This window comes from Triticum aestivum, chromosome 1B, assembly GCF_018294505.1.
Source record: "Triticum aestivum cultivar Chinese Spring chromosome 1B, IWGSC CS RefSeq v2.1, whole genome shotgun sequence".
NCBI lineage: Eukaryota > Viridiplantae > Streptophyta > Magnoliopsida > Poales > Poaceae > Triticum > Triticum aestivum.
The window spans coordinates 510,677,475-510,821,653 of NC_057795.1; the positions used below are offsets into that span (position 1 = coordinate 510,677,475).

General features: G+C 47.8%; 1 pseudogene; it reads right to left on the bottom strand.

Annotated features, from left to right (window-relative positions):
• LOC123079351 (proteasome subunit beta type-6-like) overlaps nt 1-712 on the bottom strand; it is a 1,596-nt pseudogene extending 884 nt beyond the window's left edge.
• Between the last annotated feature and the right edge of the window lie 143,467 nt (nt 713-144,179).

The following is a 144,179-nucleotide window of genomic DNA, read 5'->3' on the forward strand; positions in this document are numbered from 1 at the left end:
ATCAGCTAAGATGCAAATCAAACATTCAGCTGACTGCAATCATATTGACAACTGAAATTTAAGTTCTATTTAATTTATTCGGGGCCATCCTACTCTGATTGAGGAGCAAAAAACTGTATTGTGCACCTTTTCCGGGCCGGGATCGAGAAGTGGAAGTCATAAAAATAGATTACTTACATGTGTTCGTGGAGAAAATATCACACATAATCTGAAATAATTTGTCTATCAGCAGCCTGCAAGATAACATGCTACATGTGAGACATATGAATAGAGAATGGGATATCTGAGTACCAAAAATTAACACAGACGATGAAAACTAATGATGGTGTGATAACTCAAGAATTCCAATCTTCCACAAGACAAGCAATGTTGGAAGCAATGAACAAATTGCGGCATGAGAAAGCAAAACACAAACTCTTGCCTTGCTAGCTTTTGTTATTTTGTTTATTATCAACACCACCAACCAAACATACCCTACTCATTGATTTAGGGAATAATCATTAAGAAGTAAAAGTAAGATTATGTTATGAAATAAACTAACTGAAGGATGCATCCTCAAACAACTAAATATCACAATAAAATGTGATGAACAACATGAGAATGTGCCCAATCTTCTCTAGAAATATAAAACACTTACAGATCCAGAGCGGCAGACGTAGACATTATCTGTGAGCTGACTGATCTTGTCTGAAGCACGGTTTGCCACATACATTCCTGCGAATTAAGATCAGGAAACAACACATATTACGGTAAGCAAATAAACCCAGAGAGAAAAACAAATAAATGTTGGCTTCCTTCAATTCGAGTGTAATCATTAAGGCTTTGTCAGGCATGTTGTCCAGCAAATCAGTAAGAACATACAATACTAAGCAATTGACAACGATATAAGGTTCAAAATGGACAAAACACAACACATAACTCCCCCAAGCAAAAGGAAGCACATACTCTAATTCTCACTGCCCCAATGATAACTGTTCTGGTAAACCCAGATCCGTTTGCCTCTAATTCCATGGCAAGAGAACAAGGTTTGTCCATGAAATTTGGAATTTCGCATATAAGTAGCAGTACTTGGAGCTCTGATTTGCTGAACTGCACATGGTGGTAAGCTAAAGGGCGCATCAACCCTTTATCAAATTATTAATAATTGTACTACTCTCGTCGACTGCAGACAAACGGAGACGATTTCCCCTAACCTCGCAACTAGATTATACAAGGGAAAAATACTGAATTCGGAGAGGCGTCACACAAAGCATGGCGACAGCAGCAGCAGTAGCTGAAACATGGTACACGGGGGAGGTTGCATGGTGGCAACCCCGTGAATCCTCGTCTCCCTGCGGCGGCGACGGCGGTGGTTGTGCAGAAGGAGTGCGGCGTCCCGGGAAGAAGTAGACGGGGTGAGCTCGATGGTGGCTGCCCCGTCAATCACCTCCTCCCTATGGCGACGGTGGTTGTGGGGAAGGAGCCGACCTTGGCGGCCCAGCTCGACGGCGGCGCAGATCCAGGAGCCCTCGACGTGGTCGTCGCCAGGGAGAGAAGTGGAGGGGGAGAGGATGGGGGCGTCGGCGTTGGCGGTGGAGGGGAGGTCGGCTGTGGACGAGAGATCACCGTCGGTGGTGGGTGGGTGGCTAGTAGTGGAGGGTATCTGGATTGGGGGTTGGGTGAATTTCATTTTTTTTGGAGATAAACGGGGCGAGTGGAGGGTGGAGTGGGACTGTTGGTGGCGTGGTGTGAGGGTGGGAGTATACTAGTAGCGTGGTTGCCGCGCATGCGCTACAACTATCCACATAGTAGTAGCGTATGTTTTAGAACCCGCACTACTACTATGGTTTGTTCGCGGGGCACAGTTAGTGATATTTACTAGCAGCGTGTTTTTTTGGCCACGCGCTACTAGTAAGTAGTAGTAGCGCGGGGCAATATAGCACGCTACTAGTAAGCGTCTGTCTATAAGCTTTTTCCTAGTAGTGTGTGCACTCCTCGGCCCAGCTCTGGTGCCCATCTTCTAGTATATAGGTCATCTTGACCTAGTAAAAAACCAGGAGAGGACTTTCGGGATGAAGCGCTACCATCTCGAGGCGGAACTTGGGCGAGTGCACTTTTGCCCTCCGGTGGTGCAATTCCGCCGGGGAACTCCCCTCCCCGAGGGGGAAATAATCATCATCGTCATCCCCAACAACCCCCACATCTTTGGGAGGGAAATCTCCATCAACATCTTCAAGAGCACCATCTCCTCTCAAACTCTAGTTCATCTCTTGTGTTCAATCTTTGCACTAGAACCTCAACACTACAAAAAAAAGACACATCTATGACATTTTGGGCCGAACGAATTTTCCCCCTGTCATGCTTATGACACTTCTATGACAATAATTGTGACAAAACCCGGTATCATCATAGATGTTGTGGGCTCCTACTTCTATGAAAAAAAATCATGACAGAAAATGGGCTTTTTTCCTGGGCAGGCCGGAGACGCACCTGCATGACATTCTTTGGGCCGTCCATGATGAAAAAACCATGGTAGAAGCAAGGGCGAGGAAAATATCGGGGAGTTCCCGGTTACGATGGGTGGTCGGGGCCGAGCGATGCATGGAGGGTTTGCGCGTTTCTCTCATACATGTACGTGTGTGGGTGCGAGGCATTGGGCTCTAACTAAACCCGAGTGAGGCGTTTGTCGGTGTCAAAACCGGCGAATCTCAGGTAGGGGTTCCCGAACTGTGCGTCTAAGGCTAATGGTAACAGGAGGCAGGGGACACGATGTTTACCCAGGTTCGGGCCCTCTCTATGGGGGTAATACCCTACTTCTTGCTTGATTGATCTTGATGATATGAGTATTACAAGATTTGATCTACCACGAGATCGAGGAGGCTAACCCTAGAAGCTAGCCTATGATTATGATTGTCCTTGTCCTACGGACTAAACCCTCCGGTTTATATAGACACCGGAGGGGGCTAGGGTTACATAGAGTCGATTACAGAGAAGGAAATCTACATATCCGAATTTCCAAGCTTGCCTTCCACGCAAAGTAGAGTCCCACCCTGACATGGGACGAAGTCTTCTATCTTGCATCTTCATAGTCCAATAGTCCGGCTGTCCAAGGACCCCCTAATCCAGGACTCCCTCAGTAGCCCCCGAACTAGGCTTCAATGTCGATGAGTCCGGCGCGCAGATTGTCTTTGGCATTGCAAGGCGGCTTCCTCCTCTGAATTCTTCCAAAGCACCTGTTGTAAAGAGCAGTACCCGGCTCCTCATTTAATGTTACGCTTCCTCGGCTTCTGTACTCCAATAATTTCCAGCTTCCACGTGTCAAGCGAATGTGAGGAGTCGAGGCATTTTTACACTTGCTACCCTAACCATGTAAGTAAATCATCTATTTAAAGAGACGGGGATCTTCAGATCTAATCCACACCATCCTCCCCAAGCAAGAATCATCAGAGCGCGCCCGAAAAAACCATCCCAACATGGTCGGTCCCTGCAGCTCCTCCTCCTGCCCTCACAGGGTCAAGCCGGGTGATCGGGAGAAGTGCACCGTATCCCATGGTCAACTAGTGAAGTTGCAAACCCAGGGGTTCCTCCCAACTGCATACCTAGTCCCCATCCGAGCCGGATTAGCTACTTTTGACGGCGGGGAGCAAGCGGAGAATTTCCCTAATCCATCTGGGGGGAGCGAGTATACCTTGTCCCTTATCTGCTGAGGGGCATCGGATTTCCAATCCATCCATTCCTCCGCGAGCTCTTGGAGTACTATGGCCTCCAGCTGCATAATTTCACCCCAGCCTCCATTCTGCATATCGCAGGCTATGTCGCCCTTTGCGAGTTATTTCTGGGTTGCGAAGCTCATTTTGAGCTATGAAGCGCTGCAATTGGCGTCCCCGGAGCCCCAAGGAGGAATATAGAAGAGAGGTCCCTCAATTGATGAGCAAGATACGAACGCTTGCTACATCCAGAGTAACAATAATCGAGGTTATGGCCGTGTCCATAATGTGGGGGGTACATCCACTCCAATACCGAGGGTGTCCCATGTGGCACTTCAATGGTGAAGATGACGCTACCCGCTGCAGTAGGAAAGGCCCGGACTCCACAAATGCTCTGGTGAAAGTACTGTCTGAGTTATACAAAGGAGAAGAAGAGGAGTTCATCCGTATTAAGCCACGGGACGGATTTTCCATGTACAACCCTCCCAGCTGGGTGAGTTGCTATCCCTTAATCAACTCTATCCGTTCTCCCAGTCCTTTAGCATGAATTTTTACTCTACCCGTCCATAACAAGAATGGCGGAAGTTTACCAAGGAGATCAACAGCCCGACTCCATAGCCAGAGGACCGCAACCGAGCCCTTACCCCAGATTCGAAGTGGATCCGGATATATTTGTGGAGCTTGTCGAAGGGGTGTTCTACCAGGCGAGCTGTGACGGCACCGAAGTGGCCATCATTGCTGACTATCCTGGCCTCCTCCCTGTATCACATGTAAGTGAATAGGAGACTTATTTCCAAAAAGGATTCACTCTTTCCGCCTTACCCACAACACAATGCTTATGTTTTTTTAAAGGGAAGGCGATCGGCATGCCATGCCGAACCCGAGGCAACTCACCAACAGGGAGTGCCTATGCCGAGTAGGCTTCCAAAAAGGAAGGCGAGCAGAAATGCGGCTGGACCATTATCAAAGAGGTATGGTTTTAAACGTGCTCCGTGTCAGTCATCTTAAAGTATGACACTGTCCTTTGTGTCTTGGCAGGAAGAACATCTGCCGGACTATATCCGGGGATCCAACTCGCCACACCTCCACCAGTCGGGCTCCAGAGCCGGCCTCGAGGGCGGAGGTTAATATGGGGGCGACACCGGACATCCCTCGTATAGAGGATTCAGATAGAATATCTGCTACAAACTCCTAAGTAGAGAGCGCCATGAATCATCGGCGTTGGCGGGCCGCACTCTGCGACCCTGGTTTCTCCGAAGAAGCTTTCAATGCCTTCAGCTCTGGTGACGCATACATCCGAGCTGCTCGAGATGGGCTTGCTAGAGCCACAAACCAGTATTTGAAAGATATACGGGTAAGTAAAATCTCATAATTATGTGTATCAGTAGCCCCTGAGACTTGAAACAGTTGGTACAACTAATTTAAGGATCATTGTATGAACAGGTTCTTTCAGAGAAGAATAACCTGCTACCTCAAGAGCTGGAGAGTTGTCAAACCCAGCTAAGGGCAAAAACTGCCGAACTAGAGGGTACCAAAAAGGCCTCAACTAGTAATACTTTTCTCTATCGAGAAAGAATGTAATCACGTATACCAGCGGTTTTGACACGTTGCCGATCTAATGACAGATTCCGCAGATAATCCCCGGGTGAATCCGGATATCCTACAAGAGGACGAACAGAGAGCTCAAAGGCATCAAGATGCTGGCAACCGTATACTTACACGGGTCAGGCAGGAGAAAAATGATCTTCTGGATGCCAATACCCGGCCTAGCGTAGAATTAAAAGATGTTCGTGCTCAGCTAGCTGACTCCGTGAAGGAGAATAAAAGGCTTCAAAGTGGCATTTTCAGTATGTGCTCAAACGTACGTATATATATATATAGTTCGGCGAAGAAATGGTCTAACAGTGTTATGTCTGTAGGTGCTGACTGGCCATCCCGAAGAGGAGATGCCCGGATCCTCAGGCGATCTGCCGCAAGAGCTTTCGCAACTGCACGAACAAGTTCGGTAGGTTATGCACGGTGTCGCCAAAGCCTTGTGGCCTTCCGTCTCCCTGCCAGGAGGCAAGGGGGAGCTTGTACATCTGCTTAAGGGAGCACAGCGGCGCTTCCGACTATGGAAGATATCTGCTTGTCGACAAGGTGCGAGAGAAGCTTGGGCGATGGTAAAGATGTGATACACCAAGATCCGAATCATATGGCCCGGGTCAGACCTGTAGGGTCAGATGGGAATGCAATTCTCGTTAGCCTGGTATATGACCAGGTAGAATTAGCCGTTAAATATTCCCAGGAGGACTGTAGACTAGATAGCCTGTTGGAGGGCATAGAAGAAGAAATGTCTGAGTCAAAGTGACTATGTACTTCGATGGACATATTTTATCCCTAGCCGGATTGTAAATCATTTGTCATGGCGGACCTTTTTGCTTCGACCTCCTGACTCAATGGTCCAGAGTGTTTCCGAATACCCTACTCGGTTATAGAAACCGGGGTACACGTGGAAACTAGGCGTAGGGGTCATAGTTGCTTGAACAGACAAGTACCCAACTAGTTATGTTATATTACATGGGTAGTAAGAAACATCTTCCAGAGAGAATAGTTCCGTTAAGGGTTCCTTTCCCTGGGTACGCATGCATTAATGTGCATGTCCGAACTACGGTTGAGAGCGCAGTATGTGAAAACATCTGGGGGTTTGTACTATGATAGGTAAAAGACATCTTTAGTTCACCGACCGAATATTCCCTTAAGAATGCTAGCTTTCGGTTTCACCCAGTCTGAGGTACACATCCGGAGGACCCGGCGGTAACAATCGCAGAGGTACTCCCCTTATTCCCTAGCCGAATTAACGAGAACGTAGGGCATAAACACAAGAGCCAGGCAACCCAACTTGGCCAAAACTTAAGGCATGTCGATGCATATAATGGCGAATAAAAGGTGCATACGGAAGAAAGACACATATGCAATGGGCGCGAAGCTCGGAATATAATTATATTAAGCTTCTGTATAAGAAGCCCCCAGGTATAACGAGCGCACATACTTGAAAGTTGGTGCGTCACGAGTGTGTAATTGACTCACATTAGAGCTTTAGGGCTAAAAAATACAAGGGATAGTATATAATTGAAAAGTAAGTAAAAAGGAACAGAGGGAAGGAGACAAACAAAGAGTTCAGCGCTAGGCATAGAATCTGCGAAGTCTGGCCGCGTTCCATGGATTTGGCTTGAGTCGATTATCTGCTGCATCACGCAGGCGGTACGCTCCTCCAGTGAGAAGTTTATCAATGATAAAGGGACCCTCCCACTTGGGCTTGAGCTTGTCCTTTTTCTTCTCCGGTAGGCGTAGAATGACTTTGCCAATATTATAAGTTTTGGACTGTACTTCTCTGCTTTGATACCTGCGAGCCTGTTGTTGATAGAATACAGAACGGGATTTTGCGACATTGCGCTGCTCCTGCAAGGCATCTAAATTATCCTGCCGATCCAACTCGGCCTCTCTCTCTTCATACATGCGCACTCGAGGTGAGTCATGACTAATATCGCAGGGCAAGACAGCCTCTGCACCGTACACCATGAAGAAGGGTGTATATCCGGTAGTGCGGTTCAGCGTGGTCCGCAGGCCCCAGAGTATGGAGTCTCTCCTCGACCTAGTGCGTGTCTGATTCTTTTAAGGATCACACTAGTCTGGGTTTAATTCCACTCATATTAAGACCATTGGCACGTTCGACTTGACCATTTGTTTGAGGGTGCTAGACAGAGGCATAATCGAGCTTAATGCCCAAGTTGACGCACCAAGTTTTCACCTCATCGGCTGTAAAATTGGAGCCATTATCAGTGATGATGCTGTGGGGGACACCATAACGGTGTACGGCACCCGATATAAAGTCTATCACTGGTCCGGATTCGGCCGTTTTAACAGGTTTGGCTTCTATCCATTTGGTGAATTGATCCACCATGACCAACAAATATTTTTTCTTATGGCTTCCCATTTAAGAGGTCCGACCATATCTAGCCCCCAGACTATAAAAGGCCAAGTTACGGGGATTGTTTGGAGAGCGGTAGCCGGCATATGGCTTTGGTTGGCGAAAAGCTGACATCCGACGCAATGTTGGACGAGGTCCTGTGCGGTTGCCCGGGCCGTCGGGCAATAGAAACTTGTACGGAACGCCTTCCTTACAAGGGCCCGAGCTGCGGCGTGGTGACTGCCGAGTCCGGCATGAATTTCGCTAAGAGTTGTCGCCCTTCCTACTTGGAGATACATCTTTGAAGTACTCCGGTAGTGCTTCTCTTATAGAGTTCTCCCTCGTGGACTTTATAGGCTTTAGAGCGCTGAACTATGCAGCGTGCCTCATTTCGGTCCTTTGGGAGTTCTTGCTTATTAGGGTAGGCTAAGAAGGGTTCGGTCCATGGGGCGATGACAACCATGATTAGACGGGCTGAGGGTGTTATTTCGATGGAGGAGCCCCCGACTATGTCAGTGTCTTCGGTATCTGGGGTTGTGTTCGGATCCGGGCTAGTATTGCTGTTCTCCCCTTGCCACACCACGGATGGCTTGAAAAGCCTTTCCAGAAAGATGTTAGGTGGGACTGGGTCACGCTTAGCGCCATTGCGGGTGAGAACATCCGCTGCTTGATTGTTTTCTCGAACCACGTGGTGGAATTCGAGCCCCTCGAATCGAGCTGACATTTTGAGGACGACATTTCGATAAGCCGCCATTTTCAGATTTTTGGCGTCGAAGTCTCCATTTATTTGAGATATTCCGAGGTTTGAATCCCCACACACTTCCAGACGTTTAATGCCCATGGAGACAGTCATCCGAAGACCATGCAACAGAGCCTCGTATTTGACTGCATTGTTGGAGTCTGTATATAATATTTGGAGTACGTATTGGACAGTATCTCCAGTGGGGGATGTTAGGACAACACCTGCTCCCAGACCGGCAAGCATTTTAGAGCTGTCGAAGTGCATGATCCAATTGGAGTATGCGCCACGCTCTTTAGGGAGTTCGGCCTCTGTCCATTCGGCGACAAAGTCGGCCAGTACTTGTGATTTAATGGCCCGCCGTGGTCTATATGTGATGTCAAATGGGAGGAGCTCGATGGCCCACTTAGCAATTCGGCCCGTTGCATCGCGTTTGTTTATTATGTCATTGAGTGGGACTTCGGAGGCCACCATGATTGAACACTCTTGAAAGTAGTGCCGTAGTTTTCGGGATGCCATGAAGACCGCGTATGCTATTTTTTGATAATGGGGGTTCCGAGATTTGCATGGTGTGAGGACAATGGAGACGTAGTATACTAGCTTTTGAAGTGCGAACTTGTGTCCGTCCTCCTCTCGTTCGACGAGCGCTGCGCTCACAACTTGGTGTGTTGCGGCTATGTATAGCAACATGGGTTCGCCTACGCTTGGTGTGGCCAGGATTGGGTTGCTCGCTAAAAGAGCTTTTATTTCTTCCAGTCCGGTCGTCGCTGCGTCCATCCACTCGAAATGTTTGGTGCGTCTAAGAAGGCGATAGAGTGGCAATGCCTTTTCTCCCAATCTGGAGATAAAGCGGCTTAAGGCTGCCACGCATCCAGTTAGTTTCTGGATTTGTTTAAGATCTGTTGGGGTAGCCAACTGTGAGAAAGCTTGGATTTTGGCGGGGTTTGCTTCAATTCCTCTATGGGAAATGATGAAGCCTAGCAGCTTACTGGCGGGAACGCCGAAAACACATTTTTCCGGATTGAGCTTGATGTCATATGTTCAGAGGTTGTCGAATGGGAGCCTCAGATCGTCTATTAAAGACTCGACATGTCTGGTCTTAATGACCACGTCGTCTACATATGCTTCAACTGTTTTGCCGATTTGTTTCTCCAGGCATGTTTGAATCATGCGTTGGTAGGTTGCCCCGGCGTTTTTAAGCCCGAAAGGCATAGTGTTGAAGCAAAAAGGGTCGTATGGGGTGATGAATGCCATTTCGGCTTGATTCGACTCTGCCATCTTGATTGGATGGTATCCGGAGTATGCGTCGAGGAAATACAGCGCGTCGTGTCCTGCGGTAGCGTCAATGATCTAATCAGTGAGGGGGAGAGGGAAGGGATCCTTAGGGCAGGCCCTGTTGAGGTCTTTAAAATCGACACACAGGCGCCAGGATTTGTCCTTCTTTGGTACCATCACCAGGTTTGCTAGCCAATTCGGGTGTTTTATTTCTCTGATGAATCCGGCTTCAAGTAGCTTGGTAGCGCCTCTCCCATGTCTTGTCGTTTGGGTTCGGAAAAGCATCTAAGTGTGTGCTTGATCAGTTTATATCCCTTTAATATGTTGAGGCTATGTTCAGCCAGCCTGCGTGGGATTCCTGGCATGTCTGAGGGGTGCCAGGCGAAGATGTCCTAGTTCTTGCGTAGAAACGTTCACAGTGCAGCGTCGATTATGGGGTCCAGCTGTGCCCCGATGGATGCTGTCTTTGTGGAGTCCGTTGGATGGACTTGGATTTTGACTATTTCATCCACTGGTATAAAGGAGGTGGACTTGGATCATTTATCGAGTATCACGTCATCCATGTCCACTTTGGAGCGTAGTGCAGTTAATTCTTCGGTCGCGAGGGCTTCGGACAGTGTCTCAAGGGCCAGGGCAGTGGTTTTATTTTCGGCGCGACGTGCTATGTCTGGATCACTGGCAAGGGTGATGATTCCATTGGGCCCGGGCATCTTGAGCTTCATGTACCCATAATGGTGTATAGCTTGGAAGCTCACGAATGCGTCTCGCCCCAAGAGGGCGTGGTATACACTGCTGAAGGGGACCACTTGGAATGTTATCTCTTCAGACCATTAATTCTCCGGCGTGCCGAATACCACATTTAGTGTGATTTTTCCCGCACATTGTGCCTCCCATCCAGGAATAATTCCTCGGAAGGTTGTGCTGCTTTGCTCAATGCGGCTCTTGTCTATTTCCATTTTGTTGAGGGTTTCCTCATAGATGAGGTTTAATCTACTGATGCCATCCATGAGCACTTTGGTAAGCCGGAAGCCTTCCATGATTGGACTAAGGACCCAAGCGGTTGGTGCCCGGACTGTTCTGAATTGCGATTTGTCACTGGCGTTGAAAGTTATGGCTGTGTCATTCCAAGGGTTTATTGCTGCAATTTGACAAACTTCGGCAATGTTGTGGAGTGTTCGCTTATGCCTGTTATTCGAGGCAAAAGTCTCGAAGACTGTCAACACTATATTGTTGTTTTCTACAGGATGATGCTCTACGGGATTATTAATGAGGAGATCGTCGCTGCTCTTGGCCACCTCCCGAAGTATCCAACATGCTCTAAGGTTATGTGTTGGTACGGTATCCAGTGTGGTGTGAATTGTCCATGGCCTATTGAGCCATCCCTCTAATACGGTTCCGCGCCCTGTAGTGGGCTTCGGCTTCTTCATGATAGGATCGGGTGACTGATGAGGGTACACCCTTTTTATTCGGACGAGGGGTTTAGTGAGAGCCAGTGGGTCCCAAAAGGCTGCCTGGGTTTTCTAGGCGCTTTCCATTGCGCAATACTTCTGTACTATGGCCGCCAAGTCAGTGAAGTGTGATATGCGGCGGCATTTTATGGTGTTAAGGATTCCCTTGTCTGTGCAATTTCTGCAAAAGAACGAGATTGCGTCTTCCTCGCGACAGTCCTTAACCTTGTTCATTACAAGGAGGAATCTAGCCCAAAAGTGATGTACTGTCTCTTGAGGTTGTTGTCCGATATGGGAAAGATTGCTTGTATCTAGGCGGGTGGGTGGAATTAAATCAAAATCCTGACCCGGTCTGAGACCCAGAACTTGAAGGGCTTCGGAATTAACAATCCGGCTTCCGGGATGTTACCCAACTTTTCGGGCCCATAGTCCGGTTTTAGGTCCGGGACTTGGGGCACGTCTTCTCGCGAACGGGTATCCCGCTCAGTGAGCTCGGTAATCCGGACATAGTCTGTCCTCAGTATGGGAGGAGATTTATCGCATTGCTCCTTCACCACCGCTATCTGATGGGTGACCGGTGGAGAATTAATCTCCCTAAGATCGGGTTTAAGCCCAGTCTGGTCGTAGTCCGTAGCGACTCCCAGGGCGGCGTTGCGATCTAAGAGCTCGTTCAAACATGATAGCTCCATCAGATCCATCTACTCGGCATGTTCCGAGCTGATGCGGAGACGATTCTCGATGACCCAAGATGTCATTGTGGGCTCAATGGCCGAGCGGGCGGTCATGATGAAACCGCCTAGCCAGAGGGTTTAGCCCGAGGCCAAGGCTCCCCCGGAGATGATGTTGTCCTTGATAACAAGGCGAGCCATCAACCTTATCTTGGACGTCACAGTGGAACTCTCAATGAAAGCACCAACGTCGGTGTCAAAACCGGCCGATCTCGGGTAGGGGGTCCCGAACTGTGCGTCTAAGGCTAATGGTAACAGGAGGCAGGGGACATGATGTTTACCCAGGTCCAGGCCCTCTCTATGGAGGTAATACCCTACTTCCTGCTTGATTGATCTTGATGATATGAGTATTACAAGAGTTGATCTACCACAACATCGAGGAGGCTAACCCTAGAAGCTAGCCTATGATTATGATTGTCCTTGTCCTACGGACTAAACCCTCCGGTTTATATAGACACCGGAGGGGGCTAGGGTTACACAGAGCCAGTTACAGAGAAGGAAATCTACATATCCGAATTGCCAAGCTTGCCTTCCACGCAAAGGAGAGTCCCACTCGGACACGGGACGAAGTCTTCTATCTTACATCTTCATAGTACAACAGTCCGGCCAAAGTATATAGTCCGGCTGTCCGAGGACCCCCTAATCCAGGACTCCCTGAGCGTTCGCCTGCTGAACTTGAGCGATTGCATTGGCTATGCATTACTGAACCTGAGCAATTGATTGATCCCTGGCTGTTAGCTGAACCCGATCGAGCGATTCCTTCGCTACTGCTGCTAACTAAAGCCGATCGACCTGTGCCTCTTAATGAACAGTGAGCATTGTTGGGGGTTGGATGAACAGTTCCTGGTGGGGGTTAGATGAACAGGACCCCATGGTATTAGAGGCCATTGCCATTGGATGAACAGGACCCCAATCGAGCCGGTTGGGGGTGGATGAATAGGACCCCGTGGAGGGCTGGTTGAATAGTAGTAGGTGGAGGGCTGATGAACAGTAGCCCGTGGAGGGGTGGTTGAATAGTAGTCGGTGGAGGCTGGATGAACACGAGCTCGTGGATGAACAGTAGCTGGTGTAGGCAGGAGGGAGACGCCGTGGATGAACAGTCACAGGTGGAGGCTGGAGGAGGTCGACGGTGGATAAACAATAGCCCGCAGAGGCTGGAGCGAGGCAGTAGACGGTGGATGAACAGTAGTCCGTGGAGTCCCGTTTTGCGATACGCCACACCCCTCATGATGAACAGGACCCCTGTTTTGACCATAGGAGGTTGAAGATAAGTCCGTTTCCTCCATTTTGTGGTACGCCACACCCCTCCTGATCAACAGGACCCTGTTTCGTATGTAGGAGGTCAAAGAGAAGTCTGTTTCCTCCGTTTTGCGGTACGCCACACCCCTCCTGGTGAACAAGATCCCATTTCAACCGTAGGTGGTCAAGCAGAAGGCAGTTTCCTCCGTTCTGTGGTATGCCAGGTCTCGTTTCGGCTATTCCGTCCAAGCCGGTTGGCTCCCGATGAACACGACGCATTCCGTTACCTCCTGATGAACACGACGACGCAGTTTCTCCATTCCGACCCAGCCGGCTGGCTGCCGACGAACAGGACGCTGTCGTTGCTCTCCGCCGCTCTACGCTGCCTCTCCATGTACACGAGCCCTAGTCGTACGTGTGCGCGATTAGGCATTCGAGACCCCGCTCGTATGATAGTACATGGCCGTATTTACTTTCTTGCACCCTGTTTGTATGCACGTGTACACGATATTGACGGGACTGTGTCACATGCTATGTCTGCGCCTCTACTACGACACGTGCCATTCGTTACTCAGCCACGGTTCATCGCTGCAGCTTGCAGACAGACCGACCGACCAGTATGTACATACACGTTCACAACCAGAATGACAATGCTACATACTCTTCGACTAGGTGGGTCCCGAGTGTTAGGGAGGATAAGAAGGCACTTCCTTGCGTGCGAAGTTATTGATGGTGGGTCCCAGCTATCAGGTGGAGAATCATTTTTTCCCCGTAATATGGCCGCACTTCCTTGCATGTGAAGATGTAGCTGGTGGGTCCCAGCAGTCAGGGGGGAACATTTTTTCATGAAATACGGTGGCCTGTCCGGTGGGTCCCAGCTGTCAGGTGCAGGAATAATTATTTTACACGTAATAAGGTTGCACTTCCTTGCTGCGACCGTGGACCCAGCTGTCAACCTCTCCACGTACAGTACTCTTCCGATGGAAGTCATTCCTTGACCACACCATGCCGAGAGCACCAAGGAGATGGACGGCGGCGAGGCCTAGGAAGGGGACGACGCGGAGCCTGGGAAGACGCGAAAGTGGACGCCCACACGGAGAGGAGTACGAGGGTTGACGGGTTCGGCTGCGGTGTGAGGCTGCTGTCGCCGCAGAATAACAGGGGTTGTGTGTGAGTAGAGGGATGGCCGGGCAGGTTGGATTAGGGTGGGGCAGTCATGCCTGCGCGGCAGCAGAGCCAACCACCAGAGGCAGGAGCAGGCGGCACGACCGACGCTCGTTTGGGTTACTGGAGCAAGAAGACCAGAGGTTGAAGAAGCACTACGGCCGTTTGATGGACATCGTACGATTACTAGAGCTACAATCGTTCATATTGACTAAGTTGACAAAGCCCTCCGGCCGCGTCAACTTAGTAGGCCCATAAGTCAACCTCCCACAATGGTGGGTCCTAGCTAGCAGGGGGAGTATTCATTTTTTGTGCATAATAAGGAGGCACTTCCTTGCATGCGAACATACAGCTAGTGGGTCCGGGCTGTCAGTGGGGGGAACATTTTTTCGTGAAATACAGAGGCCCTTCCGGTGGGTCCCTGCTGTCAGGTGGAGAAATAATTTTTTTTACGCATAATAAAGTTTCACTTCCTTGCTACAACCATGGACCCAGCTGTCAGTCTCTCCACGTTCAGTACTCTTCCGATGGAAGTCATTCCTTGACCACATTGACCACACCACGCCGAGAGTACCAAGGCGGTGGACGAAGGCGAGGCCTAGGAAGGGGATGATGCGGAGCCAGGGAAGACACGATAGTGGATGTCCATGCGGAGAGGAGTATGAGGGTTGACTGGTTCGGCTGTGGTGTGAGGCTACCATCGCCATAGAATAACAGGGATTGTGGGTGAGTAGAGGGATGGCCTGGCCAGAGGTTGAAGTAGAGTGGGGCGGTGAGGCCTGCGCGGAAGTAGAGCCGGCCACGGGAGCCAAGCAGCACGACCGACACTGGTTTGGGTGGCTGGAGCAAGAAGGCCAGAGGTTGAAGAAGCACTACGACCGTTGGATGGACATCATACGGTCACTGGCGCTAGAATCATTCATATTGACTAAGTTCACAAAACCCTCCATCCGTGTCAAGTTAGTAGGCCCACAAGTCAGCCTCCCACCATGGTGGGCCCAACTAGCAGGGGAGTATTCTTTTTTTGTGTGTTGACCATGCCGCGCCGAGCGGATCCAAGGTGGTGGACAACGGCGAGGCCCCGGACAGCAACGAGCCGGAGATGGGAAGACGCGGGCGTGGAGTCACAGACGGAGAGGTGTACGAGGGTTAACTGGTTCTGGTGCGGCATGGTTCTGTAGTTGGTGGAGAAGAACATGAGGTGTGGAGGGATGGAGGGATGGCCTGCCGACGGTGGGGTAGCGCTTCACAGTGAAGCGTGCCAAGCAGAGCTGCTAGCAGTAGGAGGCGGGGGCAGGTGGTATCGGCGGCGCTGGAGGAAGAAGACAAGAGATTGAAGATGGATGCCGCTTGTTGGATGTAAATCCAAAAGCTATCGATGTCAGAATCATTTGTTGACTAAGTTGACAACGACTTGTGTTGGCTTCGACCTATTGGCCCACATTTCAGGCTCGAAAAATGTGGCACATATTCAACCCATTTTTTCAGAATTTACAGTACATTTGATCTTTTTTTTTAAATTACAATCCATTTGCTGGGCTGGTTGAACAAATAATGTAGCGTCCATGCGACCTATTTTTTTAAACTACAACCCATTTTTACTTTCTCGAAATACATGAATTTGCTGGGCTGGCTGAACAAATAATGTAGTGTCCATGCGGCCCATTTATTTTTTCCTAAAAAATTATAGCCGATTTGTAGTTTCTCGAAATACACGATTTTGCCAGGCTGGTTTTAATTATAATGTTGGGTTGGGCACAACAATATTATCAAAAAATAAACAAGGGCTGGGCATTTTGTATTAAATATATTTAAATAATAAGTGCTTTATTATTACATTGGTCCTTAAATGTTACCAAGCTTTTGTACACAATCACCAGGATTTTCGTTGCCTTAATGTAAAAAATCCAGGATTTTATTGTTACAAATTTATTTTTATAAGTTAATAAGATGTGGCATATTGTTTTCTTATATATGTAAGTATCTGTTAAATATATGATGACAATAACAGTAATATATAGTAACATATAAAATAGTATAAATATATATAATATAGTTAGAAGGGAAACATAAGTTGGACCTGGCGTTCCTATTCTTATATAGAAAAATAGAACAGACCTCTCCGTTTTCTTCAGAAAAAATACATAAGTTGGGCTGTGGATGTTTGAGGAAAAATAAAACCTAGGATGGGAGGTCCATCAGCCGGTCGATACATGACGACCCTCAAGAAAATACAAACAGGCATGTGTGGGTTGCGCATCTTAAAAAAGAAAGCCTAGACGGGGCAACCCACAACCCAGCTGATACCTGCTGGCCCACTGATGATAAATGATACATGCAAGCTCCCCGACTTCTTTGCAAATTTATCCCCTTTAGTAACTACTTTGAAGCACCTCAAAAAAATTAACTATGTTGACAAACCCATGGGCCCCAACGTCAGCATATCATTAGGAGGAAGTATTTTTTTTTCAATGAGGCACTTGCTTGCGTACAGCCATAGACTTGATGGGTCCCGACTGTCTGCCTCTCCACGTATAGTCCTCTCCAGATTCCTCTCATTTGTTCAACATGTTCACAATGGCAGACAGCAGTGCCGAGGCAAGTGCAAAAAGGCGGAGGACGAGAACAAACCACCGAAGCCGGGGAAGGCATGCTATAGTAATGGTAGATGTTGTGCCTTATCTCTACCGAAACAACTAAACTAGCCCAGTGGCCAAGGGACACTACCCGACTGTTGTTCCGCCCGGGTTCGATTTCACCTGATGTAGTGAAAATGTCTCCAATTTTTTGCCTTTGCCATTCTTGACATGTGGGTCCCCATTGTCATCTACGCATACCACATCCAACACTTTCCAAAACTTCGTCCCTCATTTACTCTATTTTTCGCACACTCAAATTGTGTGGGCATTTTGAAAATAGCAAATGTTTTTGACTGTGCATCATATGAAGATGTGCTATGCATGAATGTTGATCAGCACGATGTTAACTGGATGGTAGTTCCAGTTTCGACCATGAGTAAAACTTCCAACATGATGTTATCCCTGTTTGAAAAGGTCATGTTAATATAAATGCTTGGCCTATGAAACTTGTAGTTTCTTATCTGAAACTGAAACTTGCAGTCTCTTATCTGAGAATCACATTGTCTGCACTTTTATATAAAACTACATTCTTTTAAGTGCTAAAAATAGATCTCTAGAATTCATAAAATACTTCATATCCTCAATACTGCAAATCTGAAAATCAAAACACATTCATATCTGAAAGTACTCTCAAAATACACAACACAAAACACAATTCACAGCCTGCAAGTACTGACAACCCTAAGCTCCTCCTGACAATTCACAACCTGCCCAACTATTGGGTTGGGGGGGGAAGTCCCCTCCTATTCCTTGGTGGCAGACAGCCGCCCCGTGAGACGATGTTAACGGTGAGGGAGAGGATGGTGGAGAAGCGTCGTCGGGCCAACTGCTTTTCTCGTCTTGCAGTTGGGTTCGGTCAACGAGGACTCCATCGACTCGCTCTGGCACGACACCCTCACAAATGGAACCATGTAGATACTCGATCCTTCAATATCTGGTGGATGCTCCATATTGGATCGATACTCCCACCACCGCTGCCTCACGATCGGATTCGATGCGCCTGTTTGCTCCATGGTCCAGAGGAGCAGCTCTATGTACTCCCGCGCGACTCCCTTCGGAAGTATCGCCGCCTTTTCACTCTATTGCAGATATTTGGGCATGGATATCGTCGTCGCCGCTAGTTGGTCCTTGTTGTCAAACCAATACTGTATCTCCAACATCCTAGCTAGCTTCACAGGGTCGCCATCTGCGAGCCTCATGTATCGGTTGTACTCCTCCATTGATCTACTTCTCCACAACACCTTCACTCACCGACGGTGGTTTTTGAATGGAAGAGGAGAGGAGCGGTGCTGGTTTTGGATTGGAACAGGAGAGGAGGGGCAGTGGTTTTGAAATGTAAGAGGAGAGGAGTGGCGCTGGATTTAGATTGGAATAGGAGAGGAGTGGCGGTGGTTTAAGAGGAGCGGAGCAGCGCTGGTCTTGGAAGATTTTTTTTGTTTTACGTATTTTGGGTCGAAGTTTGGCCACGTACTGTATTTGAAGCAAAATGTGAATGCATGTCACCAAAAATTGTATCGTTTGGTTCGTATCTGAATGTACTTTCAAATTATATTATTTTTGCAACGTATAACATAGTGTACAAATAAAGAAAAATAGATTGGTGCTTCTTTCAGAAAAGAGTACTCCTTAGAAAAGTGCCAATATAAGCTACTAGTATTTGGTTAGAGGATTTGCTGCCGAGAAAGATCCATCCACAGAGAGCACCACACATCCCAGTAGTGGTGGTGGATGCCAATTCTTACATGGAACATGGGTGGTGTTGGTAATTTTTACTTGGCACACCTCGCACTCTGTATATATGAAAGTTCCATCCGTACATTTGTGCAGTTCCACCAAAATGCAGCTGAATAACCCTGTTTGCACAAATAATGAAAAAGTGTGATTACATTATAGTGGCACTAGTTGATGAAACATACACTAACAAATAGGAGCAAATATTGCGATAGTATCATACTATGCCATGCTGCGAGGGCGAGATGGGCCCTGCGACGCCTCATACGGTAGGCCTCATACTGGAAATCGACCCAATTCTCCCCGATACTTATTCTGCCAGTGATGAACATCAGTGTACAATGGTAGTACAAGGAGGGGCCTTTAGAAATTCCAATCTCTATTTTTGTGGAGATCAACTAAAATTAAGCACACTTAAACATTAACAATGGGACTAGTTGATGAAACATATACTAACAAAGGAAGCACTTTCTTTATCTACTTTGGAAATGAAATGATAGAGAGGACACTCGCTCTATTTTAACTGTATTATTACTTCATTTTATCAGTGGCACTAGGATCGAGCAGGTGGCAAGCGAGGTGTACCGTGCGTCGCAAGGATGAAGGGCGGGGGTGCTTAGACTGGGATGCTGAAGCTAGCTCTTTCAGTCCCTATCTTCCCCCCTGATGTATATGTGGTAGCATTTGGGTTGTAATCCAAACTTGGTCGAGCTGGTGCAGCATCCCGCTACCTGCCTATCTTATGTGGCGAACTTGCACTGGTATGCGTTGGTGCTATACAAATGGTTTTTAACCCTTTTCCACTATGGCATTTGGAACCGTCGCCAAGTGAGTGTGGGAAATAGGGGGGGGGGTCCTTCCCACATGACCTAGAAACCGTCGGGGATAGGGAGCCAAGTTGCATGTACAATACTCCATTCATTTGTGCTCGCATTGCCATCGCGGTCGATATTATGTGGTGCTACATTTACGATGTGCGTCCCATCACAAACGGTTCACTATTATAGAACGTGTATGTTAAGCATACAATCACACACATTCACTTTTCACAAACTGTATGCGATAACTAAATAAGAAGATTAGCTAATCATCGTACGAGTGTCCGATAGGATTACGAAATGTCGGATCGTTGTAACATCGTCGTACACGACAACTATCGCACACGCTATTCTATGGTGAAACATTTACAATGCATACTTTATCAAAAATAGTTCATGGTTGCGAATCGTGTATGATAAGGCAACTATCGTACATGTTATTCTGTGGTGCAATGTTTACGATGCATACTTCATCAGAAACAGTTCATGGAAGCGAATCGTGTATGATAAGGCAACTATCGAAAATAGTTAGTTTGCCAGCACCATTTGTGATATTGTCTGACATCGCACATGCTTTGCAATCGACAACTGTGTGCATGCTTGCACACGTTTCCTCTCTGTGAACCGTCTCGGATTATGGTGTATATCGCAAAAATTTGTATTTTACCAACCGTGTGTGCCGTAACAACCTGGAGAGCGTAATTTCAACGTAATTTAATTGCTGCTATATCAAATTGAAATTGAAATTGAGATTGAATTTGAATTTGAATGTATGTTATAGCTTTATTCATTTCCATCAGGTTCAGACAACCAATGCATTATTCGATTCATAGGTACACATCAAGAATTACATAAGAACCAAATAAAGAATGATGAACCACAGTTGCATACTTGTACTATTAAAGACGGTAAAGAAAGAGGCAAAATACATTATGGTTACTGAACAAGGTGAAGCGGAATGCCCATATTGTTCCCTCCTCCATGCAGAAGGCACACACGACTCTAGTCCAACTCCTTGTGATGGCCGACTGCCCATCCTTCACGGTCTTCATGAAAACATCTAGATAATCATCATGTTCTGGTAGAAATACTTTAACCTTTGCATGCCCACCAATCATGTAGTTTGAGAGGTAATCTTTAGTAAACTATTTTGGGAACCAGTGCAAAGGAAAAAAGATTCAGACATTGTCATCTAACACAACTCATTATGGGTAATAAAAAGAAGGCTGCGGAGTTCTTACTTACCATCCTAGAGTTCGCTGTCGTATTGGATAAAGTGTAAACAAATAGTTTAATTGCCATCTTTTGACCCATTTTACTAACAATCTTTAACAGCTTCCTCACTTGATGATGGTTCATCGATATCTCATTTCCCCATACGCAGAAAAAGTCGAAGCGCGGATCTTTACCAATGACATATGTACCTAAAATCACCAAGTCAATATTAGAAGCTAAACACCAATTGCACAATGATGTAGTACAACACTCTTTTACAATATCTTATAACATCCAATATACTCACATATTAGATGAATTAACATCTTATATTATGGGCCGGAAGGAGTTTATTGCATTCTTACAAATTATCGACTAATTAAATGCTGTTGTATCCATGAGTTAGAGTTAGTTTGAGCCAGTTCAGGCTCAAATAGCCCTAAAGTATATCTAAACAAGAGGGATAGTTTGAGCTAGTTGCATCTATAACCCACCCAAAAAAATATCCAACCCAAGAGGTGCTAATTGGAGCTATTTCTCCTAGTGCATTTATTCTCAATCTAAGTATCTAACCCTGTCATCCAAACACCTCTTTGGATGGAGTTAGTTCAGGGTTAGTCATGAGCTAGAAACTAACTCTAACCTCTAAGCTAAGTTGATTATCCAAACAGGGATGTGTTGTTGTTGTTGCTACTCCTCTTCTACGGCCCTATTTGGATACTCTAACTTAGCTAGAGGTTGGAGCTAGTTTCTAGCTCATGACTAACCCTGAACTAACTCTAGCCAAAAAGGTGTTTGGATGACAGAGTTAGATTGACAATAAATGCACTAGGAGAACTAGCTCCAACTAGCACCTCTTGGGTGGGATAGTTTTTTTGGGTGAGTTAGATGCAACTAGCTCAAACTTGCCCTCATGTTTGGATACTTTAGGGCTATTTGAGGCCAAACTAGCTCAAACTAACTCCAACCCATGGATCCAAACAGGGCCTACGTGTATCTAGACATCATCAGAACATTAAGCTAACACTCTTCCTTGTTGCTATGTAGCTTAGGATTGCATATGTAGACATTAAGTACAATGCATGTTGCTATGTAGCCTCAGATATATTACATATGGCCCTAGTTAACCGAATGATAAATGGGTTACAGATATATTTAGTTAAAAGTCCATTTCACTGATTAGTCCCTTATCAGCCCCTGGCCTAGCTATATGGTACCAGCTACTGATATCCTGAATAGTGTGAGAACCCGGAATTAACTTCCAGACCCTCCTGTGTATATTTGTAAACCCGAGGATCATTGTTGACAACACAGCGAAATGATATCATTGCACAATGCATAAAGGGTATTCCAAGTTTAAATATATCTTGCCACAAGGCATACATAGAGAAATGTCTCATGACATTTATTACAAGCAGAAAGCAGCGAAAAGTACAATGCGTAGCGACTCCATCTCAGCCATAGGCAGTCGATGTAGTCCACGTGACCTCACTCCTATGGATCGCCATAGTTGTCATAGTCATCACCTTTGTCTTCATGGAACTCTAAAATTATTGCCATGAGTACATTACGTACTCAACATGCCTCCCTCGAGGAAGGACCTAATAGCTACATGTGGCTTCAAAGGAAGGTTGTATGGCTCATTTGCATAAAAGCTAATTTTCTTTGAAATAACATAGTACTTGGATAATAGCAATTTTAGATGAAAACATGTTTTGTCTCCAGAATAACTTTCATCAAGTGAGGATCCTCGATCAACTCACACTCTTCATAGGTTCCAAGAATGGGGGCAAAGAGATAATAAGCAAGACAGGTCCCGTACATCAAGAAAGATTCATGTGTTGTCCATGACCGTGGACACGGCTATTCGAATAGTTTTACACTCTGCAGAGGTTGTACACTTTACCCACATGACACAATCCCGACTAGTTGCCACTAGCCGTCGCTAGCATAGTACACCATTTGGTATACCGGCAGGGAGATTGTGACGAGGTCTTTCATTAGACCAAACTTACTGTGCCAAGCCCACTAGGTTTCAACACGGAAGTAACCGCAGTTCACAGTCCGGCCCCCCCTTTTGTGCCGAGGATACTCCTTGCAAGGCAGCTATCCCATCTGTGGTACGGCGATGACGACAATAAGAGTGAACTAACTAATTAACCAAGCCAGTGCCCATATAGCATGTGGTTGTACTATTATCACAATCTTCAAATCCAAGACTTATTAGGCCTCATGCAGCACAGACGACTGATTGCCACGTTCAACTCGTGAAGGGCGGCCAATCGCTCCTTCAATCCTTGATTTAGCTGTCACCCGCACTAGTATTCAGATGGTAAGTTTCACCCAGAGTAGAAGAGAGTAGAGGAGTTCAACAAGGGCCAACCGGCCTAGCTCAGCGATAAGTTTCAAGTTCCAATGACTGAAAGGTCATTCAACAAAGCACCTATAGGGTAATAAGCATGGCTAAGCATTTCTACTCTACGAGAATACTATATATTTCTTCTCAGGTGTCAAGTGAATAGGCAACGAGCAGATCAAGGTAATGTGTCAATCGACACGCTAGCTACGAGATTAAAACGCATCCATATAGTAACCATAAAACTAAATGCAATTTTGTAAAACATAGGATAAGTATGATCAAAGAAGGAGGCATGCCTTCGTTGTTGAGTCCTTCTTCGGTAACCTGATTTGTCCTTGTCCAACATCATCGTCACTCCCTACTCGTCGTAACGATAGCAAAGGCAAACACAATAAATAACGGAGCAAAAGTAAATCCAAATGACATCCAAAACAAATTAAGAGTTGATGGATGAAAAGATATTGATCAAGATGTAGATTCCGAAGATGAGGAGCATGTTGGAATGTAAGAGATATGATTCAATGAAGGAACAAGGTTTAGGTTGAAACGTCTAAGGAAGGCTTGTCAACAAGACTAACATTTATATATGAACTATGTTATGAACCACTAGTAGTTCCCACTACGCATCTTCGCTAAATTGGAAACTACCATATCACAAACACAATGACATCAACACACATGGAATAGAACCAAGGTATGCATTTAACTACACAACTACAACATGGCATGATCAAGGTGAAAGTTAACCACAAACAAACATTTAGATAGACTAAATATTTATAATGGTTAAAACCAACCAAACATGCCAACTATATGGTAATTCAAAAACAAAGTATTCCCTAAGATGACCAAACCAACATTATAAACCGTACTAGTAAAGCAATCAAACATCCTTCGATAACATGAATTGACTTGATATAGGTCTAGACCTAAATCATTATTAAAAATAAAGTAGGACAAAGTATATAACATCAAAACAAATCATTTGTCAAAAATTAACAAGAAATTATACAACACATGAAACAGAAGGGTGAACAGCTATCCTAGACATGATATGATTAAGAGCGCTAGCCAAGCACAAATAAATATTTAGATAACTCTAAATATTTATAATGGTGAAACATTAACTAAATGATATGAATCCACCAAGCATCTAATAGCTAGCATTCCACAACATAAGCCAAAATAACACTAAGGAGAAAGGCAATCAAACCATTAATAGCAAGATGCACATCATACAAAACATGTGGATGGAGAATAACTAGATGTCCAAATGAATAACACAAGCATCACACATACGAGTGATCATGATAAGATAATAAACTAGAATATGCTCTTAATAATAGAGTACAATAACAATACTATTTACTATTCCATCACACAAACGAGGTACCAATGACTACTAGCAATACTATTATCACCACACGCTTACAATAACAAGGCATGATACACACACTTGGTGTTTGATCAAAGTATAACTCTACTAACATGACATATGACTCATACCAAGTATATGATAAGTCATAGCAACAAGTATTAAAACATTCATAATACTAACATGAGACTAAGTTGAACATCTATAAGAAACACAAGGGTCTGAATACTCAACTATAGCATGTGGAACATAATAAGACAGGAAAAATTACTAGCATGACTTGATCCATAGGCTTAAGCATATCACAAATGGAATAGTAAAATAAACCAGACATGATGCAAGGCATGGATGATCATCACACAGATGCCACAATATTGAACTAATAGAATACAACTCCTAACTGTGAGATTACCTGGTTGATAACAACTAACCTGGAGATCAAGCACGACGTTAACATACAACACTACCATGCTAGTTATGATAACTAACACATGAAAGCATACTAAGCTTGTAGGAAGGTAAGCAACTAGATCATCTGATCAGCCGAATCAACATGCGTTATAGAAGCATGAATAACAAAATGACATGCATTTCTATTTAGTCATCCTACACTTGCAAATACATAGATAACAACTTAGGCATCATCTAATACATGAATCGATACACGCATGTTATGCAATCACAACATCATAGCATTATGGATCAATCAAGAAGGAATCATATACTAGTAGCATCTATCTACTAACATGTATCTCTACCAAGCAATAGTGAGGATATGCATAACAGATGGTAGGAGACACTCAAAACATGTATTCTACTTTAAGAATATGTTAGAGCAACCTAACAATCAACTAATAATAAATAGTTATCATCCTAGGTAAATAAAACACTTGGGATAAATAACAAGAAGTAATAACTTAAGTTCTATGTCACATAAGTAAACTGTATGTAGGAATACAAATTTAAAACATGACATAAAGAAACCAACCATGCAATCTTGCATAACAACATTTACAAAATAGAGTTAGAGACTACTCAAAAGTTTCTACTTAAATGATCCGCGAAACATATCATGTCACACTAAATATGGGCTAACACAAGTAATACAACATCTCGAACCATGATGCATCAACAAGCAATTTGCCGAAAGCAAGACTATGTTCTAAGTTATCATTGAGGGAGTCCTGGATTAGGGGGTATCCGGACAGCCGGACTATATACTTCGGCCGGACTATTGGACTATGAAGATACAAGATTGAAGACTTCGTCCCATGTCCGGATGGGACTCTCCTTTGCGTGGAAGGCAAGCTTGGCGATTCGGATGTTAGATCTCCTTCTCTGTAACCGACTCTGTGTAACCCTAGCCCCCTCCGGTGTTTATATAAACCGAAGGGTTTAGTCCGTAGGACAACAACAATCATAATCATAGGCTAGCTTTTAGGGTTTAGCCTCTACGATCTCGTGGTAGATCAACTCTTGTAATACTCATATCATCAAGATCAATCAAGCAGGAAGTAGGGTATTACCTCCATCGAGAGGGCCCAAACCTAGGTAAACATCGTGTCCCCAGCCTCTTGTTACCATTAGCCTTAGACGCACAGTTCGGGACCCCCTACCCGAGATCCGCCGGTTTTGAAACCGACATTGGTGCTTTCATTGAGAGTTCCACTGTGTCGTTGAGATAAGGCTTGATGGATCGTCTCGTTGTCAAGGAAAACATCACCTCCGGGGGAGGCCTGGCTCTAGGCCAAACTCCCTGACTAGGCGGCTTCGTCATGACCGCCTCATCGGCTGTTGCACCGACGATGACTTCTTAGGTAATCAAAAACAGCCTCCACGTCGATTCGGAACTTGCCAACCAGATGGATCCAATGGAGCTCTCCTCAAATAATGAGCTCTTGGATCGCATCGCCACTCTGGGTGTCGCTACGGACCACGACCGGATTGGGCTTAAACCCAACCAAAGGGAGATTTACTCTCTGTCGGTCACCCATGAGATAGCGGTAGTGGAAGAGCGACGCATGGATTTTCCCTCTATTTTGAGGACGAACTATGTCCGTATCTCCGAGCACTCCGAGACGGATACCCGTTCGCGGGAGGACATGACCCAAACCCCGAACTTAGAATCAGGCGGTGGGCCAGAAAAATTGGGCAACATCCCAGAGCCCGAGCTGCCAAGCTCGGAAGCTTCTCTTCCCCTGGGTCTCAGATCGGGTCAGGGTTCAGACTTAAATCTACCCACCCACCCAGATTTCAGCAATCTTTCCCATATCAAACAAGAGCCCCAAGATACAGTACATCACTACTGGGCCAGATTCCTCCTTGTGATAAACAAGGTCAAGGACTGTCGCGAGGAAGACGCAATCTCATTCTTTTGCAAAAATTGCACGGACAAGGGGATCCTCAACGCTATAAATCTCCATGACATAGTACACTTTGCTGACTTAGCGGCCATAGTACAGAAATATTGCGCGATGGAAAGCACCTAGAAAACCCAAACAAAATTTTGGGATACTCCAGCTCTCACTAAATCCTTCGTCCGAACTAAAAGGGTAAACTATCGCAAGTCACCCGACTCAATTACCAAAAAACCAAGGCCCGCTGCAGGGCACAGAACCGTATGGGAGGAATGGCTCAATGGACCATGCAAAATTCACAGCACACCGGATACCATGCCAACATATAGCCTTAGAGCATTTGGATACTCCGACAGGTAGAGAAGAGCGGCGAGGATCTCCTCACCAACCATATCACAGAGCAACATCCCCCTGAATATAACAATACGATACTGACAGTCTTCGAGACTTTCGCCTCTAACAATAGGCATAAGCAAGCACTCCGCAGCCTCGCCGAAGTCTGCCATGTTGCAGTAATGAATCCATGGAACGACATGGCTATAGCTTTCAATGCTAGTGAGCAACCGCAATTCCAAACAGTCCGGGCACGAGCCGCTTTGGTCCTTAGTCCAATCATGGACGGCTTCAGGCTTACTGAAGTGCTCATGGACGGCGGTAGCGGATTAAACCTCATCTACGAGGAGACTCTCAACAAGATCGAAATAGACAAGAGTCGCATTGAGCGGAGCAGCACGACCTTCAGGGGAATCATCCCTAGCCGGGAAGCATGATGTGCGGGAAAAATCACACAAGATGTGGTATTCGGCACGCCAGAAAATTACAGGTCCAAAGAAATCACATTCCAAGTGGCCCCGTTTAGCAGCGGATACCACGCTCTTTTAGGGCGGGATGCATTCACGATCTTTCAAGCTATACCCCATTACGGGTACATGAAGCTCAAAATGCCCGGACCCAATGGAATCATCACTCTAGCTAGTGATCCAAACATCGCACTCCGTGCCGAAAATAAAACCACCGCACTAGCCCTGGAGGAATTATCTGAAACCCTCGCGGCCGAAGAACTAACCACGCTGCACGCCACAGTGGACAGAGACGACATGATACTCGACAAGCGACCCAAGTCCACCTGCTTCAAACCCGCGGACGAGATAGTCAAATTCCAGGTCCACCCAACGGACCCCACAAAAAAAGCTTCCATTGGGACACAGCTGAACCCTACAATAGACGCCGCACTACGAGATTTCTTGCGTGAGAATTGGGATATCTTTGCCTGGCATCCTTCAGACATGCCAGGCATCCCACGTAGGCTGGCCGAACACAGCTTAAATATACTGAAGGGATATAAGCCGGTCAAGCAGACTCTTAGGCGCTTCTCAAAGCCTAAGCGGCAAGCCATGGGAGAAACGCTAGCCAACCTACTTGAGGCCGGATTCATCAGAGAAATAAAAACATCCGGATTGTCTAGCAAACCTGGTAATGGTACCAAAGAAGGACAAATCATGGCGCCTATGTGTCGATTTCAAAGATCTCAATAAGGCTTTCCCTAAGAATCCCTTCCCCCTCCCCCGCATTGATCAAATCATCAACGCCACCGCAGGACACGACTCATTGTGTTTCCTCGACGCATACTCCGGAAACCATCAAATCAAGATGGCGGAGTCCGACCAAGCCGCAACGGCCTTCATCACACCATAGGGTCCCTTCCGTTTCGATACCATGCCTTTTGGGCTCAAAAATGCCGGCGCAACCTATCAACACATGATTCAGACATGCCTGGAGAAACAAATCAGAAAAATAGTGGAGGCATACGTGGACGACGTGGTCATCAAAACAAGACACATCGAAACTTTAATAGATGACTTGAGGCTCATGTTCGACAACCTCCGAAAATATGACATCAAGCTCAACCCAGAAAAATGTGTCTTCGACGTACCTTCCGAGAAGTTGCTCGGCTTCATCGTCTCCAATAGAGGAATTGAAGCAAATCCGGAAAAAATCCGAGCTCGGTCATAGTTGGCTACCCCAACAGACCTCAAGTAGATCCAGAAATTAACCGAATGCGTGGCTGCCTTAAGTCACTTTATCTCCCGATTAGGAGAAACGGCACTACCTCTTTATCGCCTTCGACGCACCGAACACTTCGAGTGAACGGATGCGGCCACGGCCGGACCAGAAGAAATAAAGGCCCTCTTGGCCAGCAATCCAATCCTGACCGCGCCAAATACTGGCGAATCTATGCTATTATACATAGCCACAACACACCAGGTTGTAAGCGCAGTGCTCGTCGTCGAACGAGAAGCGGACGGACACAAGTTCCCGCTCCAAAAGCTGGTATATTACGTGGCCACTGTCCTCACTCCATGCAAATCCCTGTACCCACACTATCAAAAGATAGCATACGCGGTCTTCATGGCATCCCAGAAACTACGACACTACTTTCAAGAGTGTTCGATTACGGGGGCCTCCGAAGTACCACTCAATGACATAATAAATAACCGCGATGCCACGGGCCGGATTGCTAAATGGGCCATCGAGCTCTTTCCATTCGACATAACATACAAACCATGGCGAGCCATCAAGTCACAAGTATTAGCTGACTTTGTCGCCGAATGGACAGAAGTCGAACTCCCTAAAGACTACTGCGCATACTCCAATTGGATCATGCACTTCGACGGCTCTAAAATGCTGGCCGGATTAGGAGTGGGTGTTGTCCTGACATCCCCCACCGGAGACACGGTCCAATACGTACTCCAAATATTATACACAGACTCCAACAATGCAGCCGAATATGAGGCTCTGTTGCATGGTCTTCGGATGGCAGTCTCCATGGGCATCCAATGCCTAGAAGTGCGCGAGGACTCAAACCTCGCAATATCACAGATAAATGGAGACTTTGATGCCAAGGATCCGAAAATGGCGGCCTACCATAATGTCATCCTCAAAATGTCAGCTTGGTTCGAGGGGCTCGAATTCCACCATGTGGTCCGAGAAAACAATCAAGCGGCGGATATCCTCGCCCGCGTCGGCGCTAAACGCGACCCCGTCCCACCTAATATCTTCTTGGAAAAGATGTTCAAGCCATCCGTGGTATGGGAAGGGGAGACCGGCAATACCAGTCCGGATCCGAATATAACCCAGATTCCGAACCATCTGACGTAATCGGAGGCTCCGCCACCGAAATAACACCTTCGGCCCACGAAATCATGGCTGTCATCGCCCCGTGGACCGAGCACATCTTAGCCTACCAAATAGGCAAGAGCTCCCCGAGGACCAAAATGAGGCACGTTGTATTGTGTGGCGTTCCAAGGCCTACAAACTCCATGAGGGAGAGCTTTATAAGAAAAGCGCCACCGGAGTGCTCCAAAGATGCATCTCCGAAGAGGAAGGGCGTCAACTCTTGGCTGAAATCCATGCCGGACTCGGAGGGCACCACGCCGCAGCTCGGGCACTTGTAAGCAAGGCCTTCCATACATGTTTTTACTGGCCGACAACCTGGGCAGATGCACATGACCTTGTCCAACATTGCGTCGGTTGCCAACTCTTTGCCAATCAAAGACATATGCCCCCTACCACTCTCCAAACAATCCCCATAACTTGGCCCTTCGCGGTCTGGGGGTTGGATATGGTCGGACCTCTTAAAGGGGGAAGCCATAAGAAAAAAATATTTATTGGTCATGGTGGACAAGTTGAGCAAATGGATAGAAGCCAAACTAGTTAAAACGGCCAAATCCGGACCTATGATAGACTTCATATTAGGGGTTGTGCACCGTTACAGTGTCCCCCACAGCATCATCACTGACAATGGCTCAAATTTCACAGCCGATGAGGTGAAAACTTGGTGCGCAATATGGGCATTAAGCTCGATTACGCCTCTGTCTATCACCCCCAAACAAATGGTCAAGTAGAACGAGTAAATGGTCTTATCATGAGCGGCATCAAACCCAGACTAGTGCGATCCTTGAAGGAATCAGATATGCACTGGGTCGAGGAGCTCGACTCTGTACTCTGGGGGCTGTGGACCACGCCAAATCGCACCACCGGATACACACCATTTTTTATGGTGTACGGCGCAGAGGTAGTACTACCCTGCGATATAATTCATGACTCACCTCGCGTGCGCATGTACGAAGAGAAAGAAGCCGAGCTAGATCGACAGGACAAATTAGATGCCCTGGAGGAGGAACGTGACGTCGCAAAATCCCGTCCCGCATTCTATCAGCAGCAGGCTCGAAGGTATCAAAGCAGAGAAGTATGGGCCAAAACTTATAACGTTGGCGAACTCGTTCTACGCCTACCGGAGAAGAAGAAGGACAAGCTCAAGCCCAACTGGGAGGGTCCCTTCACCATCGATAAAGTTCTCACTGGAGGAGCGTACCGTGTGCGTAATGCATCAGATAACAGACTCGAGCCGAACCCATGGAACTCGGCCAGACTCCAAAGATTCAACGCTTAGTGCCAAACTCAGTCTTCATCTCCTTACCTCCGCCTTTTCAATTATGTCCTCCTTTTTTCTTTCTCTTCCTCTTTTCTTTTTACACACAAAGCCTTAAATGCTTTATGGATGCTTCGATCGCTCCGGCCGCACTATGCGTGCTCAATATACCTGGGGCTTCCTATACAGAAGCTTAATATAATTATTTTCATGGCTTCACGCCCACCACATATGCGTCACCTTTCCATATGTGCCTTTTCTTCACCATTATATGCATCGATATGACTTAAGTTTTGGCCATGCTGGGTTGCCTGGCTCTTGTGTTTCGGCCCTACGTTCCCTTTAATTCGTCTAGGGCATAAGGGGAGCACCTCTGCGATTGTTACTGCCGGTTCAGCCGGATGTGTACCTCAGACTGGGTGAAGCCAAAAGCTAGCGTTCTTAAGGGAATATTCGGTCGGTGAACAAAAGATGTTTTTTGTTTATTACAACATAAATCCTCAGATGTGTTGTATCATGCGTCTCTATTCGCAGTTCGGACATGCACATCGATGCATGCGTACCCAGGGAAAGGAACCCCTAACGGAACTATTCTCTCTCGAATATGTTTCTTACTATCCATGTAATATAACATAACTAGTTGGGCACTTGTCTGTTCAAGCACTTATGACCCCTACGCCTGGTTTCCACGCGTACCCCGGTTTTACATAACTGAGCGGGTATTCGGATACACTTCAGACTGTCGGGTCTGGAGGCTGAAGCGAAAAGGTCCTCCATGACAAATGATTTACAATCCGGCTAGGGACTACATGCGTCCGTTGAAGTACATAGTCACTTGGACTGGCTAAATTCTTCTTCTATACCATCCAACATGATGTCTAGCCTACAATCCTGTTGGAAATACTTTCGGCTAATGCTACTTGGTCATACACCAGACTTACGAGAATCTCTTTCCCATTTGGCCCCACCGGTCCGACTTCGGCCATATGGTTTGGGTCAGCCTTGGCGTATCACGTCTTCACCATGGCCCAGGCTTCCCTTGCACCTTGTCGGCAGGCCGATACCTTCCATAATCGGAAGCACCGCCGTGCTCCCTTGAGCATATCCACAAGCTCCCCCATGCCTCCTGGCAGGGAAACGGATGGCCACAAGGCCTGGGCAATACCATGCATCACCTGCCGAGCTTGTTCGTGCAGTTGTGAGAGATCTTGCAGCAGATCGCCTGCGGATCTGGGCATCTCCTCTTCAGGACGGCCCATCAGCATACCTATAGACATAACTCTGTTAAATACGGTTCCTCGCTGAACTGTACTTCAGTTCGTTTAATCACTTACCATAAACGCCATGTTGAAGCCTCCTGTTCTCCTTCAAGGAGTTGGAGGATCTGAGAAGTAAGTCTAGAGGGGGGGGGGGTGATTAGACTACTTGACCAAATAAAAACTATGCCTTTTAACAATTTTAGTCTTTGGCAAATTTTAGCTATCTTAGAACAAGTCAAGCAATCTTCACACAATTCAAGCAAGCATGCAAAGAGTATATGAGGAGCGGAAAGTAAAGCATGCAACTTGCAAGAATGTAAAGGGAAGGGTTTCGAGATTTTAAACGCAATTTGGAGAAACGGTGATTTTTGAGCCGTGGTTCCGATAGGTGGTGCTATCATACATTCACATTGATGGAGACTTCAACCCACGAAGGGTAATGGTTGTGCGAGTCCATGGAGGGCTCCACCCAAGAAGGGTCCACGAAGAAGCAACCTTGTCTATCCCACCATGGCCGTCGCCCACAAAGGACTTGCCTCACTAGCGGTAGATCTTCATAAAGTAGGCGATCTCCTTGCCCTTACAAACTCCTTGGTTCAACTCCACAATCTTGTCAGAGGCTCCCAAGTGACACCTAGCCAATCTAGGAGACACCACTCTCCAAGAAGTAACAAATGGTGTGTTGATGATGAACTCCTTGCTCTTGTGCTTCAAATGATAGTCTCCCCAACACTCAACTCTCTCTCACAGGATTTGTATTTGGTGGAAAGAAGATTTGAGTGGAAAGCAACTTGGGGAAGGCTAGAGATCAAGATTCATATGGTAGGAATGGAATATCTTGGCCTCAACACATGAGTAGGTGGTTCTCTCTCCGAAACGCCAAGTTGGAAGTGTAGGCTTGTTCTGATGGCTCTCTCCACGAATGAAGAGGAGGTGGAGGGGTATATATAGGCTCCACACAAAATCTAACCGTTACACACAATTTACCAATCTCGGTGGGACCGAATCAACAAACTCGGTCAAACCTAGTAAACCTAGTGACCATTAGGATTTTCGGTGGGACCGACATGCAACTCGGTAGGACCGATATGGTTAGGGTTAGGGCATAACATAATCCCGATGAGACCGATTACAAAAACTCGGTGAGACCGATTTTGGTAATAATCTAACCAGAGAGTTGGTCAGGCAAACTCGGTGGGACCGATTACTCAAACTTAGTGGGACCGATTTTGGTAATAAGTTATCCAAAGAGTTTGCATTGTAATCTCGGTAGTACCGATTGCTCAAACTCGGTGAGATCGGTTTTGGCAATGGACATACACAGAGAGATTACAATCCCATCTCGGTGAGACCGAGATCCCTATCGGTGAGACCGGTTTGCCTAGGGTTTTTGGCAGTGGCTATGACATTTGAACTCGGTGGCGCCGGATAGAAAGAATCGGTGGGGCCGATTTTGACTTTAGGTTTAGGTCATATGTGGATGTGAGGAAGTAGTTGAGGGCTTTGGAGCATATCACTAAGCACTGTGGAGCAAGAAACTCATTAAACAACACCTTATCCCTCCTTGATAGTATTAGCTTTTCCTATAGACTCAATGTGATCTTGGATCACTAAAATATAAAATGTAGAGTCTTGAGCTTGAAGCTTGAGCCAATCCTTATTCCTTAGCATCTTGAAGGGGTTCCACATCCTTTAGTCCATGCCACTCCATTGTTGGACTTCTCTGAAACATGCTAGGTAAAAGTGTTAGTCCAACAAGAGATATGTTGACATTAATTATCAAAACCACCCAGGGAGCACTTGTGCTTTTAGGAGTCCACAAGCTGAGCTCGAACATCTGGTAATTCGACAATCAGCCGGATATTGGCATCTTGGAGATTATTTTTCTCTTGCCTAACCTATGTAAGCACACGCTCGCCAGCCTTTAGCTGTCTTCGGACATGTGGCTCATTATCTTTTATGATCTCCGGTTTCTCTCCGGGATTGTCTGCAGAATCTTTTGTTAGATTTGTAAAGCTTGCCGAATACTAACTCATATGCGTCCTTAAAATTTCTTTATCAAGACAAGTATTACCAGATGAGGCTTTCTGGGATTCCTCTAGTTTGGCAACTACGGCCCTCAGCTGGGTCTTGCATTCCTCTAGCTCTTGAGATAAATGGGTATTCTTCTCTATAAGCACCTATGCATACAATGATCCTTAAATCAGTTGTGCCAACTGTTTCAAGTCTCAGGGGCTACTGATATACATACTTATCAAATTTTCTTACGCGTATATCCTTTGCATACTGGTCCGTCGCTCGGGCGAGTCCTTCATGAGCAGCTCAGATGTATGCGTCTCCCGAATTGAAGGCATTGAACGCCTCTTCGGAAATAATACGATCGCGGAGTACGGCCCGTCGGCGCCGGTGATTCATGGCACTCTCCACTTCGGAATTCATAATGGAGAACGTGTCTGCATCCTCTGTAGGAGGACAATTCGGCGTTGTCCTCACATCAGCCTCCACTTGTGAGTCCGGTTCTGGAATCCGGCTGGCGGAGGCATGGCTGGCAGGGTCTCCGGATATAGTCCGGTGACTACTCTTTCTGCGAGGACATAATGGACGCTGTTATATTTCAAGGATGATAATCACGGAGCAAGTTTAAATTGTACCTCTACAATGGCGTCTCAATCCTAACCACCTTCCTCTTAAGCCTGCCTGGCCTAGGTGACCTTTGCTGATGAGCCCCCATGGGCCCAGCGCGGCTTCCCGACGGCCGTTTCTATAAAAGTGCAATATGTGTGTATAAGGTATGGTATAAAGAAGGGATCCTTCTTGGAAGTTAGGACATCAGCTCTACTTACATGTGATACAGGGCGCAGCCCAGGATAATCGGCGATGATGGCCACCAAGGTTCCGTCACATCTTGCCTGGTAGAATGTCCCATCGACAAGCTCCACAGATATATCCGGATCTTCTTCAAGTCCGGGGTCGAGAGCCTGGCAAGGATCCTCTGGCTGCGGAGATGGGCTGTTGAACTCTTTCACGACCTTTTTCAGTTCCTGCTTTGAAATAGCAAGGTAAATGATTGTGACAAAGGATTCAAGAATGGATAGAGTTGAGTAAAGGATGACAGCTTACCCAGCTTGGGGGGTTGTACATGGAAAATCCATCCCGCGGCTTAATGCGGAGGAACTCCTCTTCTTCTCCTGTATACAAATCAGACAATATTCTTGCCAGAGCGGTGGCGGAGTCCGGACCTTTACGACCGCAGCGGGTGGCATCGTCTTCTCCATTGAAGTGCCACATGGGTTTCCCCCGATATTGAAGTGGCTGCACCCCTCGCATTATGCATATTGACATAACTTTGATTATTGTTAGTCCTGATTGGGCCAGTATTTTTATCCTGCCCATCAGGTAAAGGACTTCTCTATTGACTTCCTCCTAGGGGCTTTGGGGGCGCCAACTTTAGCGTTTCTTCAATGGAGCGTTAGTGAACTCAGGAAGGCCCGTCCGGATTGGGTCCGAAAGGGGAACGTCCTCTACATAAAACCACTCCGAAGGCTAGTCTTCGGATGCCTTCTTTGGGGTGCCGGACAAGTATCCAATCTGGGCGACGCGCCATATTTCGGCTCCGCCCACTTGATATATAGATCCCTCTTGATTACGAGGGACAAGGCAGAATAGCCTCTGCCATAACTCGAATTGAGCTTCGCAGCCCAGAAATAGCTCGCAAAGGGCAACATAACCTGCGATGTGCAGTACGGAGGCAGGGGTCAAATTATGTAGCTGGAGGCCGTAGAACTCCAGGAGCCCACGGAGGAATTGGTGGATTGGAAACCCGAGTCCCCTCAGCAAATATGGGACAAGGCATACCCGCTCCCCCTGAGATGGGTTAGGAAAGCTCTCCGCTTGCTCCCCGCCATTGTAGGTGGCTAGTCCGGCTCGGACGGGGACCATGTATGCAGGTGGAAGAAACCCTTGGGTCTGCAACTCTACTAATCAGCTATGGGGGACAGAACACTTTTCCCAATCCCCTGGCTTAGAGATAAGGGTGCGAGAAGAGGAGCTGCGGCGACCGGCCGTGATGGAATGGTTTTTTCCAGACGCGCTCTGTTGAATTCTTGTTGGGGGAAGATGGTGAGATTTGGATCTGAGGATCCCTGTCTCTTCAAATAGACGGTTCGATTACAGGGTTAGGGTGGCAAATGTAAAAATGCTCCGGCTCCTCGTATTGACTCGACACGTGGAGATAGCTATTATTGAAGCACATAAGCCGAGTAGTACAACATTAATGGGAAGCCGGACACTATTCGCTATGACAGGTACTCTGGATTTGGAGAAGAACCCGCCTTGCGATGTCGAAGACAATCTGCGCGCCGGACTCACCGTCATTGAAGCCTGGTTCAGGGGCTACTGAGGGAGTCCTGGATTAGGGGGTATCCGGACAGCCGGACTATATACTTTGGCCGGACTGTTGGACTATGAAGATACAAGATTGAAGACTTTTTTCCATGTCCGGATGGGACTCTCCTTTGCGTGGAAGGCAAGCTTGGCGATTCGGATGTTAGATCTCCTTCTCTGTAACCGACTCTGTGTAACCCTAGCCCCCTCCGGTGTCTATATAAACTGGAGGGTTTAGTCCGTAGGACAACAACAATCATGATCATAGGCTAGCTTCTAGGGTTTAGCCTCTACGATCTCGTGGTAGATAAACTTTTGTAATACTCATATCATCAAGATCAATCAAGCCGGAAGTAGGGTTACCTCCATCGAGAGGGCCCGAACCTGGGTAAACATCATGTCCCCAGCCTCCTGTTACCATTAGCCTTAGATGCACAGTTCGGGCCCCCTACCTGAGATCCACCGGTTTTGACACTGACAATCATACCATTTCATGACAACTATTTTTAAGAAACCAAATAACAATAGAATAGACTGGCAGACCACTATCATAGGCATGGCATGATTTCAACTATATGAAACACAGATACTACATGGATGTAAATGAATATTGAAAACATATCTAAAACATCGCCATGCTAAATAAAAATAAAATAAGACATGAAGTACTTCATGATTAGATAAACAAAGCAAAGCCTAGAATAATCCTATTAAATTATAAGCATTGAGAACCTTTACAAAAATTGTACGCATGCACAAGAGAGGACTACATGATGTAAAAAAACAAGACAAGACAATGTACAAAACTATAATGGGTAAATAAAACAAATACATACAATAAATCTAGTCAGTCACATCTAACTCCTAAAATTATAGAATAATTAGGAATGACTCCTAGGCATGTCATGAACATATAAAAATTATCGAACCAACACAAAAGTTCATGGAACAACTACTACCCATGATAATAATTCTCATAAACTTGTATATAGCTATATCATACGACTACGTACCACATGAAAGAAAATATATAACTATAATAGGTAATATAAATAAATCAAGCAAGTTGTATGACACAAAAATTATGGGGCAAATATCGTGCATTCCTAGGCATATCACAAGCATACATATTTACACAAAATTTAATCGATGAACAAACCCACTTCAATCTTGGCAGAAAAATGATTACTACAAAATCTATACTAAAATTTTATTAGTAAAACTAGTGATCGAACCCCACCATGGGATTACTATGGGTATGAGAAACAAATCATATGTTGAACACAACATCATGCAAGGAACTAAAAAGTACGCGGACATGTTGATGACATCCATTCATGCATCAACGCGAGCAATGCTATAGATAGGATGAACGATCACTGGTAGAAAAAGAGGCTTCCGTCCAGCCCCATTAGTCGCGAAACTGTAGGAACCGCGACTAATGAAGTCTTTAGTCGCGGTTCGGCAGACGAACCGCGACCAAAGGCTTGGGCCAGGGCGCTCGGTGGCCAACTGGTGCACGTGAGGGGCTTTAGTCGCGGTTGGCCAGGCCAACCGCGACTAAAGGTGCCCAAAGGCCTTTAGTCGCGGTTGGCCTGGCCAACCGCGACTAAAGCTCCTCCCCTATATATACCAGTTCAGCGCACTCACTTAGCCATTTGGTGCCACTTCTCTTCACAAGGGGGTGTAGGTTTGCTTTTGGTTCCTCTTATGCACACAAGGTGTTTGATGAAATGCCCAACAGCGTGAAACAAACATGATATGAAGTGTTGGAGCCACACTTGAGGTTCCTCCTCGATCGCGGTTAGCAACTTGAACCTTTCATGCATGTGTGTCATTGATAAAATATGCATGTGTGTTGTTCATTGTTTAATTTCTATTGTTTATAGCTAGTTAGTTTAACAAATGCATGATGGTTAATTATATATTTTATATTATAATAATGCAGATGAATCGGCAATGGATGTACGGTAACCGACTCTCCCACGAGTTCACTACGGGTTTGAAAGATTTCCTCGTAGTGGCTAATGCGAACAAGCAGAAGGGTTTTGTTATCTGTCCATGTGTTGACTGTAAGAATCAGAAGGGTTACTCTTCCTCAAGAGAAGTTCACCTGCACCTGCTTCGGCACGGTTTCATGCCAAGCTATAACTGTTGGACCAAGCATGGAGAAAGAGGGGTTATAATGGAATAAGATGAAGAAGGGGATGATTTCATCGATGAAAGCTATCTTGCTAATTTCGGTGATACTTTCATGGAGGATGCTGAAGGTGAAGGGGAAGGTGAAGGGGAAGGTGAAGGGGAAGGTGAAGGGGAAGGTGAAGGTGAAGGTGAAGAAGAGGCACGTGATGAGACCGTTGATGATCTTGGTCGGACCATTGCTGATGCACGGAGACGCTGCGAAACTGAAAAGGAGAGGGAGAATTTGGATCACATGTTAGAGGATCACAGAAAGTCGTTGTACCCCGGATGCGATGATGGTCTGAAAAAGCTGGGCTGCACACTGGATTTGCTGAAATGGAAGGCACAGGCAGGTGTAGCTGACTCGGCATTTGAAAACTTGCTGAAAATGTTGAAGAATATGTTTCCAAAGAATAACGAGTTGCCCGCCAGTACGTACGAAGCAAAGAAGGTTGTCTGCCCTCTAGGTTTAGAGGTTCTGAAGATACATGCATGCATCAACGACTGTATCCTCTACCGCGGTGAATACGAGAATTTGAATGAATGCCCGGTATGCACTGCATTGCGTTATAAGATCAGAGGCGATGACCCTAGTGACGATGTTGAGGGCGAGAAACCCAGGAAGAGGGTTCCCGCCAAGGTGATGTGGTATGCTCCTATAATACCATGGTTGAAACGTCTGTTCAGGAACAAAGAGCATGCCAAGTTGTTGCGATGGCACAAAGAGGACCGTAAGTCGGACGGGGAGTTGAGACACACCGCAGATGGAACGCAATGGAGAAAGATCGATAGAGAGTTCAAAGATTTTGCAGCTGACGCAAGGAACATAAGATTTGGTCAAAGTACAGATGGCATGAATCCTTTTGGCGAGCAGAGCTCCAGCCATAGCATCTGGCCCGTGACTCTATGCATCTACAACCTTCCTCCTTGGTTGTGCATGAAGCGGAAGTTCATTATGATGCCAGTGCTCATCCAAGGTCCAAAGCAACCCGGCAACGACATCGATGTGTACCTAAGGCCATTAGTTGATGAACTTTTACAGCTGTGGGGCAGACCTGGTGTCCGTGTGTGGGATGAGCACAAAAAAGAGGAATTTAACCTACGAGCGTTGCTTTTCGTAACCATCAACGATTGGCCTGCTCTTAGTAACCTTTCGGGACTGTCAAATAAGGGATACAATGCATGCACGCACTGCTTACATGAGACTGAAAGTGTACATTTGCCAAATTGTAAGAAGAACATGTACCTTGGGCATCGTCGATTTCTTCCGAAAATTCATCCAGTAAGAAAGAAAGGCAAGCATTACAACGGCAAGGCAGATCACCGGCCGAAGCCTGCGGAACGCACTGGTGCTGAGGTATTTGATATGGTCAAGGATTTGAAAGTCATCTTTGGAAAGGGTCCTGGCGGACAATCAGTTCCGAAGGGAGCTGACGGGCACGCAGCCATGTGGAAGAAGAAATCTATATTCTGGGAGCTAGAATATTGGAAAGTCCTAGAAGTCCTCTCTGCAATCGACGTGATGCACATTACGAAGAATATTTGCGTGAACCTCCTAAGCTTCTTGGGCGTGTATGGGAAGACAAATGATACAAAGGAAGCACGGCAGGACCAACAACGTTTGAAAGACCCTGATGACCGGCATCCGGAATGGTTTCAAGGTCGTGCCAGCTACGCTCTGACCAAAGAAGAGAAGGTCATCTTTTTTGAATGCCTGAGCAGTATGAAGGTCCCGTCTGGATTCTCGTCCAATATAAAGGGAATAATAAACATGGCGGAGAAAAAGTTCCAAAACCTGAAGTCTCACGACTGCCACATGATTATGACGCAATTGCTTCCGATTGCTTTGAGGGGGCTCCTGTCGGAAAATGTTCGAGTAGCCATTGTGAAGCTATGTGCATTCCTCAATATTTATCTGAACCTTGACGGTGAAGATGAAGGGCGCCGTCAGCAAGATGATGCCGAACAAACGTCGATAAACGACGATCTTCAAATGGAAGTAGCAACCACCTCCGGCGCCGAGGTATATATATACATTGAGCCTCTGGTGATACAAACTAACTGATTTGAATAAATATGTGTGGACTAACGCGCGCGACTCTCTTTCTTATTTTAGCCCTCGGCCGGATCGTTGAAACAATCGAGTACGTCGTCAAAGCGTGGCTCAACCAAGACGATGAAACAAGGAGAAACATGCACCATCGAGGTTGTCGACAGTGCAACCGGCAGTCCGCTGGAGCCCCGCAAGAACGCCACCAAGTTTGTCAACCAATGCGGAGCCATTGTTAGAGACAACATCTCGATCACCGTCCAGGAGTGGAATAAGCCAAAGAAGGCACGAATTGCTGGTTTCACTTTTGTCGATAAAAGAACAAAAAAAGATTGCTTCAAGAATCTTATGGAACATTTCGTTCTACCTCCGGAATACAACAAATTCGATGAGGAGGGTAACAAGATTGAGGAAAACAAGGAGAGGAGGAGGCTAGTCAAACAGTTCGCTCTTCATAAGATGGCCGACGCATTCTGGAAATTCAAGCAAAATCTAGCCCATGACTTTGTCAAGCAGAACAAGACTCCGGATTTCAAAGGACAATATGAGAAACTAAAACATGATTGGCCAGAATTTGTGAAGCAAAAGAAATCGGAGCAGTTCATTCAAATATCGAAAAAAATAAGGAAAATGCGGCTAAGAAGGAGTACAATCATATTATGGGGCCAGGAGGGTATCGCCTTTGGGAGCCTAGGTGGGAGAAGATGGAGAACGAGCTGAGGGCGCGAGGAATCCGTCCAGGTACGGAGGGATGGGACCCAAGGGCCAAAAGCTGGTGGTATGGGCATGGGGGAACGCTGAACCCGGAGACAGGGGAGTGTGTTTACCGCGGCAAAATAATTAAACCCACCCAAGCCCTTATTGACGCAATGAGGGATGCTCAAGAGGGGAAGATCAAGTTCAACAGAGAGAACGACGCGCTGACAAAAGCCCTCGGGAATCCTGAACACGGAGTACGTGTACGAGGCATGGGGCACATTCCGTGGAAAATAGGGTTCCCCAGAACGATGACCCGTACGGTTACAGAAGCCGGAAGAGAAAGATGGATCGGGAAGCAGATGTTGTGGCGCGGTTGGCATCGGAAATGGATGTGATGAAGAAAACCGTGAGTGTACTAGTAGCCGAAAGAGATGCAGCTCGGGCGCAGCATGAAGATCATCCAGCGGATCTCAGGAGCCAGCAGCGGAGAAGCAGTGTGGCTTCCACGGAGGCCCCACCGGCTGGTGCAGATGCACCGACGATCGAAATTACTGCACTGGAGCCTCTGGTGGTCGAAATTACTGCACCGGAGCCTCTGGTGGTCGAAATTACTGCACCGGAGCCTCCTCGCTACCCCGTGGACGATATAAAGGAGATGAAAGAATGTCATCTGTATTATCCTATCGGGAACATGTCCATGAAGGTAGCCATCGGCAGTGCTTTACCATGTTTACCTGGAGCACTCCACCACAACAACCCCATTCAAGATGGCTATGCTTGTGTCACGGTGGAGGACATAGTCCAAGGGTTTGAGGACCTGGAGATTGACATTGCTACACCTGAAGGGGAGAAAAGACTTGGAGATGTCAAGCGCCATTTCATTCTATGGCAAAAGAAGTTTATCAAGTTTCCAGGCGAGGCGCCAAGGACAACAAGTCCACCCCCCTACGGTGGTGGCGGTTCACCTACACCTCCGTCACGTCAGCCGACGCCCCCCAGTCCACAACGTCCGGCGGGTGATCAGACGCCGCCCCCCAGTCCTCGTCCGGCGGGTGATCAGACGCCGCCCCCCAATCCACCTCCGGCAAAGAAGCAGAAGCAGTCCTGGATTATTAACTCGGACCCTTATGTACCTAAGACCACAAAGGTACCGGAGCCATCACTGAAGCCTCTCCCCACAAGGCCTTGGGAACGTAGTGCCGAGGAAACTGCCGCGGGCGCGGCTGCTGATCATGAGAAATGGAAGGCGGACTGCAAGAAGAAAAGAGAGCCCGAGCCCAAGCCAGTATTTTCTGATGAGCAAAAGAAGTGGGCTAAGTCATTTTTGAGCACACCGTCCCAAGCCGCGAAGAATCTGCCTGACGACTATGCACGTGAACTTCGTAGGCAGGCACTCATGTTGAAGGAGAAGAAAGAGCGGGCGGAGAACCAGGAGAACAAAGCCTTGGAGGAGGCCGAGAAAACGGAATTAGAAAGTAAAAAAAGCGGGAAACGAGTTGCCCAGCTCGGGGAACAAAGTAAACAATCGATTGCCCCGCTTATAGTGAAAGCCGCCGGTCCGGATGACCCCGATATCATAGCAGCTGCGGCAGCACATGGATTGACTGTAACGAGTGCCAGAGAACAAGCGGCCAACTTAGGTATTACTCTTCGTGAACTGTTAGGCCTTGATGAGGCGCCAGTGAAGGAGGTAGTAATTACATATGTGAAGAATGGGCCTCTCGTCGAGCCTGCGCAGGAAGAGGATCTACCTCCACAAATGAAAGGTCTGCTGAAATGGTACAAGGGTTACATAAAAAATAAAAACGCCAAAGAATATATTTATGCGGAAGTTAGATATGAGCATCACTTCAAACATTACTATGTACAAATTCATCTGAGTGAATTGTTCCAGCTTTTCAATCTGCGCGAGCTCGACAAATCTATCATCAGTTGCTACGTTCTGTAAGTGATTTATTTCTACCCCATCTCGTTCATATTGCCTGCACTATATATATGTCCTAACTATATTGTTGTGTCCGCTATTATACATGCAGAATGAAGATTAAGGAATGCAGAGTAAGGAACATCCATGATGTTGGGTTCATTGACCCACACATCGTTAATGGATATGTGTTGGAGCATCACCCCGCCGACATGGAGGCAGACCTGTGGCAGTTTCTTACAAAGCAGGAACTCAAAAGTGATATTCTATTTCCTTACCATTTTGGGTGAGTGTTTCTGTCTTGAGCACATTCTCTTTTATTTACTCCATGCATGGTATGTGGCCGGCTAACCGATGAGTTATGCATGACATACTGTGCATGTATCGTGTCCGCAGGTTCCACTGGATTCTGCTAGTAATTAAAGTTGACACCTCAGAATGTCTCATCCACGACTCTCTGAATAAGGATCCAAAGCTTTGGGACGACATGAGAAGAATGCTGCAGAAGTAATTATTTTCATTCATTTGCGCTCTATATCGATCGGCCTATTTCGTTCATTTCCTAATATCAAGTAACTAATAACTCTCTTGTTCATTTAATTTTCTTTGCCTCTTAGGGTTTGGAGACGGTTCATAGATACAAAGGTCGGTGAATTCAAAAAAGAGCTAGAATTCAAAAGGTCAAAGGCTAAGAATGGTGAGGATATTCAGCCAGCGGGGACCAATCTATGTGCATACTATGTCTGTGAGATGATCCGGAGATACACCTCTGAGCGGGTTCCGAGTGATACCAATGCTCAGAGGAATACCCTCCGGATGATGCTTAGTCCAGAAGCTCGCTTCCGACCACTTCAAGAGGAACTAGCTGGATGGTTCAGGAGGGAAGGCCTCCATCCTAAAGGAGAACACCATTACGAGGACGTAGAACTTTATATGCATTAAATTATGTATGGAAACTTGTTCAAAATTGTATATGGTCATCCGATGATATTGAATATATATTGTATATTCCTCTTGAATTCTTTTTGGTTCTAATTTCAAATTTGTTTGAAATTGTACATTCATATGCATGTATGTAGTACCATAGAATATGTGAAACTCCTTCAAAATTAAAATAAAGCACAAAAGAAATAAAACAATACAAATTAAACAGAAAACAGGTTTAGGGGGGGGGGGCTAAAACCCTAAACCTGCGGCGGCCTTTAGTCGCGGTTGGCCAGAAGAACCGCGACTAACGGTCCTCCGCCCCGACGGCCGCCTGGCGCCCACGTGGACGGGCCTTTAGTCGTGGTTCTTAAGCAACCGCGGCTAAAGGGGGGGGGCTTTAGTCGCGCCCGTTCGGTCGCGGTTGCGCAACCGCGACTAATGGCAGTTGCGAACCGCGACCAAAGGCCCTTTTTCCACCAGTGGATGATGTCCGCGGGATAGACTAGATGATGATGAGTACGCGTGCAACATGAATTTGATAGAGGCTCACCGAGTTTGATAGAATGACGCGAAGAACTTGAAGAACAGTGTAGACGAACATGCGGAATTCTTCACGTGTGGTCGACGGAACGTGTTCGTTCTTCTCTGAATGGATCCGTGGTTTGGAGAGGGACCTTGGGGCGCAAGGGTGCTGATGGAGATGGTCTACGCCACCGGGAACGAGCACCGACATCCATGGAATAGCAGCAGTTTGGAGAGAGTTTTGGAGAGATCGAGGAAGGGAGAAGGGAGGAGTTGATAAGGGTGTGGAAGAGGAGCAAGGGGCACACATATATGTACTCACGGATTTGAGAACGGTTGAGAGAATCAGGGGTGCTAGTGCCTGTACGTTTCAGCTTCTTGTGCGCATGTACCTTCAAGTGTGGGTGGAGCCGTGAGGAAGGAGAAGCGCTTGGGTTGGCATTGGAAGATGGAAAGTGGAGAGAAATAAGGAACGAAAGAGGAATTAAAGAAGGATGCAGGAGTTTCCTGTGTACGTGTAGGTGGCTGTTTCTCTTCATGTCATTGTGAACGTACAGAAGGAGGGAGAGCAGATGCTCGCTAGCAAGAGAGATTTTTTAGGCAACATCACGAAGCTTTTATTAAGTCGTCACAATGTTTACAGGGATGGATGGTAAATTCCCAGGATGACCTAACCAAACATGGTGGCCACCACTGAGAGATAAAGCATGCTTTGCTAAGTTGTGAGCTTCAAAATTTGAGCTCCTAAACTCATGACTGAAATTACAGAAATCAAAAGCTAAAGAATGTTCAACTATCTCATGAATGACTGCTCCGTAGCTTGCCAAATTCTCCTTATGTAAGTCCTGCACCACCTTTTTGCAGTCTGATGCAACTTGGATGCGCCTCAGATAGAGATCATCCGCCAGTGCAAGTGCCTCTTTAATAGCAAGTGCCTCTTTAATAGCAAGTGCCTCTTTAATAGCAAGTGCTCCAAAGTTGCGGGATCCACAATGTATCTAAAGGAAAGAGTCGAGGCTCCCATAAACATACCTCTGTTGTCTCTACAAATCACCCCCACTGTCCCACCATTTCTGGTTACTGCTGCGTCGGCATTAAACTTCGCGTAACTTGATGGCGGTGCAAGCCACCACACTGGTAGAAGGGGTCGAGGAAGATTGCCTCTGGTGGGTCACTCGTAGTTCATCCAAATATTTTGATATGAAGTTGTTGACAGAGTATGGTGCCTGAAATATATTCTCGTGAATTGCTTTACGCCTGGCATACCAGAGTGCCCAGAGCGTCACCACCAGGCGATCGAAAAGGTCATTCGTCAATATTTCATGTAGTGCAAACATCCACTCCTTCGGACCATCTTCCTCGCGCTCAACCATATGCTGGACCAACTCATCCGGAGCCAAAGCCCAAGCACTTGCTGCCATCGGACATGAAATGAGAGCATGTTTCCATGTATCAGTTGCCCCACATAGCGAACAAGTGTCATCTGTTGCCATGTGACGATGTTTGAGGACCAAGCCCGTGGGCATGGAATGACGGGCTAGCCGCCATACGAACACCTTAAGTTTGGATGGTACTTGCATGTGCCAGATCATGGACCACTTCTTGGTGTCTTGATGCTCATAAGATGTACCGTCCTCCTCAGCTAACCAAGCCTCCCTGCTGTGTTTCATTTTTAGTATCATTCAGTAAGCAGAACGAACGCTGAAATTTCCTCGAAGCTCCTCATGCCAGGTCCAGAAATCTCCCACCCGACGAGTGCATAGCGGAATCCGTAGTATCTCTTCCGCATCAAAGTGGGTGAACACCGAACGTACCAGGTTTTCATTCCATGTTGCCGATGTTGGATCTATAAGCTGCGCCACTCTCGCCGGTGGGTTCTGAACGAGAGAGCATATGGGTCGCTTAAGACCATCACGTGGGACCCAATTATGCCGCCAAATATCGGTCGCCTCCCCATCTCCAATTCTCCTGATGACCCCTTGGCCCAGGATGTCATGACCATCCAAAATCGCCTGCCATATCTGGGATGGGTGCGATCCTAGTTCTGCTTGAAGGAGAGAGCAGTGTGGGAAGTAAACTGCCTTGAGGATTCTGGCGCTGAGCGAGTTGCTATCTGTTAGGGTGCGCCATGCCTGCCTTGCTAGTAGGGCAAGGTTGAAAATCTCCATGTCACGGAAACCTAGCCCCCCCCATGTGCTTCGGCATAGTCATTATGTCCCACGCCACCCAACTGGGCTTTGTCTTTCCATGCTTGGAACCCCACCAAAATTGTCGAATGATAGACATGATGCTGTCACAAAGGCCTCGTGGTAATCTAAAGCAAGCCATGGAGTAGACTGGTATAGCTTAAGCAACAGATTTGATCAAAACTTCTTTACCAGCAGCTGAAAGTAACTTCTCCATCCACCCCTTAATCTTCTCCCACACACTAGTAGAAAACGGAGCTTTAAAACCGGTTTGTAAGGGCCTTTAGTGCCGGTTATGGAACCGACACTAAAGTGTGGGCACTAAAGCCCCCCCCCTTTAGTACCGGTTCGGCACGAACCGGCGCTAAAGTGCCACCACGTGGCGTGAGCTCGCGCACTAGTATGGGGGACCTTTAGTACCGGTTGGTGTTACCAACCGGTACTAAAGGTTTTTTTTTGATTTTTTTTTTGAAAATTTTGGAAAAAAATTTGATTTTTTTTCGATTTTTATTTTTTCTGAATTATTTGATGATTTAGTCTCTAATCACCTCTCTTAATTGCTCAAGTGTGGATCACTCATTCCAAATCATCTAACTTCTCGACCGATCACCCATCCCTCTCACTACTCCAGCCCGAGCACGCTTAACTTTCGGGTTCTATTCTCCTTCGTTCCGAGTCTGCACTTGTTGTTTTCCTGACAATAGTAAGATGTCAATCCTATTAACCCTCAGGAGTTTAGCTTGAGCATAAGTCACACATTTCACCGTTTGAGTTTGAAACTATTATTCTAAAAAAACAGTAATTATTTAGTAACGCTAATATTTCTTGAATAAGTTTAACCATAGTTTGACCATAGTTTGACCATAGTTTGACCAAAATTCAAAAAATTGAAATAATTATTTAGTAACACTAATATTCTTGAATAATTATGTAGTAATATTAATACTTCTTGAATATGTAGTTTGACCAAATTTAACCAATTTTTTTTAAAAAAAACTGAAATTTGACCGTATCTTTTTTTCCTTTTCGAATTTGAGGATTCTAAAAAATTCCAAACAGGCCGTAGGCGGTCTCCATCGGATGCGGATTTTCGTGCTGAATTTTTTGATATATTACACGTTTATTTCCGACATCGTATGCAAAAGTTATAGCCGTTTTACATTTTTCCCTACACTTTTTGCAAAACATGTCCAAATTTAAGTTTTCAAATTTTCCTAACTAGTAGATATAGTAATATAACTACCTCTCGAAGGATTTTATTTTTTGAAGTTTTTATCATTTTCTTTTGATTTTTTCAAAACTGAAATGGCGATACACGAGGGGGGGGGGGGGGTAGAGTTTGAAAATTGGCCCCTTTAGTACCGGTTCGTGGCACGAACCGGTACTAAAGGCTTGTCCCCTTTAGTACCGGTTCATGGCACGAACCGGTACTATAGGTTAGACCTCTAATACCGGTTGGTAACACAAACCGGTACTAAAGGGGCTCGTGGGGACCCGGCCTGACGCCAGCCTGCCACTACCCCTTTAGTACCGGTTCGTGGCACGAACCGGTACTAAAGGCTTAACACGAACCGGTACTATTGATCGCAGCCATGAACCGGCACTATTGATCACATTAGTGCCGGTTTTTTTTACAAAGCGGCACTAATGTGCTTCACATTTGACCCTTTTTCTACTAGTGACACTCGATCCCGAAGATATTTGAATGTACCGTTTTTAGAGTGGCCAACATCTGTAGGCATTCCTAGGTAACGTTCACTCAAAGACTCGTTTTGTACTTGAAAATTGTTCTTGACAATTTCTCTTGTCTGTACTAGGCAACCCTTGCTGAACAAAATAGAGGTTTTTTCATTGTTGATCCATTGTCCAGAAGCAGAACAATAAGTATCAAGAAGGATTGACACCATAGTTGAGCTCTTCCCACTTGCCTTAAATAACAACAGGCTATCATCTGCAAACAAGAGGTGGTTGATGGTGGGAGCCGAGGGGGCCACCTGGATACCTGTAAGAGACAACTGATAACTTGATTTAAGGAGGCACGAGAGGCCCTCTGCTGCAATCAAGAACAAGTAGGGGGAGATTGGATCTCCCTGCCGGATACCACGCGTGGGTATAAAAGAGTCAAGCTTCTCGCCATTAAAACAAACTGAAAAGGAGGCTGAAGAGACCATGCCCATGACCACATCTATCCAATGTAGATCAAAACCCAGTTTAGTCATGATACCTCTGAGATATGCCCACTCCAGTCTATCATATGCCTTCATCATGTCCAGCTTTAGAGCACAAAAACTGTTTGACTTTGCTCTCGACCTTTTCATAAAATGTAAGCACTCATAAGCACATATGATGTATCAGTAATAAGCCTCCCAGGGACAAAGGCAGACTGCTCCTTAGAGATTATGTCAGGCAAAATCTTCTTCAACCTGTTGGCTATCACTTTCGAGGCTATTTTATACAGAACATTGCATAGACTTATCGGTCGGAATTGAGCAAGAACCGAGGGGTCATTACCTTAGGAATCAATACCAATACTAGATCATTTACAGATTCTGGGCTCTCCTCGCCCCTTACTATCCTGAGCACTATATTTGTTACTTCATCACCGCAAACCTCCCAATGTCTTTGGTAAAAGTGAGCAGGAAAACCATCTGGGCCTGGAGCCTTTGTTGGAAACATCTGAAATAAAGCAATCTTGACTTCTTCATTGGTATATGGGGCACACAAGTTTGAGTTCATCTCAGTTATCACCTTCCTCGGCACATGGTCAAGCACCGCATCCATGTTTGGTACACCTTCAGAAAGATATAAAGACTAGTAAAAATCATTAGCTAATACCTTTAGCTCTGTTGGCTCGGATATCTCCACTCCCACAGAATTATGTAGTGCCGTAATCATATTTTTCTTTCATTGAAGACTGGCTCAAAGGTGAATTTTGTGTGTGTTTTTGTCTCCTGCCGAAAGCCACTCTACACTGGCTCTCTGACGCCACATAATCTCCTGCCTGTGATACATCTCAATCAACTTCTCACTGATTTTTAGCTCGACATGGGAAGGACCCGTTCTTGCTGGGTCGTTTTTGAGATCCTCTAACATCTGTTTGAGTTTTTTAATCTCTTTCCTGACACTCCCCAACGTATCCCGGCTCCACCGCTGCAAGTTAGTCGCCAGATCCCGCAACTTGTGGCGTAGCGCTGCCACAGACGTGCATGGAGGACCAGCCCTCCATCCCGAAGTTACTATGTCAAGGAAAGTCTCGTGCGCCTCCCACATGAGCTCGTGCCTGAACGGTTTCTAAGTCCGCTCGTTATTTTCCACATCCCGCTCTAAGAGTAGAGGGGCATGATCTGATGTAACCCTGGTCAAGTGCGTGACCGTGGCCCGCGGAAACTTGGCCAGCCATGACACGTTTACGAGAGCTCTGTCAAGTCTGCATCTTGTATAGCTCCCTCCTGTTACTTTCTTCTCGAAGGTCCAAAAATTGCCTTTATAGCCAAGGTCAAGCAACATGCAAACATTAAGGACTTCTCTGAAGGCTTGGATCTGGGCATTGCTACGCTAGCCAACTCCTTGATGTTCATCTGGGCATAAAACCTCATTGAAATCCCCCATACAGAGCCAGGGAAGATCGCTCAAAGTACTAATATTTTTCAAAGTTGTCCATGTGTGATGCCTCATATGTGTATGTGCCTCTCCATAAACGCATGTCATTCTCCACTTTCCTGCATCCTGTTCCTCAATAGACACATCTAAATGATACAAAGAGTAACCAAGAACTTCCACCTTTATTGAGTTATTCCAAAACAAACCTATTCCACCACTCCTACCTTGACTACTAACATCATAAGAGTTGTCAAAGCCCAAAGTTCCAGCTAAAGTTTCTACCCTAGCACGTTCAATCTGAGTTTCAACAATGCACAAAAGGGAAGGGGTAAATTGCCTCGCGAAATCACGAAGTTCACAGACTGTCGCAGCTTTACCCGCACCACGACAGTTCCAACAGAAAATGTTCATTGGGCCGGGCGGCGCTCCTCGAAGGAGCCCACTAACGCTCACACGACCTTGCCAAGATCTCCCTTCTTTTGTTATTTTGCTGCCTCATGTGTTTTGGCCCTCTTCAAGACCTGTTTGCTGCTAGGACTAATGGGATAAATGGGAGGTGGCAGGGCTAGGGCCGCCCCATGGCCACCTGCACTCAGGCTCGGTTGCGTCCCTTGTTGAACTTGTGTCCTCTTCCTTACATAATCAGCCTCTGTCATGTCCACATCAGCTTCGGATGTATAATCTGCCTGCTCCTTGCTTCCCCCATCTTGGTAAGAGAAAGAGACGTTTCCCCTAGCTCCTCGGCCTCCTCTTTGGCCTCCCCTCCGACCACGGCCCCCTCCTGGACCGTGTCCAGTACGCATGGCCCAAGAAGCTTTGAGATCTTTGAAAACTAAGGCTATTGGAGGATGAATCCCACTGCCATGTTCTTTGAAGAGGTGACCCAGCTTACCACAGACCGCACACCAATCGGGAAGCTTCTCGTATCTCACATGATATATCTGGCGCTTTCCGTCCCTTATCATAGAGACTGCATTCTTCAAGGGTTTGTTGACATCGATCTGAACCCAAACCCGATGGAAGTTCCCCACAAAGTCAAGCGATTGGGGTTCTGCATATAGAACTTCTCCCACATTTTGAGCTAGAGATGGAACCAGATGAGCATAGAGTGGTGGCACATCATGTATCTGCACCCAAATCTCGATAGTGTCAAGTTGAACTGTCGACGGTTTGGCCAACCCATCATATGGTTTCAGAATAACGGCGTCTCCTCGGAAGTGCCATGGACCATCACGTGTTACTCTCTCCCAATCTCCCAGACATGAAAATTGGGTTGTATACAGATTATCCTCGAGTGGTTTGAACTGCACCTCTTGTGCGAGATCCCACGCTGCTCTCATATTCCTAAAAAACAATATTGGTTGTATGATTTGGGCGAGTGCACCCTGACCAGTGCCATCCATAACGACGCCTCTGGCGGCGCCTCCTTCTCATCATACACCACATTGTCAAGATCCTCCTCTAGAAGACCTAACTCCCTCATCAGTGATGTCACACCGTCCGTCTCGGGCGGCGCCGCTGACCGCGACCCCGAAGCTCCGTCAGACGCCATGGCAAAACTCGAAAACCCTAGCCCGATGAGAAACCACCGAGCTCTTGTAGATAGCCCTAGAGCCCTCCTCCCCAGCCCCTCCTGGACCAGGGCGTCCCTGCACCCCCGCTCGACGAGAGGAGGCACGAAGACATGCCGGAGGTAGGGAAGATTACGATCTCAATGATGGCGATCATAATCGCCTTGAGAGGATGAAACCCTAACTAGAGGGAAAAAACCTACTAGCAAGAGAGATGGGCAGTTTGGCCACGCCCAAGTGGGAAAGTGGAAAGAGGGAAGAGGAAAATGGAATGGGCGTGGCCAATTCGGTTTGGAGAAAAGTAAAGAAGTGAGGAGCAGATTGGGTTAGACCCATTCAATTTGGATGGAACAAACAAAGGTTTGGGCTGCACCCAAGAAGAGAGAGACTTCTAATGTGTGGGAGAAAAGAAATGAGTTTCTTTTATGGAAAAATTAGAAACATAATAGAGGCTCAAAAAAATGACTTCAGAAACTCCAAAGAAATATACAAACATGCATAATTTAATATGATGAAGAGAGAAAAACAAAACCCAACTAAAAGAGAAGAAGAAAACTCAATTTAAATTTAAGTTCACATTAAAACAAATTAAATCCTCTAAATAATAAAAGTCCAATTAAGCTTTTCTATCAAATAAAACAAACAAAACTTTCTTGCCCTGATTTTCGTTGAAATTTGTTTCTTAAACATTTCGAGAATCGGGATGTTACAAACAGTGAGCATATATAAGCCAGGGATGAAACTAACCTCGATGGAAAACAACTGTCGCTCCGAAAATTGTCCTTTGTAGGTACATCGAGAAGCATGTTAAGCACAACAGGCTAAACATCAAATAAAATTATGCATGGCAAACAAAATAATCTACAAAAGATAGCTTCAGTGTGCAGGTTTAAGCACACTAGTAAAGCAAAATAAGTGGAAAGGTGTGTTAACTGCAATAGGCCTAACATCTAACAACAAGCAAACATAGTCATTCAAACTGGTATTTTGCCAGTCTAAGTACACAGGTTATTGTTAAATAAAAATGGAAAGGCGTGTTTAACTACAAGATGCAGCAACCAAATGCAGTCATTCATGCCCTGTTTGTTTTAGCTTCTCTTGGATTTTAATCCTATGGATTCGCTTCAGTGGACAAGCTATTTTTGCGAATCAGCTTTACAACTGAAGAAAACTTTGAGGTGCTTCAGGAAGTTGCACTAAAAATGACCCAAATCCAGATTCAGCTTCACTGGCAAATCCGATTCCAAATAGCTGTTTGTTTTGGATTCCAGATTCGGCTTCACTGGAAAAGCTAAATCTGGTCCCAGAATCCAAAACAAACAAGGTCGTAGTGGTATTGTTGAAACTGGTACTGATGAAATTGAACTGCATTGTTCATACTTGCACATATAGAACATCACGTTGTCAATAACTGGAATAAATGAGGCATACTACGAACAACCAAAGATAGCATTTGAAACTGGACATATGCTAACTACAAAAAACAGAATAATAGAAAAACTTTAAAGGAGGCATATGCTAGCTATAACAGGCTTAACGGCAAGCAAATATATGCATTCCTATCGGTATGTTTACAGCATGATTGATGAAATGTACTACATAGTAAATAATTGCACATATTGAGCATCGCATTGTGAACAACTGAAATAAACAAGGCATACTGCAAACAACTAGATGTAGCAATTAAAACTGGACATATTCTCACTACACTACAAAAGGGACTCGACAAAACAGATCATGGGTTTCCCCCTGTGAAGAGGCACGACAAAACAAATCATGGGTTTCCTCACTTGTCATAGATGGGCTCGTTCCCTCGGGAAGAGCACGGACCCGGGATGCGTTCCATGTTGTCGCAGATGGGCTCCTTCCCTTTGGAAGAGCACGACTGTAGGGTGCCCTCCCTGATGTCGCAGACGGGCTCTTTCCTCTTGGAAGAGCAGACGGGCTCTTTCCCCTTGGAAGAGCCGGAGAGGGTGCCCTCCTCGTGGTCGCCGTTGATGAGGTCTAACTTGGAAGCTGTGGATCCCAAGCCAGTGTCACAGAACATGTCCTTTAAAAATGACAAAAGGGGCTCAATGGCGATGTAGGATGGAAAGTTGTTGATAGGGAGACAGAGGAGATCAACGGGGTGGCCATGGATGAGATCGACGGCAGTTGAACCCAAGGGGTTGGGGTGGGCCACTTAACCTGTGACATAGCCCGCCTCAGGACGCCACTGTTGATGACCTCGATGTCGTACGGGGCGACCAAGACATGCCCGCATACTCTAGCCCGCTGCTTGAGTGCCTGTCGCCAGTAATGGTCGCCAGCTTCCTCGGTGACGTCGGGCTAAGAGACCACGATACACCTCTTTTGGACCAGTCGCTCCTCGAGCTCAACGGGAAGCATAGCCGGGCTTAGGGTGCGACGCTCTAGAGTGGGGGATGGGGATCTGTGGGAAAAGGGGCATTTGGCAGGCGTCATCTAAGAAACTCACGGTGGCCTTGGTATGGAGATCGGTGGGTAAGCTACACGAGAAAACCGACAGATGTTGACAATGGAGGTCTCGCGGTGGCGGCAGCGGCGGGGACCTTGCTAGGGTTTCGAGCAAGAGAGGGCGTGTGGGTGCGTGCGCGCCAGAGGAGGTTTTGGTGTGTGTGTGTGTGTGTGTGTGTGTGTGTTTGCGGAAGGGGGTGTTTGAGGAAATGATGCGGGTACTGAAAACTTTACTACGCGGGAGTGAAATGTCGGGGCTATTGAAATTTTTTATGATGGTGCATTGCACACGGTCCGGAGATAACAACCGTGTATTATGAAACAGAAAAACCCTCGAGGCGGGCAGGTATTTTCTAGGGGCAAGCGGGACTGAGAACAAGAAATATTGCACATGGTACGGAGATAACAACTGTATGTTATGAAACAAAAAAAACCTCCTCGAGGCGGGCAGATATTTTCCAGGGGCAGGTAGGATTGCGAACTAGAAACATCACACACGGTCCTGAGATAACAACCGCATGTTATGAGACAGAAAAACCCTCCTCGAGGCGGGCATATATTTTCTAAGGATGCAGGTGGGATTGGGAAGAAGAAACATCGCCACACGGTCCGGAGATAACAACCGTGTGTTATGAAATAGAAAAACCCATGAGGCGGGTAGATATTTTTGAGAGGGGGAGCCTCGTGGAGCCCAATATACTATGCGGATGTGTGCGTAGCAGGGGCACCGGTGTGGCATACGGTTAGTTTGAGTGAACCATGTCTGTTGCGTCATCCGACTTGTCTAATGTTCATAAATTTGGTGAAAAATGACATGGGAGAGGGTCAGAACATGAACACAGTTGCATGTGGGCCAAATTTATATGTATGAAAAAGGTGGTTTGATTTTCAAATAACAAGGGATTGACGACCCCTTTATCGTGTTGGTTGCAAGGTTCTTATTTGTTTGTGTAGGTATGAGGGATTTGCGTGTAGCCTCCTACTGGATTGATACCTTGGTTCTCAAAAACTGAGGGAAATACTTACGCTACTTTGCTTCATCACCCTTTCCTCTTCAAGGGAAAAACCAACTCATGCTCAAGAGGCAGCAAGAAGGATTTCTAGTGCCGTTGCTGGGGAGCTTAAGCACAAGTCAAGACATACCAAGTACCCATCACAAACTCTTATCCCTTGCATTACATTATTTGCCATTTGCCCCTTGTTTTCCTCTCCCCCACTTCACTCTTGCCGTTTTATTTGCCCTTCTTTCGTTCGATCTTATGTTTTCTTGTGTCTCCATGTGCCTTCTATGTGCTTGCATCTTTGCTTGCGAAAAATCTATTGATATGGATCCACTTAAACAGTTCTACTTGGATCATCTTCGATCCTTATGCGCTCGTGCTGAAACCCCAACTATCCTAGTTGATGGGAAATCTTTAGATGAGCATGCTCATTTTGTGCGTCACCGTTTGTCTGAAAAGGGGAAGGTCTCATGGTATCAAATAAATAGTTTGCTATGCTATGCTTGGAATCTTTGTGAAATTTATGATTTTACTTGTTGCTCTAACAATCCTAAAAACACCTTCCCTACCTATGTGAGTTTAATGATAATGAAATCTTATCTTCTTATGGAAAGGGTGTTTACAGTTACTATGATATCGAACAAATTGAAGAATTTGTCGTTTTTAAGGGTGCTCATGAAGTTGCTTCTTTGATTGAAAAGTATGATATTACTCTCTACAAATCTGAAAATTCTGACATACTTAAATATTGCTATGAAAACTATGCTCATAATGCCTATGTTAAGGAATTGATTGAGAGAATGCCCATTGCTTTGGAGGAAAATAATGATATGCACGAATCTATAGATAATTATGATTCCGATGATTTGATTGAAATATCCCTAGATGAACATGATGCTTGCTATTCTTGTGGCCAAGATCCCAATATTTATGGAGATGAATTTGCTATAGTAACTTATGTTAAACATGAGATCGTTGCTATTGCACCCATACTTGATAGTTCCTTCAATGAAAAGCATGATTGCAATGATGTTATTATAAATTCTCTTAATGCCAATTGTGTTAATGATATGCAAGACCTCAAGCTTGGGGATGCTAGTTTTGCTATGTCTACTATTTGTTGCAATGATCATGATTGGGGTGATTCTTTTTATGATCTTGAAAATTTATTTAAGCCCCATGATGAATATAAGATTGATAATAGTGTTTGCAATATTACTGAAAGTGGGTTTGGAAGAGTGTCAACTTTAGATCCCATATATTTGGAGAATGATCAATCTTATGAAGTTTTTTGATAAAAGTGGGTTTGGAGAGGTCATGACTTTAGTTAATGTTAATCCCACTATTTTGGCAGAGTGTCAAGTTCGCATACATGTGGATCATGTTAAGAATATGTTTTGTGATAGCTATATTGTTGAATTTCCTTATGATCCTATATGTAATTATTATGAGAGAGGAAAATATGGTTGTAGACATTTTTATCTTACTAAATTACCTCTCGTCATGTTGAGATTGCTATCGTCTCTTTCTTCTTCCTTGCATTTGCTAATTTTGCTTGCTATTATAAAATGCCTATGCATAGGAAGTATGTTAGATTTAGATGTGTTTGTCACGTGTTATATGATGCTCTCTTTGTGCTTTAATTCTTGTCTTTGATTTGCCCCTCTGCCGTTAAGTCACTACTAGCTAGAGGGTGGTTCATAAAATGCCTATGCATAGGAAGGACATTTCTGAGTAGTGACTTAATGGCAGAGGGGCAAATTTGAGCATGCTTTGAAATTAGGGGCAAATCTGAGTAGGTGTTTCGAGTTAGGGGCAGAAATGCAAATGGCAATGCCTAGCTAGGGGCGTTAAAGGATAGCACTTGTTGGGAGGCAACCCAATTATATTTTTGTTCTTTGCTTTTTGTTCATGTTTAGTAATAAATAATTCATCTAGCCTCTTGTTACATGTGGTTTTGTGTTTTAATTAGTGATTGTGCCAAGTAAAACCTTTAGGATAACCTACAGTGATAGTTAACTTGATCTTGCTGAAAAACAGAAACTTTTGCGCGCATGAGAATAATTTTAATAAATCACAGAAACGTGATTTTCAGTTGATTCTTTTCGCAGAAGATTAATAGAAAAATTACCTAGAACTTCCTAATTTGGTAGAATTTTTGAGGTTCCAGACTTATTCGAAAGTTACAGATTTCTACAGACTATTCTATTTTTGACAGATTCTATTTGTGTGTTCTTTGCTTATTTTGATGAATCTATGGCTAGTATCGGGGGGGGGGGTATGAACCATAGAGAAGTTGGAATACAGTAGGTTTAACACCAATATAAATAAAGAATGAGTTCATTACAGTACCTTAAAGTGTTGGTTTGTTTTCTTGTGCTAACGGAGCTCATGAGATTTTCTGTTGAGTTTTGTGTTGTGAAGTTTTCAAGTTTTTGGTAAAGATTTGATGGATTATGGAATAAGGAGTGGCAAGAGCCTAATCTTGGGGATGCCCAAGGCACCCCAAGGTAAAATTCAAGTACAACCAAAATCCTAAGCTTGGGGATGCCCCGAAAGGCATCTCCTCTTTCGTCTTCGTCCATCGGTAAGTTTACTTGAGGCTATATTTTTATTCATCACATGATATGTGTTTTGCTTGGAGCTTCTTGTATAATTTGAGTCTTTGCTTTTTAGTTTGCCACAATCATCCTTGCTGTATACACCTTGTGGAGACACACACATGAATCGGAATTTATTAGAATACTCTATGTGCTTCACTTATATCTTTTGAGCTAGAAAATTTTGCTCTAGTACTTCACTTATATCTTTTTAGAGCACAGTGGTGGTTTTATTTTATAGAAATTATTGGTCTCTCACACTTCAGTTATATTATTTTGAGAGTCTTTTAAAACAACATGGTAATTTGCTTTGGTTATAAAACTAGTCCTAATATGATGGGCATCCAAGTTGGGTATACTAAAAACTATCATATAAAGTGCATTGAATACTATGATAAATTTGATACTTGATAATTGTTTTGAGATATAAAGGTGGTAATGTTAGAGTCATCCTAGTTGGGTAATTGTGAAATTTAGAAATACTTGTGTTAGAGTTGGCAAGTCCCATAGCATGCACGTATGGTAAAAGTTGTGTGACAAATTTGAAGCATGGGGTGTTCCTTGAGTGCTTTCCTTATGAGTGGCGGTCGGGGACGAGCGATGGTCTTTTCCTACCAATCTATCCTTCTAGGGGCATGCGTAGTAGTACTTTGCATCAAGGGCTCATAAACTTTTGCAATAAGTATATGAGTTCTTTATGACTAATGTGAGTCCATGGATTATATGTACTCTTACCCTTCCGCATTTTTGCAAGCCTCTAAGGTACCGAGCATTGCCCTTTCTCACATCGAGAGTTGGTGCAAACTTCTCCGGTGCATCCAAACCCCGTGATATGATATGCTCTATCACACATAAACCTCCTTATGTCTTCCTCAAAACAGCCACCATACCTACCTATTATGGCATTACCATATCCATTCCGAGATATATTGCCATGTAACTTTCCACTGTTTCACTTATTATGACACGCTCCATCATTGTCATATTGCTTTTGCATGATCATGTAGTTGACATTGTATTTGTGGTAAGGCCACCTTTATAATTCTTTCATACATGTCACTCTTGATTCATTGCATATCCCGGTAGACCGCCGCAGGCATTCACATAGTCATATATTGTCCTAACTATTGAGTTGTAATTCTTGAATTGTAAATAAATAGAAGTGTGATGATTTCCATTATTAGAGCATTGTCCCATGTGAGGAAAGGATGATGGAGACTATGCTTCCCCCACAAGTCTGGATGAGACTCCAGACTTTATGAAAAATAAAAGAGGCCAAAGAAGTCCAAAGAAAACAAAAGGGGCCAAAGAAGCCCACCAAATAAAAAAAAGAAAAGAAAAAAGAAGAAAAAAATGAGAGAAAGAGAGAGAAGGGACAATGTTAATATCCTTTTACCACACTTGTGCTTTAAAGTAGCACCATGATCTTCATGATAGAGAGTCTCTTATGTTATCACTTTAATATACTCGTGGGAATTTTTCATTATAGTACTTGGCTTGTATATTCCGATGATAGGCTTCCTCAAAGTGTCCTAGGTCTTCGTGAGCAAGCAAGTTGGATGCACACTGATACGTCTCCAACGTATCAATAATTTTTTATTGTTCCATGCTATTATATTACCTGTTTTAGATGTTTAATGGCTTTACTATTGTAACGCCCTCGATGCGGCTATAGCTCCCACGTGTCGAGGCACGACTTAGAGGCATAACCGCATTGAAAGCAATGTCGCAAGTCAGGCAATCATTACAACATCCCATGCAATATATAATAAAAGGGGGAGATAACATAGTTGGCTTACACTCGCCACGTCACATTAGAGTACATAAATAACATCCATCAAACAAACACTCATGGCCCGACTACGGCGCCAAAATAGAAAAGAACCCAACATGCGAGAAGGCCCTGAATCGATAACCCCAACTAGGCACCACTACTGATCATCGGGAAAGGAAACATAATAACGCTGAGAGTCCTCGTCGAACTCCCACTTGAGCTCGTACTCGTCAGCTGGAGCGAAATCACCTGGACCTGCATCTGGAGTTATAGTATCTGTGAGCCACAGGGACTCAGCAATCTCGCACCCTCGCGAGCAAAACTATTTAAGCTCATAGGAATGGATAAGGCAAATATATGTGGAGCTGCAGCAAGCGACTAGCATATGTGGTGGCTAACTTATACGCAAAAGAGAGCGAGAAGAGAAGGCGAAGCACGAGCGAGAAACTAAAGGAACATCCTGCGCAAGCATAACTCCAACACCATGTCCACTTCCCGGACTCCGCCGAGAAGGGGCCATCACGGTAACACACACGGTTGATTCATTTTAGTTATGTTTAGTCCAAGTAATCTACAATCGGATATTAACAAATTCCCATCTGCCCATAACCGCGGGCGCGGCTTTCGAAAGTTCAATCCCTGCAGGGGAGTCCCAACTTAGCCCATGACAAGCTCTCACGGTCAACGAAGGAATAGACCTCCTCCCAAGACGTTCCGATCAGACTCAGTATCTCGGTAACTCAAGACACTTCGACAGGTTAAAACAAGACCAGCAACACCGCCCGAATGTGCCGACAAATCCCGATAGGAGCTGCACATATCTCTTTCTCAGGGCACACTCAGATTGTCCTAGGTACGGGTAGGCCAGCCCAGAGTTGCCCCTGGTAGCCACCGGTAGCTGACAGGTGGACCAACACTCAGAGGAGCACTGGCCCGGGGGGGGGGGGGGTAAAATAAGATGACCTTTGAGTCTGCAGAACCCAAGGGAAAGAAAAGGCTAGGTGGCAAATGGTAAAAAACAAGGTTGGGCATTGCTGGACAAGCTTTAATCAAGGCGAAATATCAAGGGGTTCCCATTATAACCCAACCGCGTAAGGGACGCAACAACCCGGGAACATAACACCGATATGACGGAAACTAGGGCGGCAAGAGTGGAACAAAACACTAGGCGAGAGGCCGAGCCTTCCACCCTTTACCAAGTATATAGATGCATTAAGATAACATAGCAATATAATGATATCCCAACAAGTAAATAAATGTTCCAACAAGGAACGGCTCCAATCTTCACCTGCAACTAACAACGCTATAAGAAGGGCTGAGCAAAGCGGTAACATAGCCAATCAACGGTTTGCTAGGACAATGGTGGGTTAGAGGTTCAACATGGCAATTGGGAGGCTGACAAGCAAAAGGTAGGCATCGTAGCAGTGGCAAAGCAAAAGAGCGAGCAAACTAGCATAGCAAAGATAGTAGTGATTTCGAGGGTATGATCATCTTGCCTGCACAGTTGTTAGAGTTGGCTGGATCCTCACAAGAAAACTCAACGGGCTCCTCGGTAGTGAACTCATCTCCCGGCTCTACCCAACAAGACAAACAAGCAACAAGGATACAATCAACCACGGGCAAGACCAAGCAATATGATGAAATGACGATATGCTATGCGGGATGCGATGCGGGATGCAAAATGCCAGATATGACAGGAAATGCATGAACCTGGCATCAACATGGAAAACCAAGTGCGCCACTGGATAGAGGGTATGAAATCGCTTGAAAACGATATAAAGATCATTGGAATCGGAGCTACGGTTTGGAAATGGCAAGCGTTTTAAGATATGACACCGGTCTGCGATTTACAGCAAGTAGGCATCTAAATGCAACGAAATGAACATGCTACAACCACCAAACATGAAAACAAAATACATGGCAGTGATGTACACAAGATGGTTGACAAAACACTAGCACTGAGACATAGGCAAATTCATCCATTAAGAGGTTCAAACAAGCATGGAAAAAATGAATATGCAAAACAGATTTCAGACTTAGTGAAATTAACACTAGCCTGAAATTTCAGATCACGAAGCCCTCTTCGGAGCAGCAAAACAACATGATACAAAACCTGAACATGACAAGTAATAACATGGCATGGAGCTACTCAACAAGCTTAACAAAACACCCAAAGTGACCTGGGGCCAAAAGGGTTCACAAAATACTCTACCGAGCTCACGAACATAGCTCGAACACAATCAGGTTTCAGACTTGATGAAAACTGAGGCATGCAGAAATTTAACTCACGAAGGCATGTAAACGAGCTCGATGCACTCACTACGGTGCAAGTCATGGCAAGGAAAGCATATAACCAGCAAGAAGGCACAATGTGCTAGCTACACATGGAAAAAAACAAAGGCATAGCATGCATGGAACACTAACGGTAGCATCGGCAAAATCGCAAACAAGTTGACGATCTGCCCAGATTAACAACGAAGCAAAAGTTGAGCTCGATTGAGTCAACCTAGATCACTCCACATATGTAAACAAAGACATGGATTGATAGAGCATAACATAAATATCAAAACTCCCTTACAGATCATCCTCAAAAGAAGCACATATCACTAGGAAACAAGCTGGACATATAGCATCATGAACTAAAATATCCCAGACTTAGTGAAAATCACTAAGTCTCTGAAATCAGCAATCTCAGGTACCTCTCTTCGCAAGCTTGCACAAGACAACACACACATCCTAAAAATGCATGGGTGGCACCTCTGGAAAGAAGGCAAAATGCTTAACAATTCATCCCAAAGGGTCACAGGCATATCATGCACGAATTAAACATGGCAAAAATGACAAAAGTGCATGATGAACTAACGGCTCTGCAATTTAACTCACGAAGCCTACTTCTAACAGCATTTTGGGAATCAAGATGACCTCAAATGCAAATGATGCAATGGAATGAAATGACGCACTCGTCGAGGCGAACATTTTGATATATTATATGCCCAAAACGGAGCATACGGATGCGGAGATATCATCAGTCAAAGTTTGCTTAAAAATTAAGGGGGAGAGGAAAAAGTCAACCCTCAGTTTTTAGATCTCAGATCTAGGGTTCGGGCACTGTTCACAGCGGCACTGTAGCAGCTCGGCGCCGGAGTTCGCGCTCGCCGGAGAAGCACGCCAGAGGAGAGGAGGAGCTCGCCGGAGGTGGGGACGTCGCCGGATCCGGGGCCGGTCGGAGGAGGCGCCGGCGTTGGTGGTGCTTGCGGGCGCGGAAGCCGAGGCGAACGGCAGCCGACTCGGTGGAGTGGAGTGGAGGCGCGGCGGCGCTCGCGGTGGCGGGTGGCGTCTCCGGCCACCAGAGCCTGAAGAGACGGCGGCGAGGTGGAACGCGCGGGGCGCGGGGCACTCGGGCTCGCGGGGGCCCCTCCTGGGCCTCCCGGGCCGGCGGCGGGGAAGAGGAGCGGCGCCACGTGGCAGCGCCTGAGTGGCGGAGGAGGGCGGCGGCGGACACGTCCGGCGCTGGGGCGGACGTGTCCGTCGGCGGCGGAGGATGTTTTTTTTTGAACTAGGGTTTCGGGGGAGAAGACGAATCCGAAAAATGGAGGGGCTATTTATAGGCATAAGTAGAGCTAGGAGAGTCCAAATGAGGTGCGGTTTTCGGCCACGCGATCGTGATAGAACGCTCTAGGACATGGAGCCGAGTTTGGTGGGTTTTGGGCCAAATTTGGGGGGTGTTGGGCTGCAACACACACGAGGCCTTTTCGGTCCCTCGGTTAACCGTTGGAGTATCAAACGAAGTCCAAATGATACGAAACTTGACAGGCGGTCTACCGGTAGTAAACCAAGGCCGCATGACAAGTCTCAGTCCAGACCGGAAATGTTTGAACCCCACACATGAAAGAAAGCTGGAAATGGCCACCGGAGGAGAACGAAGCGCCGGAATGCAAAACGGACAACGGAGAAAATGCTCAAATGCATGAGATGAACATGTATGCAAATGCGATGCACGAGATGACATGATAAGAGATGCACGAAAAATAAAACAACACACGGAGACAAAGACCCGAACCCGAGAAATAAATATAACTTAGCGCCGGAGACGGCAAGAGTTGGATACAAATATGGAAATTATATCTGGGGCGTTACAACTATACACTTTTATATTATTTTTGGGACTAACCTATTAACCAGAGGCCCAGCCCAAATTGCTGTTTTTTGCCTATTTCAGTGCTTCGCAGAAAAGGAATATCAAACGGAGTCCAAACGGAATGAAACCTTTGAGAGAGTTATTTTTGGAACAAACGCTATCCAGGAGACTTGGAGTGGACATCAAGAAGCAACCGAGGAAGACACGAGGCAGGGAGGCGCGCCCTAGGGGGGTGGGCACGCCCCCCACCCTCGTGGCTCCCCTGACCGACTTCCTTCGCCTATATATATCTACGTACCCCGAAAACATCCAGGAGCACAATGAAACCCTATTTCCACCGCCGCAACCTTCTATTCCCATGAGATCCCATCTTGGAGCCTTTTTGGCGCTCCGCCGGCTGGGGATTTGATCATGGAGGGCTTCTACATAAACACCATAGCCTCTCTGATGAAGTGTGAGTAATTTACCTCAGACCTTCGGGTCCATAGTTATTAGCTAGATGGCTTCTTCTCTCTCTTTGGATCTCAATACAATGTTCTCCTCGATCTTCTTGGAGATCTATTCGATGTAATTCTTTTTGCGGTGTGATTGTCGAGATCTGATGAATTGTGGGTTTATGATCAAGATTTTCTTTGAGAAATATTTGAATCTCCTCTGAATTCTTTTATGTATGATTTGTTATCTTTGCAAGTCTCTTCGAATTATCTGTTTGGTTTGGCCTACTAGATTGATCTTTCTTGCAATGGGAGAAGTGCTTAGCTTTGGGTTCAATCTTGCGGTGTCCTTTCCTAGTGACAACAGGGGCAGCAAGGCACATATTGTATTGTTGCCATCGAGGATAAAAAGATGGGGTTTATATCATATTTCTTGAGTTTATCCGTCTACATCATGTCATCTTGCCTAATGCGTTACTCTGTTCTTATGAAGTTAATACTCTAGATGCATGCTGGATAGCGGTCGATGTGTGGAGTAATAGTAGTAGATGCAGGCAGAGTCGGTCTACTAATCTTGGATGTGATGCCTATATACATGATCATGCCTAGATATTCTCATAATTATGCACTTCTCTATCAATTGCTCGACAGTAATTTATTCACCCACCGTAATACTTATGCTATCTTGAGAGAAGCCACTAGTGAAACCTATGGCCCCCGGGTTTATTTTCCATCATATAAGTTTCCCATCTACTTTATTTTGCAATCTTTACTTTCCAATCTATATCATAAAAATACCAAAAATATATATTTATCTTATTATCTCCATCAGATCTCACTTTTTGCAAGTGGCCGTTGTCGGTGTCAAAACCGGCGGATCTCGGGTAGGGGGTCCCGAACTGTGCGTCTAGGCGGATGGTAACAGGAGACAAGGGACACGATATTTTACCCAGGTTCGGGCCCTCTCGATGGAGGTAAAACCCTACTCCTGCTTGATTAATATTGATGATATGGTTAGTACAAGAGTGGATGTACCATGAGATTAGAGAGGCTAAACCCTAGAAGCTAGCCTATGGTATGACTGTTGTTCGTCCTACGGACTAAAACTCTCCGGTTTATATAGACACCGGAGAGGTCTAGGGTTACACAGAGTCGGTTACAATGGCAGGAGATCTTCATATCGTATCGCCAAGCTTGCCTTCCACGCCAAGGAAAGTCCCATCTGGACACGGGACGGAGTCTTCAATCTTGTATCTTCATAGTCCGGGAGTCCGGCCAAAGGTCATAGTCCGGCCATCCGGACACCCCTAATCCAAGACTCCCTCAGTATCCCCTGAACCAGGCTTCAATGACGACGAGTCCAGCGTGCAAATTGTCTTCGGCATTGCAAGACGGGTTCCTCCTCCGAATTCTTCATAGAAGATGTTGAACACAAGGATAGTGTCCGGCTCTGCAAAAATAAGTTCCACATACCACCGTAGAGAGAATAATATTCGCACAAATCTAATCTGCTGACTTATTCCGCAGCGTAACATCACGCCACGGCCAAGCTTTTATTCGAATCGTTTTACTGTTCCACCTCATCGCGCTTAGCGAGGCGGTTTCCTTGGCACGTCTTGTCAAAGCAGAGATCGTGTCCCCTTATTCCGGGATTTTCATCAATACGGGCGTGGGTAACCCAACCGCTCCATTAACCGTGGTGCTTGGGAGATAAGCGACTTTTATTAGGCCGGTGGGGGCTCGTAGTTTTGGCCGCCCATATAAGGGGACAAGAATCTACCCTTTCCATTTACGCCTTCTTCCTCCTTTGCTTATCCGTCCCTGCGCGCTCGAGCTCCAACGCCCAAGCCCGCACTTCCCACCTCAACCTTCTCCAATCATGTCCGGAGCGGGAGGTAGATGGACGGCCTCCTCCGTTACAGAGGGGCAAATCAAAAAGCTGAGGAAGGCCGGATACCTGTCTGACGACATCGCGCACTGGCTTCCAGATGTGGGGCAACTCATCCCCACCCCCAGGCCCCATGAGAGGGTTGTTTTTCTTCCCCATTTCCTCCACGGACTAGGTTTTCCTCTTCACCCGTTCGTCCGGGGGCTCATGTTCTACTATACCTTGGACTTCCACGATCTGGCCCCGAACTTCATCCTCAACATCTCGGCGTTCATCGTCGTGTGCGAGGCCTTCCTCCGCATCCAGCCTCACTTTTGCCTATGGCTGAAGATCTTCAGCGTCAAGCCGAAGGTCGTGGGCAGCCGCCAAGCAGAGTGCCGAGGTGCCATGGTGGGCAAGATAGCCAACGTTACATGGCTCAAAGGCGCCTTCATAGAGACCATCAAAGGGTGGCAATCGGGGTGGTTCTATATCACCGAGCCGCATGACCCAGAATGGGCAGCGGCCCCCGAATTCCGATCTGGCATCCCCACATGGCTCACATCTTGGAAAGAGATGGGCCTGTTGTGGGGTAATTCGGCGGAAGTGACCGGACTTCAAACCTGCATCAAAGACCTGATCGGCCGGAAGGTTAAACTTGTCACCGTAGTCCAGGTCATGCTCTTCCGCTGGATTCTCCCGTGTTAACGACGGGCTTTCAGCTTGTGGGAGTTCGACCCGGCCCAGCACCAGACTCTGTTCCGGCTCTTTGAAACAAAGCACGAGGATGCCTAGAAGGTGCTATTCAAGAGCTCCGTGGTCTCCCCTCCCGTCACCGAGGATCGCGGATTCTGCGCCAAGCGCCAAGCCAGCGCGGTGAGCTTAATTTTCCCTTTACGGGGTGTTTGTTTTTCATAGATTTGATTCTATGCGGAATCTAAACCCCCATCTTTTTAACAGGACCGGCAGAAGAAGGCCGGACAGATCAATTGTCCAGCTCCTTTGCCTGAAGACCCAGCGGGCGCTCGCTTGACGAAGATGCTGATTCCGGCACCTCACGTGGTGCCGGAGAAGAAGGCCAAGAAGAAGGCCACGGGGACTCGAAAGAGTTCCCGGGGCCTGGTGGTGTCGGATTCCTCGCCTGACAACCCCGAATCACCCTCCGCCTCTGAGGACGAGGAGGAGCAAGAAGAAGAAGAAGAAGCCTCTCCCCCTCCAACGGGGGAAGGAAAGAAAAGGAAAGTCGCCCCAACTAGGGAGGCCGAAGGGTCCAAGAAGGGGAAGACCCTTCTACCGGACTACACCTCCGATGCCAAAGACGGCGGGGAGGAATGGCCATCCAGGGTCAAGCCCCTGGCAAAATCGTAAGTGTCCGGTTACCCGAATGACTTATGGCGCTCCTCTATTATTCGGTAGCTTCTGACGCCGAATTCAATTATGCAGTCCGCCCAGAGCTCAGCTCGACGATTCGACGAGCGACTCCTTGGATTCGTCGGATGTGAATAGTGCTTCACTTCCGACGGCCTTCTCCCCTCTCCCTATGGACGATGCCGAGTTGGAGTCCCGAAAGGGACTAAACCAGGAGGAGGTGGTCCTGGAGGCGCCGCAAGGCGACCTCCCGGACTCCAGGCCCAAAGGGGGTAAAGCCCTGGAGGGATCCAAGTTCGGCCCCAGGCCGGACACTGCTCCGGAGCCATCAACGGCTCCAGAGTCCGACAGGTGGCGCCTTCGTAAGAAGGGCACACCTATGACGCCGGAGACCTCCGTCCATCCGGAGGCGCCGGACAATTTGCTGGAGGTGCTTAACGGCGCCTCCATCGACGAGGAACACCGCATTGTTATGAGTGCGGTGATTCAGAAGGTTCAGTCCGCCAAGAGCGGGCTGACAGAAGCCTGTACAAGTCTGTTAACAGGCTTTGAGGTATGTGTTCGAAAACATAAAAAATGTTACTGCATATACAGTAGCCCCTGATGCTCAGTTTGGCGTTCGGAAAGAAAAGCCGAGCTGAGGATCTAAAAAGATATACACAGGAGTCTAACAAAATATGTCAATATGGGAGTGCAGGCTGTGCTGCTGACCTCTGCCGCACTAACTGCGGAGGTCAATGCATTGAAGGAGAACCTCGAGCGGTCCGAGAACGAGCTCGGTCGTGCCAAGAAGCAGCACGAGGACAAGGAGGGTATGTAATACCGCATGTAAATGTATATAGAAATACTTGGTTGCAAATAATGATAGGACCAACGTAAATCTTGCAGGGGCCACGGCCGAGGTGGCGACCCTGAAGGAGGCGGTCTCCAAGGCCGAAAACAGTGCGGCCTTAGAGCACACCGAGCGAGAGAAGCAGGAGGCGTGGGTGGCGGAGGTGCGGCAAGAGCTCCAGGCTCTCGTGGAAAAACATGAGAGTTTGGAGCGTGACTCGAAGACTCGAGAGTCTGAGCTCGCCTTGGCTCTTGAGAGTGCCAAGACCGCTAAGGCCGAAGCCCAGAAGGCCCTCCGGGAGATCGAGGCGATGAAGAAGATAGCGGCGGGTAAGGCATTCTTTATGCAAAGAAAGAATATAAAAGTAAATTATCTGTTACTTACCCAAATCCGGAGCTCTCCAGGAGTGTTCGCTGATCTGCCCCGTAGTGTGTCTGATGCTGCCGCATTCTACCGAGCCGAGGAGGGGAGCTCGACGGAAAAGGTGTCCTGGTCTCAGTATGCTGAGGCCGAACATCCGGTGCCCCTGAGCGACCAGCTGAAGCAGCTGGTCGAGCTCCACAAGGGGCCGAACAGGCCATGAAGGGCCTCATAGTTCAGCTGTGGCCTAGAGAAGCCATGCCTGGGAGCTACTTCGGTCTGGTGCGGAGGCTGGTGGATGCGTGTTCATGGATTGAGGTCATCAAGCGCTCCGTCTGTATCGAAGGTGCCCGTCGGGCCCTTGCCTGTGCTAAAGTGCACTGGGGGAAGCTGGACGCTGAGAAGCTTTTGACCGACGCGCCATCGTCGGGCAAGGAGTATCGCACGCCCGAGATGTATTATAAGGGCGTCCCAAAGGGTGCCCGCCTTATAGCGTATGAATGCTCCAAAGATGTAATTTTTGAGTAGACTCGCATGTGTTATCATGTACGCTGAAAACTTTGTTCATATGCGTTAACCAACGCTTTGTTAATTTAAAATATTACCTTCTGTGCGGCCGTTTATCAAATCTGAGAGATGCAAGTCGTCGGCTTCTACCCCCATGCCACGAGTGCTGGGGTGTTCGGGATAAACCTGAGCGCTCTTGTTCCCATTCTTGGGTCCATCTAGGGAGGCGCTCAGCACAACGAACTAGGCCATCATACTTATAAAGCTTTATCACTCTCACTTAGCCATAGAATTCTATAATTTTAAATTTCGGTGAAGCCCCTAGTATTCGGTAGACCGAGTTCGGGATGGTATCCACGCCTAGGACGGATAAGTCTGGCTCCTCGCTCTAAGCGGCATAAGTCTTTAAGGACTCGAAAAACCTCGCGAATAGCGACCGGTCTCTCGCACTATCATGACGGTCAGTTTTAGCTTTCTCTACTGAGGTGTTAACCCAGCTCAACTGGGGCACAATCGCAGTAGTTCTCCCAGCGCTACCTTAGCCAACATTGCGGAACGTAAGGTACCAAAACATGGGAGCCGGGCAAACCCAACTACTGACCAAAGACATGATTCAGAGCCGATGCATATAGTGCTATAAGTTCGAGGTGCGGCACTCGTGAGAGTGTTCGGTATATTCACACCATGTTATGGGGTGCTTAAGCCCCTGGTGTATTGGTCCTACCAAAGTGTACGGTTGCATAATGTCATAACTGAGCATATTTTTATAAAAAATAGATGAGTTCAATAATAGATAAGAGCTATGTATTGTTTATTAAAAAAGGGCTGCTATGAAAGCAGAACGATACAAGTAGTGCGATAAGCAAGAGATGGGATTATTTGACATGCCCCCCTCCAGGGGAAAGCTACGGGACTTTAAGTAAAACAGGTATTAAGCTCGTTATAGAGACCACCTGGACATTTGACACGGCTTGTTCTCTCCCTGGCTATTGCATCGTGTGTTCGACGAGTGTATTGTCGGACAGGCCTTCCGAATAGTTGGGTCCTGAAAGTATATAAAAAAGAAACAGCGGAATAGGGAGCCCCTTAGTGCGGTTGAGCCACATTCTGGGCGTGCCGTAGTTGTGCCCCTCCCCTTATGCCCATGGTATTTATAGGGCATAATTATGTACGCACGGTACCGATATCACCATCTGGCGAGGGCTGGGGTTGGGGACGCACTACTATGCTTGCTCGGAACGTGCCAGCCGGCTTTGTTGTAGGTTACTTCGGGCTCGCTTGACGTTGTCCAGACGTTTAAAACCTGGATTGGAGAATTGCCTTGAGAGGCTACTCTGTACTTCCGCCGCCAGGGCCGCCGTGTGCTCCTCCGTTTGGAGAGAGCATTCGGTGTTTCCATTTACCGTGATGACTCCGCGAGGTCCTGGCATCTTGAACTTGAGATATGCGTAGTGTGGCACCGCATTGAATTTTGCAAATGCGGTTCGTCCGAGCAGGGCGTGATATCCACTGCGGAATGGGACTATGTCGAAGATTAACTCTTTGCTTCGGAAATTATCCGGGGATCCGAAGACCACTTCGAGTGTAACCGAGCCTGTACAGCTGGCTTCTACACCTGGTATGACGCCTTTAAAGGTTGTCTTTGTGGGTTTAATCCTTGAGGGATCGATACCCATTTTTCGCACTGTATCCTGATAAAGCAGGTTCAGGCTGCTGCCGCCGTCCATTAGGACTCTGGTGAGGTGAAATCCGTCGATAATTGGGTCTAGGACCAATGCGGCGAATCAGTCGTGACGGATGCTAGTGAGGTGGTCCCTTGGATCAAAAGTGATCGGGCAGGAGGACCATGGGTTGAACTTTGGGGCGACTGGCTCCAACGCATAGAAGTCCTTGAGAGCATGCTTCCGCTCCCTTTTGGGGATGTGGGTTGCGTATATCATGTTCACCGTCCGCACTTGCGGGGGAATCCCTTCTGTCCTCTGTTGTTCGGCGGCGGGGCCTCCTCCTCGTCATCGCTATGCAGCCCCTTGTCTCTGGTTTCGGCACTTAACTTGCCTGCCTACTTGAACACCCAACAATCCCTGTTGGTGTGGTTGGCTGGTTGTTCGGGGGTGCCGTGTATCTGGCACGAGCGATCGAGTATCCGGTCTAAACTGGATGGGCCCGGAGGGTTTCTTTTGAATGGCTTCTTCCACTGACCGGGTTTAGAGCCTCTGAATCCCGCATTGACTGTCGTATCATTAGTATTGTCGTCGTTAATGTGGGGCTTGTGCTTGTTGCGACGTGACCTGCCATTGTTGTCCTTGGTATACGAATTTCCAGGGCTCTTGGTTATGCTATTGCTACGAGCTAGCCAGCTGTCTTCGCCCGCGCAAAAGTGGGTCATGAGTGTCGTGAGGGCTGCCATAGATTTCGGCTTTTCCTGTCCCAGGTGCCGGGCAAGCCATTTGTCTCGGATGTTGTGCCTGAAGGCTGCAAGGGCCTCGGCATCCGGACAGTCGATTATTTGATTTTTCTTGGTTAGGAACCATGTCCAGAACTGTCTGTCCGATTCCTTTGGCTGCTGGATTATGTGGCTTAGGTCATCGGCGTCTGGTGGTCGCACATAAGTGCCCTGGAAGTTGTCAAGGAACACGGATTGCAGGTCCTCCCAACAACTAATTGACTCTCCTGGCAGGCTGTTAAGCCAATGCCGAGCTGGTCCTTTAAGCTTGACCGGGAGGTATTTGATGGCGTGTAGATCATCACCACGGGCCATGTGAATATGAAGGAGATAATCCTCGATCCATACCGCGGGATCTGTTGTGCCATCGTATGATTCGATGTTTACGGGTTTAAAACCCTCGGGGATTTGATGATTCATTACTTCGTCTGTGAAGCATAGTGGGTGTGCGGCGCCCCTCTACTGGGCTATATCGCGACGCAGCTCGGATGAGCTTGGTCTGTTGTATTCGGCTTGGTCGTATTTATCATATCCGGCGTGACGGTTATCGTCACGTGAAGTGGGGCACCCACACGTTCCATAGATCGATCGTGTTTGCCTTGCCTTGTTCTCCAATATGTCTCACAGGTCTGTTGCGTCTCCCCGCACTCTGGTATTTTTTGAGCGGTGCCGGGGTGCGGCTTGGGTCGAGGGCCTGAAGGCCTCTCTGTCGCAGCCCCGGGGTGGCCGACCGGGTGCATCGTACGCTGGTGATGTAGGTTTAGTTGCTTCCTCCTAAAGTTGGGGTAGCAGCCTGCGCTTTGGGTAGCTCTTGGAGGGGCGTTCGAGTTTATACTCTTCGACCGCCAGGACTTCGGTCCATCTGTCGGCTAGCAAGTCTTGGTCAGCTCTAAGCTGCTGCTATTTTTTCTTGAGGCTGCTTGCCGTGGCCATAAGCCTGCATTTGAAATGCTCTTGTTCGGCGGGATCCTCTGGCATGACGAATTTGTCGTCACCGAGGCTTGCCTCGTCTTCGGAGGGAGGCATATAATTGTCGTCCTTGACCTCCATGTCCTCAGCTCTCTCATGAGGGCTGGCTCCTTCGTTCTCCTGCGCTGAATCCTGCTGGAGGGGGTTGTCCTCGGCACTGTCCGGCGTGTTGTTATCTCCGGTGCCGGACTCGCCGTTCTTACTTTGGCGGGATTTAGAGCGGCACCGCTGACGTCGGCGCTTGGGTTGCTTCCTGGAGGGGCCGTCCTCTGTTTTTTCATCGCCATCCCCTGCTTTGGGGGTGTCCACCATGTATATGTCATATGACGAGGTGGCTTTCCAGTTCCCTGTAGGTGCTGGTTCTTGGTCGTCTCCTTCATTGGCGTCCATACCGTCGATATCTTCGGAGTCGAAGTCGAGCATGTCAGTTAAATCGTCGACAGTGGCTATAAAGTGGGTGGTGGGTGGGTTTCGAATTTCTTCGTCGTCCGCATCCCAACCATGCTAACCATAGTCCGGCCAGGGCTCTCCTGACAAAGAGAGAGACTTTAGTGAATTCAGGATATCGCCAAAGGGCGAGTGCTGAAGGACGTCCGCGGCGGTGAACTCCATGATCGGAGGCCAATCGGGTTCGATCGGAAGGGGTGTGGAAGATTCAGAGTCCGGAACGGAGTCCGGCATCTTGGAGTAACGGCCCTTGCAGAGGACTAGCCTGGTATTTGGCTCTATCGCTGTAGAGATTCCGGCTCCCGGGGTGGCGTCCAACCGTCCATCTCCGACTAGCGTAGTCGGCTCCGAGCCAATGATCGGAGCGGACACCTGAGCGGCACTCTGGGCGTTGTCCGACGGTAGAGTTAGATCATGCCCATTGGGACAGTGCAGCACGCTCGGCCGTGGCTCGAATCCGTTGAAGATCAAGTCCCCGCGGATGTCGGCTATGTAGTTTAAACTTCCAAACCTGACCTGACGGCCAGGGGAGTAGCTTTCGATCTGCTCCAGATGGCCAAGCGAGTTGGCCCGCAGTGCGAAGCTGCCGAATACGAAGATCTGTCCGGGGAGAAAGGTCTCACCCTGGACCGCGTCGTGGTTGATGCTCGAAGAAGCCATCGGGCCTAAAGGTGACAACACAGAGGAACTCTCAATGAAAGCACCAATGTCGGTGTCAAAACCGGCGGATCTCGGGTAGGGGGTCCGGAACTGTGCGTCTAGGCAGATGGTAACAGGATACAAGGGACACGATGTTTTTACCCAGGTTCGGGCCCTCTCGATGGAGGTAAAACCCTACTCCTGCTTGATTAATATTGATGATATGGGTAGTACAAGAGTGGATCTACCACGAGATCAGAGAGGCTAAACCCTAGAAGCTAGCCTATGGTATGATTGTTGTTCGTCCTACGGACTAAAACTCTCCGGTTTATATAGACACCGGAGAGGGCTAGGGTTACACAGAGTCGGTTACAATGGGAGGAGATCTTCATATCGTATCGCCAATCTTGCCTTCCACGCCAAGGAAAGTCCCATCCGGACATGGGACGGAGTCTTCAATGTTGTATCTTCATAGTCCGGGAGTCCGGCCAAAGGTCATAGTCTGGCCATCCGGACACCCCCTAATCCAGGATTCCCTCAGCCGTGAAGGGATTTACAACCCCTTTATCGCGTTGGTTGCAAGGTTCTTGATTGTTTGTGTAGGTACGATGGACTTGGAGTGTAGCCTCCTACTGGATTGATACCTTGGTTCTCAAAACTGAGGGAAATACTTACGCTACTTTTCTGCATCACTCTTTCCTCTTCAAGGGAAAACCAACGCATGCTCAAGAGGTAGCAACAAGGATTTCTGGCACCATTGCCGGGGAGGTCTACGCACAAGTCAAGACATACCAAGTACCCATCACAAACTCTTCTCCCTCGCATTACATTATTTGCCATTTTCCTCTCATTTTCCTCTCCCCCACTTCACCCTTGCCGTTTTATTCGCCCTCTCTTTCCCGTTCACCTCTTTTTCGCTTGCCTCTTGTGTTGCCGTTCGTCGTCATGGCTAGCTCTTTTCTCCTTCCTTCGTCTCCCGATTTTGAAGTCCTTTACTTCAAACAAAGAGAAGGAGAAAACTTAAAAGATGCTTGGTACAGGATGTTAGAAACCTGTCGTAGTTGCATTATAGAAGGAGATTTCAAAATTTTACTATGCAATTTTTATGTTGGGCTAACCATATCCCATAAACAGCTCCTTGATTTTGCTGGTAGAGGGAATTTTATTGAAATTGATCCTAGTTTTGCTTATGAAATTATACAGGGGATAGTAGGAGTACTTCCCCTACAAAAAGGGCCACTCCTTACTCAAGAAGGAACCCAAATCTTTGAGAAATTATGCGAATTGCAAAAATCTATTGAACCTCTTAAAATTTTGGTGGAAATCTTAATCGCATGAATACTTTGATTACACTTTGCAATAAGCGGATGGATGCTCTAGATCTAAAGATCTCCGAGCATGAAGGAAAACGCAAGGAACCACCCGGACCCGAGCATAGCTCCATTAAAAATACAAATACCAAAGATGGCAATACTTAGATCTATTCTCGCTTTTATGCCTAGTTAGGGGCGTTAAACGATAGTGCTTGTTGGGAGGCAACCCAATTTTATTTTTATTCTTTGCTTTTTGCTCCTGTTTAGTAATAAATAATTCATCTAGACTCTGGTTAGATGTGGTTTTATGTTTTAGTTAGTGTTTGTGCCAAGTAGAACCTTTGGGAAGACTTGGGTGAAGTCTTTGCGATCTTGCTGTAAAAAACAGAAACTTTAGTGCTCACGAGATTTGCTGTCATTTTTTAATGGAGAGTGATTTTATGTTGATTATTTTTGCATATGGTTAATAGAGAAATTCCTCACGTCCACCAATTGATTTCAGAATTTTTGGAGTTACATAAGTATTCGAAAGTTACAGATTGCTACAGACTTTTCTGTTTTTGACAGATTCTGTTTTTCGTGTGTTGTTTGCTTATTTTGATGAATCTATGGCTAGTATCGGGGGGTATGAACCATAGATAAGTTGGAATACAGTAGGTTTAACACAATATAAATAAATAATGAGTTGATTATAGTACCTTAAAGTGGTAGTTTGTTTTCTTGTACTAACGAAGCTCATGCGATTTTCTTTTGAGTTTTGTGTTGTGAAGTTTTCAAGTTTTGGGTAAAGATTTGATGGATTGTGGAATAAGGAATGGGAAGAGTCTAATCTTGGGGATGCCCAAGGCACCCCAAGGTAAAATTCAAGTACAACCAAAAGCCTAAGCTCGGGGATGCCCCGGAAGGCATTTCCTCTTTCGTCTTCGTCCATTGATAACTTTACTTGAGGCTATATTTTTATTCACCACATGATATGTGTTTTGCTTGGAGCATCTTGTATGATATGAGTCTTTGATTTTTAGTTTACCACAATCATCCTTTCTGTACACACCTTTGGGAGAGACACACATGAATCGGAATTTATTAGAGTACTCTATGTGCTTCACTTATATCTTTTGAGCTAGAAAATTTTCCTCTAGTGCTTCACTTATATCTTTTTAGAGCACGGTGGTGGTTTTATTTTGTAGAAATTATTGATCTCTCATGCTTCACTTATATTATTTTGAGAGTCTTTTATAACAGCATGGTAATTGCTTTGGTTATAAAACTAGTCCTAATATGATGGGCATCCAAGTTGGGTATAATAAAAACTATCATATAACGTGCATTGAACACCATGATAATTTGATACTTGATAATTGTTTTGTGATATAAAGGTGGTAATGTTAGAGTCATGATAGTTGGGTAATTGTGAAATTGAGAAATACTTGTCTTAAAGTTGGAAAGTCCCATAGCATGCACGCATGGTAAAGTTGTGTGACAAATTTTAAGCATGGGGTGTTCTTTGAATGCTTTCCTTATGAGTGGCGGTTGGGGACGAGCGATGGTCTTCTCCTACCAATCTATCCCTCCAGGGGCATGCGTAGTAGTACTTTGCTTCGAGGGCTAATAAACTTTTGCAATAAGTATATGAGTTCTTTATGACTAATGTGAGTCCATGGATTATATGCACTCTTACCTTTCCGCATTTTGCTAGCCTCTATGGTACTGTGCATTGCCCATTCTCACCTTGAGAGTTGGTGCAAACTTCACTGGTGCATCCAAACCTGGTGATATGATACGCTCTATCACATTAAACGTCCTTATATCTTCCTCAGAGCAGCCACCATACCTACCTATTATGGCGTTTCCATAGCCATTTTGAGATAAATTGCCACGCAACTTTCCACCGTTTCGTTTATTATGACACGCTCCATCATTGTCATATTGCTTTTGCATGATCATGTAGTAGACATTGTGTTTGTGGCGAAGCCACCTTTATAATTCTTTCATACATGTCGCTCTTGATTCATTGCATATCCCGGTACACCGCCGGAGGCATTCACATAGAGTCATATTTTGTCCTAAGTATTGAGTTGTAATTCTTGTGTTGTAAATAAATAGAAGTGTGATTATTTCAATTATTAGAGCATTGTACCATGTGACGAAAGGATGGTGGAGACTATGGTTCCCCCATAAGTCGGGACGGGACTCCGGACTTTATGAAAAATAAAAGAGGCCAAAGAAGCCCAAAGAAAAAAAGAGGCCAAAGAAGCCCACCAAATAATTAAAAAAGGAGAGAAAAAGAGAGAGGTGACAATGTTACCATCCTTTTTCCACACTTGTGTTTCAAAGTAGCATCATGATCTTCATGATAAGAGAGTCTCCTATGTTGTCACTTTCATATACTAGTGGGAATTTTTCATTATAAAACTTGGCTCGTGTATTCCAATGATGGGCTTCCTCAAAGTGCCCTAGGTCTTTGTGAGCAAGCAAGTTGGATGCACACTCATACGTTTCCAACGTATCTATAATTTTTTATTGTTGCATGCTATTATATTACCTATTTTGGATGTTTAATGGGCTTTACTATACACTTTTATATTATTTTTGGGACTACCTATATACCGTAGGCCCAGCCCAAATTGTTATTTTTTGCCTATTTCAGCGTTTTGCAGAAAAGGAATATCAAACAGAGTCCAAACGGAATGAAACCTTCGGGAGAGTTATTTTTGGAACAAACGCAATCCAGGAGACTTGGAGTGGACGTCAAGAAGCAACCGAGGGAGCCACGAGGCAGGGAGGTGCACCCTAGGGGGTGGGCATGCCCCCCAACCTTGTGGGCCCCTCGTGGCTCCACTGCCGACTTCCTTTGCCTATATATATATATGTACCCCGAAAACATCCAGGAGCACCATGAAACCATATTTCCACCGCCGCAACCTTCTGTACCCGTGAGATCCCATCTCGGAGCCTTTTCCGGCGCTCCGCCGAAGGGGGAATCGATCACGGAGGGCTTCTACATCAATGACATAGCCTCTCCAATGAAGTGTGAGTAGTTTACCACAGACCTTTGGGTCCATAGTTATTAGCTAGATAGCTGCTTCTCTCTCTTTGGATCTCAATACAATGTTCTCCTCAATCTTCTTGGAGATCTATTCGATGTAATTCTTTTTGCGGTGTGTTTGTCGAGGTTCAATGAATTGTGGGTTTATGATCAAGATTATCTATGAATAATATTTGAATCTCCTCTGAATTCTTTTATGTATGATTTGTTATCTCTGCAAGTCTCTTCAAGATTTGGCCTACTCGATTGATCTTTATTGCAATGGGAGAAGTGCTTAGCTTTGGGTTCAATCTTGCGGTGTCCTTTCCAGTGACAGCAGGGGCAGCAAGGCACGTATTGTATTGTTGCCATCGAGGATAAAAAGATGGGGTTTATATCATATTGCTTGAGTTTATCCCTCTACATCACGTCATCTTGCCTAATGCGTTACTCTGTTCTTATGAACTTAATACTCTAGATGCATGTTGGACAGCGGTCGATGTGTGGAGTAATAGTAGTAGGTGCATGCAAGAGTCGGTCTACTAATCTTGTACGTGATGCCTATATACATGATCATGCCTAGATATTCTCATAATTATGCACTTTTCTATCAATTCCTGGATAGTAATTTGTTTACCCACCGTAATAATTATGCTATCTTGAGAGAAGCCACTAGTGAAACCTATGCCCCTGGGTATATTTTCCATCATATAAGTTTACGATCTACTTTATTTTGCAATCTTTACTTTCCTATCTATATCATAAAAATACCAAAAATATTTATTTATCTTATTATCTCTATCAGATCCCACTTTTTGCAAGTGGCCGTGAAGGGATTGACAACCCCTTTATCGCATTGGTTGCAAGGTTCTGGATTGTTTGTGTAGGCACGAGGGACTAGGAGTGTAGCCTCCTACTGGATTGATTCCTTGGTTCTCAAAACTGAGGGAAATACTTACGCTACTTTGCTGCATCACCCTTTCCTCTTCAAGGGCAAAACCAACGCATGCTCAAGTGGTAGCACACACCCACTTAGTTTCTTTTTGATGATCTTTCATACATTTATAGCTCTAGTGCATCCGTTGCATGGCAATCCATACTCGTCACATTGTGTCGGGGAGGCTGATTCCACCAACACCTATGGGGACAGGGCCCCTTTCGGTTCGGCGGGGGGCGGAGGTCGCACAAAGAGCGGATCGAGGCGGTACACGCGAGCGGTTTTTACCCAGCTTCGGGCCGCACGGATGCGTAAAACCCTACTGCTGCTTGTTTGTGTGTATTGAATTCTTGCTCAGGAGCGATGGACGCTGCCAGACTGAGCGTGAGAGTGTTTCTGGTGTTTCGAATGAGCCGAACTGGCCGAACCCGAACCCCTTCTACGTTGCGCCTGGGCCTCCTTTTATACTTTCAAGGGGTCACCGACAGGTGGCAACGTAGACAAGAAGGGTAAAAATGGAAAAGGATGCGGTAGGTGCAGCTACCGCTACTGTGGATACAGTGCACCCTACCTAACTCTGACGGCAGGGGACAAGGGCATTAAATGCCTGTCTGAGTTGCCTAAACAGTGCAAAAAGTGACCGTTAGGAGCGCCACCGTTTGCCACGATGGCCTTCTCTTCATCTCCGCTTGCCACCTCGCACCCCTAGCTGCACAGCCTCCTGCCACGTGTGCTTGGGAGAGTCCTAGAGCGACACGTTAGCAGGTGTGCTGGAGCGCGGGCACGAAGTGGGGGTTTCCCGCGGCAAGCTCCTTGCCGCGGTCGTCGTCTTGTCGTGTTTGGGAGCTTGTCGCTCACCGGGCCTTGCCGGGACGCAGGGCGCGTCGCGGCAAGCTTCTTGGTATGCCTTGAGTGGCCTTCCCGGCAAGCTCCTCTTGCCGGGGTCTTGTCTCTTCCCGGCAAGCTCCTCTTGCCGGGGCCTGGGTTGGCCTTCCCGGCAAGCTCCTCTTGCCGGGGCCTTGGTTTGAGTACTTTGTTCTTGAATGGTCTTCAAGGGAGCCACGGAGGGTCTTGGCGGTCACCCGGCAAGCCTTGCCGCGGGACGCTGCGACTGCCCGTGCACGAGTTCGGGATACTAGGGTACCCCTACTCTAGTACACCGACAGGAGCCCCCGGGCCTGGGCCATACACGGTGCCGAGCGCTGTTGGGCCAGGCCCAAAACAGTGCACGGGCACGCGCGGCCTAGGTCACGCCGCATATCTCTCCGCTCCCACCGCGCACGCCCAGAACGGCACGCGTCAAACGCGGCGTCGTGGGAGAGATCGTGGGAGGTTGTTTATTTGGAAGGCCGAAACGTCCGCCCCGTCCCTCTTTATAAGCAGGGGAAACAGGGGCATTTCCTCCATCTTCGTCATTCGCTGTTGCAATCTCAGAAACCTCCGCCGCCCTCCTCCGCTTCCAAAGTCGAAAGAGAGCAGCGCTCCGCTCCCGTCGCCGCCGCCACTACCAGCGCCGTCGATCTCCCCCACCGCCTTCGCCATGGCTCCGAAGCCCGGAAAGGGGAAGGCCGCGAAAGCTGTGAAGTCGACCGAAGCGCAGCGGCTTGAGGCGCTGCGGAAAGAGCGGGCCACCTTCCTCCCCGAGCTCTCCGCAAAGGATCTGAGGGAGTGGTACTATCTCTTCTGGTCGACGGAGACACGGGCGCATCCGCGCACAAAGGTACTCTCCGCCATCACCTCGCAAGAAGCTCCAGTTGGCGGGTACCCTTTCTTTGCCGTGTTCTTCTACTGCGGGCTCTGCCCGCCATTCTCTGATTTCTTCTGTGATATCATGAACACCTACGGGTTCCACCTCCTTGATTTTACCCCCAACGCCGTCTTGACCATGGCAGTTTTCGCCCATCTATGCGAAAACTTTGTCGGAGTCCACCCCAACGTAGCTCTCTTCCGCCATTTCTTCATGCCCCGTGTCGAGAGAGGGGAACCCCTTGCCGGGGGGATCGCCTGGATCTCGCGGGCCGGCAAGAAGGAGACCTATCTGGAGGGGGAGCTCCGCAGCAAGTGGGATGAGTGGAGAGCAAACTGGTGCTGGGTTGTAGAGGAGAACCCGCAGCCGTTCACCGCCCTGCGCCAAGCCCCAGCAGTGCGAGGCAATGATTGGAGCGCCCTGTCCGCGGACGATGACAAGTTGACGATCGCCACCACCCGGATCTTGCGCCTCAGGCTTGCCGGGTTGACTGTAGGAGCTGTCGGCGCAGATTTCCTCCGCCGCCGCATCGCCCCTCTGCAGGCGAAGGGGAGACCCGCCTGGGAATTTGGAGGCCCGGCGGACATCATGAGGTTGCGCCCAGGCCTCAACTTCAATTTCACCGTCATAGAATTGGACGGGATACTTAAGGAAATATTCAAGCACGACCCGCAGCATCCCGAGTGGTTCAGGTTGCCGGCAGGCGTCGTGCCTCTGTGTAACAACTCCTCGCGCGACCGCATCTGCGCAATGATGCCGTTGTGTGATTCGCACGGGATCGCTCCAACTTGGCAAGAGCCCGCCGGCGACGTCGTGCAGCAGTTCTTCGACAGCCTAGTGGAGGTGGCGGTCAATGCTGACGAGAAGAAGCTCCTCACCCGCGACACCACTGATCAAGAGATGGAGCGCATCGCCACCAGGGCGGAAGAGGCGGCGGCAGCCGCAGCCGCTGGCGAATTTGGGTTCACGGTGGAGGAAGCGGACGCGGCATCGGCGATGAGTCTTGCTGAGCGGGAGTGGCCCGAAGACGAAGAAGAGCTTGCCGCGCCCGACGCCGAGTTGAGTGAGCCCGCCGAGGGTGCGAGCGGCCCGCCATCTCCGGGGAGCTTGCCGGAAACAGGGCCCGGAACGCAGCCCCCAGTGCAGCCAAGAAGGCGCCTCCGCAGGGTCGGGGACGCAGCAGGGCGGCAAGCTGGTCAACAGCCGCAGCGCCGCGCGACGCGCTCCGCCGCGGCAAGTACGGTTGCCGCGGGTGCGCCTCCCGCCGCAGTGGCAACTGGGGCGGGGTCATCTCGGGCTGGCGCCGCAGTCCCCGCCAAGCGGCCAAGGGATCCCACCCCTCCACCTCGTCGCGCCGGAAGTGGGCCGAACTTCGACCTCTCCGCGCTCAGCTCCGACGAGGAGGAAGAAGAAGAAGAGTAAGATTCCCTTGCTTGTTCTTGTAGTTCTTCAACTTGCTGATCTTGTCTTGCATCGGATCTGATCCACCCTGGGCTCTTCTTTTCAGGACTCTGGCCCAGAGGGCGGCGAAGAGGGCCAAGGCTCAGGTGGTGGTCATCGAGGACGAGCCCACTGCGACGACAGGAGGCGCGCCCGAGACCACCTTGCCGGATCCGGCCATCACTTCGCAGAGCAGCCCCCAGCGCAGCCCCCAGCGTAAGCATATGGTTTACTTTCTGCTTCTGGGTGCGCGTGGTTGCTCTTTTCCTTTGTTGACATCTGATCACTGGTTTGTTTGCGCAGGAGCAGAACAGCTTCATCAGGAGGGCGTGGTGATCTCCTCCGACTCGTCGTCTGCTTCGACTACGCCGCCAAGGGCGGACTCCCCGGCAAGGGAGCGTCCTCCGGTAAGGGAGGAGCCTCCGGCAAGGGAGGAGTCTCCGGCAAGGGACAGCGCTAACGATCCGCCGGTGGTGGAGGTCACGACGGCAGATCCTAGCACAGGTAGCCCTTCTTGCCCGAGACTTTCCTTGTAGTCTTCTGCTGATTTCTCTTCTCGGACACTTGTTTGATTTCTCCTTCTTCTCTGGTCGTCAGACCCACCCTCCACGGATCCGATGGAGACCGAGGCGGGCGGCGAGGAGGACGCGCGCGGCAATACTGATGATGCCGCGGCCACCGAAGAAGGAGCCGGCGCTGACGTGCCCGCCGGCGAAGAGGCCGCCAAGACTGCTGCCGAAGAAGCTGGCGGGGGATCTGGCGATCGCACTGACGGCCCTGAGGCCGCAGGAGCGCCAGGCGCTGCACCGACCGCCGATCCCTCCGCCGCTGCCGCAGCGTCAGGCTCCGAGGAGCCCCAGCCCGGCGCCTATCTGAAGGCTGGCGAGGGCATCTTCATCAAGCTCCCCTGGGCATCGAGCTCCAGGGCGCCGATGGAAGGAGAAGCTCTGGATGGGGAGGTGCTTGCCTCCGCCGGGTTGTCGATCGTCGACGCGCCGGGAAGCAGCAGTGAAGAGCCCGAGGAGGAGCGGCTGCTGCGGAGGCTGCTGGCGCTCTACCGCGCCCGTCAAGTCAAGTTGGAGTCCCGGGAAGCGCTTGCCGCGAGGGCGAGCGTGGACATAGAGAAGCGTGCGGAGGAGCTCCGGGGTCTTCGCCAAGAAACTCTCCGGGCCTTGGCGGAGGAGCGGGAGCAGCTTGCTGAGGAGCGGAAGGCCTTCCTCCTCGAGAAGGCCGAAGCTGAAGAGCAGCAGCGGCTCACCGGCGAGAAGCTGTACGCGCGAGAAGGCGAGCTGACTCAGCGGAAAGTGAACCTCGACAGCCACGAAGAGGAGCTTGCCGCGCGCGAACGGGCACTTGGCGGGACGCTCCAAGAGGCAAAGGATGCGGCTGCGGCTGCCGAGGCCGCCAAGAAAGAATTGGAGGCAAAGGTGGCGCAGCTAGAAGCTGATCTGAAGGTTGGTGGCGAAGAGCTTGCCGCCCTCAAGCTAGAGCGCGAGAAGGACGCCCTTGCCCACGGTGAGCTGCAGGGCCGACTCGCCGAGAGGGGCAAGGAATTGAGCGCCGCCAAGGATTCCAACGCCGATCTGACGCTGAAGCTGGCCACCTTGACGGAGACGTTGGACAGCGCCAGGAAACGGGAGGCAGACTTGAAGAAGGACATCGAGGCCAACGAGGCGCTGCTAGCGAGGGCCGCCGAAACCCAGAATCTTCTCAGAGATACTGTGGAGCTCTGGACGGAGGGCCTCGTGAACATTGCTGCAGTCATCGAAGAGGAGCTGGTGCAATTGGGGGTGGAAGGCTTCGGGTACTCCTCCGACGAGAACCTCCAACCCAGCGCCAAGCTCACTCTGTTCTTCAAAGGCGTGGCGGCGGCGCTCCAGCAACTCCGGGAACGGATCCCAAAGCAGTTGGCCGACGAGTCACGCTCGATTTGTGCCGGAGTTCTGGAGAAGGTGCTGGTGAAGGTGGCCTTCCGCAATCCGGGCCTCAACCTCACCAACGTCCTCAAGAGGCTGCCGGCGGACGCTGATCTTGACGCACTTAAGGCCCTCGTCGCACCCATTGTGGACAGGGTGAACGAGGTCAAAAGGGTTGACGGCGGTCGCGTAGATTAGGCCGTCCGTTTTCTTCTTTTCTTGTCGCTGCCAGTCATGTCATGGGAACACTTTATTAGAGGCGCGACAAGTTATTTTTGTAATATAACTCTATCTTAGGCAAAAAATTGCTGTGTTACTTCCTTTACTCGACTCTTGGCTTTGTATGGTTCTGCCCTACGCTTTCTAGGGAAACTTGCCGGCGCAGGTACCCTTGCCGCGAGCGCCGAGTGCGGAACTTCAGCAGCCTGCTGGCGGGGTCGCTACCGACAAGCAACCTTGTCGCAACTAGTTGCAGCTCACTTAAGTTGTTGAGCGGACTCGAAACAAAGTAAGGGCGCTAGCGGCTCACTTAAGTTGCTGAGCGGACTCGAAGCAAAGTAAGGGCGCTAGCAGCTCACTTAAGTTGTTGAGCGGACTCGAAACAAAGTAAAGGCGCAACTAGCTACGAGTTGGTTCCTCCGCGCACAGGTTTTCCATACAAAGCACGGTCGTTCAAGGAAAATAACTCAAAAACTTAAAAAACTGATTGCTCAAGCTTTAGCAACTTAGCTTTTCTGTCGTCTGCTTCCCGGCAAGGAGAAACTTTCTTGAACGGCCTGGTCCACACCATTATCTTCTCCTTCCCCCCCGGTAAACCTTGTGGGCGAGGGAACCTTCCTTCTTTTGAGAAAGAAACAGAGAAATAAAGTAATGATATGGAGCCTTGGGCTCGTTATTGCTTACCGGGGTCTAGTGCTGCACAAAGTGTCAGATAACATATGCGAAAAAGGATTATAGCATAAAAAACTGACAAGATGTGCGGGGCACATGAGCTTTACTGGTGCACGGGGTCTGCGCCCGGCTTTGTACAAAGGATTACATGCAACAGCGGCAAGACTTGTACAAAAGGTGGTTGCCGGAAAAGCTTCCGGCAACCGCGCCTTACGGGTAAAACTTACGAAGATGTTCAATGTTCCAGGAGTTGCTCACCGGAATGCCATCTTCGGTCTCAAGGCGGACAGCGCCGGGCCTAGTGACTCGTTTCACCCGATAAGGGCCTTCCCACTTCGGCGTCAACTTGTTGGAATTCTTGGCGGACTGAACACGCCGAAGAACAAGGTCGCCTTCCTCGAAGCTCCTGGCTTTAACTTTGCGGCTATGGTAGCGACGCAAAGCTTGCTGGTAGCGAGCGGCTCGCACAGCAGCCTGGAGACGGTCTTCCTCAAGGAGCAGCGCGTCATCTTGCCGCAGCTGCTCTTGCTCGAGCTCATCATAAGCGAGCACTCGAGGTGACCCGTAAACGAGTTCCGTGGGGAGAACTGCCTCTGCTCCATAGACTAGAGCAAAGGGTGTCTGGCCAGTGGCTCGATTTGGCGTCGTCCTGATCGACCAAAGAACCACCGGCAGCTCCTCGATCCAGTTTCTTCCGCACTTGTGCAGCCTGTCGAAAGTTCTGGTCTTGAGGCCTCGCAGCACTTCAGCATTTGCCCTCTCCGCTTGACCGTTGCTTCTCGGGTGAGCAACAGAAGCGAAGCAGACCTTGGCGCCAAGATCTTGGACATACTGCATGAAGGTGCGGCTCGTAAATTGCGTGCCGTTGTCGGTGATGATCCTGTTAGGAACCCCGAAACGGCAAACAATCGACCTGAAGAACTTGACTGCTGACTGTGCTGTCACCTTCCTCACTGGTTCCACTTCCGGCCACTTTGTGAACTTGTCGATTGCAACGTACAAGAACTCAAAGCCCCCGACAGCTCGGGGGAAGGGGCCGAGGATGTCGAGCCCCCAGACCGAAAATGGCCAGGATAAAGGGATCGTCTGGAGAGCTTGAGCTGGCTGGTGTATCTGCTTGGAATGGAACTGGCACGCTTCACACTTGGTTACTTGTGCAGTTGCATCCTGGAGGGCTGTCGGCCAGAAGAAGCCTTGTCGGAATGCTTTGCCGACAAGTGCTCTTGCGCCAATGTGGTGACCACATATGCCTCCATGTATCTCTGCCAACAGCTGTTGTCCATCTTCCCGGCGAATGCACTTCAATTTCACACCGTTGAGTCTTATTCTGTACAGTGTGTTGTCGACAAACTTGTACATACTTGACTGCCGGGCTACTCTTTCAGCTTCTTCTTGCTCTTCGGGAAGCTCTCCTGTCTGAAGGAAACGGACAATCTGCTGCGCCCATGCTGGAGCTTGTGGCTCGACAACAAGGACTAAAGGCGTATCTGTTGCTGCGGGAACATCCGCTTCTACGGCAAGAACCTGCGGTTCGGCCGGAGCGTGATATTCCCCGGCAAGCTTGCCGGAGCAAAACTTGTCGGGAGCGTTTGCTTCAACGGAACAAACCAAGAGGTTCGCCGGAGCAGACTGCTCCTCAGCACTCTTGGCGTCGATCTTGGGGACCTTCTTGGCGGCGGCTTCGGGAAGCTCTGCCGGAAAGTAGTCACCAGAAACCAACTTCCTCTTCTTATTCTGTCCAGTTGATGGTGTCACGGATGGTTGAGTCAGCTTGAGCACAAAGATCCCTGGTTCCACAGGTAACTTTAGTGCAGCGCACTTTGACAGGCCATCAGCAATGTCATTCTGAGCTCGTGGAACGTGTTCCATTTGCAGGCCGTCAAAGTGTTCTTCTAGCTTTCTCACTTCATCAACATAAGCTTCCATCAATGGACTCTGGTAGTTCTTGTTCACTTGGCGGACGACAAGCTGCGAGTCACCCCTTACAATGAGTTTCTTGATCCCAAGGTCGGCTGCGATTCTGAGGCCGGCAAGCAAACCCTCATACTCTGCAGTATTGTTCGTTGCTTGCTCCTTGGGAAAGTGCATCTGGACTACGTACTTGAGGTGCTCTCCGGTGGGTGCGATAAGCAGCACGCCAGCACCGGCGCCTTGCAGCGAGAAGGCACCATCAAAGTACATCAGCCACTCTTTGCTTGTCTCCTTGACGGGGATGCTCGTCTCTGGAATTTCTTCGTCTGGGGTTGGCGTCCACTCTGCTATGAACTCTGCCAATGCCCTGCTTTGGATCGTTGCAGTGCTCTCAAACTTGAGGCCAAAGCTTGACAGTTCCAATGCCCACTCGACAATCCTGCCTGTTGCTTCTGGATTCTGCAGTATCCTCTTCAGCGGAAAGCGAGTGACAACTGTGATCTCGTGTGCCTGGAAGTAATGGCGCAGCTTTCTCGAGGCCATGAGGAGGCCGAAAAGCAATTTTTGCACACCAGAGTACCTCGACCTAGCCCCCTGGAGAAGGGAGCTGACAAAGTAAACTGGGCGCTGCACCATCTTCTTCTGCACCTCCTTGCACGTCTGCGCAGATTCAACTTTGTCGGGACCAGAGCTTGTCGGAGAAGCCCCCTGCTTGTCGCTGGATTCACTTGCCGCGGTCGCTGGCTCATCGTCCGCCTCCCTCTCCGCTACTAACGCAGCACTAACCACTTGATTGGTTGCCGCTAGGTACAGCAGCAACTTCTCTTGTGGCTTAGGTGCGACAAGTATTGGAGTGGAGGACAGGTACCTCTTCAAGTCCTGCAGCGCGGCCTCCGCTTCCGGAGTCCATTTCATTGGACCTGCCTTTTTCAATATTTTGAAAAACGGCAGGGCGCGCTCAGCAGACTTAGAGATAAACCTGCTGAGAGCAGCCACGCAACCGGCAAGCCTTCGCACATCCTTGACGCGCTTCGGTGCTTCAATCTGCTCGATGGCCTTGATCTTGTCGGGGTTGGCTTCAATTCCCCGCTGAGACACAAAGAACCCGAGAAGCTTGCCGGAAGGGACTCCAAACACGCACTTCTCGGGGTTGAGCTTGAGGTTGATCTTGCGCAGATTTGCAAAAGTTTCTTCTAAATCTTGGATCAGGGTAGCCTTGTCCTTGCTCTTGACCACTATATCATCCATGTAGGCTTCCACATTTCTGTGTATCTGTGTCTCAAAAGCGACATGGACTACCCTTGCAAATGTTGAACCAGCATTCTTCAACCCAAAGGGCATCCGTACAAAACAGTATGTGCCGCAAGGGGTGATAAATGCGGTTTTTTCCTCATCCTCTTCTGCCATGAAGATTTGATGGTATCCTGAGTATGCATCAAGAAATGAAAGCAAATCACATCCAGCTGTGGAGTCAACAATCTGGTCAATGCGCGGCAAGGGAAATGGATCTTTGGGACAAGCTTTATTGACATCAGTGAAGTCTATACAAAGCCTCCATTTCCCGTTCGCCTTGCGCACGACTACAGGATTGGCCAACCACGTGGGATGGAGCACTCCTCTGACAAGGCCTGCTGCTTCCAATTTCCTGATCTCTTCTGCAATGAACTCTTGGCGCTCCACTGCTTGCTTCCTGACTCTCTGCTTGACGGGCCGCGCATGAGGACAGACGGCAAGGTGGTGCTCGATTACTTTCCTGGGAACACCGGGGATATCAGACGGTTGCCATGCAAACACGTCGACATTCGCCCGCAGGAAAGCAACGAGCACGCTTTCCTATTTGGGGTCAAGCGTGGCACTGATGGTGAAGGTACCACCAGTGCCGTCCTCCTTGGCGGGCACCTTCTTGGTCTCGGGTGGAGCTGCCATCGTCTTCTTGCACTTGCCGGTGGAGCTCGATGGTGCGTCCTCGACGGTAGCGCAGCACTCCGAAGAGGTGCGCTTGCCGGAGTGGGCATCAGAGCTCTTGCCGGACTTTGTCTTCTTCTTCCCCCCGGGAGCTTCAGCGGCAAGTATGTTGTGATCAGCTGCGGCTGCTGCTTCCCGGTAGATCTTGTCGGCGCAGATAAGGGCATCCTTCTTGTCGCCGGGGACAGAGATGACACTTATCGGGCCTGGCATCTTGAGCATGTTGTATGCATAGTGAGAGGCTGCCATAAACTTGGCGAGCGCTGGACGGCCAAGGATCCCATTGTAGGGCAATGGAAAATCGGCAACGTCAAATGTGACCCTCTCAGTTCTGAAATTCATCTCGCTGCCAAATGTGACCGGCAGCGTGATCTTTCCCTTCGGCTTGCTTCTTCCCGGGCTGATTCCTTGGAATGTGCCGGTCTCCTCGAGCTCGCTGTCAGGGATCTGGAGTTTCTGAAGGACCGCGGAGGAGATCAGATTCAAGCCGGCCCCGCCGTCAACTAGCATCTTCGTGACCTTGAGGTTGCGGATAGTTGGTGAAACCAACATCGGCAAGCACCCGACCGCAGTTACGCGATCAGGGTGATCCTCAATGTCGAAGATGATAGGCGTGCTGGACCATTTCAGAGGCTTGCGTGACTCTAAGGATGGCTCTGCTGCATTCACTTCCCGCATCCACTGCTTGAGTTGGCGGTGCGAAGTATGCAGAGAAGCACCACCGTCAACGCACAGGACCTCTGTGGCTTTCTGAAATTCCTGCTCATCGGCCTCGTCATCATCCATGTCTTCATCATCGTCGTCATCTTCATCCTTGTCGCGGCCGCGGGGAGGTCTGTCTCCTTGCCGCTGCTTGATCTTGCCGCGGCGTCCTCCCCGGCCGGGACGTTTCTTGCCGGATCCACCAGCTCCTTCCTGGGCCTTCTCCTTGTCGCGCCGCTCGTACTCAGCTTTCTGTAGCTCAACGAGCTGCTCAACCTTCTTGCAATTCTGGAGATCGTGACCCTTGGTGCGGTGAATCTTACAATACTGCTTGCCGGAGCCGTCCTGCTTGTCGGCGGCCGCCACAGGCTGGGCCTCCTTGTCGGAGCCACCAGCTTTAGCTTCCTTGGCGCCACCTCCGTTGCCGGTCTGCTCGACAGCTAGCACTTCCTTGCCCTTTTCCTTCTGTTGTTCCGCCGCCGGCCTTTCCTTGTCGGGGCGGCATCCTCACTGTCAGATCCTCCTGCTCCTGTATCCTCTCCGGGGAGCCTCCTCCCCTCTTCAGCGCGTGCACACTTGTCGGCCAGGGCGTAAAGCTCGCTGACGTCTCTGATCTTACACATCGCCATCTCCTCCCTCATCCTTCGGTTTCGCACGTTCTGATGGAACGCGCTGATGATCGCGGCGGGGTGGACGTCTGGGATGTTGTGCTGTACACGGCTGAATCTCTGAATGTACTTGCGCAGTGGCTCTCCTTCCTTCTGGGCGAGCAGATGAAGATCGCTTTCTTGGCCATGTGGCTTGTGGCCGCCTGTAAAGGCGCCGACAAACTGATGGCACAGATCAGCCCAGGAGGATATGGAGTTGTCCGGCAAGTGCATGAGCCAGGATCTGACATTGGGCTTGAGTACCAGCGGGAAGTAGTTGGCAAGGATCTTGTCGTCCCGTCCCCCGGCAGCCTGCACCGCGATGGTGTAGATGCTGAGAAACTCCGACGGATGCGTCTTGCCGTCGTACTTCTCTGGTACGTCTGGTTTGAAATTCTTTGTGCTGGGCCACTGGACTTGCCGCAGCTCACGGGTGAACGCAGGACAACCTACCGCGTACGGCAGATCGCCTGGTTCCCCTGGCGCATGCATGTCAACAGAGGGCCCAGCGCGCTTGTCGGATTGACGTCGCGCTTCTCTTCGGCGCTCGATGCGGGTTCGAGCGTCTTCTTGTTGTCGTTCATGGAGAACTTGGCGCTGGTCGCGACGAGCTCGTGGGTCCGACGACGCGGTGGAGCCGCTGTCGGGGTGGACCCGGCGAGTCGGCGACTTTGGCCTTCGTAGTGGAGAGTGCATGGAAGTCGCACCTCCCCCGGTCTTGTTGCCATCGGCTCGCGTCCGGCTGTCCTGCCGCGGCAGCGAGGTGCTTGGTTGCCGCGCAGTGTCGCCGTTGGCGAAGTCGATGAGGCTCTAGATAGTGGCCCTCCATTCGTCGGTCTTGTCCGCCGTCGGAGGATAATCCAGGAGTAGCTAGGCCCGCGCCAAGGCTTCCGCCGGCGTGGTGGGCGGCAGAGGTGAACGGTGCGAGGAGCGGGACATGCTCGGACTCCTAACCAAGTTAGAAGGAGCAGTGTCCCGTCCAGGCGACCGCACCTCACTGGGGCCAGCATGCTGGCGTGCATGCTGGTCTTGAACGCCACGCGAACCACCAGCTTGATCTTGGGCCAGCGGACGTATGGTGCTGCGAACGCTGTGACGCTGCTGGTCCCGCGCCTCCTGAGATGGGCGCGGTGGGCGTATGGACGCCGAGGTCTGCGCGGCCTTGTCCTTGGACTTGGCAGCGCTGTGGGCACCCTCGTCGATGTCCATTCTTCCGCCGGCGTCCACTCCACCGTCCGCCTGCTCCGGAGGTGGTGGAAGCGACGCAGACGGGGCTGTTGCCCCCGAAGCCTTCTTCTTCGGTGGCATGTCGGTGAAGACGATGAAGATTTAGCTCGCGTGCACGCCGGATCGGGTTCGCACGATCTCGACGCCCCCTACCTGGCGCGCCAGAGATGTCGGGGAGGCTGATTCCACCAACACCTATGGGGACAGGACCCCTTTCGGTTCGGCGGGGGGCGGAGGTCGCACAAAGAGCGGATCGAGGCGGTACACGCGAGCGGTTTTTACCCAGCTTCGGGCCGCACGGATGCGTAAAACCCTACTGCTGCTTGTTTGTGTGTACTGAATTCTTGCTCAGGAGCGATGGACGCTGCCAGACTGAGCGTGAGAGTGTTCCTGGTGTTCAATGAGCCGAACTGGCCGAACCTCCGAACCCCTTCTACGTTGCGCCTGGGCCTCCTTTTATACTTTCAAGGGGTCACCGACAGGGGGCAACGTAGACAAGAAGGGTAAAAATGGAAAAGGATGCGGTAGGTGCAGCTACCGCTACTTTGGATACAGTGCACCCTACCTAACTCTGGCGGCAGGGGACAAGGGCATTAAATGCCTGTCTGAGTTGCCTAAACAGTGCAAAAAGTGACCGTTAGGAGCGCCACCGTTTGCCACGATGGCCTTCTCTTCATCCCCGCTTGCCACCTCGCACCCCTAGCTGCACAGCCTCCTGCCACGTGTGCTTGGGAGAGTCCTAGAGCGACACGCTAGCAGGTGTGCTGGAGCGCAGGCACGAAGTGGGGGTTTTCCCGCGGCAGACTCCTTGCCGCGGTCGTCGTCTTGTCGTGTTTGGGAGCTTGTCGCTCACCGGGCCTTGCCGGGACGCAGGGCGCGTCGCGGCAAACTTCCTTGGTATGCCTTGAGTGGCCTTCCCGGCAAGCTCCTCTTGCCGGGGTCTTGTCTCTTCCCTGCAAGATCCTCTTGCCGGGGCCTGGGATGGCCTTCCCGGCAAGCTCCTCTTGCCGGGGCCTTGGTTTGAGTACTTTGTTCTTGAATGGTCTTCAAGGGAGCCACGGAGGGTCTTGGCGGTCACCCGGCAAGCCCTGCCGCGGGATGCTGCGACTGCCCGTGCACAAGTTCGGGGTACTAGGGTACCCCTACTCTAGTACACCGACACATTGACATCAATTGACGGGCATCTCCATACTCCGTTGATTAGCCGCGTCAATATGAGACTTTCTCCCTTTTTGTTTTCTCACATAATCCCAATCATCATATTCTATTTCACCTATAGTGCTATATCCATGGCTTACGCTCATGTATTGCGTAAGGGTTGAAAATGCTGAAGCGGGTTAAAAAGTATGAACCAATTGCACGGCTTGTCATCGGGGTTATGCATAAGGGGAGAACTTTTTGTGAAGAAAATGAAGCATGGCCAAACTATATGATTTTGTAGCGATAAGCTTTCTTTGGCTATGTTATTTTGATAAGACATGATTACTTTGTTAGTATGCTTGAAGTATTATTATTTTTATGTCAATATTAAACTTTTATGTTGAATATTTTGGATCTGAACATTCATACCACAATAAAGAAAATTACATTGAGAAATATGCTAGGTAGAATTCCACATCAAAAATTCTGTTTTTATCATTTACCTACTCGAGGACAAGAAGGAATTAAGCTTTGGGATGCTTGATATGTCTCCAATGTATCTATACTTTTTTATCGTTCCATGCTATTATATTACCTGTTTTGGATGTTTAATGGGCTTTACTGTAAACTTTTATATTATTTTTTGGGCTAACCTATTAACCGGAGGCCCAGTCCAAATTGGTGTTTTTTTGCCTATTTTAGTGTTTCGCACAAAAGGAATATCAAACGGAGTCCAAACGGAATGAAACCTTCGGCAGAGTTATTTTTGGAACAAACGCAATCCAGGAGACTTGGAGTGGACGTCAAGAAAGAAACGAGGCGGCCACAAGGCAGGGAGGCGCGCCCAGGGGGGTTAGGTGCGTCCCCATCCTCATGGGCCCCACGTGGCTCCTCTGACCGACTTCCTTCACCTATAAATACTCACGTACCCTGAAAACATCCAGGAGCACCAGGCCATTTTCCGTGCTCCACGGTAGGGGGAATCGATCATGGAGGGATTCTACATCAACACCATAGCCTCTCTGATGAAGTGTGAGTAGTTTACCTCAGACCTTCGGGTCCATAGTTATTAGCTAGATCGCTTCTTCTCTTTCTTTGGATCTGAATACAAAGTTCTCCTCGATCTTCTTGGAGATCTATTCGATGTAATACTTTTTGCGGTGTGTTTGTCGAGATCCGATGAATTGTGGGTTTATGATCAAGATTATCTATGAACAATATTTGAATATCCTTTGAATTCTTTTATGTATGATTTGTTATCTTTGCAAGTCTCTTCGAATTATCAGTTTGGTTTGGCCTACTAGATTGATCTTTCTTGCAATGGGAGAAGTGCTTAGCTTTGGGTTCAATCTTGCGGTGTCCTTCAATAGTGACAGCAGGGGCAACAAGGCACGTATTGTATTGTTGCCATTGAGGATAAAAAGATGGGGTCTATATCATATTGCTTGAGCTTATCCCTCTACATCATGTCATCTTGCGTAATGCGTTACTCTGTTCTTATGAACTTAATACTCTAGATGCATGCTGGATAGCGGTCGATGTGTGGAGTAATAGTAGTAGATGCAGAATCGTTTCGATCTACTTGTCGCGGACATGATGCCTATATACATGATCATGCCTAGATATTCTCAAAACTATGCACTTTTCTATCAATTTCTGGACAGTAATTTGTTCACCCACCGTAATACTTATGCTATCTTGAGAGAAGCCACTAGTGAAACCTATGGCCCCCGGGTCTATTTTCCATCATATAAGTTTACGATCTACTTTATTTTGCAATCTTTACTTTCCAATCTATATCATAAAAATACCAAAAATATTTATCTTATTATCTCTATCAGATCTCACTTTTGCAAGTGGCCGTGAAGGGATTGACAACCCCTTTATCGCGTTGGTTGCAAGGTTGTTATTTGTTTGTGTAGGTACGAGGGATTTGCATGTAGCCTCCTACTGGATTGATACCTTGGTTCCCAAAAAACTAAGGCAAATACTTACGCTACTTTGCTGCATCACCCTTTCCTCTTCAAGGGAAAACCAACGCATGCTCAAGAGGTAGCAGTAACATATCTTGGTGTCGGTCAAGGTGATCATGGATGTCGACGCGGGCCCATGAATATATAGGCTTGTCGTTGATAACCACGCGAGGGAGTGTATTGTTCGAAGACAAACACTACATGCATATGTATGGAGGTTATGCGTGCATGCATGTTTGATTACCATTTCACAACATTCATGTGGTGCGTGCGTCGAAAATTGCTCTCCCCACACAGAGCGAGATCGGTTCATGACGTGTCGTTGTACTAGCCATTTCGACTCGATGGGACGGATTCATGTGTACACATGCATGCGTGTGTGCTCATATATATATACCGTATTTACAAGCAAAAAAATAACCCCCTCCTAAGTCAAATTAACCACTCTCATTGTCAGGCAAAAAGTAGTGATGGACCAAGCAGGCCCACAAATGGAAAGCATCGATATCGCTGATAACCGCTTAAGTGGGTGCGAGAGGACAACCACCATCGCTTTGCAAGTGGGCCAAACATAAGTTGAATATAATACCTAAAATGCACAACTTTGATGTGCCACACATGCCTCAAAAACCGTAAACCATGCACCCACACAGAGCGAGGTTCATGAAGCATGCTACATATGATGGTCCCCTTCAACCTCTTCGACGCATACTATATGCTCCTACCGTAATACATCCCAAAAAGAGTCCTCATCGATGGTGAAATTAATTAACCTCTCCCGATGTAGGTCAAAGTGATACACATACATCGATGATGGCCTCGTGGTCCCACAGATGGAAGCCTCACACGTGAGTGTCCTAGCTAGGATAACCACCACCTGCATGCATGTGGCGCAAAGAGGTGTTGTGTGATGTTTGAGTAGCCATTTTCACAATTTTGATGTGGCACGTGCCTCGGAAACCGAAAAGTCCTGACTCCGAGTGAGGTGTACTTGTTCACGGACGCCTACATATAGTGTGTGTCTATATATATATATATATATATATGTGTGTGTATGTATATGCTAGTCCCCCCCCTCACCTCTGCGACGCGTACTATATACTACCATAACACAAACAAAAAAGATTCTACCTTTCTGGTCAACTTAACCTCACTACCGGTTGTTCGTCAAAGTGAAGGACGGCGACCTCGCGGGCCCACAAAAAGTGTCATACGCGAGTACCGAGTGTCGTGTAGGACAACCATCGAATGCATGTGGCTAAAACATGTATGTATGAAAGGGTTGTGTAATGTTTTAAATTACAAATTCACGACTCTCATGTGGCACTGGCCTGCCTAACAAAACGGCCAACCCACATGGTGGCTCACAACTCGTAGTGTACTACGAGCCACTCGCCACCCCAAGACGCACACACCCACCCACACACACACACTGCGAATCCACTGCAACTACGATGCATGTTAAATTAATTATCCCGCGGTGAACATATATGTGTTACCAAAGGAGGGACATTTTAATTTAAAAAAATTAGAGATCATTAAGACGTTTTAGTACATTAATTAATTGATTTTCTTTGGGTATAATGTGCAAAAATCAAATTCAAGCTAGATGCACACGTGACAGTGCACCTAAATGGATTGCAAAAACACATGTGTCTTACTAGGTGCATGTTTACTCCCCGTGCAACAAACTTCAAACAATGACAATCTTGATTTTTAAATTCTAGTACATCCAAAACTTATTTGAAGTTCACGAAACTTATCGCGTTGTCATATGGACACCAATACGAAGTTGCATTGTACTTTTTAGTGTCAAATTTGAGACCAGTTTTGATGTAATCTTTATCTAATTACAAACGGGAGATTATTAATAATTGGGAACCAATATCCCAAACGGACTATTTATTCAAACCGTGAGCGTTAGACCAACAATGGATACGTGCCATGCTTTAGTTAAGCAAAAAATAAAGCGGCATCATTAATCATCCAAATAGAAAAACAATATACGGGTCACGTGTACCGTGCGAGCAAGCGTGAGTTGACAGGACGCATGCGAGCAGTCCGTCGCGCAGGCAGACCGGGAGGCGTGCATGCAGGTGTGTAAATTGACGGAGGCGTGCTCGCTGCGCAATGTCATCGAGAGGCGTGTGAGTAGCTGTGTGAAATGACGGTTGGCATGCCAGCAGTCCGGTGCGCGGGCTCACTGGGAGGCGAGCCAGCATTTTGACCGCCGCTCGCCTCTCTCCCACTACTCCATATTAATGGTGCGCCCGAGCGGCCGCACCCCCCATCCTCGCCACACACACAATCCCCTCTCTCCGCTTACATCCTTGATGCCGCTATCATTCATCAAAGTCGTTAGTGTATGAGGATGCCACCGAAGCACCCCATCGGAGGGAGTGGCGACTCCGGGGCTGCTAAAGCACCGGAGCATGGCGTGGAGATGGAGACAGAGGTTGCCGTCACCGCCGACGAGTTATCACTGCAACCTGACGTCGTCGACGGTGTTGAGCTTCCATAGCCGGAGACGGAGTTCCACACGACCACTCCGACGACGACTCCGATGACGATAGACAACTGGTTAGTCATCTATACCTATTTATGTGTCAAATAGATCCCAGGGTTCCTCTGGTTAGTCCTGCCTCCCCCTTTTTGGAATAGAAATCCTATGGTTATGTTCTCCGAATCCATGGAATCTGAGTAAGTTTCGTTAGAGTCGTGTAGTGTATTGATTGGTTGAATGGTACAAGTGATAAGTGATTAGTTGTTTCATTTGTGGAAATGATCTCTACTAGTAATCCGACTAGGGTTAGTGTTTGTGCTAATAATTCCTAGCCAGGAGCTGACAATTGATTTTGAATGACCTACATATGTTTGTGCCATTATTTTCTTCAAGATTGGTCTGTACATAGACGAATGTGCTTAAAAATCGGACCATAATCTCTGGATATGTATAAATAAATAGCCATAAATTCCTAATCCTACTTCACGACATGTAATCGTTGATTTGATGCCAATTTTTGGCAGCTGCCAAATGTTCGCTAGAGATTAGTTTGTAACCATTAATTTGACGCCACATTTTTTTTACTATTTGTATAGGTGATGTCTGACAATGTGGACAGCGAGGATGAAGATGTCCAAAGGAGGTACAAGAGGCAAATCTTGAGGGAGTTGTATGCGTGAATGCATAACAGGCATATTAGTACCAGGGACGGCGGCTATCGATGCCCATTTTGCAATCACAAGCTTCATCACGCGTATCAAAGTGTTCTGGCGCATGCAAGAGGACGGGCCGTGGGCTGCTTCAAGTAGAAGTTTGGTCGCAGGATGGAGCACGGCGCGTACGCCGAGTACCTGGAGAAGCTTCAGGATCGTGCCGGCTTGTGAGATGAGATGTGGGATCGAAATATGTACGCTTGAGCATGCTTAATGACGGCTGAACTATGCTTGTTTATGTGTACACTTATTATCTATGTCTGAGTATGTTTAATCTATGTTTACTTATGTCTAACTGTGGGATATGGATGCAATCAGTTCGGTTGATGGAGCTACCTCCGTCCTCGTTTATTGGTCCCCTTTGTAATTTGTGTTAAATGTGACCAAAGATTTAAAAGACAAAATGTTAGAGTAGGTCAGCAAAAATTATATCATTGGATGCGTATTTGAACATAGTGTTCAATGATATAATTTTTGGTGACATGCATAAACATTTTTTAGTCAAATATTTGGTCAAAATTTGGTACAAATTATAGAGGGGACCAATAAACTAGGACGGAGGTAGTACGTCAATCACACACGGTTCCCAAGATTGGAACCGTGTGCAATGACTTTCATTTTGCCTATTGCTTCAATCACACATGGTTCCCAAAATTGGAACCGTGTGCAATGACTGTCATTTTCCTTGTTGCGTTAATCGCACATGATTGGCCCTAGCAAACTGTTGCCTCCAAAATTCCTTGTGGGACAGAAAACCCTCACCACCCAATTCAAAAAAGAAAAAAGAAAACCCTCACCATCCCCACGTCACAAAAAACGTCACCCCCATCCGCCACCCCATGCCTCCGGTTCCCATTCACACCTGCACAAGCTCCTCCGCGTCTATGCATGGCACCGCCTATCGCGGCGGTAACCACTTAGCTCGACGCCTGCCGCCACTGCCAGGCTGCTGGCAAACCCCACCGCATTTTGCCACTTCTGCTTGCCACCGCCTATCGAATTCGACTTTCTCGACGCTGCTCGCAATCGACCCATCTCTGCTCGATTGGGGAATCTGCCGTACTAAGGGTTTTTTCTCATGGACGACAAGGTAACTAATTCAATGAGATATTATCTCATCTCTCATCCCAGTTCATCTACCTCCTTTAATCACCCGACGGAAATCGTCGTGAATTCATTTTTATTAAAGCTGATTTGAGGGTTTTCTTTCATTCATAGAATGTACAGTCTGATGACACATCAAGACCTTGTGACCTCTGCCAGAGATTCCATCTCACCGTTCCAGATGACTTGAGCATGTGCGCGGTTTTTTCAATCTCACCCTAAATCAGTTGGCATGGCCTACTTTCCTGAAGATATTCTAAATATTGCTACATTTGGATAAAAGGTGCCACATGCACCATATATGTCAAAGGGGATTGTCCTCCCTCTTCTTTCTATATTAGGCAAATTAATGGTGTATTGTTCTTTCGATTACTCTCATATTTCCATGACATCACGTTTACCCTATCTGTTTAATTATAGATTTTTGTCCTTCGATTTCAACTGTTGTACAGTTCTTTCAATTTGGGACCATATTTGCATGTTACCATATTTTCTTTAACAATCCTACCATTTTCTACAGCGCATCCCTTTCTATGCAACAAATTATGTAGTGCACAATTTTTCCCTTTACATAGATCAAAGGCTGCACTGATGTCATACTGCACACAAACCATGGATTTACAATGGTTGCTACTATAAGACTTGATGAACATGGTGACTCCTATTTTGGCATTGGCTTTTGGACAGAAATTTCTAAGTTTTATGTACTGTAAGCTGGCACTAAAATTGGACTGCACATAAAAGGGCCTGGTCATGAGATATATGCTAACTTCCCCGACAAAATCATCCTTCCTGACTTTGTTCGAAGTAAGTTTTCTTTTAAACTATCTGCTGTTGACTTACCCAGCAATGTTAAATGAATTTTGTAGTATTTAAGCAACCAATTGTTTTTCCCTTTTCTTACTATATTCCTACCTAATAACTTCTAGTTACCAATACACTTTCCTATTGCCCTGTTTTAACTAAATATTATCTGTTCTATCATTTCTATCAAAAAGCGTAGCCGACAAGGAGACCCCAGAGTTGGAGAACAGGGCTGCCAACCAGCCGAGGCGGGGCAAGCTAGAACCGCAAGCGACTCCAGCAGGCATAGACTTCATCAGCACCCTCCCCGATGATACGTTAACAGTCATCATCTCCCTCCTCCCAATCAAATGTGGGGCGCGGATAACCGTCCATTCCTGATGATGGCGCCCCCTATGGAACTTCACCCCTCTCGACCTCATCGACTCCCATGAGCTCTGCCATGGCTATCGCAAAAGCTTGGATGCGTTCTCCAGGATCCTCCGCAGTCACCCTGGCCCAACCAGAGGCCTTAGAATGGGCTAGTTCCGTTTCGATGGCAGGGACCGAGCCAAGCTTGATGACTGGTTCGGATCCCCCACCCTAAAACAGCTCGAGGAGCTCACTTTTGATGATGGGCATATGCACTCGCTGCCAACGTCCGCGCTCCACCTCGCGCCCACGCTGCGCGTCGCCAAGTTCAGGAACTGCCATCCCCCCTTAATGACGTGCCCGCTCTTATTCTACCACGACTTAAGCACCTCAAGATTGTCGCGGTCTGCCTCTCAAACGGTGTCATGGAGCGGCTGCTCCGTGGTTATACTACACTCTAGTACCTTTGTCTTTAGGCGATCAATGGGTTGAGTACATTTCACATCACCTCCATGACTCTCCGGACTATTTATGTGTGTTGCTGGTTCAGCGGGAAGACATCACAAGATGTGTACCACGGTATAGTCATTAAGGACACACCTGCACTTGAGAGATTACTTGTACTTGATCAAGTAGGTCCAACAAGAGCCAATGTCATTTATGCGCTGAAATTGACAGTGCTGGGCTACTCGTTTGACAAATACTCCGAACTTGTTATTGGATCCACACCCGTTCAGGTACAACAGCCGCCTTCTACCTCTCCTTCTAAAAATTAACATTATTTCTAATTTTGAAGATGGTTGTTCGTCTGTCATTCAGAAAATGATTCTGACAAGCCTGACCGCGAAACTGCACACAGTGAAGGTCTTGGCACTAGAATCTATCGGCCCCAATCTGGAGTAAGTTGTCACCTTCCTAAGATGCTTCCTGTGCCTGGAGAAGCTATATATGGAGGTGATGTTCCTTTCCTGTTAAATGTTAACCATAAGTGAGTTCAATTTGTGACACCTTTTTCCAAGTTTACAATGACAATGTACTACGATTTTTGAAGGATTCTTCTGGAGGATTTCAGTACATACATGTCTCCTTTTCCAAGTTTACCATGACAATGCTTGATCCATATGGTTACAATCCATACGCATTTCTCCTTTGGATTCATCTGTACTAGTTTTCTTAGTGAACTTTTCATCCACTCCAACATCTTGTGAAGATCGAAGATGGCATGTTAATGCCCATGTTAATCATGTCAGATCGAAGATGGCATGTTAGTGCATTTTACAAATCCTGCCAACCAAATAGGCATGTATTAGTGTTCAAAACTGCATCTAGGCACTAACACATTTTCTTCTTTTGCAAATAAGATTAGGCCCAGTGGTGGATAATGTGATACAATATAACTATCACGTCGAATGCCTAGATCTGCATCTCTCAGAAATTACTTTGAACTCCTATCGAGGGACCTTACTGGAGATTATATTCGCCAGGTTCTTTGTTGTGAGAGCAAGGGTGTTGAAGGTAATGAAGTCTGCCCTACATTTATTTCAGAAAAATGAATGCTTTTTTGACCAGCGTCAGTGCCTACAGCAGAATTGAATAGGCTCCAAAAATGCTGAATTTCATTTTGGAACTTCAGATGACAGAGTAATCGGAACTCATCGTGTCAACCCCATACATGACTTCTCAATGTGTGACCCCTTTGCAAAAGTTGTGAGGTTTCGAAACCAGACTTGGAAGTGGTAATATTAGTTTGAACCTCTCTAATATCCATGTTTAGTGGATCAGCGCGAGCATTTGCAACTGATGAGCTGAATTTCATTTCTAATATCAGTTTGAACCTTGTAATCTTCAAATTTGAGCCATATAACTTTGGAATTTGAACCTTGTAATATTTTGAGCCTTCGTGGTACAATCATTGAAATGGCATCGTATGAGACTTCTATATCGTAGCACTATTTTGACCTTAATATGCAATGCTCTTAGATTTGATTTTATTAACAATTCTCGAATCTGTTTACCTTGTCGATCTCACAGCACACGATCTGTATAGCTAACTCGACTGCGATCTTGGACATTATTGCACACAATTGGTTTCTTCCATCGTGTGCCCTATAGATCGCAGAATTAACTATCGCACTCGAGTGTCCATCATCATCCATCTGTGTAACTTTGACCTCATCACCCACGGGCAAACTTACGACCGAAGTCATTCCACACACTTTGTTTTTACAAAGTTTTTTGCCAATAAATGCCCATGATTTGTCCCTCTTCTAGCCGGCGCATGGCAAACCAAGCTGGGCGGGAAGCTTGCATGGTAAACTGTGCGGTAGCGCGGGAACAAGCTCACTGAAGATACATTTGGTGCCTCTTCGAGCCCATGCATGGTCAAACTGCAGTGCGGTGTTGTCAAGCGTGCACTGCAATCCTCACTGCGGTCCGGTGTTGTCATGCGTGCCCTGGAATCCTTCGGTATGAATGCCATGACAAGACATGATGATTCCAAGCCGGCTGGCCCCCATTTGTTACAGCGGCTATTTAACCCTTGTGTCTCTTCAACCTTACGATCGCGGCCCACCATTGCAAGAAGCACACCCACCATGACAAATTCTTTGAGAGTATCCTTTGCGGCTCCAATGGCGCTCCGAGCGGCTGCCGACGGTGAGCAGCAGTTCACCATGCAGGCCATGGTGGACACCCAGCGAAGGTTCGATGAGCTCTTGGTGGAGCACTCCATCCGCATCATGGAGCCGTTGCTTGCCGATGAGAAGTACAAGGTGGTCGGGTTCGACATCGAGCACACCTGCGCTCGTGCCAGGTCTCGTCCCAAGGTCGTTGTTGCCCAGATGTTTGTGGGCCACCATGTCCTCATCTACCACTACTGCCTGGCCACAAAGCCTTGCGAGCGTTTCGCCAGGTTTGTCAAGAACCCCCACTACATGTACACTACGGTCGACATCACCAATGATCTCAGGGTGCTCAATAATTCAGGCATCGCCTGCCGGAATCATGTCGACATCCAGGGCCAATACAAGATCTGGGGCAGCAAGGAGCATGAGAAGGAATCACTAGTTCACCTCGCCGAGGCCATCATCGACCCCTACTACACATACATGAAGGATTCCTACAACAACGACAAGCGTGCCTGGCACTCGGCCTGGATGGAGAAACTCGACAAATCTCACATCGTGTATGCGGCCAAGGAGGCCTACACGTGCTACGACATGTACAGGCGGATCGCTGACATGCAGAAGTGCCTCCTTCCCCAAAACGACCAGGGATCCAGCCGGAAGCAGAGCAATGGCAAGCATTGTCGCAACAAGAAGTAGATGATTAAATCCTAGTTTGTCCTAGTTTAGTATGCATGTAATTGCTTACTTTGGTGTGTGAAAATGTTATCTGTGTAGTCACTTGTGCAATTATATGCTTAATTTGGTTATGCAATGCTGTCTTTTTAAGTATATATGTTGATGCTCTATAGATAGAGCACACCGACTAAACAAGGGAACCCGTCGATGATGATTTCATCAATCACTGGCAATTGTATACCAGCAATCATTTGCTCACAACACACACGACTTGTTAACAGGAATCATCTATGTTGTTATCGGTCTTCCCACACATTTCTGATTACATACCTATTTTCCGCGTATCACACACATCTTGTTATATCGAACCATTCATGTTCTCTTGTTCAACACAAACAATACATCTGAGTGAACCACATGCTGTATATTGCACACACCTTGATCTGGCTGACCGTTTCTATTGTGTTGCCTAATCACAAACAGTTTATCCGAGTGAATCGTATGTTGAGTATCGCACACACCTTAATCTGGTTGTCTGTTTATTTTGTTCCTCCTCATTACAAATAGTTAATTGAACTGAACTGTATGCCCTTCATTGCACACGCAACTAAAATCTGAACCGTGTTTGATGCATCCATCATCACAAAAAATTTGCACATTTTTGACGGCTTTCTTACACCACCGTTTGTGATTATTGCATTGCACATAGGATCTCGAAGGGTCTCTGATCATAGTGTCGCGTTAGCAGCATCCTGTTGTAGTGTTGTCTCTTGCTAGTACTCAATATGTTCTAGTATTAGTTGCATAACTGCCTGTTTACACTGAGATGTTGTCGGATAATGGTTCTCTATGGTTGGGTTTCTTTAATGAAATCGGAGGAAACCCCCTCTTTGAATATATCAAAAAACAGTGGCACTAGCAGTGCCACTAGATTAAGGTGCAAAATAATAACATTACTAATTTATCATGACAGTGCCAAAACAGTAGCACAAGAGTAGACTCAACATGCAGGATCTTTGGCAAACGGTCGGACCAAAAAGGAACATACCTCGTGATGGGAACCATATCTGTAGTCAACGCCATCGTAGAAGGGATGACACCAGTCACCAACATGGATGATTCAATCCATGAGACCTTTTTCTGCAGTTCACCTAAAATGATGCAATGCCCCATGAGCTAGCAGCTTCTTCTTCATTAGTTGCAATAAAATTGAGCAACATCGAGGTTGGTTGTGAAGCTCGTGGAATGTTCAACTACAATTTGGATATCATTTGTGTAGTTCAACTAAGATAAAGCATGAAATTTATATCTCTATTTGCACAAAAAGGTGGAAATGAGGGTGACTAACAAGTGATGAAACATACATCAAATGAAAAGAAGCATGTTCCTTATCTGAATGGCAATCCTACAAGGACAGTAGCAATTTCTAAAGCAGCAGCATTGCTAGATATTAGTGTGGGCATTAGGATTAACTATGAGAACCGTTAAATATGATATTACTTTAATGGTGCCAATGCTTCATTTTACCAACAACATTACATTAACAACTGCAAAAGAGTTGGTATTTTGGCACAGGAGAGTAGGCGGACCAGGACAGTTGCATTTCTAATGAAGAGAAGCAACTTATCTTAATAAGAAATTTAGCAGGACATGAAAAACAGTGCCATTGATTCATATTACTGGAGGCATTACATTGAAAATAACATTGGTTTAACGTGTCCTTACTTTTAACAGTGCGACTGCTACATTTTACCAGTGGCATTACATAAGAGGAGCTCGGGGCAACAAACATCAGAACAGGATATATGGGTTGGTCCCAATTTTGTTCGGTATAGCCACCTTATACCGTGTGAGGCTAGCAAATATAGTGATGGACATACTCTGTTGCTTTTCCCCGAGTCCCCAATTTCTTTCCTTTTTGAACCAATAGATCGGTTTATATTGAGTTTGTACTATGTTTCCCTTTATTTCCCTATTAGACCAACAGAGAATGTTGGATAGCCAGTCTCTGCTACTTTTCACCCCCATTATTTCCTCTTTCGACCAAGTCCTAGATTCAGTTAACAAATCTTCCCCCACCCTCACCCCTTTCATCCCTGTTTGAACCAAGTAGTACTAGATTCAACTGCATGAACTAGTTTTACCTTTTAACAGCAAAAATTTAGGTGGCTTTCGAACACTCGATTGATCCTATCTTTGAGGGGGCCTGAGAAATAGTGAAAGATACAAATGCAGTAACGTTAGTTGCTGGGAAAGTAGAGCAAGGCCGGTTTCAAAGGAAGTTATACCTGAGGGTCACCGGGATGTCGCTAGGTGGGCGGCGGGAGGCTGGATCTTCCCACACTATGGCAGCGAGAAAGAAGGGGTCGGAGGCCCTCCCTAGTCGATGCTGCATGGGAGAGAACGGGAAGGCACGCTGATCGTGACACGCTGGCAGTGGGTTAGAGCCGTCGCCGAGGACGACCGCATGAACATTGCACATTCCAGGCACCGACGTTTGTACAACACTTCTCCAGTACTATCGCTCGTCTCTCTCTTCTATTAAATCAGCTGACTTGCGGGGCTGGTGAGTGTGCCTATGGTCGGTTTTCAGTTGCGGTCACACATGTGTGTGCAAACACAATATGCCACATGTTCTATTCGGAGAGCAGCGTGCCAGACCGACCGACCGTCTGGGGTGCGAACTAAACGCGACAGGCGTGCTGTATACATGCGTACCACTATTTTCTTAAGGCTTTGCTCCATGGCGCAATCCATGCATACAAAATTATATTTAAAAGTCAAGGGCGGGACTTTTCCCGTGCGGTAGGCAGGGCAGTACTGCCTAGTCGGTTTGACATAGAGGCGAGAAGATGAGGGAGTAGGCTGCTGCAAAGGTAGGGCTGTGTGGTTTGATGGCGAGTTACTAATGGACAGGTGGGGCCGTGTGATTTGGCTTGTCATTATCCTTTTAACTGCGGCGCTACGACCGCCATGAGTCTCCCAATTTGTGACCACCTCCATGGTATACAGGTGCCAAGTACTGTACTCCTTACTCCTTTTGGAAAATGCAATAAATATTACTATGAAGACAGATATAGAGAGAAGTAAAAAATAACTCTTATATCCAACCTTGCAGCTAACCTTGTTGTATGAGTGACTAAGTGATGACTATGTATGGCATGCCAACATCAGATAGCTTAACACACCTGGACGGAGGAAGTAGTTTCATACTTTCATGCATGTGAAGTAGGCAAAAAAAGCTCATTTATAGCCGTCTGAAATCTCCACGGGCGCGACCGTGCGAGCGAGGTGACGGTCGTGGTAGGCACGACCATGATACGGGCTGCTGACAGCCCATGGATCTGAGATCGAACGGTCGTATGCTATGTTGCTAAAAATTTGCAGATTAACCCTCCAAGATAGGATATTCACCCATAAGTCTAGAATCACGCCATGCAACCGTTCAATCTCAGATCCAGGGTTCTCGGATGCCCATATCAGGGAGCATGGAAAGGTACGTATCACCTGTAATTTTCCGGATGCTTGACGTGCGAACACGCAGATGCATGAAGCCATTTAATTGGGCATCTAGTAGACATAACATCTAATTGGGCCCCCATAGTACTGTGCATGAATCCATTTTTATCCACTGGCCAAGCCACTACCCTGCCGTTCGCACGCCCCACTTAGGATTTTTTAAGCGAACCCACTCAACATTATTACAATCAGAAAACCATTAGCAGTCCGCTCCTACTCGTCCTCGACTATCCTTTAACATTACGACATTTTGCTCCTAGTCGTCCCGTCCTTTCACATTACAGCAGTTCCACTAATCCTAACCCTCCTCCCAAATCCATAGCACCCCAAATCTCCATGATCGGCAGTGAGTACAAGGTTAGAACCATCACCGGCGATGAGTTCGATGTCATCTACACCTGTTCTTCCGCGACGGTGAAAGGATTCCTTGCTTGCTTCACATGCATGTTCGAAAAGTCAAATGATGAGTGGGTTGTTGGGCTAGATGTTGAGTACACCACTGTCCTGGACAAAGAGAAGAATCTAAAGGAGGAAGAGAAGATGAAGCCCGTCGTTATCCAGGTTTGCATGCATAACCTGTGCTTGGTCTACCACATATGCCATGTAGACGTTGAATGAGAGGAATTTAAGAACTTCCCCACGGTCGACATAGTCAAATTTGTACTATAGATTTTACAAACGACTGAATAGTCCTGGGTGGGATAGGCCTCGTTTTACATGAGCCCTTCGACTCCAGAGGAATGGCTGGTGTCGTCCCTTCAGCATTCAGTGCTGACCCTGGCAGGAGCCATGGTTCATCCTTCGTATGGTAAACCGAAGAAACCTCCGCCCAAGTTTCATCGTCATGCATGGCAGTGGAATTTACTAGATATAGACCACATCCACTACGCTGCAATGGATGCCTACCTTTGTTTCAATATCTACAAGGTTTGGATGAAGAGCAAGAGCCAAGTGTGTGGTTCAAGCAAAGAAGTATAGGCCAAGAGGAAGAGGGATAACGACGAAGTCGAGCACGTGGACGAGGCGTCTGAGTAGGGCGGCAGTGTCATTGCTCATGGTGGTTGTAATGCAGTGTCTACCGGATTAGTTGCTTAGTTTAATTTTAGGGTGCTTCATTTTATTTGAGGGGTGTGTTGTGTTGAGCCCCCAGCAGAACTATGTTATGTTCATTCTCGTTACTTTAACTGTTCAGTACGTACATACTAGTATTTCTTATAGTTCACCTTGTAGTTGGTAGTACTGCCACTCGTTTTTTCACATTATATATGTACAATATATATGGCCAACATCATATAGCCAGCAGTTTAGTTGTCAAAGAATTTCAGGGTGCTTCATTTTATTTGAGGGTGTGTTGTGTTGGACACCATTATTGTGACTCAAATCTCTTTTGCCATGTTATAATGACATAAATACATATGGACCAACATGCCAGTTCTCCCTCTATTTCACTACAGTACAATGAAGTGTGGGGCCTACTTGATCCCAACAGCGTTCTTATTTTCCTGTAAAATTATTCGCTTGGTTACTCCTGACAAGCGGGGCCACTCTTATCATTGTGAGATAGAGAGAATCGACATATGGGTCTAGGCTTATTTTTATCATATAACGTGGTTAACGGGTTTAACGGGTTTAACGGAAAATAACAATGTCTAATGGCATTTTTAGCAAAGATCTAATGAAACGATGGCATTTTTGAGATATCTAATTGCATTTTTTGAGCAAGCATCTCATGGATCGATGGCATTCTTGAGTAGTTGTAACTTCTAATGGCAAAACTGAGTAGTGAGACACAACTAGTGGCATAAATAATGAAAACCCAAGAATTAAATAGTTATGCTAATTTCTTTAACAGAATTTAGCACCCCATCTAAGCATGTACTAGCTTTTTTAATAGTACTATATGTATAATTTGACGACGAGCGCTCTCTATATGTACCACCTTTTTTCTTTAATTTCATCTTGTTAGTTTTGCTCCATGGCGCAATCCATCGATACTAGTACTGTACAAAAGTATACATTTAGAAGGCTAGAGGGCGCGGCAGTCTTGCTTAGTCGGTTTCATGAGAGGCAAGGGCCTTTGTGATTCGACGGTTCATTACTGATGGAAGGCGGAGCCTTGTAATTTGACTGCTCGTATAAATGTTGCCGACAACCTGAGGAGGAGCAAAGAACTGTGCGATATACTCAAGTTTTCCACTAGAGTACTAGTACAATGGAGGAGCACGAAGCATGGCAGCCCAGTGCGATATGGTGATAAAAATGATCTAATTAGCAAGTCATCGATCCCACGGCGCTGCTCATCATTAGCATTGTTTTATTCATGCCTCGTAGAGAACATGACACGTGCGGTGAAACACCTGAAGCAAAAGAAGAAACACAGAAGCAAAAGAAGAAGGAAGATTACCCCCCCCCCCCAAAAAAAAGAAGTAAGACGCACACACAAAGTCTGGGGGCTGCCCTCTACTATATGGAGGGTTGCTGGCCACGAAGACGTAACTGCTTCTTCATCGCCTCCACGACCTCCATCTGCTCGCGCATCTCCTCCGCCATCTTCTTCATTCTGTCCATGACGCGGGATTTCTTGACGCGGGCCTTCATCATCTCTTCCATGGTCGCATTACGTACCTTGATAGCAGTCGGGTGCTCGATGCGGAGGTTCGCCAACTTCTCCTTCTGTTCCATGACTAGGGCGTGCAACATCTTCAACGAGGAACAGCTTCTTCCAGCCGGCGTTCTCCTCCTTCACAAGGTCAAGCTCATGGCGGAGCTTTGCATTGTCCTCCTGAAGTTGCAGGATTTCACCGGTCACCTTCTTATCCGAGGCAGTGCTCTTCTTCCGCAGCATCACCAAGCCGGCGGTCAACTCCCCCTACTCATTGAGCTCAGCGGGCATGGCATCGAGGCTCTCCTTCAGCAGCTCCACCAAGCTATTGATGAACTCCTTCTGCTCATTGAGCCGACCGGGCATGTCATCAAGGGATAATGACTCGAGCGCCGCCTGCTCGGCATCTTCGCATCCGTGGCTAGGGCGCTCCTGGGAGCCCTCATCAGTGCGTGACCTCACTCGTCAACGACGAATGCATCAACGTGCACGTCCTTCTCTTCCCCGGCGGATGTGTGACCACCAGTGAGGGAGAGAGAGGCCGTCTTTTTTAGACCTAGAGAGAGGGTGATAGTGTGAGAAGCAAGTGGGCAGCCTTTAGTAAGCAAGCGCTGAAGCTCCAGCCTATATATATATTTTGATGCTAGTACTATAGAGGTGGAGTAGTGGTAGAGTAGTTTATATTTTCTCTACATATAGTACCAGTTAGTCGTGCTTTAAAACTGAACGACACACCATTCAAAAAATAAAGTCGAGAAATAATGCGGCACCTCGGGCCAACGCGGCTATATCACATTTTGCACAAGAAATGACACGCCATGTTTCATTGACATGTGGTCCCAGTCCAACATGTCAGTGATACGACGACGAGTCCTTTTGTACAATTTCTAAACAGACGTCTATGTAGGCCAGGGCGCCTCTTCGTGTACCGTGGCAATCGTCCACCGCCTCTTCGCTTTTCCCTGTGGATTTGGAACTGCTGTCGCACGCTCTTCCTCCCTCCTCCATTTGCCTTCACCCTTCCTTTTACCATTGTTCGATCGTCTTCTCCATGGAGGGAACAAGCCGGAAACGACCCCGTTATTCTTGCCCCAATCTGAAAGATGACGTGGTGGAGGAACTCATTGATCGGTGCGACGTCATCACCTCGGCTAGCATGGCAGGTTCGTTCAAGACCATACTCGACTCAACTAATAACATCATTACAAAGAACACAAGGGTCCAAGAGCGGTTTGATCTCCCCTATCTTCTTCGCCATGACCCTGTTCGCTGGTGCGTGGACGACGGAAGCCTCGCCTTGTGCAAGTTGATGCCGCTAGATAATGATACGTGTGATGCTAAGATGCCATCGCTTAAGGGTAAGACGTGAGAATGCACAAATGGGGATTGGGTTGTTTATATTGGGTACAACTGCGAGTGGGAACTTGTGAATGCATACACTCGTCAGTGGATTCCACTTCCGAAAATCTCAGAGTGACGTGGGGTTGAGTACACAGATGATCTACGTACGTTCAAATACAGTCATGGTGATTGTCGTCTATGGAAGATAGCAATTTGTCGAGTTCCCAACCACTCTTGGGATTACATGAACTATGAAGTTGTTGCTATATTCGACAAGCTTGTTGCCGTCATTACTTCCATGGCTCGTTCATGGATATTGCTCAAAAATCAATTTCTGTACACGAATGAGTACTGTGATGCTATTGCATACGAGCATCTTGTGTTTGCTGCCACCACTCGTGGCACTATTTTTGCATGGAATCCTTATGGTTTTGGTACGTTTGTCTTCCACCATAATTATGATTGTTTCATCCACATGCGGGTTAGCAAGTTTCCCTTTACTAATTAACCTTCTTGTGTTTCCAAGGTCCTGTGAACATTCCACCACCTATACTTGAAAAAATTTATAACCAAGGGGGATATGATGATGGTGATGATCACGAGCAAGGCCTGTATACCTAGTGGCGCCTGGCAACTTATTCCGATGGATCACATCTTCTTGTCTGTATACAATGCACTATTGATGTTACTACTAAGGAAGCAGGTGTTATCTCCCATGGTCGCACTCTCCGGACCTATTCCAACATCTCTTGTAGGGTATTCGGGATGGATACTAGTGTGCTAGCGCCAACACCATCTCCCTGGTTCAGTATTGATAGTCTTGGAGAAAACTCGCTCTTCCTTGGACAAAACTATCGAATGATGGTGAAAGACAATCCAGCTGCTGTTGACACAATGTTACTACCATTTATGAGAAGCAACTGTATCTATACCTTGGACATTTTTGTGGTTCCCTACCCTGGTCGTGATATAGTAGGCCGCTTCAGCCTGGATGATCAGTGCTGCGTTGGTCTCGGTATTGACAATAGCTGGACCTTCCTAGAGGCTTACCTATGGTTCAAAGCAAGCATTTCCAACGCCGAGGATTGGTTGAGCTGAAGTTCATTTCATTGCTTGTCATTTTTTGTGTGATGAAAACTTTAGTATTTACTAGAATGTTTTATTGGAGACAATCTATAATCCAACATGTATCCTCATTGTCGTTGTGTGTTGATTACTTGTTGTATGTAATGAATGGTACATTTGCAAATGCATTACATAACTCAATTTCTATACTATACTAACTCTTGTCTCTATATATAGTGTAGGAGTTTTTGAATTTTGGATCCTAAGCCTAAGAAGCAATTTTGGCCGTTGATGACGTCAATCCTATGGTCTAAAGTGAAAGGATTCACATCTACAGTGCTTACTGCACAAACACGCTTCACTCTAGAGAAATCTTGACACTGTGGAATTGTTTGTTGTTGGATAGTTCGACATTTTCTGTACATGCAACTGAAGTTCAAGCCACTACAATTTCATGTGCTCTCATCTCTGACTTTCTCTTTTTTGGCATCATAGGATTTTCTGTGGCTACACACGATTAGTAGGGGATGGTGCAAGTGTGGCCAGTTATTGCTTTTCACGTGTGCACAATGCATCACAGGATTTTTGGTGTGTACATAGTATGATCTAGGCACAGGGATTGCTGTGTTTCCTACTCCTTCGGTCTAAATGTGGAGAAGATTTGGTCGAGTTCTTCCTCCTTTTGAAGACTCGTGGGACATCCAGCATGCAGGTCATGTCATGCAAGAAAATGGAGTGCTAGTTGAAGCCATGTGATGTGCATCTTGGGTTAAACTATAAATAGAATCTTACTCTTGAGTAACTCCAAAAGCGGCCACCGAAGATCTTTATTGGATTTGTTTTTCATCACCAACACGTCGAGGTGAAAGATGTGTAGGTTCAGTGGGTCGTCTTGCGTTTTCACTGACATGTGGGACCGCATGTGAGCAAACAGACGACAGGGTCCGCGTGTCATGTGGTTGGCTGAGAAGAGAGAGAGAGAGAGAGAGAGAGAGAGAGAGAGAGGAGGGTTGAGCATGGACTCCAGGAAATTTCACGACAATGTGAGTACTCCCTCCGTCCAGGTGCATAGGGCGCTTAAGACTAGCCATAATGGGTAGTAACATAGACTAGTAACATGCACATGTTATGGTACTAGTCTATGTTACTACCTCTATAGTGGGGACTAACATATGTGTGGTAACATGCATCACTTCATTTATGAAGCTATAGACTCATTTTGCCTTGATATGTGTGATGTTACTCATACTACTAGTAACTACCTATGTTACCACTTTCCTCTTTCTCTTCATTTATTGCTTGCCACATCATCTATTTTATCTAGCAGAATAAATATATCTCAAATGTTTGATTTTTAAGCATGCTAATCCTAACTCTTTTCATGGCAACTTTAGTCAAGGTGTTGTTGACAAACACGGCAATTTTCTGACAAAAAATCAAACTGGAACAAAGTTGCCATGTGTTAACAACTAAAGTTGCCACCTCGCAGCAACTAAAGTTGCCATCAAAAAACGTTTGGGATGACATGCTTAAATTCCGAACGTTCGGGACTTAATTTGGTCCTTATCTGGATATGTGTGATGTTACTACCTATGTTACTCCCACTGTGGGTAGTCTAAGAGAATCCTAAAGTTCCAAAAGTGTTAGAAGTAATTCAATTAAATGCTCCTTGTTTATCTAAACCGTCTCGTTTTTTTTCGTTCGCTCCACTAGGGCGCGCCCCTTCTCCAAATCTCCCACCAGTCCAATTCCTAGTAATCTCTGGTGTGAAAGCAAACATCATGCATGGCCATCCGTGAGAGAAGGAAAGAGTAATTGCATGCACGGAAACCAGACACTGATTAGACGAGTGAATTCTACGGGTGGGCCATGTGGCGTGGGATTTTTACTTTGCATGGGTTAGCCTAAACGACCAGCACTAATGACATGATTAATTTCCAAATTCAGTTTTGATTTTGAGGGAAACCTGGGCGTGATCTCGTCCAATCTCAACCCACCTAAATTGTATAGCTTTTTCTTAGGCGACCTATGCACCTGGACGGAGGGAGTAGTACTAGTTGTGTACCGTACTCATGGAGAGATAATGTGATCGCTCTATGTTACCAGCACCTCGATATAGTGGGGTAGCATGGGCCATAACTAGCATTCACGTCTAGCAGTACGGCACATGCCACCCACAAGAGTCCCATCTGACACCAATTTTCTTAGAGTCCGTGCTATAGCCATCTCTTCTCCCTCTTGTTTTCTCAGCCATCGTGAAGTGGGCAGGGTGGGGGTTTTCCGATAGTCGGTTTTCTCAACTGCGATCCCAATTGTAAGTGAAAATGCAACACAACACTCGGCCATCGCGCGTTCGCGTGAGGCGGAGCGCGGACGGCGGCAGAGAGTGACATCGTCCAGCTATAAACCTGAGCTCCTTTAGTTGATCTAGGGCGGGGGATAAGAACCACTCGTCGAACTTGGCTTGGATCTTGTAGTTGGTACTGAACATGTCGATGTCAAGGCGTCTGGCTGGCCCAGGATGCTGAAAGGATCTTGGAGACTACGGCCATGCGTTTGCAATCCCCGTCGCACGGCAGCTGTCGATGGTGAGGTTGAGGGGGATGCGGCGCCAGAGGGGGCGCCACTGCCGGGAGAGCAGGGTCGTTTGCATGGCAGATTTGGTGGGGAGGAGGCCGGTGATGACGAGCAGCATGTCATCGGGGAGGCCACTGATGAATTCCAGGCTCGCCGGGTGCAGCTTTGGCTCGAGCTGCCTCCGATTGTTGGCTTCCTCGCCGTCCATCTCAACCGGCGGCGACGCCGGTGTACACGTGTGCTTGTGTGTATAGTGTGCTGGGTGTGCGCGAGTGCGTCCTTCTGTGCATGCCGCCGTGCAGTGGTGTAGTGTGCGCGAGTGTGTCCTTCACGCGTAGGAAGTGTGCCCTCGATTTAGTTGCATGCGGGGTGCCACCCTGAGTGGTTTCAACTTTGTTTACTTCACCACATGTCAGATGGGCCTCTAGTTTACTTATTTTCACCCACTGCCACATGGGTCAGCACACGAAGATTGAGAACACAAGCCGAAAAGGCAGTATGTGGACTGGTTGACCCGTCAACTAAACAATATACAAAGCTATACGCTGACACAGTGACCATATAATCCCTCGGTATAGAGAGTTCGAGTGAGAGGGGAGGCCCGTGAGAGATAGTAGAGAGAGAGAAAGAGTGACTCCCTCCTTTCGATAATGTAGTGCCTATAATTTTTGTAAAAATTCAAACTTTTAAAACTTTCACCAAGTTTATAAAGAAATTACTTATATCTACAATACCAAAGATAAACGATAGTATGAAGTAAGTACATGTTGCGATGAATCTAATGATCGTTCTAGATGTAAATGTTTTTCTCCACATATACCTGGTCAAACATTTCTGAGGTTTGACTTTTCAAAACATCCATATGCTTATGGAGTGAGAGAGTCCCTAACTAGAGAGAGAGAGAGAGAGAGATTGAAATAGAAAGAGTGAGTGAAAAAGTGTGAGTGCGTGTGTGAAAGATACATGGACAACACATGATAAAGTAGAGAAAAAGCATGTGTGTCTTATGCAAACATATCACACATGCATCTTAGACAGCAGAAGCGAGGTGAGGAGATAGTGTGTCATTGTTTTCAACTGAGAGAGACAAACCCCTAGCACGTGGTCAAGAGAGGTCTGAGGGAGAGAGGTCGAGAGAGACGTAAGGAGAAAATGCAGACATGGGGAGGAGAGAGTGTATGTTTGTGATAGAGAGATCCCCTGGAGATCGTTTTGGGACTAGATGGGTGAGACATCAAGTGACAAGGTGTGCGCATGATAGAAGATACCCCGAGAGATATCAAGATAGACGTATGGATGGGAGAAGACAACACGTGTGTTCCTGATGGCTAGTGAGAGATAGTCATACTTAAGGGGGAGTGCGTGCGCCTATGATGGAGTGAGGGGTTATGGTACCTAGGGGGTGCGTGTCACATAGAGAGAGAACAAGGCGAAGAGTTTTAGATGGGTCTATCTAGCGCCAGCGAGATATGAGTATGTGTGCACCAGGGAGATATAAAGTTTGAGAGAGATAGAGGGGCCCCGATACGGCTGAGTGGTGCGTCAGATAGCTGAGAGGGGGAAAGAGGTATTCCATCCGCTCGATAATGCCACGCATATAAATTTTGTGGAAGTCTAACTTTGGAAACTTTGACCAGGTTTATGCAAATATTATTTATATCTACAATACCAAATATACATCATATGAAAATACATCTCATGATGCATCTAATGATATATGTTTTTCGTTCTAGGTGTAAATGTTTTTCTCCACGTACATGGTGAAACCTTGTGATGTTTGACTTTTCAATAAATCTATATCCTATGGACTGAAGAGAGTGCCTGAGTCGAGAGAGATCAAGTGCGTGTGAAGGAGAATGAGTGAGTGTGCAAAGAGAGAGAGAGAGAGAGAGAGAGAGAGAGAGAGTCTGAAAGAGAAAGGGATAACAAACAATAAATTAGGGAGAGTGTGTATGTCGGTGTACAAAAGTAGGGGCCCAGCTTTTGACCCCTTTACCTGTGCACGGGTAGTCAGAGCCGCCTACCATAGCCACACATGAGCAGGGCAAGAGGGGGAAGCCAGAGAGAAGCCAAAGCCGCAAGAACAAGCAAAGCAAACAACAAAGGACCAAGACCGCAAAGGTTGCACAGGCAATGCAGGTTGCCTCGGCAAGGACCCTTGCCGAGGGCAGCCTCAACAGCCCTGGCAAGGTCCTTGCCGGGGCAGCTCGTCCACACCAGCCGAGCGAGCCACCTTCGAGCCCACCAATGCTGAGCAGACACATTGGAACAGGGTTCGGGAGGCACCTCCGTGTTGGCATGCAGATCTTTGGGAAGACAAAGAGCAATCAAGATCAAAAGAGGATAGGAAGGCAACCATCCTCACCAAAGAAACCCACAGCCCCCCCCCCCCCGGCAAGATCCTTGCTGGGAAGCCAGCGCGCCACGACCCGGCAAGACCATCGCCAAGCGCCCCGGCAAGGCCACTGCCAGGCCCGCGCCAGCCAAGTTCCAACCGCCGTTCGTACGCGGCCGCCGACCCAACCAGCTGGGCGGGCACCTGCGTGGCAACATGCAAACCTTTGTGGAGGCTCCACCACCGCGCCACCTTAGCTGCCTGCCTACCTACATGGTGATGCTTGCGTTATTGGCCGGGGCGCGTGTCGAAGCCAGGAGGGGCGGCGACGGACGGGACGGGCCTCTCCCCCGTCCCCCAATAAAGTGAAGGACACCTAAGCCTCGCATTTAATGCGTCTTGTCCTGTAATGCTAGCGATAACCTCGCGACGCTGTAGTATTTTCCACCTCATGTGTGCCACTCTGGTAGCCCCTTTCGTCTATAAAAGGAAGCCCATGGCATACGAAGAAATGAATCGGCTCTTTTGAACCTCGCAGCACCCAGAACTAGTTTAAGAGCTCAAGAACACTAATACAACCACCGAAGCAAGATCGTAGGGTTTTACGCATCTTTGCGGCTCGAACCTGGGTAAATCCCCTTTGTGCTATCCACTAGTCCCGCTCTTCCAACAATACCGCGCCCCGCAACCGTAGAAGGGATTCCAGTGATCCCATATGTGTCGTTTTCCATCGACATCTTTGGCGCGCCAGGTAGGGGGCGCAAATTGTGAGAATCCAGCCTAGGGGTATGCCTAGCAGTTCGTCATCGCCGTGGCACCTGCGGAAAAAGCGGCCAAGAGGGCGGTGCTGCCCGTTGGCGACGCCGAGGTGGCGACAAAAGAGCTAAGTCATGATAAACTTTAAGTTTTTATCCTTAAATATAAGGTTGTTATCCTCGATGGTTCTGCCTGTGTATGGAAAACCTATATGCGGAGGGGCCCTCCTGCGATTGGCAACGCCCTTGTTCTGTTTCGAGCCTGTTCAACACTTCGAGCGGCCACGTCGAGAGCAGCAGGGTAGCCTTTTGCCACTAGCTATGCTCTGGTTTCTGACTCGAGTCAAGCTCGATAGATCGAGCGGCCGCGCTGGCGGCCGTAAGGTGCTTCGCCGGCAGCAAGCACACCCAGCACGCTAATGAGGATCCGTCCTCAGGGCGCCGCCCTGGGTTTACGCGCCGGCAAGCTTACCCAGTCGACGTGGGGCATATATACAAAGGAAAATCTAACAGGAAAATAACAGGCATAGTTTCGGAGGTACTGTAGAGTCATATTACATAAATTGCCGCCACGGTTCTAACTAAAGATAGCATTGTCTTGGTCATGAACCCGCAGCGGCGATAAGAAACGAGGAGCTCAGTCCCGGCACTGGCCCTCCAACCTCTTGATTTTGTCGATGTGGCTGAGGATGGGCTGGATATGCTCGTTGAGCGCTGCGATGTCAGCATCCTCCGAAAAGCTCTTCAGCACCACTTCAAAGTCGAGGTCAGGATGCCAATGCACTATCTTGACGACCACCCTGGTGATGGCCCCCTGGGAAAGAATCCGGGTCTCTTCGGCAAGGGAGGCCGCCCTGTTGGAGTGCAGCCGCTTCAAGGCGCCAACGACCTTCTCAAAGTATATGGTCAGGCTGGCGTTGGGGCTCAGGTTCACTTCCGAGGCGTACTCCATGCCTGGCATCCCCATGATGGGCAGATGGTCGGCGGTTGAGTTCGCGACGGCGGCAAGGCGCCCAAGCCAGCGTTTCTCGTCCGCCTTGTGATCCTTGAGGTTGGCGGTCTCGGTCCTCAGCAGCTGCTTCTCCATCTCCAGCTCCCTTGTCAGGAGTCCCTCCCGGGTCAAGGCCCCCAATAGCATCTCCTCAAGCTCTCCCAGCTTCAGCTTGGGATCTTTGATGGAGGCGTAGGCTTCGGAGAGCTCTCCAGACTTGCCGACGATCTCGCCCTACGCCTCTGTCAGGGCGCCATTGAGTGTGTCCTTCTCCTGGCAGAGCTTCAGAATTTGATCCTCCAGCGCTTTCACCTTCCCGGTGTGAGCCTGAGCCAGGGCATTGAGTGCCTCCTGATGCCTCCGCCCTAGCTCTTGGGTCCGCTGCAGGACAAGCTTGTCCACTTCTTCATCCTTGCCGCAGAGAGTGGCGGCAAGCTTCTCCTCGCACGCGGCAAGGTCCTCCTCCTAGGTCTTCAGGGCAGCCTCGTGCTCGGAACGGATGGCTGCGGCCTATTCGGCCAGCCTCTTCGCTGTTTCCTAGGCCTTCTCGATGTCGGCCAGCCTCATGGTGAGCTCCAGGTCGCACCTGGCCAACTCACCCTGAGTGGCCTTCAGATCGTCCTGAGCCTGGCACCACCAATCCTGTGCCTCGGCGACGCGCTCCTCGAAGTCTGCCTCCACTTTCTCCACCACCGCTGTCTTGGACTTGGCCTTGTCCAAGTGAGCGTGGTAGAGAGCCTGGAGTTTTTGGAAGTTGGCACCCATGGCCCGGAGCAGCCGCTCCTCCTGGGAGCCATCACCATCGATGCTCGGCTCATCAACAACGTCAGGACCGGAGGCGGCGAGCACCTTGCTGTCGAGCAATTCGCTGTCAACAACATCAGGACCGGCGGCACCGACGAGCACCTCGCTGTCAACAACGTCAGGACAGGGGATCTGGAGCTTGACACGCCTGGAAGGTGGACGAAGAGATCATCGACCACCTTCAGGTACTTACCGGAGCTAGAGGCATCGGAGGAGGAGGACTGGTCGTCGACCACCGCCTCCTCGGCAGTGGCCTTGCCGGTCCCTTCGGTGGGACCCTTGCCGGGCTCCTCGGCATGCTCCTTGTCGGGGCCTTCGGTGGGCCCCTTGGCGGCGTCCTCGGTGGCACCCCTGGCACTATCCTCGGCAGCAATATTATCCACCTCTACCGCGGCCTCCGCGGCGACGTCCTTGATGGTGGCATCGACATCCTCCGAAGAGGGTCCTGGACACGAAGAAAGAGATGGGGTGGGGCCAAGATCGAAAGCCGGTGAGGAAAACAGGAAAAAAAGAAATGCCAACAAAAAAACACAACGGGTAGCCTACCTGTGCCAGGCCGAGAGGCAGAAGCCATTTCTCGGCCAAGATCCGGCGCCGAAGGAAATCCACCAGCGCCCGCGTTCTCCTCCTCCTCCTCCATGTGCATGGCCTCGGGGCTTGGTGCCCTTGCCGGGGACGCCCCTCGGGGAAGGCGGTGGCGTCCGGGCACGCCTGGACGACGAGCAAACAAGTGTCTTCCTCCTTGCTGCCTCGGCCTCCGCCGCCTTCTTCGTCACCGCAAACCTCGTCTAGTGTGTCGCCGCTCCTTGCGCCAGCCGCAGCTGCGCGGCCCGGCTAGGGCGAACTGGCTCGCCGGAGCCAGCCCGCCGCAGAACTCGCCCCCTCTTAGTGGCCGAAGGGACGGAGGCCGCGATCTCCTCCTCCTCATCCTCCTCCGAAGCCCCGTTGACGACGTCCTCGACAAGGGGGGCCCAGGTGCTGGCACCGCTGGCCTTCCCAGCGGCCGCCGCCCACTTGGAGAGGTCCTCCTCTTCCGCTTCCACTGCGGCGCTATCCATCGTGCCACCGGCGCTGTCAGCCTCAAGGCTTGCCGACTCATCGGCAAGCCTTGCCTCCCGGAACCTGCGGGCGATGTAGTCCAACTCCTCTTGAGAAGTGTCCTGGACAAGCCGCGGCTCATTGGAGACATACGCCTCGTGCAATGTGTCGAAGAACTCCTGCACCCTGAGCTCGTCAGGCTCGACCTAGCTTGGGTCGAGGCCATGCGCATTGAAGAGCAGCATCATGGCGATGATGTCCGACCGATGAGAGTTGTTGCTGAGCGGGACCAACCCTGTCGGCAACTTGAAGACGGGTTCCTTGTCCACCTTGCCGTCCTTCGCGGCAGCCCTTGCCGCTTTGCCGGACTGCTCCACCTCGCCCTCGTCATTAACCTCAAGCTGGAAGACTCGCTGGCAGAGATGAGCATGCCTCAGCACTGTCAGATTATGGTCGAGGCCAGGGCGGAGCCTCATGATATCAGCAACATTCACAAAGAGCCAGGCCGGCCTCCCCTTGTCGTGCAGAGGGGCAATCCGGCGGTGGATGAAGTCCGCGCCGATCATCTCAAGGGTGAGCCCGGCCCAGGTAAGCATGAGGATCCTGGTGGTGAGGATCGTGAGCTTCTCGTCGTTGACGTCGACGTCTCCCCAGTTCTTTCCACGTACCAGCGCCACCTAACGGACCTCACAGAATGCCGGCGGTTCCTCCTCCTTGATAAAGCACCACCGGCCCCGCCACTCTTCCCACCTCTCCTTCATGGCACCGTCCGAGTATGTTCCCTTGGCCCTTGGGATCCAAGCGACGCTGTTTGTGATGGCGCCTCCCTTTTGGATCTGAGCGGAGAAGTAGTGGCGAAAGAGCTGGGATGCACCCCGACGAAGCCCTCGCAAAGGTGTGCGAAAAGGGCCATGCACGCCACAACATTAGGAGTGAAATCCAGGAGGCGGAAGCCGAAGGTGTGCATGATATCCTTGAAGAAATCAGAGAAAGGGGGACAAAGCCCGCATGAGAAGTAGTCAATGAAGAAAGGGTACCGATTTGGGGATGGTCCGACGTTGGCGGGGACGACGCGTGTGGCCGGATGCCCCGTCATCTCTCCCCCCCGTCCTTGGCTGCCCCCTTTCCTTTGGAGGATTTGGGCGCCATTGCGGTCACAGAAAGCAGGGGATGGTGGAGGCGCGTCGACGATAAGCAGAAGCAGGGGGCTCAAGGAAGAAGAACGAGGGCGGCGGTTTTAAGATGGGGGGAGGCATAGGAAAGGGGAAAAGTGAACAGTGCGCTCGCGGTTATCCTTTTTTATGGGGAAGACGCGGGCCGCCTCCTTTCCCATTTACTGCGACGCGACACATGCATGCAATCGCCATCCCACGCATGCCTCCCATGTCACGCACGCGCACGACCACCACGTCGCACGTTCAACGCGGGTCATGGGGAAGCGTAGCGGGCGGAATAGTGGCCGCGGTAAAATCCGCCTCAACTGCCAGCGTATCGTTCTGGGTCTGGCCGAACAACGTGTTGCGCCTATGTGTGACCCAGGCCCAGGGGCTCCTGTCGATGTACAAAAGTAGGGGCCCAGCTTTTGACCCCTTTACCTGTGCACGGGCAGTCAGAGCCGCCTGCCATGGCCACACATGAGCAGGGCAAGAGAGGGAAGCCGGCGAGAAGCCAAAGCCGCAAGAACAAGAAAAGCAAACAACAAAGGACCAAGACCCCAAAGGTCGCACAGACAATGTAGGTTGCCCCGGCAAGGACCCTTGCCGAGGGCAGCCTCAACAGCGCCGGCAAGATCCTTGCCGGGGCAGCTCGTCCACACTAGCCGAGCAAGCCACGTTTGAGCCCACCAACGCTGAGCAGACACATTGGGACAGGGTTCGGGAGGCACCTCCGTGGTGGCATGCAGATATTTGTGAAGACAAAGAGCAATCAAGATCAAAAGAGGATAGGAAGGCAACCATCCTCACCAAAGAAACCCACAGGCCCCCCCCGGCAAGATCCTTGCCGGGGAAGCCAGCGCGCCATGACAAGACCCTTGCCGGGTCACCCGGCAAGACCATCACCAAGCGCCCCGGCAAGGCCACTGCTAGGCCCGTGCCAGCCAGGTTCCAACCGCCGTTCGTACGCGGCCGCCGACCCAACCAGCTGGGCGGGCACCTGCGTGGCAACATGCAAACCTTCATGGAGGCTCCACCACTTCGCCACCTCAGCTGCCTGCCTGCCTACATGGCGCTGCATGCGTTGCTGGCCGGGCGCGTGTTGAAGCCAGGCGGGGCAGTGATGGACGGGGCGGGCCTCTCCCCCGTCCCCCAATAAAGTGAAGGACACCTAAGCCTCGCTTTTAATACGTCTTGTCCTGTAATGCTAGCGATAACCTCGCGACGTTGTAGCATTTTGCACCTCCTGTGTGCCACTGTGGCAGCCCCTTTCGCCTATAAAAGAAGGCCCATGGCATACGGAGAAAGGATTCGGCTCTTTTGAAACTTGCAGCACCCAGAGCTAGTTCAAGAGCTCAAGAACACTAATAAACCCACCGAAGTAGGATCGTAGGGTTTTACGCATCTTTGTGGCCCAAACCTGGGTAAATCCCCTTTGTGATATCCACTAGTCCCGCTCTTCTCACAATCCCGCACCCCGCAACCGTAGAAGGGATTCCAGTGATCCCATCGGTGTCGATTTCCACCGACAGTGTGTTCGTTTCTTATGCAAACATATCACACATGTATCTCCGACATAGAAAACCGAGGTGAGGAGATACACGAAGATAGCTAGTGTGTGACTGTTTGCAACGGAGAAAGACACCCCTATAGAACATGTCCAGTAGAGGTCTGACCAACAAGGGACAAAGGTCAAGAGGGGCGCATGGGGAGCGAGAGAGGGTGTGTTTGTGATAGAGAGATCCCTCGAGATCGTGAGGGGACTATATGGGTAGAGATCGAGGGGCGAGGTCGTGTGTGATAGAAAGATGCCCCGAGAGAAATCGAGATAGACCATGCACATGTTTGTGATGGAGACTAAGCATTAGCTAGTCATATACATATAGGGGGGACTGCGTGTGCCTACAATTGAGTGAGAGACCATCATACTTGACTAGGCGTGAGATTGTGTGTGTGTGTGCATGTGGGATCAAGACAGAACGAGGGAGATAGAGAGAGTTTTAGATGGGTCTATCGAGTGCGAGTGAGATATGCATGTGTATGTGTGACCCAGGGAGATGGAGAGTTTGAGAGAGAGAGGGAAGAGCTCCGAGACGACAGAGTGTGGCGTGAGAGAGTTACGGGAAACGAGCCAGGGAAATTTTGTGCATGCGATGAGTGCACCCAAGATATTTAGCTTGGATTAGAGAATCATACATAGTGTGCGAGAGAGACCTATACATGGAGTGTGCATGTGAAATAGAAAGACCCCCCCCCCCGCACACACACAAAGAGAGAGAGAGAGAGATAAAGAGAGAGAGGAAGAGGGACCAACAAGGTTTGTGTTTGGATGCGTGCGATAGAATTGAAGATTGTCTACAAGAGAGAGAGAGAGAGAGAGAGAGAGAGGGAGCAGGAGTCCGGGAGAGGGGGAGGTCGCGTTTTATGCATCAAAGACTGATATAAACCATGTTTCGGTATAAACTTGCATTCAAATATTTAGATTGGAGAATATGTTGTGTGCAATCCACAAATGAATGGAGATATGCGTTTCAAACAAGTTCATTAATTTGAATTTGAACTTGTTCATGGAGTACTATAATACTGTACAACATGCTACTCTATTGAGGTGTTCAATATTGGATTTAGTTCACTATTTTGACCTGGTGAATGAGCTATTTCATTGTATCGAGATATTTCATTTTGGGTTTGATTCCCATTTTTGAGTGGGTCAACTATTTATCATATAGTAAATTGTTAGCAATGAGCATGTAAAAACACATTAGTCCCGAGCATCATCTCTCCATCTATAAAAAAGTCGCAAGCTAATATTTCAAAATTTGATTGGAATCGACTTGCTAAGGTAGACGTGGATGCTCGTTATTCCAAAATTAGAATGAGCCGCTAAATATCCTAAGATCGATGGAATTCCCCCGATCAAATAAATGGGAGACGCGAAATTACCAGCCTATGTGGGACACACATAAGTTGGCTAGTTGTACATCGAGGGTAGGTTCGTAACTTCATCCAAGCGCCCCTTCTCCTCGGCCGAAATGACATGTGCTGAATAATTCATAAGCCATGGGAGGCAAAACACCCTCTCCTCACCCGAAATTGCTCGCGCCAACTATTTTACAACACGCCCTCCTCGCCCAAAAATCGCTTGCGCCCACTATTTCAAAACACGCCCTCCTCACGTGAACTCGCTCGCACCCACTATTTTGGAGAAGCAAAGTTACTCTAGTATCCCCGACCCTTAGTACACAGACCCAAGCCCAGAAGCCTAAAGCAGGGGTAGAACTGTAACTCCCCCCACATTTTAGACAAATGCATCCGTAAGACATGGTTTCCCCTCCCAATTACCCATTCATACATCATGGGCGCCAAATTACCTTCTCCCCGGAAGCTTCCTTCTCCCGAGCCGCAAAACCTCAGCCCTCCTCCATGGCGCCCGACACCGCACCAAATTCACCACCGCCCTCCTCCCCAATGCCGGAGACGTTGTCTATTTGCCTTCATGCACTGGACTGTGTGCGTCTTCCTCCGTTCTACCGGAGATGCCTTGACGACGGCCACGTGAACTGTACCGGAGCCGATTCACCCCCATTGTTGTGCACGACGCTAGAGCGGCTCCAATGTGGGATGCGTCCGATAGGGCCCCAACACTGCTTCCCGTAACCATCGACCGTCACTACATCTCGGCTTTCCTTCCATCGGTAGCCACCACAACCGCCCCGGGCGCACCGTCTCGGCAGCTGGAGCTGCCTACTTCACCCGGCCGCAAGATAGGTCATACACTCATCTCAAATCCCTTTAATTAGGCGTCAGTTGTCTGAATTTTTATTCTGGGCCAATTGATTCCCAATGGGAAGCAGCACCCCTCCAGGCGGCGGAGCTCCTAGGCTGTTAGTTGGCTGGTGTCTAACGTAAGGGTGCGGGAGCGCAAGTTCACTGCGGAAGCATCGCTTACATGGCTATCTTAGAGTTGCGTGGGTTGAAGGTACTACCGCCACCGGATTTGGATGACGGCGAGTCTTTGTGGATTGGTCGGGGCCGCGCAACCACTGTAGTCTGGTGGGGCGGGGAGCGGGGTTTTGGTCGGAGGTCTCGCAGCCACAAACAGTGGAGGCAGGCTGCGCTGCCGGTGGTCGCTGGCTCTTCGGGGAAGATTCTGAATAGTATTAGCCGGAAGGCACAAGACAGCCATCAAGCCATCCGACGTAGATCGGACAGTACCAAAATAAAATAAAATCAGGTGACCCCAATTTAATCTTCAGTCAACAGACGTGTGCCCACTCTCGTACCTTACTATTGATCTCTTAGGGTATTTCTTCAGATTAAAGATATGTGTCGTTCTTAACATTATGGGTTTTCTGCATCTTCAGCCACACCATCTTCCTTCTCATCAGAGCTGCTCCAACAAGGGAATCATACACCAGAAGGGAGCTATAGTCCCCATGCAATAGTTCCCCGCATCGAATGCGCATGCCTGACATGGACAACCATAACAACTTTAGGGCCATCGACAAGTCAGCACATGATGCTCACTCCTATGGATGGCGGCCAGATAGATTGTACCCCCATCTTACTTGTGTGCAACATTTATGGCTTTGTTATTCATTTTAGCATGGAAATAGATTATCACATTTCACTGTATATTCATGCTGATCTCTTACGGGTCTTGTTCAGGAGTTAACTCTATTCCATAGTTCAGCTAAGAGACTTGTTCTTTAGGTAACGTTGTTCCATAGTTATCATCCATCAGCCAATGCTATCCCATAGGCTAGTGATTATAGTATTTTACCACTTCTAGTATTACCTATGTTGTTCTTTAATTCTTTTGTGTGCCATCTAGTTAATCTCGAGTACAAATGATACATATTCTGTAGCTTTCATTTGTGTTGTCCCTTTAGTTTTTTAGACCTGTTGCTGCTAGTTAACCCCAGTCCTACTATTTATGTCGTCTCCTACAGGCACTCATACATAAATCTAGCTACTAGTTGTCTTCCATGCATGTCAGATATAATTGCACACGCTGATATATCCACAAGAACCTCACGGAGCAATGTAACAACCAACAAACTTGATGTCAATGATACCTAATATGATGGAACATGTAAAGGCAGTTCTTCACAAGACTTGCAGAAAGATGATGAATCATCTTCTCCCCACAAGGTCCTTTCTCTAACTTGGCCTGTGATATGGGTACAACATGCATATAATGTCCTGGAGTGCATCTACTCTGTTGCAATGCCATGCGCTTAGCCTGTTGATCATGCATGTAAATATGTCATGCCTTCCTTTTTTTCAGTACCTATTCCATTCATGATAACTTGTTTTCAAATTCAAGTATTGTCATTCTACTCCAACACAATGCCATCTGCTTAGTTTGGACATCATGCTTCTGAATATCTCATGCATTGTTATTCATCAGTATGTACATCATCTGTCTACCATGCCATGGGTTTTTTACATTGAAGTGTTGTTCTAGTGGTTTATTGCAATGCCATCTTAGTTTCCCAATCATACACACATATGTTGCCTTATTGTCTTTCTGTATGTATTCTGCTAGCATACAGTTTTACATTCAACTAGTGTTTTTTACTCTGTTGTCCTGTCGTATCCCTAGCACTTACATCATACTCCCTCCGTCCAGATTACATGTTGCCGAAATGGATAAAATGGATGTATCTAGAACTGAAATATGCCTAGACCCATCCATTTATTTTCGGATGGAGGGAATACATGTCAATATGCCATGCCTTTATATTCTTCAGTACCTATTTTATCTCTTATAATTGAAGCATCGTTCTTCTATATAAGGCATGCAAGGGGAAGACAACTATGTTAGAATCTGAAGGGTTACAAACAAGGTCTTTGCAAAAGATCCAAACACCAAGAGATAGTAAAGCAACTCCAGTTTTCATAGATACCGCTCCAGCACAGAGAAACCCAACTCCTACTGATAATAAGCAGATTCCAGTGGCCAAAGAACTAGTCTGTACCAGTCCAGCAAAAATATGTCAACTACATTCCAAGAAGCATGTGCGTATCCTTGCATCATGAAATTTTATAGCATGGTGATCATATTTTCTACATGTTTCTTACTGATCTCTCTTTTAGAAAGTAAGCTTAACAGATAGAAGAATTTTTGCACTGGTATCGTCTTTGAGGAAAGTATCTTGCAGGAATTCTCTGTGCTCCAATGCTGATGTAAGTACCTGTTGTATATCACTATATTTTTACATCAGCATGTATTTTGTTAATCGGCATGAATCCAACCTTTATCTGATCTAAATTTAGTTGTAGCAAAATGTATAATTAAAGGCAATAGTGTTGATTTTTGTAAGGAAAACTGCCTGGTAGTTTTGCATACTGAGCTGCATGAGTGTACTATCTCGTATCATGCACATTACTGAACTGTAGTGCTGCTCTGGTTGCTCATTCATTCATTTTTTTGAGGGTTAAGACAGTAGGAGAGGCTCCTACTGCATGTATATATAAATAAGCAAAGGAGCAGTTACATGGTGATTTTTACAATGGGGGGGGGGGAAGGGTTAGCAGGAAGACACAATCCTAACTAAGTTGTGCTAGATTTTGTAAAAAGGAGGAGACAACATGTCTCTTTCTACTAGGTAGCCTATAGCTGATATTGCCAAAGTCTTCCTTGAATCTAGTGAACCAAGAGGGAACGGAGGGCAACACACGTCTAAAGTAATTGTTGTTGCGTTCCTTCCAAAGGCTCCAAGCAGCAGTGAGGAATATTTCCATGATCATTTTCCTGGGGTGTTGCGTCTTTAGGTTCTCTAGCAGATGCAACCTATTCTCGTGTGCGGCCCAAGATATATTCAGCAGGCCCCAACATTCCTGACTGAAGGTACAATGAAAGAAGAGATGCTCCACCGTTTCTTCAATGTGCTGCCCGCAAAGAAGACAATCAAAGTTGTTACCAATATTGTAGTGGCGCCGTTTGAGCATGTTCCTTGTGTTGAGCCGATCCGAGAGCAGAAACCAACCAAAGACTTTGATTTTTGGTATGCATTTAGTCTTCCAAAGCCATTGGAATGTCACGTGTGCAGCCACATCACGGAAAACAAACTGATAGTATGCTGTGGTTTTGAACACAGTAGATCCCCAACAATAGCACCAGACATCGTCACGATCTTCCAAACTCACGGCAGCCAAATCAGCTTGTAGGAGCTTGAGCTCATCATGAGCTTGCACTCACAGAGGCAGCTGAAAGGTTTCGTGGAGGGCGGGGGCAGTCAAGAATCCATGCACCCACAAATCCTCATTAATGACATAAGAGAAAGCGCGTGGATACTTCTCTGCTAAGATGGACTGATTCCAGTAATCTTTCCAGAACAGGACCGAAGCGCCACGTTTAACCTGCACTTGGGTAATGCCATGGTATATCGGCATCAGATTCGCAATGTCACGCCACCAAAAGGAGCCACAACTGTCCGAAGCATGCGGGATGGAGTCAGCATAATATGTTTCCCAAATAAGCCGAACCCAAGGGACATCCATTCTGTTGTAGAATTTGTGCAGGAATTTGAGCAAGAGAGCCTCATTCTGAATTTTAAGGTTAATGATGCCCAAACCACCACACTTCTTTGGCTGACAAACCATGTCCCAAGCCGCCAATGAATTCTGCTTATCCCCATCTGCAGTGCGTTTATTCCATAGGCAGTGTCTACGGATTTTATCAAGTTGAGCCAGTATCTTGGGCGGCAGTCTGAGAGTCCCCATTGGGTAGATAGCCAATGAGGTGATGAGCGAGTTGACCAAAGCAAGCTTGCCCGCGTAGGACATTAGGGACATAGCAGCGGTGATTTTCCTTTCTGCTTTACAGACAAATGGCGTCAGATCAAGGACCGAAGGCCAGGTAGTGCCCCGGGGCAGACCGAGATAAGTAAAGGGCATGTTGGCCTATGTACATCCAAAGAGACGGGCCAAGTGATCACATTTGTTCTGCGGTGTATTAATCGACACAAGCGTGGATTTTTGAAAGTTGATCTTCAAGCCAATGGAGGTGGCATAATCTTCGAGGATGAGCTTGATCCTAGCTGCTTGGTCCATGCAGGCCGGAAGGACGAGAATAGTATCGTCAGCATATTGGATTACAGGGTAGTTAGCGTCACCCGTAGGAGGGATGGGATGTGCGATCAAGCCCTGTTGGAGTGCTGCGTTGATAGCACTTTGAAGTAGGTCCGCTGCAAGCACAAAAATTAGGGGGGACATCGGATCGCCTTGACGAACACCACATTTACACCAGAACTGTCTCCCTGGCACCCCATTAAGTAACACAGAGGATTTACCCGACGCGAAGATGCTCTCCATCCAGGCCAACCATTTGGGCGGGAAACCCATGTTCTTCAAAATTAGCAGCATGGCAGAGTGCTCGATCGTGTCAAAGGCCTTCGCAAAGTCTAGTTTAAGGAGAACAATCTCTCTTTTGGAGGCTTGACACCGGTGAATATATTCAAAAGCCTAGGCAAGGCAGTCATGAATCGGTCGGCCACGAAGAAAACCATATTGATTTCGGTGCACAATGATGAAACCTGCATTGATGCTTTCAAGATTGAGGCCGCCTTGATGGAACTCATCACATAGAAGATAGAAGTCATTTTTAATGATTGGCCAACATGCTTTTAAGAAGGCCCCATTGAAACCATCAGGGCCAGGTGCCCGATCTGGTGGCATTTCCGAGACCACATCATCAATTTCTTTACGTGTGAAAGGGGCAATCAGGTCCGAGAAATCCATGTCCTTTTTCAGTAAAGTTTTTAAGTTGAATTTCATGGGCCGAGGATTAGCTTGACCCATTCTTCCTTTGAAGGCTTCAAAAAGGATGGACTCTTTCCCAGCATGGTCACTTACAACCAATCCATCGGAGGTTTTGAGCGAACTAATGCAGTTCCTCCTGAAGCGCTCGGTGGAAATAGTTTGGAAGAATTTGGAATTCTCATCCCCAAATTGAATCCATCTAACCGTACATCTCTTTTTCCAATAATCCTTTTGGGATTGCAGAAGACGTAGCAAATGTTTTTTGAGAATGCGTCTAAAGTTTCTTTCGGGTGTGGTCAGAGTCCAACGGTCGTCAATATTGTGAAGTTCCAAGAGAGCTTTGTTCGTGTTTTCAATGGCTGTTTTAAGACGGGAGATGTTTTTACTCCATTGCTTGAGAGCATGGCGAACATGCTTGAGATTTTGTCCAATTCTCGCCACACAATTATGGCTTTTATTGGATCTGATAGGTTTATTCCAAGCACGCTCCACCACTTCCATAAAACTAGGGTGATCAAGCCAATATGTTTCAAACCTGAAGATCTTGCATTTGGGGATTGAAGTTTGGATAACCACGGAACATGGAGTATGATCAGAAACGGGTTTGCCAAGGGGATTTACCAATGTGTTGGGGAAGGTGGTAGTCCAGTTTAACATGTTGAAGAACCAGTCGAGTTGCTCTAGGAGGGGCTGCAGTTGCATATTTGACCAAGTATAAGAACACCCTTTTATGGGGAGTTCAGTAAGGTTTTGTTCCCGAATAAAGTCATTAAAAGTGAACATGTCTTGGACATTAGCCCCAGGTTTGTTGCGATTATCAGGTGAACGAATGTAATTGAAATCACCTAATAATAACCAGTCTTCAGCCACCGGTATATTCATGTCAAACAACCAGTTCGTGAACGTGAGACGATGTTCGCCCTGACAAGGACCATAGACGTTGACAAGTTTCCAACAATGATTGGACTGTGTGGATGTGAATTCGACACCAAGTGCAAAGTGTTCAGATAAAAAGACCCGGCCCGTAAATACACTGCTATTCCAAACCGTGATAATTCCCTGTCGGGGAGGCTGATTCCACCAACACCTATGGGGACAGGGCCCCTTTCGGTTCGGTGGGGGGCGGAGGTCGCACAAAGAGCGGATCGAGGCGGTACACGCGAGCAGTTTTTACCCAGCTTCGGGCCGCACGGATGCGTAAAACCCTACTGCTGCTTGTTTGTGTATATTGGATTCTTGCTCAGGAGCGATGGACGCTGCCAGACTGAGCGTGAGAGTGTTCCTGGTGCTTCCGAATGAGCCGAGCCGGCCGAAACTCCGAACCCCCTTCTACGTTGCGCCTGGGCCTCCTTTTATACTTTCAAGGGGTCACCGACAGGGGGCAACGTAGACAAGAAGGGTAAAAATGGAAAAGGATGCGGTAGGTGCAGCTACCGCTACTGTGGATACAGTGCACCCTACCTAACTCTGACGGCAGGGGACAAGGGCATTAAATGCCTGTCTGAGTTGCCTAAACAGTGCAAAAAGTGACCGTTAGGAGCGCCACCGTTTGCCTCGATGGCCTTCTCTTCATCTCCGCTTGCCACCTCGCACCCCTAGCTGCACAGCCTCCTGCCACGTGTGCTTGGGAGAGTCCTAGAGCGACATGCTAGCAGGTGTGCTGGAGCGCGGGCACGAAGTGGGGATTTCCCGCGGCAAGCTCCGGAGGGTCTTGGCGGTCACCCGACAAGCCTTGCCGCGGGGCGCTGCAACTGCCCGTGCACGAGTTCGGGATACTAGGGTACCCCTACTCTAGTACACCGACATTCCCCCCGAAGATCCTTGGGATGGGATGTACGCAAACTGATCAAAACGGCGCGGGAAAATTGATTTGAGGACCGCAGAATCAAAGAAAGGCATTTTGGATTCTTGCAAGCAAACGATCGCACAACCACTAGTATTGATCGCATTACCAAGCGCTAAGTGTTTATCAGGCGCATTAAGACCGCGTGCATTCCAGCATAGCACGTTCCAGTTACGCAAAAGCATTGGGAAATAGATCAAGGTTCAGTTGCAACAAAAGCAGAGATAAACTGAAGAAGCTACTCTTCATTGAGGGCCGAAGTAGACAGCTCTTAGGCAGGTATTGCGCAGAGATTCATGCCAATTGCCTGCATAGTAGGGATGGATGTGGGTGGAGGAGCTGCAGCATCATCATCATCCCCAGAAGAAGTCATTGAAGCTCCAATAGCAGCAGAGGGAATTATGCGAGGCTTGACTTTAGATTTGGTGGGGCGAGCATCAGAAGGTTGAGGAACCTTAAAACCATCATATTTGTAGTTCCTGTTACTGTGGCGCAAGGTGGATGTATCAACAGGAGCTGTCATCTTACCTTTGCGTTGTTTCTGAGTCTGATGAGCAGAGGTCATGCCGCCCTGATCCTCAACAGTCAAGGCCATTGAGGTGCGTGAAGAATCCAGCAATGCTGGCGCAGAGATGGCGTCCAAAGGGACAGAGAGAGCAAGTTGGTCAGCCTGCTGATCAACCACTGGCAAACTCGGCGCCCCCAAGGGCTCAGACGGCTCCCAGGTGAGGAGTAGAGGCATCGGTGCAGAATGCACATGGGAGTCCAAAGCTGAATGTTCATCAGGCAGAGCAGGCAGAGCAAGCGCAGACATTTCTGAATCAGGTACCTGTTGAGTTGCTAGCTGTGCAATCTGAATGTTCCCCCTCATCAAAGAAACCTGAAACTCCACCTGAAATGAGTGCTGCTGCATACCCAGACCAGAGTGCCAAGGTCCAAAGGAAGCCATCATCGGGCGAAGGGCCGAGAAAATAGCATTGTTAAGCTGCTGACGAGGGATGGTGTTTTCTAATAGTAAAGCCATGAGGGCATCTCCATTTGCCGAGAGGCCAAAGCGCAGACCCTGGTTATGAATTTCCACAGAAATGGTGAGCGAATCATCAACCAAAGAAGCAGCAGCAGTCACCTGATCTGGAATCACCAAAAGATCAAAAGTAGAGCTGCCAAAGTCAGTCTCAGTCTCTTCAGAGGAAGTTATGGAGTCGTGCCAGGCCTGCATGGCATTGTCATAGATGTTATTGTCAGGCACAATGCCGTCTTGCACTTGCAGACCCTGAGCAGCGAGCCATGCTTGAAAGTTCATCAGATACGGTGGCAGTTGGTGCAGAGGAGGTGCAGCCGGCGCAGGCCAAGCGTCCCATCCTGCATTGTCCTGCTCCGTGTGCATATCAGTCTCATCTGGGGCGCCATTGGGAGGTGCTGCATTCTGTACCATCCAATTGTGCACCTGCTGCTGATACAATTGTTCCGCAGTCAGGTCCGGACCAAATTGGGGGTGCGGGATGCCATCAGGTGGTGGAGGTTCCTCTCCAGCATGCAGAACTTCAGGCAAAAGACCATTCCAATCATTGCTCCGGAGGATTGTGATCGGCACAGTCCAGCAGTCACAAGCTCCACCAAGCTGCCAAACAACAAAGCTTTTTGGCACCAGATTCAGGCGCAATACTCTAGCTTTGATTAACACGAAGCGGCGATCTTGGCGGGGGTTATACCATGAAACCAGAGCACCGAAACCACCTAGCGACTTATTGATGTAATAATCTGTCTGGTAATCATAGGGGAAACCAAAGTACATGAGCCAGATCTCAGGACCGAAGGAAGTGGTGCGACGGTTCAGTGCTTCGTTGTGAGGAACGAAGGTAATAAGCAGTTCTTCGTCCTCAAGCTCTAATGGAGTGGCAACTGCAGTGTCTCTGATGAAAGAGTCCGGAAATCCAAAAATCCCTATTCCAAACAGATGATCACTAACTTCAGTAGTGAAGAGCTGGGCCTCATGGAGCAAACCTCAGATGGCATGGCGGATGGTGGCGCGGCGATGCATAGGAACGTAATGGCTGGACTCCACAATGGCCAGGAAGTCGTGGTTGAGCGGCGGAATCGGCCCGACCACCATGCCACTGCGGACAACTCGATCCGCCGGGCCTTGCTCGACGGCGAATCCAGGCGGGAGGAACGGCACCGGATTGAAGGTGAAGTTCGCCATGATGGTGGTGGTGCGGATGGAGAGCTGAGGTGACGGGGGTGGCAGTGGTGACGAATGGTTGAGGCGGGGCGGTGGCGTTTGGGGAAGCCAAGGAGAAGCAGAAACGCGAGGGGCATTTTTGGTAGGTTGGGGATTTTTAGGAATCCACTGCCAACGTTCACGCCACTGCTTGGAGCGACAGGATCGGGCCACATGCCCATAGTGGCTGCATGCCTCGCATCGGACGGCCATTTTGCGGGTATGTTTCTGCACTGGTGCGACCGGAGCAATGGGAAAGCTGGAAGAATTGATATTAGGGGGCTGGACGGTATCATCGAATCCAAAATGTTCCTTAGCAACCCGAGTCGGGCAATTATCTACCTTGTGATCAGGTGCTAAGCATTTAATGCAAATCAATCTAGCCGGGCATTGAATCTTAGGATGACCCCATTGTAGGCAACGAGCACATAACACCGCCCAATTAGTAGCAATGTTGGTAATATCCTCCTCAGAGTAGGAAGCTTGGGCTAAATCCGCCTTATGCTGGGCCGAAAGTGTAGGGGGCCAAAAATTATGGGCAGGGGCATATTTGAATGCTGAACTAAGGAAGCATTGCGGTGGTTCAGGATAAGGAGCATTAATGGGGCATTTAAACTATCCCAAATCAAGACACACCAAATTATGCTCTTCCTTCAATTGCGCGTCCCGCAGATATTTCTTCATTAATGTGATCCTCGGTGATTCAGGAATTATGGGCTCCTCCGTTTGTGTTGCCAAAAAAGATCCAAACTGAATTTGAATGCCATGAGTGTCCGTCGGAATGGAAGAAGAAGAAGAAGCTTCCTTAGCATTATTGTTGGAGAAGACCATACGATCCATGGGTACCAAAGAACAATTGCCAAGCTCAGAGGAAGAATCTTTCCCATTGGGATGAGGTTTCAGAAAATCCAAAGTCGATTTAATGGGAATTGGGTGGCGAGCTGAAATTTCTGGTAATTCCTCATCAGCATGCCAAGTATCAATCGACGTGTATACCCGGGCAGAAACTCCCTTGAACAGATGGAAATGACAGATGAAGTCCGGCCAAATATGATCTTTAAGACCGTAAATAAAATGACCCACCTTATTATTGGCCACCGAAAAACGAAACACATGAGGTTTGATCTTGTGTACTCGAAAGCCATCACTAATGCCTCCAATGCAGCATTGAAGAGCAATACCCACAGAATCTTCATGGAGAGGAAAAGAGGCCGAAGAAAAGGAGACAACCAGGAAGAATTCCTTGTCGCCTCAGGAGGGAGAAAAATGCACCGTGGAACCAAATTTCCTTCTCACCTGGTCTACAAGGGCTAAGCCAGGGGAAAAATCCCAATGCAAAAGGCCTTCCATCATGATTCACCTTAGAGATCGCCATGAGTTTGGGTGGAGCAGGTGGGAGAGGAGAGGGAGAGGAGAGGAGAGGTGGGTGGAGCCATTCCCTTTAAGATTTCTTGATTAGCTCGCTCTGCTTGACCCGCTCATTCATTCATTGTGTCAATGTTGCTTTCGTATCACCTTACTTGGCTGATGATAGCCGTACCATATTGTGTTAATTTGGTGTAGGCTAGTTGCCCAAACGTTCGTTGTGTCAATGTTGCTTTCCTATTATCTAAATTGGCCAATGATAGCAATGCTACTGCGTTAACTTGGTGCAGGCTGCTGAAGATAAGAAGACAAACTCTGAAAGTAGCAAGGCAACCCCATTGTTTCTTTCCAATAAATCTAGGCCAGGTAATATTGCAATAACTCTTGATTAATCTGTTTGGGTCCCCTCCTAATTTATGTTATGATGAAGTGGTCAAGACACTCTCCATTATCAAAAATACAAGCCTGCCAAATCTCCATATGGATCTACTTAGTTTCCTCTGTCTCGAATGCAACGGAAAAGATGTATGTTTGTGAACCAATTACTGGCTGAAGCAGAAATAGTGGAGGAATCAGAGGTGCACATTCTTGCGCAACAACAACTGATCAATGTTTTCAGACGCAGCGTAGTAAAGAAGGAAGAACATGCTCACATGCTTATGGGCATCATCCTCACTGAGGTTGCAGATTGTGACATTGTAGATCGTTAGATTCTGTTCATTTATTTGCACTGGCATCAATATTTGATTGCCGAGTGGATGTAATTTCATGTAATATATGCTGGATGTGCAACATTTTTCCTTGTATGTCGTACCTTTGCTTAGTGTGCCTCGCATTCCAGCTAACTGGTCGCTAGGAAGCTAAAAAAGCAGTAAAATTATTAGTTTGCATGAACAGTCGTGGGCCCTATATGGAGGAAGCAGCCACTACCCTTAATGGCTTCCCTAATGGGCTCTTAGGGGCCAAAATTCTCATAGGCCTTTGATTGATCGGTTTTGGTCCTGTGCATAATTGCTCGTCGTAATTGGCTCAAATTATCTATTGGGCCTATGGACATGTTCGAAGTTTCATGTGCCCATTAAGTTAATGGGCCGTAACGAGGCCAAAAGCTCTATCAGGCCAACAGTTAATGCTCGGTCTGTTACCTCCTGGGTCGTTAATAGGTCGACATCAAAGCGGGCAACATGTGGGCCCAATTGATTTCATGGGCCCTTAACAGGCCTATACTAAGGTCAGCCTACATATGGCCCAACTATACTATGGGCCTTTAGCAGGACAAAAGAGAAAGCGGGCTCGTAGTGGTCCATGAAGAGCATGGGCCGCTAAGAGGCCGAAAGTCGGGTCATACTGTATATGGCCCAACTGTGTTGTGGGTCTTTAGCAGGCCGAAAGAGAATCCAGGTTGGTATTGGACCATGAAGAGCATGGGCCTTTAAAAGGCCAAAACTCAGGTCCGACTGCAAGTGGCCCAGCTCATTTATGGGCCGTTAATAGGCTGAAAGACACATCGGGTCGGGAATTGGCCCAACACTTAAATGGGTCGCTAAAAGGCCGAACGTCGTACATCCTGAAAATTGGCCCATCCCTTGGATGGGCCGTTAACATGCGAAAACCACATCGGGCCAATATTGAGCCAACATATATTGCGGGTTGTTAACGGGCTCGAACTGACGATGGGCTGCAATGGTCTCAAATCGTTAACGGGCCGTTGACGGGCTGAATTGGCACATCTCGTATGGGCTGTGGATTTAAATGGACCTGACACAAGTAGGCCTTATATGCGCCGGCCTGCTACTGGGCCTGCCTTTTTCATCGGAATGGGCCACTGGTGGGCCTTGCCACGTGCCGACGTATCATAGGCACCACTAGTTCTATGAGTGGATGACATCTGTCCCAATGCTGAGCCGACACGTGGATCCTCCGGCGAATGAGAATTTTACACATGGAAAATCCCCATTGATCGGGGCTGTTAATGGGTTATCGGATCCAAACCAGAACCCAATAGCTTAACAGCAACCCGTTACGGTGGATGCTACATGTCGGTCACCCTTGACGAAAGCACTTCTATGAAGCGTGATTTATCTCATGGAAGTGGACACTTCCGTGATGATAATTTTGGTAATGTCATGGAACACTTCTATGACAACACATGTATGACTATCTTGATTCTGTCATAAAATCGTCATGGATGTACATGCATGACAAAAAACATGACCTACTGTGACAAACACATATCATCACGGAAGTGTATTTTTTTGTAGTGTAGATTGGTACCTGTGGATGACTAGTAGTGTTGATTTCATCTTGTAGTTGATTCCTATATGGTTTATTTGGTGGAAGATTATATGTTCACATCCATTATGTTATTTAGTACCCCTCTGATCTTGAGCATGATTATCATTTGTGAGTAGTTACTTTTGTTCTTGATGTCACGGGAGAAATCATGTTGCAAATAATCATGTGAACTTGATATGTGTTCGATATTTTGATGATATGTATGTTGTGATTCCCTTAGTGGTGTCATGTGAACATCGACTAGATGGCACTTCACCATATTTGGTCCTAGGGGAATGCATTCTGGAGTACTTATTAGTTGATGGGTTGCTAGAGTGACACAAGCTTAAACCTAGTTTATGCGCTACTTTGTAAGGGAACGATTTGGATCGAAAAGTTTAATGCTATGGATAGAGTTTTATCTTAATACTTTTCTTGTAGTTGCGGATGCCTGCGAGGGGGTTAATCATAAGTAGGAGGTTTGTTCAAGTAAGAACAACACCTAAGCACTAGTCTACCCACATATCAAATTATCAAAGTAGCGAACACGAACCAAATTAACATGATGAAAGTGACATGGTGAAGTTCCCGTGCACTCTCAAGAACGCTTTTCTTATTATAAGAGACATTTTGGCCTGTCCTTTGACACAAAAGGATTGGGCTACCTTGCTGCACTTTTTTTACCATACCGTTACTTGCTCGTTACAAATTATCTTGCTATCAAACTTCCTGTTACCGATTATTTCAGAGCTTGCATAAAATACCTTGCTGAAAACCACTTGTCATTTCCTTCTGCTGCTTGTTGGGTTCGACACTCTTACTTATCGAAAGGACTACGATTGATCCCCTCTACTTGTGGGTCATCACTCGCTGGTGATTTTTTTTGTTTTTTGGTTGGTTGATTCTCGATCTATTTGCTAGCCTTTCCTTGTACTAAAAGGGAATACTGCTTGTGCATCGAAACTCCTTAAACCAAGTTGTGCCAATGAATCCACCATACCTACCTATATGCGGTTGACGGAGTCCTGGATAAGGGGGTATCCAGACAGCCGGACTATATACTTTGGCCGGACTGTTGGACTATTAAGATACAAGATTGAAGACTTCGTCCTGAGTCCGGATGGGACTCTCCTTTGCGTGGAAGGCAAGTTTGGCGATTCGGATGATAGATCTCCTTCTCTGTAACCGACTCTGTGTAACCCTAGCCCCCTCCCATGTCTATATAAACCGGAGGGTTTAGTCCGTAGGACGACAACAATCATAATCGTAAGCTAGCTTCTAGGGTTTAGCCTCTACGATCTCGTGGTAGATCAACTCTTGTAATACTCATATCATCAAGATCAATCAAGCAGGAAGTAGGGTATTACCTCCATCAAGAGGGCCCGAACCTGGTTAAACATCGTGTCCCCAGTCTCCTATTACCATCAACCTTACACGCACAGTTCGGGACCCCCTACACAAGATCCACCGGTTTTGACACCGACATTGGTGCTTTCATTGAGGGTTCCTCTGTGACGTCGCTGCAAGGCTCAATGGCTCCCCCAACCTTCAACAACACTATCCAGGGCGAGACTCTCCCCAGACAGATCTTGTGTTCGGCGGCTTCGCACTGCAGGCCAATTCGCTTGGCCATCTGGAGCAGATTGACAGCTACGCCCCTGGCCATCAGGTCAGGTTTGGAAACTTGAATTACGCGGCCGATATCTGCAGAGACTTGATCTTCTATGGATTCGGGCCTACACCAGGAGTGCCGAACAGTCACGACGAGCATGACTTGAATCTGATGTCGGACATTATTCGGGATATCGCCCCTACAGCCGCTCCAATCCTAAATCCGGGGCAGATCGCGTCGACCGAGGACGGGTGGATGGACCCCGCCACGGAAGCCGCATACTCTTCGGCGGTAAAGCCGAACACAGACTCCACTGTTAAGGGGATCTACGTCACCAGACCCCTGGACCTGTATCTGGACGTGGGTTCCGAACCGCGCGCGCTCGGGCCCATCAAGTCCGATTGGGCTCCAATAATGGAGTTCACCGCCGCGGATATCTTTCAGCAGCCCCCCTTTGGTGATGTGCTAAATTCATTAGGGTCTCTCTCTCTCTATTAGGAGATTCCTGGCCGAACTATGTCCGGCTCGAGTGGGAAGCATGCGACAAACAAATTCGTTACCCACCCACTACCCACTTCATAGCCACGGTCGATGATTTGACCGATGTCCTTGACTTCGACTCCGAAGACATCGACGGTATAGAAGACGATGCAGGAGAAGAACAGGAACCACCACCCATAGGGCGCTAGACTGCCACATCTTCATATGATATATATATGGTGGACACCCCCAAAGAAAACAATGGCGATGAGGCAACAGAAGATAACCCCTCAGGGAAGAAATCAAAGCATGGGTGTCATCGGCGCCGCTCTAAGCCCCGCCACACCAATACCGGCACAGGAGAAGAAAATAATCCAGGTGGTGCCGAAGAGGAATACAATCCTGATCAGCCTACCTCCGAACAGGCCGAACAGGAACACGGGCAGGTCAGCCCAGATGAACAGACAAGAAACGGATACTTGAAGGTCGACAATTATATGACCCTCTCCTAAGACGAGATAATCTTAGGCAACGACGAATTCAGCGTGCCTGAGGATCTCGTAGAGCAGGAGCGCTTCGAGCGCCAGCTTACAGCCACTGCAAGAAGCCTAAAGAAGAAGCAACATCAGCTACAAGCAGACCATGATCTGCTAATAGACAGACGAACTGGGGTCCAGGCAGCCGAAGAATACAGACTCGAGTGCCGAACAAAATATTACCCAAAGCGCAGGCTACTACCTCAATTCGAGGAGGAGGCACTAAAAACCAAACGCCAGCCTAAACCCCGCCGACAACAGACTACGGCCAGGGGCTACGCGCAAGACCAGCAAAATATACTAAACAACAACATATCAAGCACCCCGGGCACGTCAGAAGCCAGGAACAACATCTGCAAACCTCGACGCAAGACATGGCAGTCAATATAGGAGTCAATATAGGAGTCTGTGGCCCTCAATCCGGTCAGCGGGAGAAAACACTTCAAAATTCAGGCCCATCCGACCTAAGCCGCATACTCAACCGCCCATGTCAAATTCATGGCACCCCAGGAACGGCAGCCAACCATACCAATAGAGAATGTTGGGTCTTTAAACAAGTTGGCAGGTCGGCATCGAAGATAGTAAGAGGGGGTCTCAGAGCAAGGAGCCTAGATCATCAAGCAATACAGGGCAAAAGAAATCTCTTCCACCAACACGGTGAACATGATAAACACCGTCCACATCCCCAAATGGGAGCAGACATGCACCCTTCGGGACGTCAACTCGACAAAGCAAGTTTCCCCACCATATAAAAATACGACTGATCATCTTCGATTGACTAAAACCGTCTGGCCAATATCAACCAGCGATATCCTCCTATTGGCGGAGACAACAGTCCAAACTTGCCGCACTAGGACACAGTGCGCCGGATAGGAACGGATCATTTGAGGATCAAACCCACTAAAATCATCGTTCCAAGGTGTCATACCAGGTGCGAAGGTCAGTTGTATAGGCCCCATCACTCTGAAGATGGTCCTCGGATCACCAAAAAGTCACCATACCGAACAGTTGGTCTTCGACATTACCCCTCTAGGCAGTAGCTATTATGCATCGCCAGCGTGAACTGCCATTCAACACGGTATCACGCCATGCCTATGGCAATCTCAAAATACCAGGCTCACGTGATGTAGTCACAATTACGGGCAAGATCGAGCTTCACCTCGGCGCCGAAGAGTATTCGGCCACTTTAGCAATAGAAGCAGCGAGTCGCGGCTTTTTCAATCGAACCTTGATTCGACAGCCAAACTCCCGGACACCAATGAAGGAGTCTGAACTACTTCATGACATCTCAGCTTGATTAGGGCTCAGATAAGCCCTCCAGCATAAGCTGGGACGGGCCACTTCCCATAGCTCAGCCGCTCCGTGGCACACAAAATGCCTCTAGAATTTTCTTCGCAGGTTGGCCTTTACGCATAACCAAACTGGTGAGATGGAATCAGCTCGGACGCACAAAGGGGGAGTCTTCATACATCTCCCCCGAATACAATCCAGACATTACTTCGGATCCATACACAGCTCCCTACTGCCCGGTCCCAACAGGTTCTGTCATCATGCCTCTCTTTTATAACATGCACCGTACTCATATGCATAGCCGTATTAGTTGAATACAAAATGTAGAGTCATTAGACGCTTATATGATATCATTTCTCATTGACATTTTTTCATAATGGCATCCGAACATCGTGTTGTGCCTTAAAACGCCAGGGGCTTCATTGTACCCACACTATGGCAACAAAGTCCGACCACCTTCTCAGTCGCTCGGCACCCCGAACTTATAGCATTATATGCATCAGCTCTGAATCATGTCTTGGGTCATTAGTTGGGTTTGCCCGGCTCCCATGTTTTGGTACCTTATGTTCCGCAATATCGGCTAAGGTAGCGCTGGGAGAACTAACGCGATTGTGTCCCGGTTCTTCCGGACGAGCACCTCAGTAGAGAAAGCCAAAAACTGACTGTCATGATAAGGCGAGAGCTGGTCAGCTGTTCGAGAGGTTGGAAAATCTTTAAGGATTTATTCCGCACAATGCCATAATAAAATGCAGAGTGCGACAGATCGGTCTACCGGTAAGGTGCTGATAGAGCCCGGCGTGCGGTCTTCCAAACACCAGGGGATGCGCCTACCATACTCGAATTCCTATGGCTAAGTGAGAGTGATAAAGCCCTATAGTCCGATTGCCTAGTTCGCTATGCTGAACACCTCCTTTATGGACCCAAGAATGGGGTAAAGAGTGTTCGGGTGTATCCCGAACACCCTCGTACTTCCTACGTGGGGGCAGAAGCCAACGACTGGCCAACTCTCAAGATTAACATATCAAATGGCCGCACAGGAAGAAAACTTTCATATAACAGGAAAATACATAAATAAAAGTGACTGTGTTCCACCTTACAAAAGGATAACATGACTGTCTTCAGGGAAATATAATGTCTTTGGCACATTGCTCCGCCACAAGGCATGCCCCTTTCAGGACACCACCACAATATAATTCGGGCTTGCGTGCTCCTTCCCCTCCGGCGGTCCCTCGGTCATCAGCTTCACAACATCCAGCTTTCCCCAGTGCACTTTCGCGCGAGCAAATGCCATTCGCGCACCCTCTATACAGACCGACCGCTTAATGACGTCAAGATGATGACAAGCACTCACAATTCGCTTCACGAGCCCAAAGTAACTGCTTGGAATGGGCTCGGCGGGCCATAGCCGGATAATCAAATCCTTCATGGATAGTTCGGCCGCCTAGTGCAGTTCGACCAGCTGCTTCAGCTGGTCAACAAATGGCACCAGATAATTCGGCGCCAAATACTTCGACCAGAAGAGCTTTTCTGCAGTCTTCTTCTCCTCAGCTCGATAGAAATGAGCAGCATCAGATATGCTGCACGGCAGATCCGAAACGCCCCTGGAGAAATCAGGATTGAAAGGGTCACCCTGCATTTTTCCTGCTCCCGCATATAAACCACTTTGAATAAGAAAAAGCCTTACCAG